The following is a 144,179-nucleotide window of genomic DNA, read 5'->3' on the forward strand; positions in this document are numbered from 1 at the left end:
CGATCGTCAAATGTAGTGCACATCGGAAAGTGACGGATGATGTTGGTCGTGGTAATGCATTTGCGGATGAGATTGCTAAGGAAACGGCTAAGAATCTTGCGACTCGAATGTATGTCACGAGTTTAGTAAGGTGGCCGACGGAGACTGGTATGTGTGAAAATACTGTTGAAAGTGTGAAAGAAATTCAGAATGAAGCTACTGAAGCTGAAAAGACCAAGTGGAAAGAAAGTACAGGGAAATTGGATATGCATGGATGTTGGGTTGACCTGACGGAATGTCAGAGGTGGATGTTACCGGATGCGTATGTATTAGCTGTTGTGACGATGGCTCATGGGTTGTCACATATTAGTGCGAAAGGAATATGTAAGTTCTTGTCTCCTGTATGGAGGAATGATGGTATCGCTAAGTGTGCCGAAAGAGTGGTTAAGAATTGTATGGTGTGTTTGATGCATAATCCCGGAAAAGGCACCCCCACTCCACCTGGTCATTTCGCTCCTCCTGTTTGTCCCTTTGAGGTTATCCAGTTGGACTTCATCCATATGGAGAGATGCAATAATCTGAAGTATGTTTTGGTTGTGGTTTGCGCGTTCTCCAGATGGATTGAGGCCTATCCTCTTAAGGATAATACTGCCCTGTCCACAGCAAAAATCCTGCTGAAGGAGTATTTTCCTAGGTACGGAATGCCCCGGATTGTATGGTCGGATAATGGGAGTGAGTTTGTGGGAAGTGTAATGCAGAGTGTGTGTAAGGGCCTTGGAATTCGTCAGAAATTCCACAGTGCTAATCATCCTCAGGCAGCGGGTTTGGTTGAAGGGTACAATGGTACCCTGAAGCTGAAACTTGCCAAGATTCAAGCTACGACTGGTCTGTCATGGCCTGATGCCTTGCCTCTGGCTCTCCTATCGACCAGAGCGACTGTACACTCTCGAGTAGGGCTCAGCCCATATGAGATTGTGTTCGGTCGTCCTGCGAATATTTGGGGAGTCCCGAGACCTAGGGCTTTTGATAGTCTTGAATATCCAATGTTGATCGATTACTTGCATGATTTGACCACTAAACTACGGTTAATTCACCAACAGGTCGTTGAAGCTCTACCAGCGCAGACAGAGGGTCCTGGACATCAGCTCCGGCCAGGAGATTGGGTGGTTACCCGAAACTTTGGTCGAAAGCGTAATTTGGAGCCAAGATTCGTCGGACCCCACCAAGTCTTGTTGACGACGAGGACAGCGGTTCGACTGGCGGGCCGGAAAAATTGGGTTCATGCCAGCCACACAAAGAAGGTACCGATCCCCTTACCAACCGACTGTTGGGTGAGAACTGGGATTTCGGCCGCAGAAACTGAGACTCCTTTGCGCTTTGTGCCATTTAGCGACGCTCACCCTGTGGAGGAGGATTCGTCATTGTCAGATCCACAGGTGGAGTCATTAGTAGCAGAGAACCCAAGGTCCGACTCGTCATCTGTTTCATTGAACACTGTTGCGCCATCTGAACAATTGTTCGTAGAGCAAACTCGACCTGGAAGAAGTCGATACTTCCTTCGTTCAAGGACTAATAAAAATTGACAGTATAGTGGTCTTTAACGTTACGAATATTATGAACAATTACATCCTTTCTTTCTGAGTTTTTTGTGCTTTCCACTGCTTAGAGACTTGTAATAAATCGAGGAAACCTCGCCATCCGGGTCACCGTAGGGCCGTGCGGGTACTTCTTTCTGTTTAGCAGGTTTCTGACGTTAGGTTGGTTACTTTTGTCGATCTCTGGGAACTCCTGGGGATTGATAATCGCTACTCAGAACGAAGTGCGTCAAGTACGTCACGGACGGTTTGTAGAGGATGGCATTCTCTAAGCTGGTGGAAGAAGAAAGGGTGTTGGCACAGAGATCAGAGTTGTGGAGGGTTGCACGAACAAAATGTTTTTTGTTTCAGGTGTTTCCATTGTTCCTAACTGTATCCATGTTATTGGTGGGTGGAGTGTATTTCGGAGTATCACAATTCTTTCCTTCTGTTTCACCTACTTTTTCTCCTGACTCAAGTTCCCTCACCACTGTCTCCCCACATTCCTTTCATCCTTTGCCTCAACATGAGCAGGTTAGACGTGCGGAATTCATGAATAATTCCTTTATTCAGCTCCTACATCAGCATCAGCTGGTGGTGAATACTACCAATTGCTGGGTATGTGGGTTGATGCCACACACTATGGATAGGGGTATTCCGTATTTGGTCCTTCCATACAGCTCCCAGGGTTCAGCTCGAGCATTCCAAACTATGTTTCGCAGTGCACTAGATTCCTACCCCAGTCGAGAGCCACGGTCTGTCAACTTTGGTCCTGGGCCGTACCACAAGCCTTTGGCGATAGCCATAGCAGATCTGGATAGAGATGTTATTGATGCATCACTCATTCCAGATGAAGAAGTGCAGGCCTATAAGGATCTGAGCGAGACTGAGTATAGTACGTCAGTGGGTGATAGACAACTTAAGAGCTCGTCCCCAATATGGATTGTACCGCACCTTGGAAATTTCTGCTTGCAAGGTTTGGGTCGAAATCCGAGAGCACAACTTGGGAACAGTGCTTGCACTGAAATGTATGTCCTACCGATGCTCTCCTCCCCTGTTTTTCTGACTGCTAAGGGCACCTATTTTGTGTGTTATGAACGCGCATATACATGGTTACCCCGCGACTTTTCGGGTACCTGTTATATTGCGAATCTTTTGCCTCCAACCTTCACAGTTGCTTCGGACTACCACAAAACTAGAGTCATGAGAGGCGTTATTAGCAAAGAGGATACTGCTGGTCAAGAAGCAGGAGACTTCTTTAAGGGTTTCTTGCCGTTTTGGGGACCTATGGTTAATAGTAGGAACCTGAGACAGTTGACCCGTGTGGTAGAATCGACTGCTAATATTACTGCAAATGCCCTTGGTAATCTAACAGCTGAACTACAGGCGGATAGACTCATGACGTTGCAGAACCGTATGGTTCTAGATGTTGTTCTCGCAGATAGAGGGGGCGTGTGTAAAATTATCCATTCGAGTTGTTGCATTTTTATTCCTGACAATGCTCCAACTGTTTATCAAGCCATCTCGAAGTTGCACAAGATTTCCGAGTCCATACACGTGGACGAAGGTAATTGGACGCTCCTAGGATGGTTTTGGGGCCTGATGTCAACCTGGGGTTGGAAGATTCTAATGATCATAGGGGCTGTTGTAGCGTTTCTGTTCACGTGTTGTCTTTGCGTGCAGTGTGGTCCTGCCTTATGTGGCCTATGCGCTGCGACGTGTATAAGGCGGCCATCTGTTACCAAGGAGACATTGATGAATAGAATGATGTTCCAGCAGCATCTGAACGATCTGATGAATATTGATATAGATTCCGATCTTGACTAGTGCTTGCCTACATGAGGGCAAAAGGAGCGTCTGAGGTTCCGTGTGAGACGGGACGGCAGTTTTGAGTGGTGACGAATATGGATGAGTTTGGTATCTATGAACCGCAAATGACGAGGATAGTGGGTGTACGAAGTTTCGCTATGCAGCCACGTATGGTTCGCCTCATTTTTGGGTTCGTTCATCCGAACCCTCGGGTTCCATTTTAGATACAGCGTCCATTTTGTTTCTTGCCCTCAGGTAGCCAGCGAACGGGTTTTTTGTCCGCTTCGTGACCCTGGAACTTTCAAGCTTACACGAAGGACACGTGTTCCTTTGAGGTGACTTTTATGATGAGGGGAATAGCGCGACTAAGGCAGATGGCCCCGCTCGAGGCTCATCCTGCCGCGCTGGTCTATTGTTTCAGCCACGCATACATTAGACACGAGGTCTTTGACCCCTCTATCGAGTTTCCTTTATTGCCCCTAACACTCTTTTCTAAACCTGTTGTGCATCCTTGTCCTTTCCTTACATCTGTTTTCCGTCCTTCCTCTTAATGCGTTTATGGTTAGGATGGAATGTGTTTATCGCGGAGGGGATATGTTTTTACAGTTGGGAACCGGCAAGACTGTTGTAATTATGTTCCGGCCTCCTGAAACATGAACGCGACCCTTTTGAAGTTTATTGTGGGAACCGAGTTGTAACCTTTGTTCGCCATACTGTGCTATGGCAAAAATGTGTATAAAAGGAGCGACCCACTTCTACGAATTTGAAGCAGTCTCCGAGAACCTACACGTTGTGTACTTCTTGTGACCTCTGTATCCCTGCAGTAAATAAACGCTGATCTCTGACGTCGCTGGAAGTGTCCCGTGTCTCTGTGTTTGGTACGCCAGAACAGGTAACCCACGAAGGTTTCAGGTGTTGTCCCCTGGCACCGCTGGGTCTTAAGAATAACCCAGTCCTTCACATATCTAAAAAAAAAGGTTAAGCAAATATCCTTATCTTCAGAAGCTTCCTTATTTTATTAGGGAGTGAGGAGACAGATTTCCAGAAGAATGTGGTACCAGTCTTGCATCTTGTACCGAGAAAGTCTAGGCTCCACACTCGAGATCTGATTCACAAACATAAACTTACACTTTTGTGTAAGTTTATGATTGTTTGCTATTCACAAAGGGATTTAAGAGTAGGATCTTTACAAGTCTGGAGTTTCTGCACATAAAACGAGAACTCTTTTTCTGTGCGGAGTCTCCGCACTCATAAAAATACTACTCATAAATGCCTTTGTAAATAGCAAACAATCATAAACTCACGCAAAAGTGTAAGTTTACCTATGTGAATCAGACCCTGAGTGTATTTAGTACAAGTGGTAAAAAGGTGGCTTTAGTTCATGAGTCGAGAATACAATGTACTTCATGATTATTTTGTAAGGTAAATGGATCTACAATCTTGATATATTTTGTACGTGGTGCAGGCTGACTTGAAAAAATTTTGTTTATCCATTTATCGAGTTGGTGTTCAGATACAGAATTAAAATATTTAAGGTTATAGGTGGCTGTGACTAGTGAGTTTTGGACCTTTTGAAGGTGGGATGTAGTCTTCAGAAAGCCTAGCTAGTTAAAAATTAATTTTCTTCCCTCTTGGTACAGGTCAGACAGCCTTATCTAAAGAGGAAATGTATAAAGTGTTTATACAACACGCACACACAGTAACACAATGAAAACACCACAAAAAGACTCCACACAAATTTAGAAAAATAGACAGTAATTTTGTAAATAAATCAAGACCAAAATGACAAAATCCAATAAGTAGAACTCGAGATATGAATTGTTAACATGGGGGTTAGCTGGTCATGCTGGACTGGGGCAAAGTCAACAGTTCAGGCCAACTGCAATGAGTGCAGGCCAGGGTCAAGAGCCACGCAGGCCTGATGAACAAAGTTTCTTGTTCGGGTCACAGCAGCCAGATGGGGGGTGCAGATGAGCAACGTGTCATTGTCAATCCCGCAGTCAAGATGATGTGTCGATTTGACAAGGTGCAGAAAAGTAACAGTGAGCGGTCATTCTTGAAAGAAGCAGGAGTGATTCTCTTCGGGTGAGTTCAATGGGTCCCATGCTCACTGCACAACCAGATTCAAGCTAGCCTGGCTAATGAGGGGTGATACCCCGAAACCGGTTCCAAGATGTTTTTCTGGACCAGGAAGGTCCTGGCCTGCCAGTTCATGCTGGATGTTCCCATTGGGGGGCAGGGTCAAGAATGATTTGCATAGTGATCAAGCTTGTTACCAGCCACAGACACTCAGAAACCATATACTCACCTGGGCCCATAAACACACATTCACATAGGCTAGAAAAATACCTCTGGGGGTCAATTTCTGCAAATACTTTGGATTAGTTACCTGAACATTCCTAACCAATCTTTCACTGATCAAAAAGTTCTTTCCTCTGGTCAATGGACGTATTATTTGGAACTAGTTGATGGTGAAGTGACATAAATTTAAATAATTTCTGGTGTGAAATAACCACAGACTCGGGGAAGATTTTAAATGCTTTTCTAGTTAATTTCATGAGAGCAAAAAAATCGATACAGTATGAACTTCGTCTCTCCAAGGAAGGAAAGTATATTAATTGATTAAGTCAGGCATCTAATTAAACAATATTACCAACAATGACAGAACCTGGAGAGGAGAGAAAAAACAGAGCAGTACAATGACATACTACACAGAAATATAGTTTCCTAGAATGGTGTGGAAACCAACCCCTTGGCCAAGGAGCTGGGAGGGTCCCTTGGGATAGGTCAAGTGACAAAGCTTCAGGACAGGTTTCAGGACAGGATAGATGACCTCTACTAGATCCGACACCTGCGTCGCACCCCTCTCTGATACTATCTTCCTCCTCGATTCTTCTGTGCTCTTCTTCTAATTCTTTGCCTTACTTCCCTCCTCGATAATTCCACAATCTTCTTCTAATTAATTAAGTTTAAGCTCTAAGTTCTGCAATTCGATTCTTCTTCAGGATTCGATCAGCTCTCTGACAGCATCCAAGTCTCTCAGCATATCTCCATCACAAGCTATAGCAACAATGTCTAACTAACTAAACTACCTCAGTTATACCTTTCTAATGGCATGTACTACCCTTAAATGTTTCAACTTTATGAAACTCCTTATTTTGATTGGACAGGCAAGGGGGATGATCATCACATCATGTAAAGTTTTATAATTTTCCTTAGTTCTTTGTTCAATGTTCCGGCCCATTAATTTCTTTTCCCAAGCTTTATTTCCCACCCGCATTCACATCTTTATCAACAATTTGTATACATGTGGCTTTATTCTTGTTCAAATTTCAAGATGTTCATCAGGTTCCCAAGACATGTTGCGAATGTGGCCTTGGACCAGATTCAAGTACACCATCATGGCTTCTGGCTGGTGGTTACTGTGCTTGCACGAAAGTCACGTGTAGTATGGACTTCGGTCACCCTCGGAGGCCCAAATACGAACTAGTAGAGAGGTCAGACAGAAACATATTAAATTCAAAATAAAATGAATTCACTGTATACCACCTATTTCTACTCTAATCCCATTTACTTATAATAGCTTTCCCCGCATAAGCATTCAGTAATTAGCATGTTTTATTTTCAGCAAGGCAGATGCTTAGCATGTGAGCTTCCAAGCGGCCATATTAGAGGCTTCTGCGCAGCTGCAGAAAATTCCCTCCAAGCAAAAAACCGTCATATTGTGTAGATGAAATTGACGCATGCGCAATACTGTTTCCCATGTTAGCAGCCATCTTAAGTTCCAATCGAGTTACTTGTTAGTAAAACACATAGACAAGCGTCGTTCTAGCTAAAATATGGAATGTGTTGCATATTAGTCTACGCAAATCATAATTAATACAGTGTTACGGGTTATATGGGAGGATCGCATCCGAGCAAGCCTCTTTTATACGAGTCCTTACTCCATCAAACCCCTCTCTGATTGCATTTTATGCCATCATAAAATTACCCATCACCAAATCAAATGCCAACTTTAGCACATCTCTATTCCCCAGTCCATCTTTTCGTTTCCTTCCTTGTTATTGCATTGTAAGTTCTTCATCTTTTTATATAAATCTCCTTTCATTTCTTCTAACTGAATTTCCTCATACTTTCTTTTCTTTCCCCTTTTGTTCATTTCATATCTCTTTCTTTTCTTACAGCATTTGCACCATATCATTATTGCTAAGACTAATATTGTTATTCCAAGTATAAGTAGTATAATTTGGCCTTCAATACTCTTTCCTATATTAGTAAACCAACTCCCTATTATAGTAATAACATTTGTTAATTTCTTCAATACACTGTCAACTTCCAGTGGTTTCAAATCTTCCTCTAATTTTGATTTTTTTTTAATGTATCCACCAATTTCAACACTTTTATCAGGAATAGAAGTGCAACAATGTTGTGCTTTCAGTATTTTAGAGACTCCGCCCTCTTTTGCCAATAACATATCAAGCGCAAGTCGATTTTGTAAAACCATTGACCTAATTGCAACCATTTCTGTATTGATCATCAAGAACCCTCCAGCAGTATCCGTCGATAGACGATCAACCAATGTGGATAACTGACAAACTTTTTGTGAGCTTAGAATGACTCCATCTGAAGGTATCAATGCACTAAATATGTCACCTACTATTTCTGAAAAACTAGTTCTTTATTTGCGTGTTAGTTATTTTCATTGCTTCCAGTTATTCTCTTCAAATTATAAACTTTAGGGAATACTATTCCAAAATATCAACTCCCATACCAATGTGCAGGCAGCTTAAACTAAACTTTATTGCCACACTCATAATAGACTCCAGGGAAAACTGGATTTGTACCACCTTTTAGTCCCCATCCCTCAATAACTAAGAAATTATGTTCACATTTACTGGAACCAATAAAAACATTGTTATAGTCAGTCTTTAATCTATGGAGACAGATCTTCCCTTTCTTTTCAAAATCTAGGGACATCACAGCATGAGTCTTGCCAGCTGTATACATTTCCTCTTTCTCAGCCCATTGAGGAATCTGAGATTCCTTTTCAGAAGCCTTTCTTTGGAAGTCCTGTCTCCTTTGCTCTACTAAATACCTTTTCTTCTTCGTGTAATGAACATGTTAGATTGTTTTTGTGTGCTTCTGCTATATCTATTGTTTTCATAGTTAAGAAATATTCACCCATAACCTGTGCATCTTTAGTACTAAGAACTGGATTCATACTCTTTCGAATATGAACCTCTGAAAAAATCACATCGACGTTAGAATAATAATACTGTAACTTTCCTTTTCTATGAAATAAACATGATAATATACCACATGAAATACCATATGTTAATGGTAAATGGTTGTAAGTAACACCTTCTGCTACTGATGCTGGCAATTTCATACACACATAACAATCACTAACCTCCATTGTCTCTACATATTGTGCTAATAACTTTGTGAATACATTTAAAGCAGTGTCATTATTTGTCACAGTGTGATGTAAAACTAACTCATCTGGTGCTTCTAATGCTACCCTATCTCCTTTGATGTTAGCTACCTTTTCATTTTTGTTTTTGTTATTTTTCTTTTCTGTCACCATCAAATAAGTGATTGCTATGGTTAATACTAACCAGATTATGACTACTAAAAATATACTACGTATACATATTCTACAACATTTCTTTATACTCTTTTGTTTTGGTCTTCCAGCAACCCTATCATCATCCATTTTAGACTAAGAAGATTTCTCTGCTTTTCTTTGCTTTTGTGGAACTTATATCTTAGCTTTTCAAGGAGGTCTCACTTCTCCTTCATCAATCTGCTCTGCAATTATTTCTTCGTCACTTTCATCATTCAAATCTGGATTCTCGAATTCTTCAAGAATCACATGTCCATTTGGGACCTTTGGACTTATTGTTCAAAATTCGTAGTCTTTGGCTTCTTCGCCTAGGTTTCTCAGTCAATTGCACAGACTGACTAGTGACTTGATTTACTTGTTCACGTTCTTCACTTATTGTTTTTAAACAATATTTTACCCTTTTAACACCACCTGGCCAAGTATCACCTTTTCTGACCTTTTTGGCTTGTACTGCACTTTCACTTTCCTCGTCTCTTTCAAATATTCATTTATTTTCGTTATGTTGTGGCACAATTTGATTATCTACATCTTCAGAGTCCCTCTCTATCTGTCCTGGTTCAGGATTTATTGTTGTGACTTCATTTGCCTGAACGTGTTCTTCTTCCTCTATCTGGCCCTGTTCAGGTCTGATTTCAACTTGTTCTACTTCTTCCTGAACTTGTTCTTCTTCTCCTAACTGGTCCTGCTCAGGTCTTACTGCACTTTGGTTTTCTGCAGCCTGAACGTGTTCTTCTAGACCTACCTGTCCCTCCTCAGATCCGTGAATGTGTTGGTTCACCTCTGTCTGAGTGTATTGTTCTTTCCTTGTCTGATCCTGCTCATGGTCTCCAACAGCTTTATTATCCCTTTCCTGAGCTTGTTCTTCTTCACCTCTCTGGTCCTCTCTATTTTCCTGTCTTTCTAATCTGGTTCGGCTTCTTGTTTTAACAATCACCTCAGGTATGTCAAACACTAGTATCTGGTCATCCTGACTTGTGCTTGGTTGTTCTTGGTCAGCTACTTTAGGATCTGTTATCCTAGATCCTTCAGCTGCACAACCTTCAGCGGCCTCAACTGCATGAGTTAATTGAGGTCCCTCTTCGTCAGGGGCTGGTACTTTTTTGGTATGACTGGCGTGTATCTAATTAGGTATACCTGCACATTTTACTGTTGTTGTTGTCACCAATATAACCTGATGTGGCTTATCCCACCTGGGGGCTAGGCACGGCTCTCAAGTGTGAATCTTCACCATCACCCAGTCACCGGGATTCAGATCATGTGGTTGATTCGGCTGCCCGGCAACTGTGTCTTCTCCAACCTGGTGAGAGACAGAACGCACTAGGTCTGCCAGTCCTTTACAATAGTCTAAGACCAGATCATCAGTTATATTCAACAGTTTGTGTCCTGGTATAAATGCTTGTCTCATCGCTCTTCCCATGCCGGGTCTGGTGGCTCAGTGGACTAATGTGTCTACTGCAGGAGCCTGTGTGCACGCAAACACCGCGCTGCCCTGGGGGCGATACCCACCGGACTACAAACATCAGAACGCGGGACTGCTAGGACTGCGAGGACCAGGCTGCTTGGCGGTGAGCGCAGCTGCATCCTCTTCCCGGCTCCTCCCCCAGAAGGTTCTTGACGCCTCGCGGCCCCCGCTTCACGGGTGCCGCTCGTAGGCTTGGGACTGCTGACAACTGTGGGATCATCACGCAAACGCCGCGCTGCCCTGGGGGCGATACCCACCGGACTACAAACATCAGAACGCGGGACTGCTAGGACTGCGAGGACCAGGCTGCTTGGCGGTGAGCGCAGCTGCATCCTCTTCCCGGCTCCTCCCCCAGAAGGTTCTTGACGCCTCGCGGCCCCCGCTTCACGGGTGCCGCTCGTAGGCTTGGGACTGCTGACAACTGTGGGATCATCACGCAAACGCCACGCTGCCCTGGGGGCGATACCCACCGGACTACAAACATCAGAACGCGGGACTGCTAGGACTGCGAGGACCAGGCTGCTTGGCGGTGAGCGCAGCTGCATCCTCTTCCCGGCTCCTCCCCCAGAAGGTTCTTGACGCCTCGCGGCCCCCGCTTCACGGGTGCCGCTCGTAGGCTTGGGACTGCTGACAACTGTGGGATCATCACGCAAACGCCGCGCTGCCCTGGGGGCGATACCCACCGGACTACAAACATCAGAACGCGGGACTGCTAGGACTGCGAGGACCAGGCTGCTTGGCGGTGAGCGCAGCTGCATCCTCTTCCCGGCTCCTCCCCCAGAAGGTTCTTGACGCCTCGCGGCCCCCGCTTCACGGGTGCAGCTCGTAGGCTTGGGACTGCTGACAACTGTGGGATCATCACGCAAACGCCGCGCTGCCCTGGGGGCGATACCCACCGGACTACAAACATCAGAACGCGGGACTGCTAGGACTGCGAGGACCAGGCTGCTTGGCGGTGAGCGCAGCTGCATCCTCTTCCCGGCTCCTCCCCCAGAAGGTTCTTGACGCCTCGCGGCCCCCGCTTCACGGGTGCCGCTCGTAGGCTTGGGACTGCTGACAACTGTGGGATCATCACGCAAACGCCGCGCTGCCCTGGGGGCGATACCCACCGGACTACAAACATCAGAACGCGGGACTGCTAGGACTGCGAGGACCAGGCTGCTTGGCGGTGAGCGCAGCTGCATCCTCTTCCCGGCTCCTCCCCCAGAAGGTTCTTGACGCCTCGCGGCCCCCGCTTCACGGGTGCCGCTCGTAGGCTTGGGACTGCTGACAACTGTGGGATCATCACGCAAACGCCGCGCTGCCCTGGGGGCGATACCCACCGGACTACAAACATCAGAACGCGGGACTGCTAGGACTGCGAGGACCAGGCTGCTTGGCGGTGAGCGCAGCTGCATCCTCTTCCCGGCTCCTCCCCTCACGCCCCTCTGTCTTCATCTTGCACTTTTTCCTACCGCGCGCAAGCGGGACGCGCGCGGGACTAAGCCCGGGGCGAAGACCGGGCTAAGAGCTGGCCGTTTGAGGCCGTTCGAGACTGGAGACACTGGGCTGGGCCCCCCCCCCCTATATCTTAGTAAGTGTATGTGACTGCGACCTTCTTATCGATATTGGTGGGAATAATGTCTAGGAATAAAAATGTCGCCGCTGGCACATCTATGGCAGGGACCCTGGACAATTTTATTGTTAGAGCTGCAAACATTTTAGAACGAGAAATAGACCTTACCGAGCGACGTCTATCGCTTGAACCTTTTACAACCAAACGCTCATCTCTAGGGAAAATCGCCTCATCTGTAACACCAGGGGTAACCACTACTAACCTTATACCATCTGAATGTCTGTCTAGTGAAACTGAAAGTGCAGACCTCAGTACTGATTTAACTATTGACAGTAACAAGCGCAGAGATATTATAAGGTCTACTATACCTATAACTACTACGGCGGTTGCTGCTAACAATTCAACTGAAGGTGTTTCTACCCGCGCACAATTACATGCAATAACCGAGGCTACCTCACTTTCCTCCTTCTCTCCCTTAAATTTAGGAGCAAAACCGAAACTTAAGGCTGCTCCGCAAGTAAAAAGGGGGAGACAACCAAAAGGGTCAAAAAATAAAAATAAAACTAATGCGTCTAACATTACCCCAGGCGCTGCTGAATATCCTCTGAACGAAGTCCCCTCAGACTTGACCAGGCAATTAGATGTTGGGTTTCAGGCTAAAATAATAGAAGTGTTTGAAAATTCAACCCGTCTGATCCTGGATAGACTTTCCAAGATAGAGGAGCGACTACAGAAATTAGAAAAGACTGCCTCTGCTAATTTAGAACATAATCAATTTTTGAGGACAGACCTACTTAGGGAGCTCCATGAACACCCTCTTTTTGCCAAAACTGCCAGCAACCCAAAAGAGAAAACTCCCCCCCCTATGGTTTTGCCGTTAATCGACAAGCATTTGGGATTATTAGAGGACAACTGTGCAAACACAGCCTGCATTGAAAACACCACGACTAGTAGTGGCCTTCAAAACTCCTATGCAGGAGTAAAGCCCCAGCAGAATCCATCGGAAGTTAACAAAAAAATCAACAATCTTATTCCACATGACAGTAATGAGGTAGCAAATAGAACTGTTCTTGCCCAAGATGTTGTTCCCAAATTACCTACCTTAGACCTTCCCCCAGAATCCTCACCCTATGTCATCATACTGGCGGGAGTACCTGGCTTGCAGGGAAAAACCAATGAGTCTTATTTAGAATTGAGGAACAAAACTATCTATTGGCTTAATTCCAACCGACCCCTCCCTCCTAACATTCATACTAAAATTCTATTTGTACGGAGAGTTAGTTGGGTGGGTAGAAGGAGTAAAGACATACCGGGAGACTGTATAATTGTTAATTTTAAGGACACTCAGGCTGTAAAATATATCCAGCACGTACAATGTTTTGACCCTAACACAAACATCATTCCACTACCTCTCGATTACTTTTATCCACACCATTCAGCAAACAAGCAGTGGGAACTAGTAGGGAGGGCAAAAATACACACTAACCAGGCAAGAGGTATGTTGCCTATACCCAGCCAAGGCTGGTTGGAGACTATTCCACTGTCAAACAGGTATAGCTGTCTGGATATGGTCGACTGACTACCCCTGAATTACAACGTCGTCGAATTTGCGGGGGAAGTCACAGTGGGTGATAAGTCAAATTCACCGACAGACCCACGGCCCGTAAAATCGTCAACTTCCTTAGAGAACAACTTAGGAATTATCCCTATTAATACTGACGACAACGAGAAAACTGACCACCTCACATTGCCGAGCAGCGGATCTTCCAAATCTGTTGCCCCTGGTGTAACTCCTATAGTGATCTCATCTTTAGAGGGCGACACATGCCATTCTATTAGATTCCTATCTTGGAATGTTGCAGGGCTGTCCTCCAGGTTAGGCGACATAAATTGTGCTTCCTTTATCAAACGGTTTTCGATTGCCTGCCTCCAGGAATGCTGGACGGTTGAGCCCATTCACATGAATGGTTATCGTACTTACCACACGCCAGCTGTACACACCCTAAGAGGGAGAAATAAAGGAGGGCTTTGTATTTATGTCTCAAACTGCTTAAAGGAAATTAAGATTTCTTTTTTCTCCAATTCCATCTTCTACCAGATTTTGCATATAACACTGGGAGGCAATCAACATATCAACTTAATAAATTTCTATAATAACATACCGAAAGATGCTTGGGCCTCGACCTACAAAGAATTATTTGAGACCCTCAAAAATATAGACGAAAAAGAACGCATTGATAGCTGTGTGATCTGGATGGGCGATTTTAATTATTTTCTATGCCCATTGAGTGACCAAAACCTATGTGGACTGGGAGAGATGGATGGTGTTCCTGTGACACATTTCTCACATACATCTTTGGGAAAACATCTAAATGAGATGCTTTTTTCCTTGGACCTGGGCTTTGTGAACGAACTATGCTCCCCACCAGTCTCTTTTAACCCCACATTCATTGGGCGGGGTTGCAAATCAATAATTGACTTCATGTTAATATCCAAACGCTATTCTCACTACATTCTTGCGTTTGAAACATGTGAGGTAGCAATGAGCGACCACTTACCGCTTAGTATGTCCCTTAATACAATGTTGGGTAAAAAGAACATGGTTACTAAGACCCAGACCCTGTATGACTTTAAATTAGAACTTGCAAAGAAGAACGGTTATACCCTAAAATGGGATAAAGTGGAACCAGTGGCCTTCCTAGGAAAACTAATTCGCTCCAAGGAAGAGGAATTTAATATCTGTCTTACTGAGCACATTGAGCCTCTTAAAGTCAATGATGCTTTCCTTAGCATCTCGGAGGAAATTAAAAAGCTACTCACGAGACCACTGCATTCTGGGGCAAACAAAATTAAGAGATGGTTTGATAGAGAGTGCAGCAAGACCCACGCTCATTTAATGGAACAATTAAAAAGGGAGCCTAGGGTAATGGCTGAAGTTAGATCAGCCAGATCTGCCTACCAACAGGCAGTAAAAAAAAGGAAAAAACAAATTAAACAGGAAGCCTGGAGTAGTCTTCGGGAAACCTGCATCTCTAAAAATAACACCGCATTTTCGAAAGCGGTGAATGCTCCGTTTTTCTCCAAAGATTCAACAGACTCTATTGTAATAGCAATCTCGGAAGAAGGCTGGTTGTCCTTTTTCCGTGAACTCTACACAAAGGACTCTCAGGTCGAGACAGAAGGGGACTTTAATTCAGGCAATAAGGACATAGTACCCTATCCAATAGACATCGATTTCACCATGGAGGAAGTTATGACAGCCATCAACAAGAGCCCAGCGGGTAAGGCCCCGGGTCCGGATGGCATTCCCGTAGATGTTTTTAAGGCTAACAGTAAGTTATGGGCCCCCCTGCTAACCAACGTTCTTAACAGTTTCACTAAAACGGGCTTCCCAAAGAGTTGGCAGGAAGCCATTGTGGTACCCATTTTCAAGAAAGGAGATCGTAGTTCACCTAAATGCTACAGACCGATCTCCTTACTTGATTCACTCATGAAGATCGCGGGGAGAGTTATACTCGATAAATTACAAGCATGGGTGAACGACACAGGTACTCTCTCCCAATTTCAATACGGTTTTAGGGAAGGTCTAGGCACAATTGAGCAAGGTCTGAATTTAGCACTCCTAGTAGCCAAATACGTCGAGGCAAAAAAAGAGAACTTGTTTCTTACATTTGTGGATTTAAGTTCGGCCTTTGACTGCATCAACCACAATAAACTCTGGCTAACTATGCAGGAAATGGGAGTGGACCCAAACCTCCTTATATTCATTAGAGAACTATATCGGGAGGCGGGCGCAAGGGTACGCTATGGGGAAAAGGGGGACTGTACCTCCAAATTTTCCATAGAAAAGGGTGTGAGACAAGGCTGTATTTTAGCACCATTTTTATTTAACTTATATATTAATTCGGTCGCGTCTCACCTCCTGGAGGATAAGCAGGACTATCCCAAAATTGGCAACTCCTTTATTCCCATTCTCCTATATGCAGACGATGCTGTAATCATGGCCCGGACCCAAATCGGTCTCCAGAGATCGATTACTAGCTTCTCCGAATACATGGGCAGTAGAGGCCTAAAGATTAATATAAGCAAAACATTTAACATGTGCTGTACAAAAAAGAATAATCTCAGCTGTAATTCATTTTTATCTAACATGAAAATCATGACTGTTAATACTTTTTCGTACCTAGGTATCACCTTTGACAATAAGGGAACTTGGACAGCGGCAGGTGATTCCCGAAAGCTAGCATTCTCACGAGCAATTGGGGCGGTTAAACATTTTTCTAATAAGGTTGGAGGTCGCCCGGTACCAGTTTTGCTTGATATCTATAGAGCCAAGTGTGTATCAACTGCAATATATGGTGCAGGAATTTGGGGGATTGTGAACACCTCAAGTACTCAAATCCAGACTTGCCAGAATGCTTTCCTGCGGTATCTATTGGCTGTGCCGGGGTCAACTTCTTCTTATGCCTGTCATCAAGAGTTGGGCGTGCCTTACATTGCTGATCTTATCAAACTGGAGCCCATCTTGCTGTGGCATAAAGTCTGGTCTGGAACCGAGACAGTCCTGAACAGGGAAATAATAAAGGATTGCCTAGGCCTAGATGGAGCACTGAAAATTCCCTGGTTCAATTATGTAAGGAAATTTTTCACTGAATTAGGCCATCCTGAATTCTTCAATTCTCCAGCTAGTATGACGAATTTCTCAAGAAAGAAGCTTAAGCAAATTTGTCTGCACTTCCTCTCAGAGGAACGCTGGATGTCAGAAAAATGCAAGAGCTCTGTTATGGCCAATCAGCTACTTATTACCAACCCAGGTATCCAACCATACTTGAAATTAGTCCCCAGCTGCTATACTCGTATGCTGCTATCTCGTTTTAGGGCTGACATCTTTTTTAGAATGGTCACATTCCCTGAGAAGAATTGCTGGCTTAAGGAACTTACTCCTTGTCCCTGCGACCAGATTTCTGTCCAATCTTCCCTCCATTGTATCCTTTTTTGCAAATTTTATTCAGAACCGAGAAAAAGTATTCTTCGACCAGTTTTAAAAAAGCTAGGGTTGAGACAATGTAGAGCGGCGCTGGTCAGATTACAAATGTTAGATGATGAATTTCTTATCTTTTCGGTCTCTATGTTTCTAAAAACCGTTATTAGATTCAGGATCTCTATGAATTAGATCATTTTTAATATGCTGTTATTTTTAACCTCGAAAGTTTGATTTAATGAATGAAATGTGATGCATATTTGCTTTTATGGTTTTGTATCTTAAAAATCGAATAAAGCTGTTTCTGATTCTGATTCTGATTATCTACATCTTCAGAGTCCCTCTCTATCTGTCCTGGTTCAGGATTTATTGTTGTGACTTCATTTGCCTGAACGTGTTCTTCTTCCTCTATCTGGCCCTGTTCAGGTCTGATTTCAACTTGTTCTACTTCTTCCTGAACTTGTTCTTCTTCTCCTAACTGGTCCTGCTCAGGTCTTACTGCACTTTGGTTTTCTGCAGCCTGAACGTGTTCTTCTAGACCTACCTGTCCCTCCTCAGATCCGTGAATGTGTTGGTTCACCTCTGTCTGAGTGTATTGTTCTTTCCTTGTCTGATCCTGCTCATGGTCTCCAACAGCTTTATTATCCCTTTCCTGAGCTTTTTCTTCTTCACCTCTCTGGTCCTCTCTATTTTCCTGTCTTTCTAATCTGGTTCGGCTTCTTGTTTTAACAATCACCTCAGGTATGTCAAACACTAGTATCTGGTCGTCCTGACTTGTGCTTGGTTGTTCTTGGTCAGCTACTTTAGGATCTGTTATCCTAGATCCTTCAGCTGCACAACCTTCAGCGGCCTCAACTGCATGAGTTAATTGAGGTCCCTCTTCGTCAGGGGCTGGTACTTTTTTGGTATGACTGGCGTGTATCTAATTAGGTATACCTGCACATTTTACTGTTGTTGTTGTCACCAATATAACCTGATGTGGCTTATCCCACCTGGGGGCTAGGCACGGCTCTCAAGTGTGAATCTTCACCATCACCCAGTCACCGGGATTCAGATCATGTGGTTGATTCGGCTGCCCGGCAACTGTGTCTTCTCCAACCTGGTGAGAGACAGAACGCACTAGGTCTGCCAGTCCTTTACAATAGTCTAAGACCAGATCATCAGTTATATTCAACAGTTTGTGTCCTGGTATAAATGCTTGTCTCATCGCTCTTCCCATGCCGGGTCTGGTGGCTCAGTGGACTAATGTGTCTACTGCAGGAGCCTGTGTTCGACCTCATGGTCACAGGTTCAAATCCCGGCGGGTCCTCTCAACCTTTCATCCATCTGAGGTCGATAAAATGAGTACCATTGGGTTGGGTAACAACAAACATCTGTTATTCAGCGCCAAGATACCCGTAGTGGTGAACGTGTGCTTTCCAAATACACTTGTTATGTTATGTTATATTATAATTTCATGGGGACTCAATCCTGTGTTTCTGTCAGGAATACTTTGGAGTCCCATCCGAACAAGAGGTAAGGCATCTGGCCATTCCAGGGAGGTGGATGCACACACCTGTGCCAGTCTTGTTTGATTGTGCCATTCATCTGTTCTACCCCTCCAGAAGCCTCGGGGCAATATGCACAGTGTTGTTTCTGTTCAATTTTAAATGCTTCACAGATTAATCAAATTATTTCATTATTGAAGTGAGATCCTCTATCTGATTCTAAAGTTACTGGAAAACCAAATCGCGGCATTAGTTTCCTTAACAGCAGTTTGGCAACTGTTCTCCTGTCATTTCTCCTAGTAGGGTATGCCTCCACCCACCGGTAAAACAAACAAACAATAACAAGGACGTACTTCAGTCCCCTGCATGCTGGTAATTGTATAAAGTCTACCTGCAACCTCACAAATGGTCCTTCTGCCTTTCCAATTCTTACCCAACTGACCACTGTCTTTCTGCCTGGGTTTATTTGTTGACTTGTGAAACATCTCTGGCAAAGACTTCCTGCGACAGCCCTAAATCTTGGATTGTACCAATCCTGTCCAAAGAGCCTGATCATGGCGTCCCTGCCTATGTGTGTGTCTCCATGTTACATTCTGGCCATTTGTGAAAGTAAACAGTCTGGTATTTCTGTTCTGCCATCTGGATAAATCCACACATCATCTTCTGTTCTTCTCTGACATCCTACTTTTATCCACTCCTGCTTTTCACTCACTTCAACCTCATCCTGCAGTTGTCTTACTTCCTGCCACGTTTCAATTCCTGGGAGTACCATAAGTTGGCAGCTGATTCCACTTGATTCAATTTTCCTGTTTAGTACCATTTTATTTCTGGCACAGTACTGGGCAACCTGGTCAGCATATCTATTACCTGCTACCACATAGTTATCTCCTGACTGATGGGCAGAACACTTGACCACTGCCACTTCTTTTGGCAATTGTATTGCTTCTTTCACAAATTTTCCATTTTTAATAGGGGATTCTGAAGAAGTCATGAAATCCCTTGCATCCAGAGTAGGGGTGGGCGGAATTTGCGTAGTCGCGTTACGCAAATCTCCGCGAAATGGTTAAAAACCTCCGCGAACACGCAGAAATTCCGCGAACACGCGGAATTGCTTGTTCGCGATGCTTTTTTCCTGTTCGCGACCGCTGTTTGCGTGCTCGGGGAGAAATATCTCGCAAACACGCATTTTGAGATCGCGAACAAGCAAAAATTCCGCGAAGCCGCGGAAAGCAGAATTTTTGGCAATTCCGCGTTCTCCGCGGAACGCGAAATTACCTAAATTTCGCAAATTACGCGAACGGAACGGAATTTACCGCCCAGGCCTAATCCAGAGCTGGCCAAGATCATGCACAACCCCTCAACCATACTGGCTATCAGTAAAAATTGTTACTTTCCAATTTTTCCCAATTTTGCAAGCTTTAATCAGAGCTATCAATTTGGCTACTTGTGTAGACTTGACTCCTGGTAAATAGGATGCTTCAACTATTCCAGCCAATGTGCATACTGCATAAGCAGCACTTAATCCTCCTTCCTCATGCCTCATGCACGAGCCATCTACAAATAGCTCATGCTCAGATTCTTTCAAGGGCTCTTCCTGTATGTCTGGATGGGGCTTAGTGCATAATTCAGTCACATCCAAACAGTCATGCTCAACCTCATCTCTTACTTCCTCTCCATGTACATCTGGCAATAGTGTAGCAGGGTTTAGCATAGTACACCTGACCACTCTCAAATTTTCGGCTCCCAAAATGATTCTTTCGTACTTAGTCATCCGACTGGGAGTAAGGTACTGTGTTCGAGTTCGTGTTAAAAGAATGTTGACTGAATGTGGAACATACACCTTCACAGGATGTCCCATCACAATTGACTCACCTTGTTCCAGACTCATACAGGTAGCAGCTACTGCTTTTAAACATCCAGGTAATGCTGACGCTACATGGTCCAAAGTAGCAGAGAAGTATGCTACTGGACGTCAGCTTAAACCATGTCTTTGTGTTAAAACTGAGAGTTCACAACTTTCTCTCTCACAACAAAATAGTGCAATTTTTTGTGTAGTCTGGCATGCCTAGGGCAGGGGCTTCACACCACCAATTTCGTAGTCTCACAAATGCTTCCATGCTTTCATCATTCCATTCTACTGGGTCCTTTGCTTGTTTCTTGGTCATTTGTATTAAGGGTTTGGCTAACAGAGAAAAACCTGCAATCCATTGCATACAGTACACCACCACTCCAAGAAACATGATCTCTCTTTGGGTCTGTGGTAACTGCATTTGTTTTATTATCTTTATTCTTTCTAGGGTTACTTTGCACACTCCTTCTTCTATTTGGTGTCCTAAATATCTAACTCCAGTTCTACAAAATTGCAATTTCTCTGGTGACGCTTTGTGCCCACCATCAGCTAAATGATTTAATAGAGCAATTGAATCAGTAACACAATCATCTCGTGACTTTCATGCGACAAGTAAGTTGTCGATATATTGAACTAGAACTGATTTTCTGGGCATCACTTAAGTTTCTTGACACTTTTTCAAAATTTGATTGAATATTGAAGGACTTTCTGTGTACCCCTGAGAAACTCAATTCCAAACTGAGATATGGTCCTCAAACTTAAACAAAAAGAGATACTGGCTATCTGGGTGCGAACGGATGGAGAAAAATGCTTGGCATAAATCAATTACAGTAAAGAATCCTGCATTCCATGGTATCTGATACAAAATCACTGCTGGATTTGGCACTACGGGACAACAAGGTAATAAAATTTTATTGATTTTTCATAAATCTTGGACTATTCTGTATTTCCCGCTAGGTTTCTTAATGCCAATTATAGGCGAATTACAAGGACTGCTCTTTATTTCTTTTAAGATACTTTAATCATTCAATCAATTTCTGCTGCAACACCAGCCTTAACTTCAGGACTCATTTTGTACTGTTGAGTATTTGGATAAACTGCACCTTCCTTCACAGTCACTTTCACTGGGTCTACATTTGCCATCAACCCTACTTCTTTTCCTGTAAAATCCCACACATCTTGGTTCACAGTCGTTTTTAATTCATCAGGTAAATCATCTTTTGTCATTAATGAATACATCTCGTCTACCTCTGTGCCTTGTTTTGCACACATTATTTTATAGACCTCGTCTTCATCAGGGATCTGAATTGCAACACCATCCGGTGTGCAAAATATTGTGCAATTCATTTTGCATAATAAATCTCTCCCTAACAAGTTTACAGGACTGGAATCACACACCACAAATTTATGCATTTCCCTGAAATTGCCAATGCGCACCTCCATCGGTTCTGTAATTTGGGTCCTGATCTGTTTATTAGAAACGCCTACTACTTGGATGGCTTCTCCCGAGAGGGGTAGGTTTGGAATGTCTGCTGTTCTCACAGTAGAATGGGTAGCACCAGTGTCCAACAAAAAGGTAATATCTTTTCCTTCTACCTTACCATCAATATATGGACCTTACTGATGTACAGGTAAGGATGCGCCAAGTACGCACTCCTCTTACTCCCCCCTCTGGCACCGTCATTGTTCATCTCCATGAAGATAACTGTTCTACAAAAGAAACTGTGAAGTTACAGATTTTTTTTACTACTTTCTCCTGGAAATCCGGTTGAAGCACTGTATTTTGCTCTGTTCATAACATTTGGCATAGGGGCAGGTGGCAACTGACTCTGTGGACTTACAACCTACTAGGGTTGACTCATTATCACCTCATTCTGCGTCTGTGGATTTAAATTTTGATTTGGGCTATTATTATTCTGAATATTTTTACACTCGTTATTCCAATGTCCCAATTTTCCGCACCCATGACAACGAAATTTCTTCTTTGCTTCCTCCCTATTCATTTGTCCTCTTTGTTTTCCCCCATTATTATCATTCTGACCCTGTCCTCTCACTTGATCATCAGTCTGACTGTTTAATTTTTGCTCGTTCTGCCAATTTTACTTGAGCCCCCTTCACCTTTTCTTCGAACTTTTTACGTCTATTATTAATGTCATCTCCGCAATACTTGGCATATTTTCAAATTTCATCAATAGGTTTTGCCTGCCAGCACAACATGTGCTGCTGAATCATCTGGAAGATTTCAGGCCTTAAACCTGACACAAAACGATATACAAAATGAGCCATACCCTTATCTCCGATATTCTCAAATCTGCTGTACTGCTTGAACACCTGTAATAGAAGCTCATAATAAGCATGTACAGTCTCATTTATTTCTTGTGTTGTCCTATCTATTTTTACCCAATCTGTTTCTTCTGGTTGGATTTTCCCTTTCAAGAACGTGATCACCTGGTGATATTTCTTCATTACCTCCTCTGCCAATCAACTGTGATTTTACATTCTGTCCATAAATCAACAGGCACCACTATGTCAAATAGACCATCCAAATCCTTCAACAAAACCTTCGAAACCTTCACAAACCTTTCTACCTGTCGGTACCATTCAACGGGTATTTCTCTTAATTTTGGGAAATCATTAGTAAATTAAAAAATATCTTGTCGAGTCCATGGAACATGTACATATCCCCCTCCTGGAACTTCTCTCATTGGACACAATCTTTCTGCTTTTCTGGATTCTTTCAATAGGAATTCAGATGTCGTTCAATTTGCCTGTGCTTCTACCTTTTTCCTCATCCACCTAGCTTTCCATTTGTTTAAGTCTCACCATTTTTGTAAGATGGTCATTAACTCCTTAACCTGTAATTTCCTTTCAGACACGTTCATGTTTTCCAAATCTTTATCAGTAAATTCTGCTCTATATGGCTTCTGTAGTACTTTCGATCTTCCTATTTCAATTCGAATTTCGGAGAGAAGATTTGTCAATTTCTCATGAAATATCTTTGTATTTCGAGTAATGCTTCTACAAATAAACAATAATTCTTCTTCATTGTATGCATTTAATCTGTCTAATTCCACATTTCCAGCTATCATTTCTTCTAACTTCACTTTCAATTTGTAAATATCTAAAACCTTCATTGGTTGTTTCGGTTCATCCATTCCCTGTGTCCATCTTTCTAATTCTTCTGGGGATACTATTGTGGCACTTTTAGTTCCTGTAGATGTCTCTAATCGTATTTCTTTTGAACAGCTAGGTGTAACTCTTCTCGAGGTTTAATTTATCTGTCCTCTTATCGGCAAATCCATTAGTGAAATTACCGAGTCACATTCACTGGCTTGATCATCAATTATTATATTTTCTTTTCTAGGTTCGTTTATGGGAGTTGTTATAACTGGTGGTTTGGGACAGTTTGCTTTATCCCCATACAATGGAACAACAGGACCTATACTCACTGGTATTGTCAGTGCTTCAGGGTGTGTACTCAATTGGGTTATTTTCTGTATCAGTTCTGTTCTATTTTTATTTATTGCTTCTCTTTCTTTTTCCTGAAGTACCCTTTCGTTTATTGGTTCATGTATTACCTGTGGAACCATAGGTGTTCCCAGGACAGGGGCACTTGGAGTAGTTCTACTGGGTCCTTCCTGATATGGCGGTTGTTTTTTCGTTAAAATATCTTCCATAAACTCATCGTCTGACTCCCCACAACCTGTCAGTGTTAAATGCTTAGTTTTCCCTGTGCACTTGCCTCCTGACTGTTCCTCAGCCATTAATACAGGATACAGTCCTTCTGTGGCCATTGCTTGTCTCAATTGTTTCATCTGACTCTCTTGTGATTCACGCATTTGTCTAGGAAAAAATCCTCTATAACTTCTGCTACTTCTGGATCTGTCACGCTCAGATGCCTCAGTTTCCCATTCCTCTAATGCTTCCTGCTGTGTTAATCTAGGTTGGGGCTCCAATTCATTCATTTGCATTCTCAAATTATGTCGGATTCTCCCATTGAATGTACCATTTTCTTGAAAAGCTAACACTCTATCACTTTTGGTGTATTCTATCCAATTTTCTAACCACACACAGGTACGGTAGCCTCTCTCCAACATCATAAATTATGCGGTTGTCTTCGGAGGGGGAAAAATAATTTCCTCTGTAGTCTTAATGGGTTTATCTTTCTTGAAGTCGTTTTTAATTTTCTGCATAAACAACATCTTTCTCTTTTCTCCATACTTTTTAGGTGAAGATCTTTTTATATATTCATCTCTAGCAAATCCTAAATATCTCCTGTCTGGACGATTCCCTATTAGTGTCGGATCGTACTTCAACATACAAACTCCACTGTCCAATCCAATTATAGCTTCTATTTTTGTCAACCAATTAGATTCTTGCTCACACTCAGGTTTTACCTATCCCAGTGCGGCTTCTATTTATTTGACCAATCTAACATGGGCTTACGCTATTTGTCTAGCCAATACTAGCGTGCCTTTTTTGTGACGGCAGTATCACTCCTTACTTCTGACCCCTCCTGTAAAATTCTGCATCAGTCACATGACCACTGGTCCAACCAATCCCAGCGCGACCCTCTGTGACGTCTGTGCAACTCCAGCAACTGACCCCTCGTTCACAAGGTAACACAAAAAAATTATTTTCTTACCACTTTTCTTGAGATCTTCATCAATAACAACATAAAAACATTCGCTACTCTGTCTGTTCCACTAAAACCAAAGGACTGCTGATTTCTTTTACTGCGAGTAATACCTTCCGCTTGCTCTTCACACTCTGCGAGTAAAACCCTTCTGTTTACCCTTCACTCAAGCTCCGACTAACCTGTTACTACTTCAGTGTTACCCTTTCTATGTGATATAACACCAAAGTTTCACCAACTAACTCTTTTGACATCAATCACTCTCACCATTATACGAAAATAGTCCCTAATTTAACACTGCCAGCCCTGCATAGCTTCTCAGTGTTATTCCAACAGACGAGTAACCTCACTGCAGTCTGGCTTCCATTTACCACCCGCTATTCACTTTTCGGGAATTTCCAGACAACATAAAACAGCAATAAACGGGTTTGTTAAAACATTATCAATATCTCATCAATCAATACTTATCACCAAACTAGTCAATAATAACCATAGATCTGCTACCAGAAAACTGATCCAGCGCGTTACCAGCCACAGACACTCACAAACCATATACTCACCTGGGCCCATAAACACACATTCACATAGGCTAGTAAATACCGCTGGGGGTCAATTTTTGTAAATACTTCAGATTAGTTACCTGAACATTCCTAACCAATCTTTCACTGATCAAAAAGTTCTTTCCTCTGGTCAATGGACCTATTAGTTGGAGCTAGTTGATGGTGAAATGACATCAATACTTTCTGGTGTGAAATAACCACAGACTCGGGAAAGATTTAGAGGGGCAGATTTATGAGCCCCTTGCGCCTCATTTACGCCGCCGTTGCGTCCCTTTTGTGACGCAGCGGCGGCGCAAAACCTGCGCCATGCTGCGAGGTATTTACAACGTGATGCATCTGGGAGATGCGTTACGTTGTAAAGCCCTGCGCCAGCAGTAGGCGCACCTGTGCAGGGGGGGGTGTTCCATCGCAGGAACGCCTCCTAAAAGTGGCTGAGTGAAATCCACAAGATTTCACTCAGTCACTTTTGAGCCCATGCTGCGTCAAAACCCTGCGCCTGCATGAAGCAGGCGTAAGGATTGACGCAGCATTGTAATGATAGGGCACCCCCGAGCCTTGCTGGAGCTGCGTCACTCCAGCAATGCGCCGCCTTTCTGACAGGAGATGCGTCACGCATCTGCCCATCCGAGTGCCACGGTGCGCCGCATTGTAAATGCGGCGCATCAATGGTGGCGCACGGGTGGGCAGATGCGGCGCAACTCTTCTGGCGCATCTCTGCTGATTAGCAGAGATGCGCCAGACATCATAAATCTGCCCCTAAATGTTTATCTAGTTCCTTTCATGAGAGAAAAAAAATTGATACAGTATGAACTCCGTATCTCCAAGAAAGGAAAGTATATTAATTGATTAAGTCAGCCATCTATATAAACAATATTACCAACAATGACAGTACCTGGAGAGGAGAGAAGAAAGAGAGCAGTACAATGACATACTACACAGAAATATAGTTACCTAGAATGGTGTGGAAACCAACCCCTTGACCAAGGAGCTGGAAGGGTCTCCGGGGATAGGTCAGGTGACAAAGCTTCAGGACAGGTTTCAGGACAGGATAGATGACCTCTTCTAGATCCGACGCCTGCATCGCACCCCTCTCTGATACTATCTTCCTCCTGGATTCTTTGCCTTACTTCCCTCCTCGATTCTTACGGGATCTTCTTCAAATTAATTAAGTTTAAGCTCTAAGTTCTGCAATTTGATTCTTCTTCAGTATTCGATCAGATCTCTGACAGCATCCCGGTCTCTCAGCATCTCTGCATCACGAACTACAGAAACGATGTCTAACTAACAAACTAAACTACCTCAATTATACCTTTCTAATGGCATGTACCACACTTAAATGTTTCAACTTTATAAAACTCCTAATTTTGATTTGCCAAGTTTAATAATTTTCTTTAGTTCTTTGTTCAATGTTCCAACCCATTAATTTATTTTCCCAAGCTTTATTTCCCATCAACATTCACATCTTTATCAACAATTTGTATACATGTGGCTTCATTCTTGTTCAAATTTCAGGATGTCCATCAGATTCCCAGGGCATGTTGCGAATGTGGCCTTGGACGAGATTCAAGTACACCATCTGGCTGGTGGTTACTACGCTTGTGCGAAAGTCACGTGTAGTATGGACTTCGGTCACCCACGGAGGCCCAAATACGAACTGGTAGAGAGGAAGAAAAATATTAAATTCAAAATAAAATGATTTCACTGTATACCACCTAGCTCTACTCTAATCCCATTTACTTATAATAGCTCTCCCACATTAGCATTTAGTAATTAGCATGTTTTGGTTTCAGCAAGGCAGATGCTTAGCATGTGAGCTTCCAAGCGGCCATATTAGATGCTTATGCGCAGCTGCAGAAAATTCCCTCCAAGCGAAAGACCGTCATACTGCGTGGATGCAGTTGACGCATGCGCAATACAGTTTCCCGCGTTAGCAGACATCTTAACTTCCACTTGAGTTACTTGTTAGTAAAACACATAGGCAAGCCTCGTTCTAGCTAAAATTTGGAATGTGGTGCATATTAGTCTACACAAAACATAGAGTGTTACGGGTTATATGAGAGGATCGCATCCGAGCAAGTCTCTTTTATACGAGTCCTTGCTCCATCAATAGGACTGGGTCAAAATTGGAATAACATGGCACGCAACAAAACAATGGATTTCACCCCGATCTGTGACTAGGGGTGAATGTTAGATCCAACTTTACAGTAAAAATAATTTTTCATTACAATTCCAAAGATATAAAGCACGATATGGTTTCGCCTTTCTAGTCAGCAGTTACAGCTTAAAAGTGTATTAAGTTATTCCCAATGTTAACCTATGAGAGGAGTAGTGAAAAAGAAATGTAGGTGTTGTCACTACCAGGACATCCAAAACATAAAAGTGCATGTCCTACCTTTTACTTACACAGCATCCTGCTTTATGGGCCACCTAGGGCCTTCCATACGGGTGACTTGTGTCTAATAAAAGGGGAGTTTAAGGCTTGGCAATGGGTTTTAAATGTCAAGTCAAAGTGGCTGTAAAATTGCACATTCAGGCTCTGCATACGGCAATTGTGTATACACCAATTACACCATGTTTAGAGGAGAGAGCACATGCACTTTATCACTGGGCAGCAGTGGTAAAGTGCCCAGAGTCTGAAAGCCAACAGAAAGAATACAGCAAAAAGAGGACAAGGAAGGCAAAAAGTTTGAGCTGACAGTTCAGAAAGGGCCATTTTCCAACACTGTATGTTACTGATATGTATATCTTTGTGGTCCATACATGTGAAGTCAAGAATAGTAAATAAATACTGTAGGAAGGTAGGATCCTTCTGCATGGTTACCCCAACTTTTTGCCTGGTGCTAAGTAGTTTTTGGACTAGTCTGACTGAAATCTTGCTAATCAGGACCGGAGTCTCTCTGCTTTCCCCCTTAAATTGTTGTGACATGTACTTAAGTACATCCCAGAGTGTATACTCGGGTACCCTTATAAGTCCCCGGTATATGGTACTATGGTACCCAGGGTATAGGTACCACAGAGGTCCCCCATGGGCTGAAGCATGCATTATGCCACCCATTGGAGACCATTCAAAATAGAACTACTGCTTGTCATTGCAGCCTGTGTAAGCTGGTGCTAGCACTACCTACTAAAGATATAGGTTTCCTATATCTAGGGTCACTGCACTTAAAACCTATAAGTCACCCCTATAGCAGGCCTTTGCAATCCTGAAAGCATGGTGCTTGGTTCTAATTGAGAGGATGCCCCTGCATGAGCAGGACATCCCTACAGCCTACTGAGTCCATTCTCCCGGGTTGTCAGTGAAGCAGCCATATACCATAAGGAGGGGCACCGTGTAATTCAACTATGACATCTCGAAACTGGCTGCAACTAATCCTATCATGTTTGGTATCAAACATGTTGGAGTCATATCCCCACACCATAAACAGTGTGGGAGGTATAATTTCAAGCACTGGAAGAGCCCTCCTTTAGGCTCTCCATGTCCCGAGTTCCAGTCTTCCAGACTTAGACAGTACAAAATTATTACTGCCGACCAGAGACACAATTCTGCTCTCCAGCTGCTAAACCAAGCTCGAGCAGGGGAAGGCAGAACCATAGGCATCAGGGGAAGGCAGAACCATAGACATCCTGTCACAGGGAGGGTTGACCACCTCCAAGACAAGATTTAGTGTATTAGGGCAGGGTGGGTGCGCTTGCCAGTGCCACTCAGTCTGAATAAGGGGCACATTTGGTGTCCTCACGCATATTCCAGTTCAAACCAATACTGGGAACCGTTGACTCCCGCTCTGGTGCGAAAATAGACAAAGGACATTGGTGTTACCTCCCCACTGTCCAAACCCTCCCCGGGGAGGGTCCCTTGAATCATCCCAACCCTTTCCTTAGGGTACTTAAGGCCTTACCTGAGTGTAGGTCCCTAGATTCATCATGGGATAAGATTAAAATCAGACACCACTTATTCTTCTACTGTCAGGGCACTCTGGCCTTCACTGGACTTCATTTGGGCCCGACTTTGTCATCTTTTCAGTCTGTTGCATCATCTGTGTCTGTGCACCATATAGGAACTTTCCAAGGTCTGTGGGCATCAAGTACACCTGAAGGAATCTCCCTTGGAGTGAAGGAATCACTCCGCTCTATTCGCAGGCACCTCAACTCAGTTGACCAGTCTGCTCATCATGAGCTTCTCTGGACTCCAAAGGCTTTGCGATACAGGTGGTGGTTCTCCACAGCTCCCAAGGCCTGCTCTGACCTCGCACCTAGTTTGAGGTCAGTATCCCTGTTGAGGGTTGGAATAACCGAACCCCAGTGCACTGCGTCAACTTGCAGTTGCAAAGGCTTGTTGGATTCCTTCCAAGAAGATCTTCGGGCTCCAAGTAGCTCCAACTGTGAGCATCTCCGGTGACCAGAATCTGTCGGTCCATTTGAGGGTCACCTTTGCTTCTCTTGGGCTCCTCTGATTGCCTTGGGCCTGCCCTGACTCCCCTGCTTGTGATGAGTCCCCTGGACCTTGCTGGTCTCGACGTTGCTCCTTCTTCAGCTCCTGCGTTTGTTGCATTTGCCGAGGCTTGTTGGTGCTCCTGCCGTACACCAACCCCTCAGCACTCGATATCCTTTGTGGGACAGGTAGTGCATGGCTCCTAGTCTTCCTCAGCATCACTTGGTCCTCACAGCTGCAGCGTCAATGTCATCGTCAATTCTCCTGTAACACCCGACATCGGAGGGCATTCATCTTGAAAGTCTCCTGGTCACTCCTGAGTGACATAGACTCTGTCCCCTCAACTTGCAGGTACCTCTCATCTAGATTCCATCTTTTGATTCCACTGACACTTTTTCCTCCTTCAGCAGCGGCACTTTCCTGAAGACCTCCATTGGGTTTGACGACAATTTCCGATACCACTTTACAAGCATGCACCCAGCTTCCCTGGTGTAGGTGAATAAATGAATGAGTGAATACGCACATATATAGCGCATGGCTACCCGAGGGCATCCCAGCACTTAATCTCGTGCCTCAGTCAGCAAAGCACAACTCAAGAGAAAAGGAAGGTTTTAAGCTGTTTCCTGAAACTAAAGTAGTTAGATTCCAGGCGAATAAGATCAGGAATTCGGTTCCATAACTTGGCTGCATTGTATGAGAATCGCCGACCTCCTGTATGAGCTCGCTTAATCATAGGCACTATGAGTAAGCGTTTATGGTTAGATCTCAGCATCCTATTGGGGTGATAAAGTTGAACCATGGACTGGATCAATGGAAGCCTTTTGCAGAGGTGGCTTTGTGAACAATGCACATCACCTTAAAAATAATTCTGGCCTGAATGGGAAGCAGTGCAGTGCAGACTGGTAAGGGCTGGTTTGGCTGAACTGCATTTAAGGATGTTCATTAATAGGCGGGCAGCACAGTTCTGAACAATTTGCAGTCTGTTGGTAGTTCCCTGGGGTGCTCCGAGATACACTGCGTTTGCATAGTCCAGTTGTGAGAGTATCAGCGCCTGGACTAACACCCGTCTAGCATCAAAAGTAAGAAGAGGAAGGATCTTCCTTATCATCCTGATAAGTCCATAAAAACTAGCTGCAACTTTACAAGTCTGTTCTTTTAAATCTAGGTTACTGTCGAGCCATATTCCCAGACTCTGAATCTGATTTTTTGGTACAGCTGGGGGGACCAGACAACTGGGCCAAGATGCATCAATACTGGCAGGGACAGTATGCCCAATGAGCATAAGTCCTATTTTGGCTCCGTTCAGTTTCAGAAATGACTTATCCATCCATTCGGAGATCTTTCCCAAGCATGATGTGAGACCAGGCTCAGATTTGTCCTTCTGACTAAGGGATACCACTAATTGTGTGTCGTCGGCGTAAGTGACGATCTGGATCCCCCAAGGATACACCAATTCAGCCAAATAATTCATGTAAATGTTGAACATTGTGGGACTTAATGATGATCTTTGGGGAACTGCACACTGCAAAGGGATATGCTCTGATGCAACTTCGCCTTCATAGACGCAGAAGCAGCGATTTTCAAGGGAGGACTGGAGCCAGTTGAACACAACTCCTGCCACACCCGCCTCCTTAAGTCTTTGAACCATAAGTTGGTGATTGACAGTATCGAAGGCTGCGCTAAGATTTAACAATATAAGAGCAGCGTAGCCTCCGTCATCCATGATTTTCCTGGCCTCTTCTATCACAACAATAAGGGCAGTTTCAGTGCCCTGTTAGCATCTAAAGCCTGTCTGAGAGGAGTGAAGACACTTATTGTTTTCCAAAAATGTTGACAGGACCAAATTGACATATTTTTCAGCTAACATGCTGATTCCAGGCAGCAAAGAAATGGGCAGATAATTCGCCCAATCCTCAGGATCAAGATTTGTCTTTTTTAAGGGTGCCTTGACCCTAGCCTGTTTCCAAAGAGGGGGCACCACCCTGCTAAGGAGGGAGGAGTTTATGACTGGGGAGACTATTTCGGGAATTAGATTTAGAATAGACGGAGGAGCAGGGTCTGTGGGAGACACCGATTTCAATTGTTTGAGGAGTTCCTGTGTGGATGATAAAGAAAGAGGGGTAAACTCTTCCAACAGGGTTGGCTGTTTCAGGATAACACAGTCATTAATGGGATTGGAATGTGAAAATGTCTTATAGATCTTTTGGACTTTGGCCGAGAAATATTCCGCGGTTTCATCACACCGCTGCTGGGAACTATCAGGGGCAGAAATATGGATGGGAAGTGTGAGAAGAGATTTTGTGATTTTAAAAATTTCACGGGGGAGTTGGCTGTGGAGACAATCTTATCATGGTTATAGCTCAATTGAGCAGCCTTTATTTCTTTTGTTGTACAGTTTAATTGCCTCTCTGTATTTGGCTTTATTATTTGCAGAAAAATCCGTTCTCCATTTCCTTTCACATTTTTTGCACGATTGTTTGAGCTGCCTCAGTTTCTGAGAATACCAGTCTTTTTTATTAATTCCCACTCGATGGAAGGATTCTTTCCTGGGGAGCACTGTATCTAGAGAACATTCAAGACAGTTATTATAATTATTATTGGCAATAATGGGGTTAGCCTGAGGTGAGAGGACGGAATTATTTAACTCCGTGATCCCATTTTCTACCGGTAATTTAGACCATGTGCGACTACAGTACATTTTCTTATTTTTGCAAAAGGCAACAGGGTGTCAGATAGTGTCCAAGTAATTGAAAGTAAGAAATGGTCTGACCAGGGGACCGGGATAGGGTCAGCCACCGTAAGATTCTGTAAATTGGTAAAAATAGGGTCAAGCAAATGGCCATGATCATGGGTAGGGCCATTCACTTTTTACTTAAGTTGAAATGTGTCCAAACCTTCAATAAGATCAAGAGTGGTGTTAGAAGACAGTTCATCGAAGTGTATATTAAAAACGCCCAGGATTGAAAAATTAGGTAAGGGTCTCGCCAGATTGGCAACAGTATCTGGGAGATCCTTGCAAAAATGAGTAGATACACCTGGGGGACGATATATTAAAATTTCTGAAAAGGTATTGGTGGGAGAAAAGCTGATTGAGAACGCTAACCTCTCACAGTCAGGTAAGGGGTTATTAGTAGACCTACATCTAAAAATATTTTTGTAAATGATAGCAATGCCCCCACCTCGACCTCTATCTCGGTCTTGACTCAAAATGATATAATTTGGAGGCAGAGCTCGGACAATGGCATGATTCGACTCCTTATTTAACCAAGTTTAAGTGAGAAACAGAACATCTGGGCTATTGTCCTCAATGAGTAAATGTATCTCGGTAGCGTGTTTAGGTAAGGATCGGCAATTCAGAAGTAACATTTTAATTTTATTATTATCATCCGTAATTCCATGGGGTATGAGAGTGGGACAGAATTTGAAATCAAAGTGAGTGCAAGAAGAGCTCATCCTATCTGTCAGCAAAGTATGAGAGCACTCACTTTTGGTCTTACCTCTAAGTTTGGTGAGCTGTTCCCTGGTTTAAATATAGCTGACTGAGGGGAATTCAACAGGGGTCCTGGCCCCTGGGCCCGGTCTGGCACAGAAGGGCGCAGACGGGCTTGCCTTAGGCATGCCGGCGGCGCGCCGGCTGCGCTCGTCTGCTGCGCGGAATCTTCATCGGCGGTTTTTAAAGCCGATTGATTGCATCAGCGTCTAGAACTAGACCGCTGACCTAGACTAATGCTCAATGAAAATGCCCTCCTCGAGCATTGAACACAGCTTGTGATCCCCCAAAACAAAGTTTATAACACATACAATTACAGCGATGATTTAAAATATGCTTTTTTTTAAAAAACTAAGTGCGATAAAATCAGACCTTCACTCAGGAGTAGTGCTCTGACTAAAGACAAGGCGCCAAACCCGGAAGCGTCATAGGTACCGTGAGTACTAGGGTATCCATGGGTGGGGTGGCTCTCCAACCTTCTGTCTTTCACTGGGTTTCTTCAGGGTCCACTGGGAAGGGTCCTTAATCTTTAAAAACCCAACCGCAACTTACACGTAGACTTGTACGGAGCACACAGTCATGTTTCCACACTGCACACGCTCTCCGTGGGGTTCTTAGTCACTCATCGTGGGTGGTTCCTTGGGTCCCCAGCACTTCTACACCTTCTTGATATTGTCTTAACACGAGTCATCTTTCTTATACCACTTTCTTAGTATATGGTTTGGTCCCCCCTCGGGTCCACTGTGTATTACATGCTATATACTGTGTTTCTTTGCAAAGTATTGTGTGCATTTTGCATAGATCCGGCTAGGAGAGCTTTGTATATCTTAGGAAGTATTATATAATAAATACATATTTTTATAAATACTTTGTGTGGTTCTTTTTCACTTAATCTATACTACAACATTGCATTCTGGTAAAACAAGCTACTTTACAATACACTCCTTCTGGACTAACCCTGAAGGCTGCTTTCCACAGCTACCACTTAGAGAGCTTTCTAAGGTTGTCTAAGACCTCTTAAATCACCATAAGGTTTGTCTGGACTGGTGCAAGGTGCCCACTTACATAAGTGGACATCATATACCAGGCCAACTTCTCACATATACCTAGGCTGTTCGGTTTTAGGTTTAAACCTATAACAACTGATAGAATCCCACTGAAAGAGAAATAGCCCTCACCAGTGAAAACATATCAAAACTGAAAAAAACACCTGCACAACCACAAACTAAATGCCTTTTAAAGAAAGGAAAAAGAGAGTGAAAGAGTCATTTTTTTTTACCTGAAGGAGCCAATACAATGTAACTTTTTTATACAAGCTAGCAGTAAGAAAGACTGGACTAACATTATTCTGCTTGAGTTTTGTTGTTTAGGGATGCCACTAAAATTTTCTTCTTCCCTTTGCTTTTTTCAGTTTTGTGGTCTTTGGTCTAAAGATGCAGGGTTTAGAAGCATGTTTTAGGTCTTGTTTAACTATTTTATAAACTGTAGAGAATCAGGAAATATAAAAATCATATTTGATATTGTGGCTGTGTTTGATTCTTTCACTGATAGGTAAAATGGCTGCTTTCATAAGAATCTTTCCTAATATGTGTCATCACATTTACTGAGCCTGGGCAAAGCACTACGCTATGCTCGCGTAGTTTGCGAAGTTTGCGCTACTTCGCACTATGCGAATTGCACGTAGCACAGTGCAATCACGCGTAGCATAGTGTTGCGTAGTGCAGCGGTCATTTTTTGCTTGCTCGCGGTCCTCAACGTCAAGTTGGCGACCGCGAGCAAGCAAAATGACATCCCGGCGAGACTTTTTCCTCGTTCGCGATCAGCAACATTAAGGTGGCGATCACGAGCGTGGAAAATAACCTCCTGGCGAGATTCTCAACGCGAGGAGGTCAGGTTTCTCATTGCGAGTGGTCGCGTATGCTCGCGACCGCTCGCGATGAGAAACTACCAGTTCGCGTTGAGAAAGCTGCCGCTCGAGTAAAAATCTACTCGAGCTGCAGAAATCTACAGCTCGCACTGTGCAAGATGCCGTTTTCAATGATTGCACAGTGCCGGTTGCTTGTCCGCACTGTGCAATCATTAAAAACGACATCTTGCACAGTGCTACACAGTTCACGAAGTGCTACGCGTAGCTCGTGTAGTGCGAACTGCACTTTGCGTAGCTTTGCATAGTGCTACTTCGCGAACTACGCCCAGGGTTAACATTTACCCACAGAGAATGGGTAAAAACCCTTAATACATCAGCCCCCAGTTTCTAGTAAGTCAGTATTGATAGTAGGTGAACTGCCAACACCTCAGGCTTTAAACATCAATGCAAGGTATAGTGACAAGTATATGTGAAAAGAGCGCTATCACCAAGCATATTGGATAGTGGTGAACACATGACACCAGACTTTTGGAAAACATGGAACGCATTGTCACTTGGAATGCTCTGCAAAATAGGTTCTTTCCAAGTTCAACAAGGATTGGAGTGATATTGTTCGTATTTGCAGTGATTGGGCTATGTGTATGAAAAATATGTGTGATGACCTGTCAAAATTGATACCTGAGCTGAAGTACTTCCCTGTAAGAGATCCTTGCCACTTGTTAGATGGTATGCTGAAAGCAATTTTATAATCTTCAGAGTTAATGAGGAATGCTATTGACTTGTTAGTCCATTATGGTGCACTGTTTTCTTATGCACAGGAACTAAAACGCAAACATGTATCATTTTGTGCTTTGTGTGGCATCAAAGAAAGAGTCATCCCAACTGTGTCCCTCAGCTAATGGTTCTCAGTCCAAGGGGCTATGAATGCTATATTATCCATGTGGAAACTATTTATAGACTCTTTGCTGAGTGATGATGCCAAAGGCAAGAAATGTGAAGATCTGTGGTCGCATATTGATAGGAGTGTGAAAAAAGTACACTCTACTGCATTCTTAGAGTTTTACAGGAAACATAACTGCTGTAGTGGACATAATAAAAAGAAACTAGAGTCTGAAAACACCCTTGTCTGCCAAGTGTTCAGCATAATTGGTGCTGATGTGAAACATCTTCTTGAGAGTAGGCTAGTTGACACCTTTAGAGACTTTGGAACTGCAACATGTTCCATCTTAGAGTGCTTGCCACTTGGTAAGCAAAGCAATGTTGAAGGGCAGTTCAGGAACTTTTATTTTACAATGTATGAGAAATAGCTTGCAATGATGCATAGATATGTCCCTTCACTACCAATGGCATTTGAAGTCAATGAAACCTCACTGTGGTACTCTGTACAAATTCTAGATTCCTTCCGTAAAGGGGAATTTCTTCCGTAGTTTCGAAAGTGCAGCTTCATTTTTGACCGCTTCAATATCTCTGAGGGCATAGTCGCCCAGCTCAATGCAATTGTTGCAGAACATGCCCTGAGAATCGCAATCTTCAAGTGCACCAGTATTGGCATGGAAAGCTATGTCAGTGGCCAGAATTAACAAATTGTGTACTGGCTTTTTTGACGTTGCCCGTCTCAAGTGCCATTGTTGAGAGGGCCTTTTCACAGAAGTTTACATGGGAAGGAAAGAGCGAGCGCACATGACCAAAGACTCACTGAAGATGTATTGTATGGTGAACTACCATAAGTTTAATTTGCAAAAATCTATTTGGACCTCATATGCACTATACGTACACTGTCTATATACCATGCGCTATCAGTGCAGAAAACAAGCAATAATAAAAGCAAAATGTTCCATAAACACCAGAAAAACACTGTTTCTGAAGCAGCACACATGTAAGTTACAAACTGGCATTTTAGGTTTGTTTATGTGCAGGAAGGGACACCTTCCTGTACATAAACAAACCTCCACGCTTGCAGACACCCTTGCACTCTGGTGCAAGGGTGCCTGCTCTCGCACTAAGTTGTGAAACTTAGCACCATCGCAGGGGAAAAAGCAAGGCTGCACCGTGTCCTTGTAAATATGGTGCAGCCTTGCTTTTCCGAAGTGGTGGAGAGAGGCGTTAAGCCAAGAAGGATAACGCCTCTCTCTGCTACTTCCTTGTGAATATTTGTGTGATGAACTAAAAATCTTCCTTCCCATAATTTTATGGCTCAAAACTGCAATCCGAGCTTGAACTGCCAAGCACTAGTATTTCCCATGGAGTTCGGCAAAGTTTGATATGTCCGTTTTGAAAAGTTTGGCCCAGGTCTACCAAAAAGTACAAATTCTGATTCCCCAGCCCTTAATTTGAAGCGGTTTTGATTAAACATTTTTCTTTTTTCCCAAATAATATCTTTTAATCCGTCTACGCTACCAAACTTCGCTAGGAAAACAGAAAAATGAAAAAAACATTGTTTGCTTGAAAATCGAATTATGGCTAGTGTCATTTTACTTTAGAACTCCCCAAAGATTTTCTCTTCAGAGGAAGCCTGCATTTAGCATTCTGACAAATTACATTTTGTGCTTTTTAGTTTTTTTCTAACTACTTGAATTTCATCAGTGCTGTTCCTCTGTACACAGACAGGCTTCTCCCTTAATCGGTGTCACTTAAAGTAGCTGAGGAAAAAAGATATCTCCTTGTTTACTTGGCAATGAGAGGTAGGGTCCAGAAAGATTATCCTGAGCAGCCTTTTGAGATTTAAAATGAGCCAAAAAAGCAACGCTGACATGCAGGGAATTGTTAACTTTTATTGTTTTTGCCTGTTGCAGTTTCTTCCGTTGAGAGCGTGTTGGCGGATGAGGAATTAATTCTGCTGCTGACAGGAGGAGGCCCGCGGGATCGGGCAGGAGAAATCGCTAGTCAGAGGCAAAACTCCGCCATCAACGATTTGCTCGGTTTTGTTTCCTTTTACAAAACAACATGCAGCAATTAGGCTGTCTGCAACTCCTGATGCCCCTCCTGAGGGACTGCGGGAGGGAACCTAGATTTCCGCATTGCCACATTTATTATTTCTGCTCTCATTGGGGAGGACTGGGTACCGAAAGCAGCCCAGACACAAGTGTTCAAATCAGCCCCAATCACTCCTCTCTCACCTCTCTCTATCCTTCTGTCTCTTTCCTCTCGTTGTCTCTATTCAAGGCAATGGATGAGGCTCCCTGTGGCGCCTTCCTGACCATCAACCATCCGTGGGCAAAGAAGCGACTTCAAAGTTGGCGGGTGTGGCGGGGAACCATTACAATAGTCTATTGCTACGCAGAGATGGCTTGAGAGGCCCGGCCAGGTCATGGGGAAAATTGCAGCCTCCAGCGAGTGATCGGTGAGTGGCGCTGAGTAGGTGAGCAACCCTGGATGCTGAGCGCATCCTCCAGGCAATCTCTGGCCAGGATTGAGAGGTATCGCCAGACAGAGTGGGGTGGAATGAGTGACCCTCATGGACCAGGGTTGGGATTGGAGCAGACAAGGTCACTGTCCTAGGGGAGCATCTCAACAGAGCTGGTGAATGCAGCCACCCAGTGAAGTGAACCAGTGTGGGAGAAGGCCGAGGGGGCTATGAGGGATGGGCTCACCATCTATAGAATACCTCTTCCCATGACCCATGGACCAGGTGAGCAGTGGGATCCACTCATGGTGAACCCCTGCATCACAACCTTTGGGGTGGTCAGATCTTCGCAGGGCCTGTGAAGCCCGAGTTCAGCATCCTCACCAGGACCTCACCCACCATGGGATGAAATAGAAGACCTAAAGCACCCCAACAAAAAAAACTGGATAAATATGCATTTAAAGGGGTTCAGTGATGAAGAAGCTGACCCATCCATAAAGTATACATGAGGGGGCCAGAGAACCCTCACCCCAGGAACTACTAGTCTCAGTCAAAGACTACTAATTCGGGTTGGAGAGCAGCATAGACACTACTGCGATTGACTTCAACCTTCTGTGGAGACCATCCAGGGGCACTCAGCTGCAATCAAGATGCTCCAATCAGAGGTGTGCCTTCTGAAAAAAAACAAATGCAGCATTCACATATTAGAGCCGAGGATGCAGAAGAAAGATCAGACCAAATACCATTCACCTAGTGGGATTAATTCAATGGACAATATCTTGGAGAACTTCATAGAGAACTTCATTGTCCTAATTCTAAAGCCCAGCGACCTATCTGCTCATTTTGTGATAAAGGCACACAAACACCTGGTGCAAGATTTTGTGCGACAAAAGCAAGGATCCTAAATTATAGGGCCCAAGATGCCACCTTGAGAGCAGCAAGAGTACATGGCCCTCTACGATATGAGAACCACACCGTCAATGGTTTTTCCAGACTTCACACAAGAGGTGCAGGTGCACCAACGCTCATTTGATAATGTGAAGAAGGAACAACTCAGAAAAGGACTTACATATGCTATGAAATTTCCAGCCAAGCTCCATCTTACAGCTGAAGAGATATCCTTGGCTTTTCAGAAAAACGTAGGAGGTAAATGGTTGGAGGGATGGTGAACTGTGAACATGGGAAGAGACAAGGCTTGTGCAAAAAAATGGAGATGGGACTCCAATGACACCAGTGAGAGCCCACAGCTGACGGCTCACTGTGAGGGACCACTATGCAGATGGACGGCAACACAGTTCTAGAGACCGGTTGAGGCTGCAGGTGAGAGATGACCCCAACTTATTGTCTTTGATTTAACGTAGCTTAACGTTGCCTTGTAAACAAGGCACCCTTTCACACTATACTTAACGTTAAAGGGACGGGCAATGGGTGTTCCGGTGGCCGTTCTGCCGCACAACCCATTGATTATGACGCTGCCCCCTATCTGCAAGGGTGGTGGAAATAGAAGGCAGAGCCAAAATTAAGACAAAAAAATCTGGTCTTATCATGGCGGAATGGGGAGAAATGCTTTAATTCTCCAAATGTTTGCTGTTTCTATGTTTGCTGCACAATGCAAAAGAGGAAACAGCAAAACGCCATGCATGATCGCTTCTGTTCATTTTAAAAATGACAAGTTGGAACGTCTATGTGTGCTGCACAAAGCAGAAATAGAAGTTACAAATCGATATTTAAGAGGGAGAGCTTCCTGCACATAAACAATCATTCCCCCCAACGCAGTCACCCTTGCACTATGGTACAAGGTTGCCTGAGTTGGCACCAGGCAGCTGAAATTAGCACCAGCACAGCGGGAAACGCAGGGCTGCATCCTACTATTGTATATATAGTGCAGCCCTGCATTTCAGAAGTGGCAGAGCACAGCGTTCAGCCAAGAGGCCAACGCTGCGCTCTGTCACTTCTTTGTAAATATGCCCCCAAGTGACCTGTGAGACTAATCAGCAATTTTGGAGATAAGTGGCGAGCGATAGTTAGTTTACGGGAAAGCTAAGGTTTGGTTATTTGGGTGATAGACACCTCAAACATTGGGAAGAGGCAGCTTGTTCAACACTTGGGATACAAAGGATGTATGTTGGGAAGGTTGTTTGGTTAGAGCAGGGGCAGTTTCAGGTCACCGACCAAAACAACTACATTGACAGGGGGCCATGGAGATGAGGGACACTGGCACATCTGACTGGTATACAGAGAAACATAGCAAATGGGGGATGTAGCTCACAATCTTATTATGGAATATTAATAAACTGGGCAACAGACTGAAAAGAGAGGTGTAGGGTAAATTCCTGGCACAACAGAACAACAACATCATTTTATTTCAGGAATCTCATTTGGTAGATAATAACTCTGTTTTTTTTTAGGAAGATGGAAATACAGAGTACTAGCCCACTAAGGATTCTCCACAGGGTCTAGGGGAGTGGGCATCTGCCTCGCAGATGGCTACCACTAACGGTTACCGAGACAGGGATGGACTAGAGCTGATGCTATGCCTGAATGTGAGGAGAATGGAATGGCATTGGGTTGACAGTGGCATCTTGATACCTCCCTTCTGGCCTACAAACAATGCTATTTTGGGACTGGAACACAAGGATACCAGACACCTTCTTGGTGACAGGGGAAGGCCTCAACTTGGAAACAGATGGGCTATAAATAGGGTGCCTATTATTTGACAGGAGGTCAGAAAGAACAACCAGTTATCCTTTTTACGGAGGCACTCGGACTAGTGGATCTTTGGAGGATGGAACACAGGATGGCCAGGCAATACTCTTATGACTCCACTCCAATTAATTCAGTGTCCGAGTTGGACTACTTTCTAGTGCCACAAACATAAAGGGGGTCACCTGCTACCTGGCATGTGGGATCTAAGACCACTCCCCTATCTCTACTTGATTCAAACTGCCCGAACAAACAAAGAGGTCTGGGTGGAAGCTAGACCCACGGGAATTAATGGACGGGGAAACGAGAAAACTCATTGCGGAGTCCACGGAACAGCATTTCATTGAGAATGCTGGATCGGTGCAGTGCCCATTAACACTATGGTCGGCATACAAAACATTCACCCGGTGGATACTAGTCTTCCATACCGTGGGGAAGAAGCATGAACATCTTCAAAGGGTGAGGAATTTAGAATTCCAAATACTACACACCAAAACAGATTATATAATTCCCCCATGCCCCTTGCTGTCACATCATCTGCACCTATTATAAAAGGAGTACAGACAGCTGGTAGAGCAGGAGATGGGGCCAAAAACAGAGGTAAATGAAGTAGATTGGATAAAGTGGGTAACAAAGCTGGGAAGATGATGACCTGGCTAACGCACCAGGAGGGGGGGTCAGAGACGGGTTAGAAGGATCATCGGACCGAACCAGGAAATGGTGGCTGACTCCTGGACGATTGCCCAGGCCTTCAAATGTAATTTGGGCACTTTATATCAATCATAATACCAAGGGTTCGAAGACAACCTACAGAGATTTCTATGTGACATTCCTACCCCTTCCTTGGACATAGCTGATCCTACAGCACTTGAATTCCCAATAAAGTTAGAAGAGCTGTTGGAAGCGATACCACAGATGGAGAGTGGGAGGACTCTGGGTCCTAATGACTTTCCTACAGAATTTTTTTAATGTGTTAAAGGAAAGCTCAGGGATTTTTTGAGGGAGATATTTTAAGAAGCAAAATGGGTGGGCAGTCTACAAAGGGATCTCAGGAAGGTGCATATAGTCCTCATACATAAAAAGGGCAAGCCATTGGAATAATGTGGATCATATGTACCCATTTCCCTTCTGAATGTGGAGGCAAAGGTGTTTGTCAAGACACTAGCCCTGCGACTGGGGCAAATGGTGTATAAGATAATCGTGGCAGATCAATCAGGTTGTATGCATCCCAGGGCAGGCAGCACTCCATGGGAAAACCAGCTCTGATACTCAAGCTGGACACCAACAAGGCATTTGACTCCCTGGAATGGCTTCATCTGAGGGCAATATTGGAGAAAATAAGGTTTTCCCTGGACTCTTGTTTCTGGTCAGAATAGCTTTACACTAATCCAGAAGCCAGGATCAAGGTCAGCGGAACAGTCGCAAAAGAATTGACGCTGCACCAAGGAAGGAGTTAGGACTGCCCGCTGTCACAAGTGTTCTTCTCTCTGGCGATGGAGCCATTGACATGTTGGGTGTGCTGGGGTGCCTAAGAGGTATACAGTGGGACTAACAGTGAGAAGACACAATCTCACAAAATACGGATGATCTTTTACTATAGTTGGCGGACACTAAAGACTCAATCCTGCATCTGCTGGACATCCTGAACATTTTTGGGGAGTTCTTGGTTATTCATATTAATTGGCACAAGTTGATTGTTTACCTGATTAGCTTTGTGGCTGCCCCTAGACAACTGAAGGATCCCCTGCAATGGTTGCCTGGGGGCTTTCAGCACAATAGAATATATATAACATCAGATCTTGCTGTGTTTCACTGGTGAAACCTAGAGAGAGCTCTGGTGGACTACAAACAAGATATGGGGCACTTGAGGTAGCATCCCCTTTCATTTCTGGGTAAGGTCACTGTAGTAACCAGGCAGACGCAGGAGGTAGTATGCTGGTTATTTATTGGCTACATGGGTAGCAGAGCCAGAAGGACCAGCTCTGCCAACAGCTCCAACAGGAATGAATAGCTTCATACAGTTGCTAGAAGACCATACGTTCTAGAGCCTAAACATAATCACAGGTTTAAAGGCAAACAACATAAGATGCACTACAACATATCTTCTCTACTTCCAAAAACAAAAAATAAAAAAAAATACAACAAGGCAGAAAAACAATTTACGACCTGTACCTGGCAGGCCTAAGAATGTTTCTAGAACTTTTCCTGGAACAGGTTTGGTCAATACAAGGAAGAACCATTGTCTCTGAAGATGAGGTGGCATCCCTTGCCCGAACCTTCACCACCCTGTTGAGGTTCCACCAATGACCTCCCTCAACCTTTACCGCATTTCCAAGAATCTTGAGAACTTTGATGGCTGACTGAATTTACTGCTACCCTTCTTAGCATGAACAGCAGTTTTGATTTTCATCATGTCCCACTTCAAGCGGAGCTACTTTAACACATCTACGGGAGTCGTACCAAAGCTTTTGTTTAGATTGTGAAGCAGACATGTTTTTACTCGCCAAAGACATTAGCTGGGAAACATCAGATTCAGACCTGACCCACTTGCTCATCCATGCAGGCCTGAAACTAGTGTTCGGCTTCCGTCACCTCAAAAGTTCAAAGGGAGAAATGTTAGTGGCAGAATGTGGGGTAGTTCTATAGGACCAAACCATGGCATCTAGAGCTTTGCAAATATCATGGTTGCCAGCTCTGGCCCACCTAATACACTCCCCCACCACCGATTCATTCTCTCAACTAAAACATTTGTTTGTAGGTGATAAAGGGAGCTCTTGTGGTGTTTCACGCCAGATTCAAGGAGGAAAATACTTGAATTCTGTATTAATAAACTGCTTTCCATTGTCTGAGACTAAAGCCTCAGGAAAACCCTTTCTCAGCCACACGTTTTTAAGAAATTCCATAATAGTATTTGTGTTGACTTCTTTCACCATCTTGACCTCTGGCCACTTTGACGTATAGTCCATGAGGACCAAAATGAAACAGGATCCACTGGGAAGAACCTCATACCAGCCTATAACATCAATACCAAGTTTCAACAACGGACCTTTGGGGCATTCGATAGGCATCATTGGGGGAACAGACACTTTCAAACTCTTGTCAGCTGCACCGCAAACACAGCAATTGGTAACCACAAGATTAATTTCTGCATCCATCCCTGGCCACCAATAGGTGTCCCGTATGCGCCGCTTGGTGAGTGTGGAAACAAGATGACCATCGTGGGCTCTTTCAATAATGGTTTTGCCAAAAACATCAGGGGGTACAAACTTGTCCGCCCTGAGCAACAAACCATCTTCAATGGAGAGTTCACCTTCAACCTTCCAGAAAGGTTGGAGAGGGCAGGCAGCACTTTCTCTCTGGGCCACCCATTTCTGATGAAAGCACACACCTCATGTATGATGCAATCAGATTCCAGCACTTTCACCCAATCAGTCTCAGAACCCATACTCACATCAGGTAGGTCCAGCACAGCAACTAGACAATCATCACAATCTTCACTAGAGAACTTATACAAATTGACGTCATCATGTTCACTCGACTTGATGGGAAAACGTGAAATCCACCCTTCCATTCTTACCACCGGCAATATGTTTCGCTCCAAACTGATACTGAATGAGCTTTGTCACCATACGCATACTTCTAGGGGAACAGCACTTACTCACACTTCCCCCCAAAATGTTTACTAGGGACTTGTGATCAGTCAAAAGCAGGAACGGCTTACCCCAGATATAAGGTTGAAATTTCTTAATGGCCCATGCACAGGCCAACAGCTTCTTTTCTATGACGGAGTACTGGAGCTCAGGAGTTCTTAGCACTCTGGAGGCAAAGCATACAGTGTTTTCACAATTGTTATCCAATTGAGTAAGGGTGGCACCAATACCTACTTGACTGGCGTCGACAGTCACGCAACATGGTAAACTCGGGTCAAAAGGTTTCAAAATGGGACCGTCCCTTAAAGCAGACTGCACAGAATTGAGAGCCACCACACATTCACTGCACCATTCAAACTTGACTCCCTTTTTGAGAAAGTTGCTTATGGGACGTACTATGGATGCAAAGTTAGGAATAAACTGTGAGTAGTACTCACATTGCCCCAGTAATGACTTGACACCAGCTTTGTCCTCCGGTTCATGGGCATCAACTATAGCTTGAAGTAATCCTGGTCGGGGACTGACCCCATTGTGAGAAATAACATGTCCTAAGAATTCAACTTTTGCACACAGAAATTGACACTTCTCCTCCTTCAACACAACACCACGTTTAAAAACAATGTTAAAACTTTTTCTAAGACAGTATCATGTGATGCAACATCCTTACAGAAAATGAGAACATCATCCTGAAACACAAAGACGCCATCAACATCCCTGAGTAGACGCCGTTGACGCAAGCCCAGAGGTGACACAAATGCGATAAAATGACGTGATTCAGGATCCAGTTCCACCTAGTGATAAGCGGTGGATAGATCGAGCTTAGTGAAAAAGCGTGCCCCCTTGGTGGACAAGAATAGGTCATTAAGTTTTGGTAGGGGATGGGAATCTACCCATATTTCCTTAATAAAAGATCTCAAATCGACACATACACGGAGATCTCCTCCCCTTTTTCTGGCAAGGGAGAAAGCCATACTGAAGAGTCTGTCGGTTCAATGATCCCTTTGGCACACAGACCCTTTAATTCTTTTTCCAAATCCTCCCTCACACTGAATGGCACTCCTCTAAGTTTGTGTTTCATGGGAAGGGCACCTTCTTTTACTACAATCTTGTGCCTAAATCCTTTGATTTTTCCCAGATTATTGCTAAAAACCTCAGGGTACTTGTTTTTCCATACCAGACTTGCATCTTCACAACCAATGACTAATACTTGTCCCTTGGCTCTAGGTTTCAGTATCATGCCGAACAGACCCTGATGAAACCAGCCCAATATGTTTAGTCCCTTTACCGCAAAATATATTTTTCCCTTGATTCTCCTCCCTTTAAATGACATTTCATCTTCAAAGAAACCCATTAAATCTATTCTCCGTCCCTCATACGAGACAGGAGAGCGATCAGGTGGAGATAGAGGTTGAGACCCATTCCAAGTCTCTTCAAACAATTTTTGAGTGATCATTGTGATCTTTGCCCCTGAGTCCACTAACAATTTCACAGTGTGATCCCCAATATTAATGTCCACAATAGGCTCAGCACACGAAGAAGGATCACCTATAACCAAATCTAGAGAGGAAGCAGGTTTGAAAGAATCTACCTCATCAGAACTCCTGACAACAGAAATAACCTCAGGGTCAGACTCGTAATCAGATTCAGCCATGCAAACGGCTGGTTTTCTATCATTCCTTTTTTTTAAGCAAACTTTGGCAAAATGCCCCATCTTTTTGCAATATTTGCACATGACGTTTCTAGCGGGACATCGAGAACCCTTGATATGTGGAGGATTCCCACACCTGATGCACATATTGTTACCATTAGCCCTGGTGGAATTGGCTAGATCGGACTTGGGTTTGAAAGGTTGATTGACCGATTGGCTAGGCTTAACACAATACTTAACAGGATTATTAGTATTGACCACATTAACAGCATCTAAAGGTTTGTCATCCAGTTCTTTCAGTGAAACTATGGATATTTCTATGCTTTTCGTGATTTTAATAGTCTCATCAAGGGATGGAACACCCAAACTCAACAGTTTTTGCCGTATGTTCTTATCTTTGCACAGGCAAACAAACTGGTCTTTGATGAGTTGATCCGTTAAGTTTTCGAACTTGCAGTCAGCCGCTAGTCTGCGCAAGGAAGAAATATAAGCATCCTCATCTTCTCCTTCAGCTTGCATCCATTTAAAGAATTTGTGCCTTAGGACCATAAGGCTCGGTTGTTTGTCAAATCTGGTTTTCAACTTAATGATGGTTTCCTCATATTCATTTATGCCGTGAAGTTGTTCTTGAGAAAGAGGTGGTAGATGTTTATAGATAGACCTTCCCTCAAATTCTAGGGAGTGGAGAAGGAGACATTTTTTCTCTCTCTGCTCTGAAAAGTAGAGCACCTATGGCACCCAGGTACATTTGAAAGGCGTCGTACCAGATTTCCCACCTCACTGAGGAATCACCAGGGGAGTCGAGAAATGAAGGTGGCGGATTGACAGATTGCAAAGTGCACAATTCATCTAAGGTTGGCAAATTTGAGAAAGAAATGGTGCAGGAAAATGGCAAGCAAAGTAACACACAAATAAAACGCACAACGTATGAGAGAAATGTGTATATAACAGAATTATGTCACTTCTTAAAGGTGTGTGTATCACCGTAGATGTACTGTGGAAACACATTGAAGTAGTCTGGAAGTTGAGAAAAGGACAAGTGGCAATCTCTAAACACAGTACTTGTAAGTGTGTGTATCACTGTGGATACACCAATGATGCAGTAGATGCAGCACACTTGGAATGCTGTTTGACTATTGATGCAACCAGACAAAACGCTGTATAACTATTGAAGACGAAGTTAGAATGGTGTGTGTGTTATAGTTTGTGTTGCGGTAATTACACACTGTTGGGCTGTACAAAGAGAGGTGTGTATATCACAGCGTATGTTATGGTAAGTACACTTGACTTCCTGGCAGCTTTAAAGACGATAATAATGGATGTGTGTATCACCGATGATGATCGAGATATACGCAAACAGGTTGTCATGGAGATGATGTGTGAGAAAAAAGTTACGGTAAACAAGTTTGTGGCTTCTTGAAATAACTAAAATGGCAGCAACTATGCGTGCATGGAGAGATGAAGCATCCCAAATTGCTAAGATGGTCGCCGTGACACAGCATGACATGACGCGTTGAGGTCACAATATGAACAGACGGCGTAGCAAAAGCGATGGGACGCAGACTGGAGGAGGCCGCCGAATGCAGATTGGAGCGAGGCTGAAAGCACGAGCACGCTGGGAGCACGAGTAGGCTGCGTGAGGAAATGACAGTTGCATGAGGGTTGAATGTAAACACTTTACCTCCAGGGCTAAAATTCAAGGCTTTAAAAGCAGATGATAACGCAGGGCAGCACAGGAAAGAAAGGCTGAAAAATACCTTTTAGGCAGGAGTCCAGCGGCGGCACGTCTGTGCCAAAGTTCACCAAGAGTCAATGCTCGAAGTAGATTTGGAGTCAGGAGTCATGAAATCCGCTGCGTGGGTTACTCCATGTAGCCAAAGACGCAGGAGGTAGTATGCTGGTTATTTATTGGCTACAATGGTAGCAGAGCCAGAAGGACCAGCTCTGCCAACAGCTCCAACAGGAATTAATAGCTTCATAGAGTTGCTAGGAGACCATGCGTTCTAGAGCCTAAACATAATCACGGGTTTAAAGGCAAACAACATAAGATGCACTACAACAGTCACCTTAAATAAAATGATAACATAGCCCAGGCTTCTCTATCTTTTGCAGAGCACTGATTGCTCACTACCAGATAGGTTTTTCCGAGCAGAGAAGAGTTGCTTTCGTATGTCAGTCCGCCATAGGTTACATAGTGAAGCTCACTGTGCACACAGGGAACCTACTCCAGCCAAAAAAGGTGATTAAGATAAGGAAATGGGCCACTGAGCAAAAGATTGGGGTGGCGGGTTCACTTTGTAAATACCTTTTTGGGACTCTGCAATCTTGGCAAACCTAAGACTACTTGAAGATGGTAGGCACTGGGATTTTATCGGGATATCCAAGCGAGGGGATGTCTGGGGGGAGCGATGATCCTCTTTGATAAACTTCCGAAAGAATGCGAACTGTTGGATAGCCAGAGGCTTAGATATCTAAAGGTCTGTCATGCCTTGGCCAAATACAAGGATCCGCTCCAGGAGGTGGAAGATGAAACTTCACAGGAATTTTGGGTATTGGCTGTCATAATGTATACACATGCCATCTCAGCAATAAATAGGACACTCACAGCCCATTGCCATGTCCCATTAACTCACCTTAGGGCACGATGGGAGGAAAATCGTGGGATGATGCTGATGGGAGTGCAGCTTGCTGACACCCACGCAAGATGGCCATCAGGGCAGGATTCTGCCTGGTGGAACTCAGTCTCCTACACCAGGCACCTTACACCTAGACCCAGGTGTTTCAAATGGAGAGAAATGAAAACAATCTCTGTGTGAGAGGGTGTGGAATGAAAGAGAAATTGGTACATGCAATGTGGGATTGAGCTACAATACAGAGCTTCGGGGATAAAATAGGATTGGTTGAAAAATTAGGGAGGTAAAGGAAGAAGATATCTGCCTCACCACTGCTCTAGCGATCCTGTGAATTTGGGGGCACTAGACACTATCCAAAAATATGTTTCTGTGGTGTATTATTGCCCTGGTCGTGGCCAGGAGATATGTGGTAGATCTGTGGAGAGTGCGAGCACACCAAGAATAAAGCAATGGGGGGTGAATATGAATTGGTGTAAGCAAGCTGAAGAGACAATTCATAAAGTTAGGGGTTATCCACAGGTGTTCACAGTTTGGGACATGTGGAAGGAATCAGAAGAGATGGACAGCTGAACCACAAAAGGGAGAGAACGGGACACCTTCTCTTGATTTGACTTTGAATTCTTGCGATATATATCTGTCAATGTTTTACATGGCTGCACTAGGGGTGGTTGGGTGATTGGTTGCTTTGTACCATTGTACAGTGTTTACTGGTTCTATAGCAAGTTCTTAAAATGTTTTTTTTTTAAAATAAATAAATGAAAGCCCTGGCAAGTGCCATGCATCAGTGCTTAATTTAACACATTATAGCCCCATGCCTACATCACATCACCTCACTAAAGTGCTATCACCCATATTGATTAAGAGCTCTAAGTTTACCAAGATCAGCTGTTACAGCACCTTGCTTTGCTGAAAGCAGTGAGTCAAGAGTGCCTTGCTGGGACCACATCGAGAAGAGGTGATTGCCAGGGGTGCAACTTTCAGACTGGGCCCATGCTGCTTATATACCATGTCTGGGACTGGTGCCAAGCAATTTGTTACAAAGTTACAATGTTGCGGAGGTGGCTGTCTTAGGCCTTAATATCCAGCTCTCATAATGTCATGAACCAAAGTTTAGGTAGCTTAGGTTTGGGATCATTGTTTGGAGCTGCCTGTGGTTTTCAGTTCTGAAATAGACTTGGGTACTGTAGGTATTACTGATTGTGTTTCTGTATTTGTGTTCGTGCTCCATGTGACTCTTGCATAGTGCATTCTGTTTACTGACTGTCCAGTAGGTGCCTAAGGGACTTCAGCTTATGTAGGGCTGTTCCTACTGGGACACAAGGTTAAGAGCTGTGGAGCTGAGGCTGAAGGCAGTGCAAGTTTCTGACTGGATCATAGAGTAGTTTCAACAGCATGCTCATCCAACCCTCAGCCTCTCTGCAGAGCACAGAGATCATCTGTCCCACATGTGCTGATTGTATTTATCATGGTATGTGGAGGGATTGTGACTGAGGTACACAGTTTACACAATACTGCAGCACCTTAATAATTACAAGCAACAATTTGTATTTATAGGGGAGTGAGTATGTGTGTGAGAGGGAGAGAGAGATAAAGCATGATGAATGTTTGGTACAAGCAAGTACAGGCAGAAAGACAGTGAAAAGAGTGTTGATGAAGAAGATAATGTTTGACATAATGCAGATGGAGGGTTCCAGAAATATGGGAGAACAAACCAAGTGTAAGTGGCTAATAGAGTGCACAATAGAAGAGGAAAGTGGTGTGAAATGGGCAACAGGAGTGAAGCTCACAAAGTCACAGGCAGGGCTAGAAGTGTAATATTTTCAGAAGGGAAACATTTTCAATTCAAATGATTCACAGCATAATCATTGTTATTACTCAATGAGAGGATTCTAATAACACACATTAGCAATACCAATATAGCTGGCTTGTTTTAGGCTTATCCTAGTTGCTCTGTCTGAATACAGTAACAGAAAACCACAGAGAGACGCCCAAATACTGGGCATCGCATTGATTTACTCATGAGAAAGTTTCATTCGAAATGTCAGAATGTCCCTCTTAGACAGATTGAGACCATAGAAATGTCACACATAAGCAATCTGAAAACTTGGAAGCTACGAAATAAATAAATGCTTATACTTATTTGTAATTGTTAAGGTATTGGGGCTATTGAAGTCATCTGACAGCGCTCCTTAATGGACCCAAAGACCTCCTTCTTTTCACAAAACAGGAGTCCTCTGCCATGCCAGAGACATGACTTGCAAGCAACAATACCTACTCCTTCCAAAGTTTCAAGGGCCACAACCATTCTGCAGACACATGCAGTCTTCTACTTCGGTGGATTTGGAAATGACCACTGCACTTGGCAGAACTACTCTCCAGTCCAGGCTTTTCCCATGGGCCTGAAACCATAACTTTGAGTATGAGAGACCAGCCAGACAGAACAGGAAGTAACACTCAACAAAGAGATTTAGCAGACTGTAGTTGGGTGAATGGTTACACATTTTGGTTTAACAGGATTTTATTTTAGTTTAAAAAAATGATTGTATTGATGGTTTTACAAATGATGACAAATAATGGTAAAATAAATGATAAAAAGTGTAATGTGGGCAGTGAAAGGAGGAAGGGGTAGAGGTGGATTTAAACCCCTTATCTCATGAATTATCTAGTAGTATAGAATGGAATAGATATTTAAGCTATCTTTAAAACCTCTTATGGAGAGACTAAGTATAATTGAGGAAAAAATAGCTACAATTCTGGCTGCAATTTCATCATACAGGGGCATAGCCCGAAGGGCAGACGTAAGAGCACAGGCACCCACTTTGTATACTAGAGGTGAACCCTCCCCTCCCTCGAACTCTGCGTTACTGAACCAACCAGAAATACAGCAACAGAAACAGAAACAGGAGGGGATGACCAAAGATCAGGCATAGAGACTGCGGGAGATAATAACTCCAACTCACAATTGTATTCAGTTACCCGGTTATGCGGAGGAACCCATTTACAACAAATAAGGATGTCATGCCCTCTCCCGTTACATGACATTCCTCTTGTGCATACTAGTGTAGCTGCTACACAGGGTATGATATTGGATTCAAAAGGGTGGCCTGGAAATACTGTAAGAGCAGGAGCAATTCACAAGGACAGAAGTAACTCTTCCCAAGAAGGGTTGGTGAGATACAACCTGGGCCAACCTCTCACGAGATTAGATCTACACCCAGCAGCATGCCCCTATGTGGTGAATCTGGCCAATGCCCCAGTGTTAAAGGATACTCAAGTAGAATCCACTGAACAACTGATTCTTAAATCTCTACACTGTTTGAATAAACACTTCCCGGGAGGGTTACAACTTTTCACACATGTTAGTATGGCGAAAAGAGTGGAGTGGGTAAGCAATTCCAAGAAAACCATACGGGGGATTGTATAGTGGTTAATTTTAAGAGCCACCTTTTGGTACAGAAACGTTTGGAGCTATTACCCACCTGTGCATCTCTTAATTCACCAATTTATGCTCTCCCCCTAAGCTTCTTTTACAGACCCATGATCAGAAATGTAAATCAATGGGAGATCAGGAACAATCTAACACTTCCCCAGACTTTAGCATGTCAGTTTTATGATCACGGATAAACCCCCTGATATCTATTAATAATCGATTACATCTGTAGAAGGCCTGGACTCTTGCCCACAATTTAATTAGTTGGAATATAGCGGGGTTATGACATAAATTAATGGATAAAAACTGGATGGAACTCATAAATAAATATGATTTAATCTGTCTAGAAGAGATATGGGAAACAGGCTCTGTCCACTTAGACAGTTTTCGATCATATTTTACCCCAGCTCTAGCATCCAGATCAGGATGTCTGAGCAAAGGTATTTTGACACTGGTAAAAAACACCTTAAATTTTAAGATACTAGCTTCTTGTAATGATTACTTATACTATAATCTCTTGTTGATTAAGACCCCGGAGGGTGCTATCATCCTTTTAATTAACTTCTACAATAATAAGTTTACAATAGAGAAGTCAAGGATCCTGGATGTAGTGGAAAAAGCAATCGAAGTATATACTAGAGATTATAATAATACTATACATATTCTATGGGTGGGTGATTTTAATGTCCACAGCAGTCACAATTAATTAATTTATTTATTTGATGAGTTTTATATAGCGTTGGCTAGACCCGGAGATATCAGAGCGTTTTACATGAGGTACCACGGTGTTGCAAAATTACATCAGAGACAGGTTACATATTTGCAAGCAAAACATTTAAAGAACATTGAAGACGAGGTCAAAGGATAGAAGAAGGGTAAGGGAGACGGGTAAAGGGGTAGGAGGAAGATACAACGGAGAGGCGAAGGGAAAGTCTGCCCAACGACTGGCTGGGTAGGTGACGGCCGAGGGGGAAGTCCCCAGCCCATCTTGTCTATAGCTATCAGGTAGCTCCACTGGGCATCGGTCAAATAACTAGGTCTTGACGGAAAAACATTTAAAGAGCAAAGAGACAAGATGGAAGGAACTTAGAAGGGTAAAGAGGTAGGGTGAAGGGGTAGGAGGGAGATATGACAGATAGACGAAGGAAAGTCTGTCCAAAGTCTGGCTGGGTAGGTGATGGTCGAGGGGGAAGTCCACAACCCATCTCCTCTATAGCTATCAGGAAGCTCCACCGGGCATCAGCCAAAAAGCTAGGTCTCTACTGTCAGAGGTATGCTCAGTAGGTCCTGAAGGGTAAGCAGGAAGGGGGATTGGTTCAAGGTCAGGTTGGAGTCCAGTCCCAGAGCTGTAGCACAACAAGGCAGGGATCACTGTGGCAGCCATCCCGGGGCCAGGCAAGGGAACAATGACCTTGGTGATCACATTCAGCCGGTCCCACGCAATGTCTTTTGCTCAAAGGGGGGGTGCCCGCCGAGCAACAGAGCAAAGGAGACAGTCTCCTCCACAGCTGCTAAAGCCGCTACACCGGAAATCTGCCATGTTGCTCGGGCTCCGCCGTGCCAGAACAAAGATCATGATGTGTCTGAGAGGCCACGGGACCAGCCATGGGTGAGTAGAGATGATGAGGAAGGCAACACAGGATTGGAGATGGAGCTTGTCAGCCATCCCAAAGTCAGGCAACCTGAGTCTGCAGATCTCCGTGACTCTGCAGTTGGACATGCCTTTAGCACCATGACTCTTCTCCTCTGCTATGCTTCCATCAATATCATTACCCCCTCAACTTAAGGGCCAACCTCCCCTTCTGTGGTGTTACCTTGGTGGGTGCCACCCCGGAGTCAGCCCCGTCGAATCTGTGCTAGCAACGTCCCCATGACGGTGTAAATTCAGGCGACATCCGGTCACCAACACTGTGATGAAAGACAGTGAAAAGAGTGTTGATGAAGAAGATAATGTTTGACATAATGCAGATGGAGGGTTCCAGAAATATGTGAGAACAAACCAAGTGTAAGTGGCTAATAGAGTGCACAATAGAAGAGGAAAGTGGTGTGAAATGGGCAACAGGAGTGAAGCTCACAAAGTCACAGGCAGGGCTAGAAGTGTAATATTTTCAGAATGGAAACATTTTCAATTCAAATGATTCACAGCATAATCATTGTTATTACTCAATGAGAGGATTCTAATAACACACATTAGCAATACCAATATATCTGGCTTGTTTTAGGCTTATCCTAGTTGCTCTGTCTGAATACAGTAACAGAAAACCACAGAGAGGTGCCCAAATACTGGGCATCGCATTGATTTACTCATGAGAAAGTTTCATTCGAAATGTCAGAATGTCCCTCTTAGACAGATTGAGACCATAGAAATGTCACACATAAGCAATCTGAAAACTTGGAAGCTATGAAATAAATAAATGCTTATACTTATTTGTAATTGTTAAGGTATTCGCCATCCCAGGGTCAGGCAGAGCTGAGAACAGGAACGAGCATCTGAACAAATAGGGCACACAGAGACTGAAATAGAAGAGCGTCAAGTATGCTGCCAGTGTGTGGACTAGCAACTGAGGAAGACAAAGTGATCCCTCATTTCACACATAATGATTATGACCAAGCACTTATTTGATTGCTTATTACAAGAAAGTTTGAATTTATTAATCCAGCTGATAGTAACACGGGCATGTTACATAAAACATTTGGAACTCGCAGGGCACCAAAATGTGTAACCATTCACCCAAAAACAGTCTGCTAAATCTCTTTGTTGAGTGTTACTTCCTGTTCTGTCTGGCTGGTCTCTCATACTCAAAGTTATGGTTTCAGGCCCATGGGAAAAGCCTGGACTGGAGAGTAGTTCTGCCAAGTGCAGTGGTCATTTCCAAATCCACCGAAGTAGAAGACTGCAGAATGGTTGTGGCCCTTGAAACTTTGGAAGGAGTAGGTATTGTTGCTTGCAAGTCATGTCCCTGGCATGGCAGAGGACTCCTGTTTTGTGAAAAGAAGGAGGTCTTTGGGTCCATTAAGGAGCGCTGTCAGATGACTTCAATAGCCCCAATACCTTAACAATTACAAATAAGTATAAGCATTTATTCATTTCATAGCTTCCAAGTTTTCAGATTGCTTATGTGTGACATTTCTATGGTCTCAATCTGTCTAAGAGGGACATTCTGACATTTCAAATGAAAGTTTCTCATGAGTAACTCAATGCGATGCCCAGTATTTGGGCACCTCTCTGTGGTTTTCTGTTACTGTATTCAGACATGTATATAATAATAAAAAGGAACAGCTCTAACTTATTTCAACATACCTGTTATCCGTGAGAAAAAAGCCTCCTATCTGTCATTTGGAACAAATCCTTAGCATTTATTTGTACTGTTAAGGATCAGATTACATCTTATTCCCTGTATGTTGGGCTATCCCAGCAGCATCTACTCGCAGCAAGCTTTGCCTATTTGCCAGTGTGATGGAGTTTTAACCCAAAATGAACTTTTTGTTTTTTTGTAAACACTATGCACTTTATCTTAATTTTTTTATAGTTCCAATCATTTGTAAATATAATTTTAGGCAATGTTGATTAGCATTATATTTCTTGAAAATGTTACAGGAACATTATATCTGTTATTCAGTATCATCCTTCTTATGTCTAACAACAAAAGCAAGAAGGCTTGTGAAGTAATTATGAAACAGCTATTTTTAAACATGTGTTTTTATCTGACCTTTTTTATTGCTTCTTGTGTATGATATTTTATTGAAATATTGTGCACTGTACTTTTATGATCAATGTGTTTTTTAGATCGAATAAAGTGTTTTTAATTGAATTGAAGTAGTAATATTGCAGATTAATATAATTATGAATACACAATTTATTATACTTAAGAATTAAATAATAAAATATTAATTTAGAATACATGAATGATGTTTACACATTGGTTGCCTGGGTACTTACTCAGTATATTGAGAATACAATGTGGAAGTAGTTGCAGTACTAGATTAAAAGGAATTTACAGGATGCCATATAATTCTCACATGATTGAAAGAGTTATAAACGTTAAACATTCTCTGTTTAAGCTAGATAACATACCTCATACCCCATACCACCAAGATCAAAAGTGATGTTAGAATTATCTTTCAAATATTTTGTAATTGGCTAAAATGTGACAGCTATCAGGAGATCAATTGTAGAAAAATTGAACAAACAACAATTCCAATTTTCGGATAAACCTCTTAAAACTAATTCATTAACATTAAATGGTATATTAGTATGAAAAATACAATTAGTCTGTGACCAAATTCTAAGTAAAAAATCAAAAATGTTTTTGCAATAAAAGCATGTTTCGAATCTGATTAAGGTGAGTTACATGACCACCAAGTATTGATAGCCGGATTAACCTTATGCAGTCTAGTGGGTGTATAAACAATATGAAAAATACGGTTTATGTAATATTAGCAGTATGGGATGTTTTGTATAATTTTCATCACATTTTATTCCATATTAATGAGGGCATGAGATATTTAAGACATATTCCCAAAGCAATTCAATGTGAAATTCTGATTGGTCTGTGTGCAAGGAGATCATTAGTGCTTTATAAATAAGAGAAGGTTTTGGATTAGGAGAAATTATATGCAAAAGATCATTATCTCTTGGGATTGGAATGGTTACATCACTACAGCTATCCAGCGCATCTAATAATATGTGTGATAGTTAGATATGTTTATTACTTTAGGGAGTAGGAATATTATACCTTTCCTAAGAATCTGAATATGGTTTAATCTTCCCATTAGAATAAATTGATAACCCATTTAAGACCTTTGTATCTTCTAGTAGACCAATATATAGATTTTTGCTGGGTTTGAATTAGTTTATTATACCTTATAGTTGAATTAAGAAAGGGAAAGCCTAGTATTTTGTATTGATACAAGCAAGGATTGAAGTAAATTAATTACAAATTTAAATGTCTTTTGTGAATATTGAAAATTCTTTAAAGGAGAATGGAATTATAAAGGCTTTATCTATGTCCAATGTTCATCTTAACAGGAAGTTATCAGATTCTAAGAACCAAAAAGGTTATTTATTGTAAATGCAAGTTTGATGGTATAATTTAAAATAAGGAAATATATTCCCTCCTTCATATTTAGAAAATGTTAGTCTGCAATCTGAAATAGTGGATTTTGTAATGCTCCATAAGAATCAAACAAACAGACACTCATATTTTTAATGAAGGATATTGGGACGTTCCTGGGTATCGTTAAACTAATGTTTAAGATATTTGGAACCCACATCATCGTTATTGAATCCATTCAAACCAACCAGTGTAGGAAAAGGAGATTCCATCTAGAAGTGAAATTATCTATTTTGTTAAAAGATACAGTGAAATTTAATCTATTCATATCTTTAATAGAGTTCATAAGCCACAGTCCTAAATGTTTGATTTTGGTAGGGTTCCAAGAAAATCCTGGGTCATCAAACATATGTTTAAAACAAAATGTATTTAATGATAGGACTTCAGATTTCTCAGAATCTTATATATGGCCTGCAATGTTAGTAAATGTTTCAGCTTCCTTGAGCAAATAAGGGAATGAAGATTCTGGTCTGATAGAAAATAAAAAGAATATTGTGTGCATACAATAATATTTTTAAGTGTTTAGCACCATATGCATGTTATTGTTTTGACATATTTCCAAATAAATGATTAAAGAACCAGTATAAATAAAAGGGACGGTGATGGACATCCTTGACTGACAACTCGTTTTGTTACAAAGATGCAGAAGAAATTGCATTACCAAAATAGCTGCTTTAGGAGCGGAATATACAAGTGAAAATAAATGCTGATTTTAGGACCAAAAACAAACCAATGAAGGGAATGAAACAAAAGATCTCATCTCATTCTGTCGAATTGTTATCTTTTTCTACATCTAGAGTAACAGCTGTCAGATGATGTATATGCGAGACAGATTTACTCAAAATATTTTAGAATAATCTGGTGTTGTGGGAAGATAAATGGCCTTTAATAAGAACAGATTGTTCACGTCTGAATAATTTTGGTAAGAGAAGTTCTAGTCGATAGGCCAATAATCTTGGCAAAGTTATATAATCTGTATTAAATAATGATGTGTGTCTATAGCTTTTGTAGCATTTGTGATCATGATCATCTTCAGGAATTAAACAAATGAGGCATCTTGACAGGTACCTTGAGTCAGAATTTGAGAAATAGGATAAGTGATCAAAAAAGTTTAAATAATAAAATATTTGGAGAAGTGTATATAAAATTCAGTAGTAAAGCAATCTGGTCCTGGGCCTTAACCTTTTTTAAATAAAATGGATGGCTCTGGCAATCCCAGCCAAGGAAATATCTATATGTTTAAAATCAATCTTGGTGCTAAATGTTTTATTGAGAGAATCAAAATAATCAGCGATTTGATTGCCTGCTAGAGATTTTTCTGGATTATAAAGAGATTTATAACAATCTACAAATGATTTGGAAATGTCTACATCATTACAATTTAAGGTATTATTGATAGTGTAGATGCTTTTAATTGTTGTATGATCTCTCTCAATTTTCAGATAATTAGCTAGGAATGCCCCAGTTGTATTTTGTCCTGCATAATATCTAGCACTGGATTTAAGTAGAAAGGAGGAAGCACGCTCAGTAGAATATTTATTAAACTAGAGTTTGCTTTAACTACTTCTTCTAAACTGTTTGTATTTTTGGAAAGCGCTTGATGGTGGTTGGGGTGTCTTATAATTTAATTGTATCAGTTTTATTTTCATTTTTATGAGAAAGTCTTTGTCTGCTGCCTTAAAGGAGTACCAGATTACATGAAATGCTATGCCAGGTGTAGTATTATAAATAAAAAAATATTCGGAAAAAGTATGAAATAACTGTGTAAAGGATTTGTCTTATAAAATGGAGTTAATAAATCTTCAAGGATGATGTGGAAGAAAGTCAATGTCTAATTCAACGAAAAGTGGGGCATGGTCCATATTAAGATAGGGCCAACATAATCATGAATTAATTGTTTTGTCAATGCTTTATTTAGGAAAATATAATTGATCCTAGTTTGAGAAACATGAACTGTAAAATAAAAGGTATACTCTGTTTTGTCTGCCATAATAATTCTCCAAGCATCAGAAAGGGAATGTTAGGTGTTGGCTCTTAAGAATTGCATTTGCATAGAATTAGAAATAAATGTAACCTTAGATTTTCTATCTGGGAAAGGATGAAGTGTCCGATTACAATCAGCACCAGAATGTAAGCTGTCATAAGCATATTCCATTAATCTGTAAGGAAAACTTTTCCAGAATCTGTTGTTGGTTTTGGTTGGTCCACAAACATTAACAATAGTAACAGGAATGTTCTCAATAAGTAATTTCACAAACAAACATCTTTCTCTGTCATGATGCCCCAGGAAAACTAAAATAATTATTTTTAGAGCAAAGGAAATACAAACCAGACCCAATTTCTTTGATGTTTCTTGGACCACTCTTCATTACAATGAGTTTCTTCTAGCAAAACAATACTAACTTTGAGCTTGTACAAATAATTGTGAATTGTCTACCTTTTAAAAGGAGAGACAATATGCTTAATTTCTAAAATAGTATTTTGAGTATAATAAAGATAGAACATCAAAGTATAAAGATTACACATCATATACATAAAATTATTATAAAGAATTGATATGAGATTACAAAAAGTGTAAAAGAAAGTATAAAAAAAAGAGACAACATTTGATGGTACGATAAGGAAGAAACTATTTCTACAACCAAAAAGGGGAGGAAAGGTAGGAAGAAGTAAGGGAGGAAGCAAAGAGTAAAACGTTAAAAAGATTAAAGGATAGAACATACCATCAGGAAACACAAAACGATCTGGGATAGTGGAAACACAAATGGAGAGTGCATATATTCCCTCTAGGAGGTCCAGGGAAAGACAACAAGACACATAGAAGATTAAGGATACCGAGGAGATGACAAGAAGGGTACCTGAAAAGGTAAAGCATTAGGTTAAAAAATAATGGAAATAGAATATTCATCTCAAATTTCCTACCTGAAAGATTTAACGCCCAAATGAATGGGGCATAATTAGGGTAGAATAGCTCACAAATGCGAGGAAAAATATGTTTCCATAGTGTCTTCTCTACAGCTATCCAAAAATTGCTTTAATTTCATACAGTCTACATAGATCATTGTTTGATTTTTATAAGTAACTTGAAATGATGAAATAATCCATGCATGCATTAAGAGATCTCTCTGATCTCTCAATACAGGCATGGATTATGTCATCATTATTTCAGCAGGTTGCAGGTCTAAACATGTATTTCTTCAGTCAGTAGTACTTTTGACAACATTTAGTAAAAAGCAGTTTGTTCCCATACAATGAGATGTTCTTTTTGCTTTTGACTGAGAAAATACCTTTAAGAAGATCAACATATTATAGAATAGTAGTATAATTTTCAAGTTTAAATGGAAGATGAAGGCAATCAAAGTTTATGCCCCAATCTATGCACTTTTTGCATGTTTATAGAAACTGAATTAGGCTTGTCTAATATCTTTGGGATGAAAGACTTATTAGGGTCACTTACATTGAAACCTTCAGGCAGGCCATAGATTTGCAGGCTATCCCTTCAGTTTCTTTTTTCTAAATCTTCTGCATGCTTTTTAGGAAGAGATATTTCTTGTTGCACAGCTTCAAATTTTGTGTGGAATCCTGTGGCACTAATTTTTTGTTCTACTTCAGATGCTCTTTTGTCTTTTATTAGTTTCTTCTATACATAGACAAAGGGCTCTGAATTCTTCAAGTAATAGATCCATAGATACAGCTGTATTAGTACTAATAGGAGAAGAAGGGTATAGTAGAAATAAGATTGACCTACCAGATGAAGACGGACTAAGAATGTCTTAAGTTGCAGAATCATATTTATGATGTATTTGATCATCCATCAATTGGCGACTACATATCTTGTGAGCTTTTAGCTTTTTTGTTAGGACTAGAGTGCATCAAGAAGTTAGTCATTTTTAATCTTCTAGTTTCGACATATGAAGTTTCAGGGCCAAGATTTTTGAAGAAATAACCCAAAATCCCCATGTTGTAAAATTAGTGCATCCAATATATGTTATGTTATGTTATATTATTGTATGTTATGTTCTTATATTATGGTATCTTATGTTATGTCAACTTATATTATGTTATCTTATGTTATGCCAACTTATAAAATGTTATGCAGATTTGTAGAGCGTACTTTCAACCGGAAGGGTACTGAGCATGTGTGAGTGTACCAAAACCTATCACATAGTGGGACTACTCAAAAACCCAGGTTTTCAGCTTCTTGTTGAATTTAAGAAGTTAGAAGGAGGCTCCTAAGTGTGGTGGCAGGTAGTTCCACACTTGAGGAGTGATATGGGAGAAATCTCTACCACTGGATCAGGTTTTCCGAATGCATGGAATTTGAGGAAGAAGGAATCGGGACCAGCGCGTCTGGTAGGGTTGTAAAAGCAAATACAAATGTTCGAGGTATGCTGGGCCAGTGTTATGTAGTGCCTTGAAAGTGTTTGAATTGTGATCATTTGTGTATGAGGATCAAGTGGAGCTCCTTCAGCTGTGGTGTGATGTGAGTGTCAGATAGCAGGTTTAGAGTGGTTCTGGCTGCCAAGTTCTGAATGAACTGCAGCCTTCTGTGAGTTTTCTTTTACTTCAGCATTGAGGGTTTTCCCGTAGTCCAGCTTGCATGTGACTAGAGCGTGTGTGGAAAGTTTTTTGGTGCTGATTGGAAGCAATTTCTAAATATTTCTCAGCATCTTCAGGGTATGAAATCATGAGCCCTTGATGGCACTGACTTGTCAATAAAGATCCAAGGTTCTTGGCCAAGGTGGGTGTGGGTGGGTTTCATTCCTAGCATTGTTAGCCACCAGATGGAGGGTCATGGTGAAGTGCTCTTCTTGAAGATCACAATTTCGACCTTGTCGATCTTCAACTTGAGACATGTGGTATTCCTCTACTGGGCAATATGGGAAAATATGGGAACACTGCAGGTAGTACAACAAAGAGCGCTAAAGGAAAAGCTGTCATAACTAGGGTGGGTAGAATTTGTGGAGTTTTACTCTGTGGGATTCCACAGAGTTACATAAAAACTCTGCAAGATTCCAAAGAGCTCCGCGAGCAGCTGAATTGCAGGATGTTGCGCTGCTTACACTGATTTTTAGTGCCGGGAGCTTATTCCATGCTGTAACATCAGTGTGAACAGTACCACACGTCGCGCCAGAGGGTGCTGCTTCATTCTGCCACTTGAGTGGATTTTTAACTTGAGCTACAGCATTCTCAACGTGAACGCTAGCAACCTGCTGCGACCACACACATTAGGAAATCAAGCTGGGAGTCGTCCTAACATTCAATTTTTCTCATTCACACTCACCAACTTAACATTGGAAAGCTGCATGCAAGAAAAACTCTTCCAGCTGGTGTTTCGCTGAGTTTTTCTGGAACTGCGTGCTCTAGCTGGAGTGCAGAGTGGGCAAAACTCTGCAAATTCTGCTGGTGGGGATGAGTTTACTGCCCACCCTTAGTCATAATACAACATAGTAGGCTTCATGAAGTTCCAAAGCGGTGTTAAAAAATGGCAGTAGTCCTAAAAGAAGGATTATGTGCACAATACGTAGGGCATTCATTATGATAAAAACACATTTTAAGAAGGTACTTCAGAATATTCACACCTCCGAAGGTCAAGAAAAATAAACAATTTTATTTAAAGCACTGTTACTAAGCATGTTATCAGCGTGTTGACAACTCGTTGGTAAGATGGCGGCCACCATGAGGAAGAATGAATTTCTGCAGAATCCAGTGGAGGGAATGAAGCTACATGGTGAAGGAGAGTATGTGAGGTCAACTCTCAATACAGCTGGTTATTTTTCTTAATGCCAAGGAAGAGGAGAGCATAGGGCCGCCACAGAGTCTCAGCTGAGGGTAGCTATCTTTATTGGTGCACGCTCCTCTAGCAAAACTACATTTGACAGGAGAAAATATAAAAATTTAGAGGCTGACACTAGCTTGCCATGGTGGGAGGTTTCGTATTGCTAAGTTTATTACACAAGCTAGAGAAAATTGTAGTTCCATCTTCAAAGTTTTTTAATATAGCTGCATGAATTGAAGATGGTAAAGAGTAAATGACTTCATGAAGTTGCAAAAGCTAATTTTGCTAATTTTTTATACTCTTACAAAATATGGGAAAGCCATGGACTAAACCCAGGAGTTGACCCTGCTGGTCAAATTCATTTGGTAAATGAACCACAATGGAAAGAATATCTGCACTTTATTGTATTGAGAAACCAGGAGATTTTAATGCACTGCAAATGTAAGGGTGTATAAGAGAATCTAAAAGGCAATCTCTTTATTTTTGAGATAAAACGATTATGTCCATTCTGTTTGTAAATACCATATTGACTGACATTTTCAAGCATTTCTGTGGCACAACCACCATCTAACTGTTCCCCTTCAAAGTGCCTGGATTAAAAATGATATCATCCTGTGATATCATATGTCGATTTATAGTCTAGCAATCTGAGTGGTCGCTCACCACTTTATAAGTAAAAGAAAGAGCTAACACGAAGTGACTAATTATTTTTCACCTTTATCTCTAGCTAGGAATCAGGAGAAGTAGCTATTTGCACATAACACATTAAATGCAGATCCTGTTTCACATGTGTAGCTATGAAGACAGCTCAAATTACAGCAGAACATTTTCTGGATGTTTAGAAATTTTGACATTTGGGGCTGGTTGAAGAATGTTTAAAATGAAGTTGGCAAGCACTGTTAACACCCCAAAAGCCACAACTTTATGTGTTTATTCACATATGTGTGCAATGCCTCATCCACATTTCCATGCCCAGATTCAAATCATACTCCTGACTTGTCAGTACATAAGTGTGTTTAAAGTGTAGAAAAGGATTTTGAACATTCTGGTTTGTAACAAGTGTGGGGAAAAGTACTGAATACTTACCTGTAATCTTCATTACTCCGAATAACCTTTATTGACTCAGTATTTACTGGATGATATTCTATCTCCCTTTTCTGGCACAACGTGACCCTGCTCAAAGGGAAAACATACTACCTCACTACCTTTCTCATGCCCTTTCCCCTCCTTAGTTTTACTTACCTGTTACCTGGTAAACTAGGGAGAGGAAGGCCCGAAACAAGTCCTTTCATTAACAGGCTTAGTATTGCAAGAGTTGGAGGGAAGATTTAAGTACTGGGACAAAGAAAGGAATTGGAGTATTGTTATCCTATGTTATGTTGTGTTGTTATTTTATGTTACGTTACATTGTGTTGTGTTCTGTTATGTGTATTTGTACAGTGCACGTCTAACCAGTGAGAATACAAGGGTCAGGGATAGGAAAAGAGCCTGGCCTTCAGCTTCTTGCAGAAGTATAAAACTGAGGAGGAGACTCTGATGTGCAGGCGGAGGTCTTCACAGGCTTTAGGAGCGAGGTATGTGAAGGCACGACCGCCTGCTCAGGATCTACGTCTGCAGGGTGTGTATAGGATTCCAGTTGAGTGGAGGTAACTGGTAGGTTTGTGAAAGGTTACGTGGTTGTAATGAAGATTAATGGTAAGCTTTTGACGCATAGTCTAATCAGCACTTCTCTTATCCAGCCCTCACTATATAAGGATATACCAGAGCAGAAATAGCAGCTTGATTCTAGGTCTGGAGAAAATCTAATAATTCTGGAGTAATTGGCATACATTTGTAATTTTGCACAATGAAATGTACACAAAACTACAGAGATTATACCATTACACCACATAGCAGAATTTTTGGGAGAAATTTTAACAGAAGATGTATAGTTCGGTTAATTTTTCTTTTAATGCTAGTGGCATTTCAGGTTTTTTTTAAACGTTTTGGTAATGTTTGATCATGAAACTACAAATTTGACCCCCTAATGGACGTGTTTTTGAATGCAAGCGTCAGTAACGTGGGTGGTTTTAAAAGCATTTCACAGTACATTTTTGACCCAAGTGGACCGTTCTGGTAATATTTGAGTGCAAAACTCCAAATCCGAACATGACCGTCAGTCTTTGAACGTGAGCAACTGAAAATCGACTCAAAAATATATTTTTAAGTAGAATTGTTACCCAAATGAACAGTCCAGTCAGAGAGTCAGAGATGCATTTCGCATAAATATTGTAATTTAGTGTAATTGTTTTTTAATTTCATGTAATTATGCTACACAAAATTGCACCCAAAGCCACAGGTCAATTCTTTAAAAATGACATAACTCCTGAATAATGCAAAACATCTAATGATTTAATAAGAATGTCAATACATTACAGGAGAAAATATTACTTAGGTATAACAGCTGATAGTTCTCTAAAACCAAAATTGAATTGTTATTGGTCTCCCACATCAACGGAAACAAAAGTAGATGGTGTCCATCAAGTTGCAGCCCTGCAAATGTCCTGCATGGAGGCTCAATCCAAGATGCAGAAATCCCTAAACTTGATCTACCTTGAATCGAAAATTAGAAGGGAATACCCTTCAAAAGAATATGCACATAAATAACAGCCCTTATATAATATATCAGTGTAGGAGAAGAAGCTTTATGTCTCTGTCTGAAAGTTGCAAAGTTCACAAAGATATTCTTACATTGTCTCAAATTGTCTGTAATCAAGAACTCTAGAATGACAAACATAAGCAGCCTGATCCACATACAACATACACCCAGCTTCCTCTGTAGGAGAAGAAGCTGATGTACCAAAAGAAAAGCAATTTCTTGCTCATGATGAAAGAAGGTAATTACTTTTTGGGTGAAAGCCTAGGCTCATTCGTAAACTCAAGCAAAATTTGTAGATGTGAGGGTCTAACAGATAATTACTCCTGTTCTACCAGTCTAGTGATTGCGGTGATGGCCTCCAGAGAAAAATAACTTTAGGGGCACATTTAGAAGAAAATGGCACAGCATGGTGCTGCAAGCAATTTTGCTGTGCTGAGCAGCAACATTTTCTAAGTTCAGGAATGTGGCGTATTTACAACAATATGGTGGATTCCTATACTTACTCCTGCACTGGTGCAAAAAAAGCAGCCTAGTGCCAGCGCCGGCACTGTTGAACCATGGTGCCTGCACTGCAGGGATGGTTGTTGTTATGTAGGAAGAGACTCATGCACACATAGAAAGAGCAAAAAGCAAGGAGAAATAAAAGTATTTCTCCTCTTAGCACGATTCTTATGCCTCCCCTGGGAGGTGTACGTTTTTGGCGCCGTCTCAGATTTACCGATCCTTGTAAATCTGGAGCGGTGTCAAAAAGCAATGGGTGTTGTGTGGGAACGCCAAAAGCAACACCCATTGCACGCCTCTTTGCCACATTAAACTGTGTCTAGGAGGACCATATTTACAAGAGGGCATTAAGCCATGCAAAGTGACTTAGCGCTGCCTTGTAAATATGGAGAAGGGCACAGCACCATCAGAGCATCGCGAAAAGTAACGTTACAGTGGCGCAATACCCTTGTAAATATGCCCTTAAGTGTCTGGTGCTTGAGGTCAATCTCTGTAAGAGGCTCAAAAAGAGAAGACTGCAGAGCCTTGAGGACAGAAGGAATATTCAGTCTAATTGGTAAACTACAAAGAGAAAACCTCCTTGCAACTCTAGCTAGAGATTCCATTTCAGCACGATCCCTGGAGATTTAGTCCAGCTGATTAGCAACACACCCTGATCACAAACATCAAATAAGAATTGGAGAACCTATCTAGTAGACAGATGAGAACATGCTTGAACTGCATCTGCAACAGGAGAAGAAATACCCAGATTCCTCAAACTCCTCTTCTCAACACTAAAGATAATAGACACTCTGCTGACTCGTGGTCTGGTAGAGGATAGGACTCTAAAAAGGGTAACAAGGTTGAGGAAGAATCCACCCTAGAGCATAGGCCACGAGTTTGAGAAGAGAAAACCACTAAGGGTGGGCTAACTCGCATATTTCCAATACCCCAAAGTCCCATGAGATTACACAGAATTATAGGGAATAGTAATTCTGCATTTTATTTATGCTCTATTTTATGTTAAATTTTTTGTGTTATGTTTTATACTATGTTATGTTGTGTTATGTTATGTTTTGTTCCCGTGAGGGTATCCAGGTGCTGTGCAGGTGGATTGGTGGTATTATTCGAAGAGCCAGAACCTCAGCTTCTTGCAGAAATTGGGAAGTGAAGAGGATGAGAAAACGCATGCATGGCTGTTTCCCGGTGGAGCTGCTCCGACAGCTAAGGGGAGATTGGCCCTGGCACACCGCTATGGCCGTCACTTACCCAGCCGGATCTCGGACATTTGTCTCGTTTTCCTCCCCGCTGGTGTCTCCTTCGTGTGGATTACCAGCTTCCCCTAGTCCTTCTTAACCTGATTTTTGTGTCATTAATTTACTCCTGTATTGTCTGTCTATCCATTATGTAACTATTGTGAAACTTTTGAAATTTGTAACTCGTTGTATCCTACCCAGCCGGACAGTGGGCACAGCTCTTCCCGCCTCCTTGCGGTTGTCTACTCTCTCCCCCTCCTCTTCTTCTAATTACTGTTATATTGTTTTCTCTACCCATGTTCTTCTACGCTCTGGTATGGTATGTTAATTTGTAATGTGTAACGTAACGTTCCTCATGTTAAGCGCTCTGATTCATCTGCCAAGTGAGAAGAGACAATACCATTCGACCCCTTGTCAGGGAGAGCCTTTCTCTACCAGCTTGAGTCCCTTAACTGCCCCACAACTTGGCCCTTGTCCAAAGCACTCCTACTCCCCTTGTTGGGGATAGATCCAGCTTCTTCACCCTGGAGTCTAAGAGAACCCTCTGAGAGAGTCCATAGTGACAAGGGTGATACACCTAGTGGAGGAATGTGACTGATCCCTTTACCATACCATGCCTGACGTCGAACTCTGTGTTCCTGCCGGGTATCCCACACCCTCCCCCACCTCTTCCCTCCTTCATTCCTCAGTGTGCCCGTGACCAAAGCACTCCTCTTCCCTTGTTGGGGAGGGTTCCTGCATCTTATGCCCTGGAGTCTCAGCGACCCCGCTGAGAGAGTCCACCATGAAGATGGGAATCACACATAACTGAGGACTGAGAATGATCCCTGTCCCACCCAACCGGACGTCAGACAGTCACTTTCCCTGACTCTATGCTGTCTCCCCTCCCCCCTCCACCTCCGCTTCCCTCCTTTATTCTTTGGCTACCTTCCCTTTCCCTTCCTCTCCACCTACTTGCTTTGTCTATTCCTTTTACCCATGCTCCGCTAATTTCTCCCTCCCCTCACCCCTCTACTCTACCCCCTTACCCCTCTACATGCCATTAACCTAAAAATGTAACTTGTAACTGTTGAACCTTATGTAACAATGTATGATTTGTAAGCTATGTAACTCTCCTATGTAAAGAGCTCTGATGCCTTCGGGTCTAGCCAGCGCTATATAAAACTCAAGTAAATAAATAAAGATGCCCTGATATGGTGTGGGAGGGTGTTCCGTGCCTTGGGGGTGGTGTAAAAGGTGCCGCCTCTGGCTGCCACTTTGTGGATGTGGGGTACGTGTGCTAGTGAAAGTCCAGCTGACCAAAGGTGCATGGGAGGTAGGTGGAAGTGTATCAGGCTGTTAAGGTATGCAGGGCCAGTGTTTGTTAGTGCTTTGTATGTGTGTGAGGAGTTTGAACTGTGTGCGTTTTGCATGCGGGCAGTCAGTGGAGTTCTCTGACATATAGGGTGATATGGGTCCAACAAGGTAGGTTGGGGATGAAGAAGCAGACCCAGTTGAGGGCAGGTCCTTGGATGCCAACTTCATGTAGGCTTCTATTCACGGTGAAGGGGGAGACCATGTCGAAGACCGCTTAGAAGTCAAGCAGTATGAGGGCTGCTGTATCGACACAGTAGAGGACCAGCCTGATTTCATCAGAGGCTGCGATGAGGGTGCTCTCTGTGCTGTGGTTGAGCTGGAAACCTGAATGCACGGTATCTAGGAGTTAATGTGGTAATAAGCGAGTTGATTTTCTTCATGACCTTGGCTGTATATTGTAGAAGATAGATTGAATGGTAGTTTGCTAGTTGAGTAGGGTGTGCGGACAGTTTCCTTAGCTGTGAGCTGACCATCTCGTGCTTCCACGCATCTGGGAACACCTCGGAGGTGATGGAGTGTTGTGTTTATGAGGTGCCAGGGAGTGCACGCTTATTGTGATCCATTCATCAAGATGTTTGATGTTGCTGTTGAGGTCGCCGGTAAGGTTTGGTTGATTCCGGTGCAGGGTGTTGAGCCAGCTGGATTCCATGATACAGCTCCAGCTTTGACTGCCCACACTTGTGGAGGCAGGATTTGTTTGGAGGGGGATCCTGCTTTGGAATTGGATGATGGACTGATCAGTCCATGTGAAAGGCTTGAAAGTGGGGATTTCAATGCTGTCGAAGGTGGTGGAGGGCTTGTCCAGCAGAGAGTGTGGGTCTGATGACGTGTTGTGTCAGACCCGTTTCCCAGGTTCTCCAGGAGTCGTGTTAGTGCCAATCCTGCCTTCTAGGTGGAAGTTGAAATCTCGTAAAATGTAGTTGTTGGGGTTGATAGCAAAGGTAGAAATGAAGTCAGCCATGTCAGTGAAAGTTGATTGTAGTCCCGGTGGTCCCGGTGGTCGGTAAATGAGGGTTCCGCTTAGAGTGTAAGCTGCTGATGGTCGTAGCTTAAAATGTAGGTGCTCCAAGTACAGGGTTGTGTTCTCTGTGGTTGTAGTGTAGCTGAAGGATTTTTTAAAATACTATTGTAATTCCTTCTCCAGGTTTGTGTTGGTGGTCCTGACGTGAGAGCTTGTATCCTGCTGGAATAGCCGTGATGATGCCCGGTGCCTACTCGGTGGTCAGCCTTGTTTCCATAAGGAAAGGATGCCCTGGGCGTGGTTGTCCAGAATGTCCTGGATTTCAGTTGTATGTTTGCTGAGTGAGCGGCTGTGGCAGAGTATGCACAATAGTTTGTAAAGGCAGTGGGTGCAAGCAAAAGCTCCTTCTGTGTTGTGTGGTGTGGTGCAACAGAATCAAGCACCCTGGGTTTAGTGACTCAAGGAACTTCGTGGAGCAGTGCAGGAGTGGTGGAAGGACTAGGATTCGTGACACTGGGCTCGTTCAGGTAAGAACAGGTTCAAAGTAACTGTGCTGCAGACGTCATTAAGTAGGTCCTGGGGGAAGGAGCGCAGAGTGCTGTGGGCAGGGCTTAACAGGACTATGGGAAAGGAGTGTCAGTGCAGGAAGAAGCAGGTAAGGAGCAGGGGAGGAGGGAGGGTGAGTAGGAGGTAGTAGACGGGAAAACAGGCACACCAATAGGGCAAATCGCAAAAGGTTAAAGAAGCAAAGATGTGCAAAAGATGTGAAAGTAGAGTAAGAGAAAAAAGAGTAAAAGTACAGAAACGGGCAAAGAGTTCAAATACCAGCACAAAGTACAAAGCAAGCAAAATGTGTGTGAGAGAGAGAAAACAAGCCAAAGAGTACAAACAGTGGAAAGTGAGAGCACGGAGTGAAAAAATGAGAGGACAGAGTGGGAGAAAATAGCAAAGGAGCTGGAGAGGGAGTGTGAAGCTGGTGAGGCTGGAGAAGAGGCAGGAGCCCCAAGTGCAGAAGCCGGGTCGGCAACAGACTTGAGTGGAGGGAGGACGGGTGCAGGTACACACACCTGCTTAATTTTTCCAAATATTTCTCGTGCTCCTTGTGTTTCAACCAATCAAATAATTTCAACCACCCACAATGCTCTATTGATCCATTTTATGAGCTAGAAGCATGTTATGGAGCATCATTTCCTCCAAACAATCCCATTCCTTATTCCTTCTCTCCTGCGACCTACTTCAATTTTTTCCTGATCACTCAGTTTCACCCCTTCTCTCCCTCCTGACCTCTGTGACGTGGCTTTCACTCCGTAGCAAAAAACAACAAAACATAACATAAATTAAATAAAATGACTTAGCATAACATAGAAGAACATAATATAACATACTCTACCATGAAATAAAATAAGATAATAAGACATACCTTACTAAAATATTTCCTAGGTCTGTATTACATAGCTTGTCCAGGGGCTCTTTCAATTAAGCATCACGATTTTTATTTTGCACTAATACCAATGAAATTTTGCATCAGCATTTTCACCGACATTTGGTCTCACCCATGGGTGTAAAATGTCCTTTTTGCACTGGTCATTGAGTGCAAACATACATTTTGCATCTCTCAAGCAGGCAATATAATGCCCTTGAACAAATGGTATCAGCGGTAGCGCAATCCAGGAGTTCTCCGCATAAATTGGAACTTTTATTGTTAATATTATTAAAAGAACATATTTAGGGTGGCAATAGGACGTACCTTCTGGCGAAAAGAGGAAATCTGCATGTCAAAGGCTAAACCACATCATCAGAGGCAACAAAACCTTTGGAGCCTGACTGTGTGTATTGTGATCGATAGCTTTTTATATTTCTGTTTTCTTGATTTGTTCTGCATTCAAAATCGTGACCCTGGTCTTTAATTAGGGAATTTCTTGCAAGTGCATTCTATTCACATTACTCAGAATATTTTTGCATTGCTTAAATTCGGAAGTTATATTGGACATGGTAATTTTGCTTTACTGTACTGTTTCCAAGAAATGTGAGTTTTCTTATTCTAAGAATGTTAATCCACCATCAATAGTTTGAGAGCAGAAAGCAGCATCCAACAGTTGTTTAACAAACTCGCCAATCACTTCCCAGAAGGTAAATGAAGGGGTTGAGGTTTAAGCTCCCCCTGTGGGTCTTACATCGCTTTGGTCGGCCATTAGCACTATTCTTAGATTGCGTTCTTGCAAATTTAAATTAAAATTACTACCAGATTATACAAAATTGACATTTCAATAACATTTCATTTTCAAAGGATAAACACAGTATGGCTCTGGTTAAGTGTGCTATTTTTGTCCAGAAAAATAATCAGGTACTACTATTGTAAAGTTAAATGGTAAGAATCTAATGGATACTTTAAGAAAATGTATTAGGGGTTGAGTGGAAACCCCACTCAGACAGCAACCACAGTCCTTGTCAGAGTAAAGCACAAAAGTCACTAAATTAACTTGTGGTATACCCTCTGGTAGTTTGGCCCAAAAGCAGTCAAGCTTAATTTAGAGGAAACGTGTAAAGTATTTATGCAGCACGCAAACAGTAATAAAGTGAAAATACAAAACAAGAAAAATCCCAAACAAGGTGCCGATTCCGATCCTGGAAAAACCGGGTACGAACCGTCGGTTGGAGCGTTTTCTCCGTCCGACTCGTACCCGGGAAAAAAACATTACAAACATGCAAGTACGATTCGCACGGAAACACCATTTCCGTACGAATCGTAACAAACACCGACCGACGAAAAAATACATACCAATGTGATACGGGAAGGCTCCGACGTGACGTCGGGACGCATGCAGGCTGCGGTTCACGAACCAGGAAGTACGATCTGCACCGACGTCACCCCGCACGGATGATATTTTCCAGCTGCCAAAAACTGCCAGGAAACCAGGACGACGCGTACAAGGAGCACCTGTACGCGATGGACAGCCATGGACCCGAACCTACGTGTCATCCCAGCCCTCATAGCAGTCCACCTGCTCTACAGGCACCGACGCAGACGCCGCACAAGGTCAGAATAACACCCAGGGGCAAAGGGGGGGGCAGGGGCAGGACACATAACCCCCACACAAGTCACAAATCACACATGCCCTGGACATACCTGACCTGCAGGACCTGGTCACCTCGAGGGGGTGGGGGCGTGTCCAGCAACGCAAGCGTCCGCCACAACGGAAGTGGATGTTGACGCGAACCGGCAACACAACATTACCGGTACGTACCGTACCCACGCCTTAAGAGCGTGGGTATGGGCCGTACCACGCCCACCACTACGTCACCCCGACAATGGCGGTACGGCCTGTACCCACGTTCAAATGGCCTGGGTACGGGCCGCACCAGCATTGTTGGGGTGATGTGGGGGTACGCGTGGTACGACCCGTACCCACGCTCTGAAGGGCTGGGGACGGTGCGTACCCCTACGGCACCCCATTGGGGGTCTGCACCGTACCCAGGCCCTCAGAGCGTTGGTACGGGTCGTACCACGGGTACCCCCACATCACCCCAACAATGCTGATACGGCCCGTACCCAGGCCATTCGAACGTGGGTACGGGCCGTACCGCCATTGTCGGGGTGACGTAGTGGTGGGCGTGGTACGGCCCGTACCCACGCCCTTAAGGCCTGGGGACGGTACGTACCCAGGCCTGCAAACCGTGGGTACAGGAATGCACGGAGCATACCCCCACCCGTGTATGAATGGAGCGTACCCCCACCCCACCAGTATATGTACGGACCGTACCCCCACCCGTGTATGCATGCAGCGTACCAACTCCCCACCCGTGTATGTACGGAGCGTACCCACACCCGTGTATGAATGGAGCGTACCCCCACCCGTGTATGAATGGAGCGTACCCCCACCCCACCAGTGTATGTATGGAGCGTACCCACACCCGTGTATGAATGGAGCGTACCCCCACCCCACCAGTGTATGTACGGACCGTACCCCCACCCGTGTATGCATGCAGCGTACCAACTCCCCACCCGTGTATGTACGGAGCGTACCCACACCCGTGTATGAATGGAGCGTACCCCCACCCGTGTATGAATGGAGCATACCCCCACCCCACCAGTGTATGTACGGACCGTACCCCCACCCGTGTATGCATGCAGCGTACCAAGTCCCCACCCGTGTATGTACGGAGCGTACCCACACCCGTGTATGAATGGAGCATACCCCCACCCCACCAGTGTATGTACGGACCGTACCCCCACCCGTGTATGCATGCAGCGTACCAACTCCCCACCCGTGTATGTACGGAGTGTACCCACACCCATGTATGAATGGAGCGTACCCCCACCCGTGTATGAATGGAGCGTACCCCCACCCCACCTGTGTATGTACGGAGCGTACCCACACCCGTGTATGAATGGAGCGTACCCCCACCCCACCAGTGTATGTACGGACCGTACCCCCACCCGTGTATGCATGCAGCGTACCAACTCCCCACCCGTGTATGTACGGAGCGTACCCACACCCGTGAATGAATGGAGCGTACCCCCACCCCACCAGTGTATGTATGGACCGTACCCCCACCCGTGTATGCATGCAGCGTACCAACTCCCCACCCGTGTATGTATGGAGCGTACCCACACGCGTGTATGAATGGAGTGTACCCCCACCCCACCAGTGTATGTACGGACCGTACCCCCACCCGTGTATGCATGCAGTGTACCAACTGCCCACCTGTGTATGTACGGAGCGTACCCACACCCGTGTATGAATGGAGCGTACCCTCACCCGTGTATGAATGGAGCGTACCCCCACCCCACCAGTGTATGTACAGAGCGTACCCACACCCGTGTATGAATGGAGCATACCCCCACCCCACCAGTGTATGTACGGACCGTACCCCCACCCGTGTATGCATGCAGCGTACCAACTCCCCACCCGTGTATGTACGGAGCATACCCACACCCGTGTATGAATGGAGCGTACCCCCACCCCACCAGTGTATGTACGGACCGTACCCCCACCCGTGTATGCATGCAGCGTACCAACTCCCCACCCGTGTATGTACGGAGCGTACCCACACCCGTGTATGAATGGAGCGTACCCACACCCGTGTATGTCCCGACCGTACATGCCCAGACATAGGAGGTGTGTGTGCAGAGTCCTCCCAGCAGTGCCCAGACATAGGAGGGGTGTGTGCAGAGTCCTCCCAGCAGTGCCCAGACACAGGAGGGGTGGGTGCCTAACCCTCCCAGCAGTGCCCAGACATAGGAGGGGTGGGTGCCTATCACTCCCAGCAGTGCCCAGACACAGGAGGGGTGTGTGCAGAGTCCTCCCAGCAGTGCCCAGACACGAGGGGTGGGTGCCTAACACTCCAAGCAGCGCCCAGACATAGGAGGGGTGTGTGCAGAGTCCTCCCAGCAGTGCCCAGTCGCAGGAGGGGTGTGTGCAGAGTCCTCCCAGCAGTGCCCAGACACAGGAGGGGCGGGTGCCTATCACTCCCAGCAGTGCCCAGACACAGGAGGGGTGTGTGCAGAGTCCTCCCAGCAGTGCCCAGACACAGGAGGGGTGGGTGCCTAACACTCCCAGCAGTGCCCAGACATAGGAGGGGTGGGTGCCTATCACTCCCAGCAGTGCCCAGACATAGGAGGGGTGTGTGCAGAGTCCTCCCAGCAGTGCCCAGACGCAGGAGGGGTGTGTGCAGAGTCCTCCCAGCAGTGCCCAGACACAGGAGGGGCGGGTGCCTATCACTCCCAGCAGTGCCCAGACATAGGAGGGGTGTGTGCAGAGTCCTCCCAGCAGTGCCCAGACACAGGAGGGGTGTGTGCCTATCACTCCCAGCAGTGCCCAGACATAGGAGGGGTGTGTGCAGAGTCCTTCCAGCAGTGCCCAGACACAGGAGGAGTGTGTGCAGAGTCCTCCCAGCAGTGCCTAGACGCAGGAGGGGTGTGTGCAGAGTCCTCCCAGCAGTGCCCAGACACAGGAGGGGTGTGTGCAGAGTCCTCCCAGCAGTGCCCAGACACAGGAGGGATGTGTGCCTATCACTCCCAGCAGTGCCCAGACATAGGAGGGGTGGGCGCAGGGTCCTCCCAGCAGTGCCCAGACATAGGAGGGGTGTGTGCAGAGTCCTCCCTGCAGTGCCCAGACGCAGGAGGGGTGTGTGCCTATCACTCCCAGCAGTGCCCAGACATAGGAGGGGTGGGTGCAGAGTCCTCCCAGCAGTGCACAGACATAGGAGGGGTGTGTGCAGAGTCCTCCCAGCAGTGCCCAGACGCAGGAGGGGTGTGTGCAGAGTCCTCCCAGCAGTGCCCAGACACAGGAGGGGCGGGTGCCTATCACTCCCAGCAGTGCCCAGACATAGGAGGGGTGTGTGCAGAGTCCTCCCAGCAGTGCCCAGACACAGGAGGGGTGTGTGCCTATCACTCCCAGCAGTGCCCAGACATAGGAGGGGTGTGTGCAGAGTCCTCCCAGCAGTGCCCAGACACAGGGGGGGTGTGTGCAGAGTCCTCCCAGCAGTGCCCAGACGCAGGAGGGGTGTGTGCAGAGTCCTCCCAGCAGTGCCCAGACATAGGAGGGGTGGGTGCAGAGTCCTCCCAGCAGTGCCCAGACACAGGAGGGGTGTGTGCAGAGTCCCCCCAGCTGTGCCCATGGAAAGAAAGGGGTTGAGTACACACAGATACAATGGCCACAATTGTCAGTCAGGTGCCCAAAGACCCAGCTGAACACGAAACACATGTGTGCGAGGCTGGGAGTACACACATGCAAAGTGCGGAAAAGGGAACATGTACACATGAAGTCCTGTCAATATACTCCACTCACAAGTACAGTGACCCCCAAGGATGACACAAATGATGCAGGTGGAGACCTTGGCCAGCATGATGGCCAAAGTTGAAGGGGTCCGTCACACACCCAGCAAATGTAGACACAGCACTGCACAAATGTCTTCACAACACCCTGCAGGGAAGATGTCAGGGTCCACAGAGGAAGGTACACACCTTGGGACAATGTCACCATGCAGCAACAGCTTACATGAGCAAAGTTTGATAGCAAATACCGTGTGATGGCACACAGATAACAGGGTCCACCCCACGAACAGCACACTACAACATATCCCAGACACCTAACACATTATCGCCACCCCAAATCATGGAGCAGCACCACCAACAGCAATGCCAGAAAAGCAGTAGTATGCCAAGGAAAATAAAATAGCTTTATTCAGCAATGTCCCAAAATGATTTGTACGAAGAGTTCAAAATGCACATAGGGCAGTCCATTGTTCCAATCCAGGTGGGGGACACATTGGGATGCGTGTCCCCTAGCTTGCCTGCACAGTTCAGACTACCTTGTCATCCACAGGGTGGGGGGGGAGGCATCATGTGGGGGGGAAGGACCAGGCACTGGAGGGGCAAGGGTAGGTGGTGTGGGTGCAGGGACGGACGACTCCAACACAGGGGGTGGGGCAGTGCCAAAGGTGGATTCGAGCACGGCGCTGCACACTACTGCCAGGTCACCCAGCGTCTACCCTGCACCCGAAGGAACCACAGGCCCCAAGGAGGGGGGGGGGCCGCAGGGATGGGTCGCAGCGCTACCGGGGGAGGTTGAGGACAAGGGGGGGGCTCAACTCCCCTGCCGGTGTCCTGCCTCCACCGCTTGCGGGGTGGTGCCACACTGGGGCTGATAGACACACTGGGCAGGACTGACCCTGTGTCCGACACTTGGCCAGGAGAGCTGAGGGGAGTGGATTTGGAGGGTGGTGGTCGTGAGGAATGTGGACTCCCACTCTGGCTGCGTGTCTTCCATTTCCCCCCCGACCCAGTGGGTGTGCCTACTTCACCCTGTGTGTGCGTGCCAGGAGGTGTGCGCTTTGCCTTCCCTGGTGGTGTGGTGCCTGTGTCTGGTGGTGTGCGTGCATGGCTACGTCTGGGTGTGCTTTGGACAGGCATGGGAGTGGGAAGTGTGGATGGTGCAGGGATAGGGGGGGGACGTAGCGCTGCAGGAGACTCAATGCTGCATTCAGTGTCGAGTCTATGGACCGCAGAAAGTTGCGTTGGTCAGACTGCGCAGCTGAAATGCCCTCCATGTATGCCTCCATCTGGTTGAGCACTTGGCTGTGGCCATGGAGGACATTAAGCATCGCAGTCTGACCAACCTGCAACTGCCGCAGGATGTCCACAGACTCGGCATTGGTGGCAGCAGTGGAGACAGGGGCAGGGGATGCGGTGCCTGGCAAGAAGGAGACACGTGGTGACCGAGCACGGCGGGAAGGGACACGAGCAAGTGGGAGGCCGGTGATCGGAATGGAGGGGGCGAGTAGTGATGGGGTGCTTTTGTCAGCTGTGGGAGCAGCCTCCGCCCCCTCGGAGTGCTCAGCCTCGGACCCGTCTGCGTCATAGTCGGTGGTGGTTTGACTGAACAGGTCCTCCGCTGCACTCCCGTCGGCCTCCGTGCCACTCGATGTGCCAGACAACTCTGCACTGCTGGCACTGGTGCTCGCCCCCTCCTCACGGTCCGTGCCAGTGTCTCCCTCATAGTCCCCCGACGATGCTGTGGGCAAGGTGAAGAGACAGGAGAAATCAGACACCTGTATACATATGTCACATGAGTCAACTCTACATAGGTCACAGTGCATAGCCTGAAAAGCTACAAGAGTAACATCTACAATACATGGTACCTATGTAGTCCCTGCAACACACAGTTTGTTGACCCCCCATGCCGCTGTTAAAATATGGAGAGCATGACACAATAGCAAATAACTTGATATCAAATTGTACAGAGGAGCCAGGCTCTGGGAACAATCTAGCACAGCATCAGCGACACACAGCGTAGCCAAGAAAGGGATGAGCAGGAACCATGTCTAGCAACTCTTGGGACTTGCTGCAAAGGTAATACTGAAAAACATGGCCAACATGACTGGGGCACTGCACCTTGAGTGTTTGGCCACACAAACATCACACACTGGCCAGACCGAGCAAGGAGACTTTAGGTTTGGACATGTAGGCCTTGGCCGCACCAACCCCCCCCCTACCTGAGACAATGTAATTGAGACAGAGGAAGTACTTACACCTCTTAGTCTGGGATGAAAACACATGGCCTGCAATTAATCCTGATCGCACACAAACTACCCCTGGTGCGCCTGTACACATATATCACTGACAAACAACCATCATCAGATAGTTGTACCAAGACACATAGGCACTGGCCCCTGTGAGTATGCACCAGCTAATTTAGGTCACCCTGTACAGTGGACACATGTAGCACAGTATACGTGAATACAAATGAGGCCATGGTGCTATGCCACAGGACCCAAACCATGCTGAAGACACAGAGAATGTCCACATTGTCTGATGACATACATGATACCTAGGAAAAGGTGCCCCAGGGGACTGTAGTGGCCACACTACTCCATGGCCCTGGATGGAGATGACTGGAACACAAGCCTCCTTCCCTGCACTATGCACAACTCACGCTCAAGCACATCATGTCAGAGGGCACAACATTCGACATGCAGGCAGTAAGGCAGTACACATGAAAAACACACTCCCATGTCGGGACTCAGCATCAGTGCCAACTAACATGGACCCCACAACGGCAGAACTGGCCAGGGCACAGGCAACGTGCAAAAACCTGTTACACACCACCCCCACACATGATGCTGCAAGCATTGGGCACTTGGAGTAACTGCCAGCCTAGATGACCTTGTGCAAGAGTGACTACACACAGACCAGGGAACACATGGCAAGGAGGGGAAGGGAGGAAGAACAGCACCGCTCCACTTTGGGGAACAGGATATGCACTGCAGATTTAAATCCTGGCAGTGTATCCATGCAACTGCGCACTTCCAAGAGCTGGTCACACACAACAAACACACATGTACCTACCCCCTTCCTGCTGCTGCTTCTCCAGTAAGAACCTGTCCAAGTCGGGGAAGACCACCGCCAGCACACGCTTCTGGATGTGGGTCAGACGCCGGCGCCCACGGTTTTTCTGGCTCACAGGTGAGTCCCCCAGCAGGACCGGTGCGATCCTCCGCGTCCAGCACCGGATGTCCTGCCAGCGTTTCCTCACCTGGGCTAGGCGCCGCTTCTGACCCTCTGTCCTCCTCACGGCACTGACGGCTTGCTTCCAGATCTCCCCCTTGGCACAGACACCTACCTGTGAGGATGTAAAAGTGACAATACATCAATCCACCTTATCAATGATACAGAGACACACATATTACAAATTATGCATGTTTGAACTGGCCATAGTATGTAGCCAACTCATTGCACCTTTGCCATAGTGACATCATCCTCCTGGGAATGGGCGAATGCAGTAGGTGCCATAGAAAGTACACAGGTGGCATGAGGGGTGCAACACAATCAATGATGCAGGCTCACACTGTGCATCCCAAGCTACAACAGGAATCTGAACAGTACCCCTAAGCAGTCACATGCCCCAGCCCACTTACGCTACCTCAGCAGAGTACACAGACACACACAGGCACAGAACAATCACCTGGCATAGGCAACTGCCGCTACAAACCTCACTCTGCACATGTGCCACTAGACTGGGGGTGTCACAGATGTGGGGCTGTCTCAGCACGGCAGACATCCAGCACAGCTCCCTGCTCACATCAGATGGGCAGGGTGTATCCATCCCACATGCAGCTGGGGTGCAACACTCCACATATGCACACACCCACATGACAGGGGACTCACACACACACACCAATGTCCAGGGGACGACCACATCATTTGCACACTCTCACCACAGGTACACTGAACAGACACACATCAGTGGGTCCTGGCACATATCACCCTGGGGGGAGCACAGACTCACATCAGGACTGTAGAAACAACATTTCCAGGAGGATGAGGCAGTCCGAAAGCGGCATGCACCATGCAGTGATCGTCACAGTAAGCACCATGCTAGTGCGTTGTGCACACAGGAACTACAGCATGCTCTGCATGGGAGACATGAGCCCACCCCCCCCCACTGGGACTTTTTAAAACTACCCCAGTGACAGGCTTGGCATGGTCTTAAAATTGAGCATGATGTAATGTCAACAACCACATTGCAACAAAGTAAATTGTCTCCAACCGACTTCTGCTGGGCACATGATGCAAAATTCAAACCTGAAACCCGGTCTCCATGACAACCAGCATGCATTTAGGCCCCTATACTTGTCCCTCATGTGTCCCCTATGGCAATCCTATGTCACAACACAGGTACGGTGCGTCCCACAGCCCTAGGGCACCCCAAATGCATTGCAACGGACCGTACACGCGTGTGTATGGTCCCTATCACTATGGTGGTGCTGGCGTATGCGTACGCCATAGTGATAGGGACCGTACACACGTGTGTGTACGGTCCGGACTACTGAGGCGTACGCATACGCCATCACCACCATAGTGATACGGACCGTACACGCGTGTGTACGGTCTGGACTACTAAGGCGTACACGTACGCGAGCACCCTCATAGTGATAGGGACCGTACACACGCGTGTATGGTCCGTAACACTATGGTGGTGCTGGCGTATGCGTACGCCTCAGTAGTCCGGACCGTACACATGCGTGTGTACGGTCCCTATCACTATGGGGCTGCTCGCGTACGTGTACGCCTTAGTAGTCCGGACCGTACACATGCGTGTGTACGGTCCCTATCACTATGGCGTACGCATACGCCAGCACCACCATAGTGATAGGGACCCCACACACGCCCTCGGAGCGTATGTACGGTGGGAGTCACACCTGACAGTGGTGACAGGCGGCACACAGGAATGAATTGAGCTGTCATACATGGCCAAGGCTGGACATCAAGGCATCGTCTGTGCAGTACTACATGTGTCGGGCACAGGTGGGTCAGGCTGTGATGTGGCACCATACTCCTGAGGTGTGAAGCTAATTACAGTATGATGGGCTGTGTACACATGTCACGTGTGATGGTGCCCTAGGTGCCACACATCCCCTTCACTCCTTTGACATGTGTGCATGTAGTACTGACTTGGTGGGCCATGTGTCACTGGCATGGCACAGTCACCGACACCCGCAAATGTCCCCTGATGCCAGGTACACGGAATGTTACCCCTGACAAGTGAATGCCCGCGTTGCACGCTGTAGCTATGTCATGTGTGTGTCATGTGTTCCCATAGGTTTGCTGTAGGTGTTTGGTCAAATGCATCTGCAGTTGCTGCAACCAACATGTGTCTGTGTGTAGATGGGCATGGCACACTGTTACGCACACCAGCACACATGTGTAATCCGACGTAAGGTGTGTATGTATGCATCGACACGGAGATTCAAAACAAGAACATATCTGCATACTCTCAATGTATGTGTGATCAGTCTTGACATGTAATCCTTCATGGCAAAGTGTGTGGTCTGTCCTTTTTCTAATACATGTGACCTGTGCCTCTAGTGTTCCGCAACCTGTCTGTCAAATAAACATCCTTCCTCTGCACATATTTGGATGTCTGTAACTCCTGTAATGCATCTGCCTGCTCACTTACACTGGCCCACAGCTAGTTTCATGGCATGGCATAATGAGGTTGAGAATCAACGTTTGGAGCTGGCTCTTGGTAGGAGTGTCACATGGCTGGCAAACGTGTCCAGGGCATATTGCACAGACCTGACTCTGTATGTAGCATATGTGTATTGCCTGTTGAGCATGTGCTCTGTACATTGACATTGGTGGTGTACTGTACTCACTCTTCGTTGTCCCTTCTAATTCACTGCAGGGCTCCGCCTCTCCCTCTAGCAATTCCGGACTTGGCTGACATGCGGGAAAATGACTGTATACGTCGCTACCGCTTCCCCCAACGTTTGATTGTGGACTTGATGACACGGCTGGCAGCACACCTCCAACCGCTACACAGGTATCCTGGTGCACTGACACCCAAGATGAAGTTGATGGCAGCCCTACATTTCTTGGCCACAGGTACCTTTCAACATACCATTGCCCATGTCGGTGGGATGTCCCAAACCATGTTAAGCCGTGTTCTGCATGATTTTTTAGAGGCCATGTTGGAGCACCTTGATGAGTTCATTAAATTCCCAACTCCTGAGCAGTTGACAGCTGTCAAGCATGAGTTCTATGCCCTGGGAGGGATGCCCCATGTCATTGGGTCTATAGATGGAACACATGTGGCTTTGGTACCACCACAGGCACAGGAGGTAGCCTTCTGTAACCGCAAGCATTACCACTCCATTAATGCCCTTGTGGTGTGTCTTGCCAACATGGTGATTTCACATGTCTGTGCTCGTTTCCCAGGATCAGCACACAAAGCGTACATCATGAGGCATAGCAGGGTGCCTGAAATGATGCTGCAGCTGCGCAACGAACGGGCATGTATTGTTGGTGGGTATACTCTGGCAGTCCTGTATTTAACGTCATCTTCCTGTCTTACTGCTTCTCCTGACCCACTGTTGTCCATGATGTTTCCATGTAGGGGACGCTGGCTATCCCAACATGCCATGGCTGATCACGCCTCTCCGCAACCCCAGCACGGCTGCCGATCACCGCTACAACATTATTCTATTGCACCATCACTCGAGTGACACATCCAAACACCTCTGACTCACTTGGAAGACATGCAGTTTCCTTGACATGGCGCATGCTGCTGCAGGCCCTGCTGCAAGGGCACCCAGTGTCCACGCAAACGAGCTGGTGTTCATCATGGATTGCTTGCTGACATGTGCTATGCTGATCAGCAGCATCTGTGCCTCATGCGGCTGCACACTCTGCGTTATTCACAAGATCCCCAGTTCCATCCACCTCAAGGCAAGAGGGAGACCATCCCCCAGGTCAACTATGACATCCGTGTCTACTCCTACCCTGCACTCTACGGACATGTGCGTTAGAAATCCCATGATACTTGTCCACATCCAGGGTGCATCTGCACAGCTCTGCTACTACATCCGGCGACCAGGCCACATCAACGTCCAACAGAGATGGGGGGAGTGGATCACTGCCAGCTGCAGGATGACCTTCTCAATCCACGCACACACTCAGGATGCAGCCAACAACCACAACACAACCTTGTGGCACTGTGATCCAACACCCAATTGTGCCATCTCCATGCATCCAACCTTGGCTGGCCCACCATTCTCCACATCCACCTGACTCAAGCATGCAGGACATGGTTCTGCCACATGTCTACACATACCTGGGACTCCCACCCCAGGACACTCCACATGTTCCCTGACCGCTGCGCATAACTGTTGCTCTTCTAAATAGGTCTGTAGGCACAGTTGTGCGGGCACCCCCTCAGCTGGTTGGGCCCATCACGGGTGAGTATGGTGCTCCATGTCTGTCTTGGATGGTACGTTGTGACCCATGTGTGTCCTGTGCCAGACTCAGACCCCAGGGTATGGATGTTTGGAGTTAATTCAGAAATCAGGCATGGTTTGACTTTACAACACAGACATGTAGTGGAATAATGCAAAATGACGGCATCATCTTGTGATTGTGATGAATTTTATTAGTGCTGGGGTACGTGTTTGGGGGGGTGACAAGAGGTGCTTGGCGGGAGTGTAGAATCCAAAGTTCACAGGGGGAGTTGGTGTCCTTGCCATTGACAGTCATCAGAGTCTGTGCCACAGTCTTTGTCAACATTGGTCAGACAGTGACCAGCAAGGCCATGTGGCAGAGAATGTCCTTTGCTGCTGTGCTGCTGTTGGGCCAGAGGGCCAGGTGCCAGGCCAGGTGACCTGGGAGATGGTGATGTTCCGTGGACGACCCACCTTCCTGCGGGGACCCTCAGACGCCTGCCTTGACGATGCAAGGGACGCTCCATCAGATGTATCCTCCTCCTCCTCCCTCCCTGTGTCTGGTGCTGCTCTACGCCTGGTGGCACAGGGAGGGTTTGCCAGGCTTTGGGCGATCTGATGGAGGGATTGGCTCACGTCCCTGTGCACCGCCAAGAGCTCTGCATGTCTTGCCTCCATCCTGGCATGATGCCCAACCTGCAGGGCCTTCATCTCATTGAGGGTCCCCACTACCTGGGCGATGCCTCTGGAGTCACGCCGGTATGCGTCCAGGATGGTTCTGACATGTGCCATAGCCGGGTCCTGAGCCAACTGGTCAGGTTCGCGCCTCCGCCGTCCTCCACTCCCACCACCCCTGCCCACTTGCGCCTGGCCTGCCGTTGTGGGCCCATCGGGTCTCCGGGACCCCTGAGGGATGGCATTTGCGGTGTCGCCTGCCTCCTCCTGGGTGCCCGGAGAACCTTGTCCCTCCTGGACAGACTGGCTGTGTTGTTGTGTGCGGGCAGGGCTCCTGGGTGTCTCCTGGGATGTGGCAGGAGTGGGGGTGGTGGTTGGCACAGTTGTACCTGACGCAGGTGCTGCAGGTGATTGGACACCAGAGGGGCCAGGTTGGTCTGGGTCATCCACGGAGTGGTGAGAGTCGTCGCTGCCGGTGGTGTCCTCTTGACGCAGAGCCTGGTCCTGTGAGTCTTCCCCCCCAGTGTTGGGGGGAGATCGATGACGTTGACCTGTGTGTGAGAGAGACAGTGTTAATTGTGTTACATGCGACATCCATGTTTCATTCATTTTTGATTTGGCACAGTTCCTCTGGGTGGTTGGATTTGGCTAGCATTCCTCACACAGTGCACTTGTACATGGGTATGTCCCTTGGCCACAGCTTTCGACACTTTACCTATGTGTGACACAATCTTAGTTGATGCATCTTTTGGGAACGCAGTCAGCAGTGTAGTGAGCGGGCGTAGCAAGCCATGCCGAGCCGCCTTACGTGTTGCACTGTACGTGGCCAAATGGTGTTTATTCCATGCTATTTGAGAATGCAGGTAGGTAACTTAACAATTTGTGACAGGGTTCTGACGAACACAGTGGGTAGGTATACTGGGTGTAAGGTTCTGTTTGTGCCTGCAGCACGGATGTACTCGTGCACAGATTGACACATGGCCTAGTGTTTATCAAAGGTTGTAGGGGGGGGTTAAGGCACTGCCAAACCTTGTCTACATGCACACAGTCCACCTGCTGATGAGCGGACATGGCCACACCACCCAAGGGTGATTTGGTCTCCCTCTGTCTCCCTTTCTCCCTCCCTCTGTCAGCCTCCTCCCACTGTCCGTCTCCCTCTATCTCCCTTTCTCCCTCCCTCTGTCAGCCTCCTCCCACTGTCCGTCTCCCTTTCTCCCTCCCTCTGTCAGCCTCCTCCCACTGTCCGTCTCCCTTTCTCCCTCCCTCTGTCAGCCTCCTCCCTCTGTCCGTCTCCCTTTCTCCCTCCCTCTATCAGCCTCCTCCCTCTGTCCGTCTCCCTCTATCTCCCTTTCTCCCTCCCTCTATCAGCCTCCTCCCTCTGTCCGTCTCCCTTTCTCCCTCCCTCTATCAGCCTCCTCCCTCTGTCCGTCTCCCTTTCTCCCTCCCTCTATCAGCCTCCTCCCTCTGTCCGTCTCCCTCTGTCTCCCTCCCTCTGTGAGCCTCCTCCCTCCCTCTGTCTGTCTCCCTGTGTCCACCTCTGTCTCTGTCCCTCTCTCTGCCCCTCTCCCTCCCTCTGTGTGTCACCCTCTGTCACCTCAGTCCAGCTTCCTGGGCACACACAGTTTGCAGGTCTTGCAGAGGCCATTGGCTTGTTCATGTGGGTTTGTTTCTTCTCTGCCGGCACCCATTGGGCGTTGTGTCTGAGTCTGCGCTGCTGCTGTGGCGGTGTGTGCTGACACCCTTTCAGTGTGCTGCGTCTTCATTGGCTGCTGTTATGTGCAAATTGTGCCTTCATACCCATGTCGTCCTGCAACGTGGCCACCATTAGCAGGCAAAACAGTACTGTGTGGGGACACACTGTTGGTATGGCTGTGCCCTAAGCCATATGGGCTGAGGGCATTATTGTGTGCTTCAGAGTTGCTCTATGTTAGTTTTGAGGCCCACCCTCCCGGCATCAGGGACATCCTGTCTTGTGTTGGTGTTTTGTGTGGCCTGTGACTTGGCATGGCCTTGCTTGGGGCATGGGGCATGGAGGCGCTAGTGGCATGTGTGTGTTTTTGGAGTGTGGTTGTGTCCGGTGCTGGCTTTGGGGGGGTTGCGTGCATGATTGTTATTTGGGTTGTATATGGTGTTCCCCCCATGTGAGGTGAGTTGTTTGTGTACTCACCAGGCTCTCGGACTCCTTCTAGTCCGTCTACTACCAACGGCGGCAGCGTGGCCATCACCTTCTCCTCCCAGGGATGGTAGTGTACCGGTCTGCGGGGCAGCCCTCCTCCAGTGATGTTGGCCTGGTTGTGCTCGTCCGTCATTTTGCGGCGGACCGTCCTCCGCAGATCGTACCACCTGGCTTGGCACTCATGCCTGGTCCTTCTGGTGGCCCCAACAGCATTCACGGAATTGACTATCCTCTCCCACATGGCAGTTTTTTCTGATATGCTGGTCCGTCTGACCAATGTTCCAAAGAGCTGTGGCTCGACTCTGATGATTTCGTCGACAAGGAACTCCAGCTCGTCCTTTGTGAACTTTGGATTCTTGTTGGTGGGCATGGTGTGGGGTGTGGGTGTGGATGGTTGTAGGGGTGGGGGTGTGGGTGTGGATGGGTGTGGGTGTGGATGGTTGTGGGTGTGCAGGTGTGTGTGTGTGAATGTGATGAGGGTGTGTTTGTGATGGTGGTTGTGTGAAGGAGTGCAAGTGTAAGGTGTATTGATGGTTGAAGTATGGTGCAGTGCGTTGTCTCTGGGGTCTGGCAGCAGTGGATCTGTTGCAAAGGATCATGGTTTGTGTGTGTTGGGCCTTTTTATTGGTCCATTTGTGGGTGTGGCTGTGTTTGAACTTTGGGTGGGTGTGTTATAAGGAGTGGTAGTGGTTTGGGCCTCTGTTTCTCTGTTTGTCAGTTGCAGGTCAGTGTATAGGATGTATTTGGCCTTGTTGGATATGTTTTGTGGTGTTGTGTGCCTCGGATTGACTGTCCTTGTGTTTTTTTGGTTAGTCCTGGTTCAGTAGGAGTGTTTTTAGCCTCTGTACGGTGCGTACATGGGCCATGTTGTTGTACAGTGCTGTCCTTTGCTATGGCTTAGTACGAGTCGTACATGCCCGATGTTGGGTGAGGGTGCTGGTGTGTGGGCCTGGGGTAGGGTGCGTACGAACACGGGCAGGGTGTTGGTCCGCACGGTCCATCGGTGGTGGTGTTTTGCACCGTACATACAAGGGGGCTGGGTGTAAGGTCCGTACATACACGGGTGGGGAGTTGGTACGCTGCATGCATACATGGGTGGGGGTACAGTCCGTACATACACTGGTGGGGTGGGGGTACGCTCCATTCATACACGGGTGGGGGTATGCTCTGTACATACACTGGTGGGGTGGGGGTATGCTCCATTCATACACGGGTGGGGGTACGCTCCATTCATACACGGGTGTGGGTACGCTCCGTACATACACGGGTGGGGAGTTGGTACGCTGCATGCATACACGGGTGGGGGTACGGTCCGTACATACACTGGTGGGGTGGGGGTACGGTCCGTACATACACGGGTGGGGAGTTGGTACGCTGCATGCATACACGGGTGGGGGTACGGTCCCTACATACACTGGTGGGGTGGGGGTACGGTCCGTACATACACGGGTGGGGAGTTGGTACGCTGCATGCATACACGGGTGGGGGGTATGGTCCGTACATACTCTGGTGGGGTGGGGGTATGGTCCGTACATACACTGGTGGGGTGGGGGTATGCTCCATTCATACACGGGTGGGGGTACACTCCATTCATACACTGGTGGGGTGGGGGTATGCTCCGTACATACACTGGTGGGGTGGGGGTACGGTCCGTACATTCACGGGTGGGGAGTTGGTACGCTGCATGCATACACGGGTGGGGGTATGGTCCGTACATACACTGGTGGGGGTACGGTCCGTACATACACTGGTGGGGTGGGGGTACGGTCCGTACATACACGGGTGGGGGTACGCTCCATTCATACACTGGTGGGGTGGGGGTACGCTCCGTACATACACTGGTGGGGTGGGGGTACGGTCCGTACATACACGGGTGGGGAGTTGGTGCGCTGCATGCATACACGGGTGGGGGTATGGTCCGTACATACACTGGTGGGGGTACGGTCCGTACATACACTGGTGGGGTGGGGGTATGGTCCGTACATACACGGGTGGGGTGTGGGTACGGTCCGTACATACACGGGTGGGGAGCTGGTACGCTCCATGCATACATGGGTGGGGGTTCGGCGCATACATCCGCGGCCGGGGGGCGTTTAGCGCGTACATGCGGGGTCTGTGGTGGGGTGTTCGGCGCTATGTGGGCACGTGTCTCCATGGTTGCTATGGGAGTTCGGTCCGTACGGTGTTTTTTCCATACAGTTGTGAAATCGAAAGGACGGGAGTGATCGTACTTGCGCGGTCGGACTTCATTTTTCCGATTCGTGCGGTTGATCGTCCGGGGATGTGTCGGACACAATTTCCGACCCGAGGACGTGTGGGGAAGTTTTCCGGATGTGATTCGTATGGAGTTATTCCCATGCGAATCGTACTTGGCAGTTTGTACGCTTCTTGTACGATTCGGACGGAAAAAAGTCCAGATTCAATTCGGACGGGGGACATTTTTCCAGGATCCGAATCGGCACCCAAATGTAGAACAATAGAGTGAACTATAATAGATATAATGATACCAGAAAAATAAGAATCCAATCATTAGAACAGAAGATATTGACCGTCTACATTTTTTGTAAAAATAGTGGCAAAAGTGCAAAGCGCCAACTGTCGTTATCTGATCACGCTGGACCGGGACAAAGTCACAAATTCAGTCTGACCACAATTGAGTCTGGACGAAATACAGGTACGAGATTAGTCAGACTGAGAGTTGTACCTTATGTCCTTGATGCAAAGCTTTGCGCCATTTGGGGTTGGTTTCGATCAGGAGTTCCTCGGTACTGCGTAGAAAAGTCCTGCATTGAGGTGCATTTTGCTTCCTCAGTTCCGATCAATAATTATGAGGGCTGTGAAGCAAGGTCCTATGTCGATTTGTGTCATACTGCGTCAGTTCCAATGAGGCCACCGATCAAAGACTGCAAGGAGCTGTGATGCAAGGGCCTGAGTTGGGCTGTGTCACTCTGCATCAGATCCAATGAGGCTGCCGATCACAGGCTGTGAGGGACTGAAATGCAAGGTCCTGAATTGAGCTGAGTCATGCTGAATCGTGCTGTGGTAGATTTGACAGAACCCACAGTGAGGCAGGGAGGAGTATGCTGTGATACCAGCCAAGGTTCCAGGACCTCGGTGGACACCTCTTGGGGATCAGGGCTCAATTCAAGCATAGGCTTGCAGCTGGGCTCAGGCAGGTCAAGTTGCAGTTCCTGGCAGAACCAGTGCAGCAGATCTGCGGGGCAGTGGCAGGTAGGGCTCTGGAGCTAATTGTGTCCCAGTATCTCATAAGCAGGTCAATCAAACTGAGCCTAGGAGTTACTCTTTGTAGCCTGGAAAGAAGGCAAGCAGATCTAGTTATTCTTCTCAGACAGCAAGGCAGTCCTTCAAGCCACCAATCAGTCCTCTGGCCGCAGGGCAGTCAGGCTGCTGTACATTCCACAGGGCCAGTAGTGTTTTTTTGCAGTAAGTTTGCACGTATTTAATTTACATATATTTTCAACACAGGAACATGGTGTGATTGCCCCACAATCCAGTCATTTGGTGACATGCCGAAACTGGGATTGAAATTCAGGTCTCCAGATTCCAAAGTCACATATTTATCCTAATAATATTAATAAAAGCTTCATTCGGCATGAGTCACAGCCATAAAAGAAACAACATTAAAAAGAATAAATACATTGACAACAGGATCAATTGTTAGCAGCATAATGCCAATGTGCAAGAATCACAAATTAACAATGTAAAAATCACTTCCACCATCAAATGAGAATCCAGATACAGTTCCAATACACCCACCGATCTGATTGTTGACAAAGAAGAGAACCCATGATTAAAATCCTGTACCAATTCATTAGGAGCAACTTATCATATAGAGTGTGCGTAATCGCCAATCATCACACCTTTTTAGTCACCTCTAGAATGTCTAGACTTGAGTGCAATTCTAAAAAAGTTAGCAACACAGAATAGCTTATGGGTATTAGGCAGAAGCTGTAGATACAGTAAAGCTACACGGGCATGCCTAAATCTAATTTCTTTTAACAGTGGTTTAAGAAACAGTCGCCTAGGGTATGTCAAATATTGGCATAAAAAAAACTAAATCTCGGGTATCCTGTGGTGAGCTGTTGTCGCAGCCACAGGGACCTCGATCTTCTACATGCACAACAAAGCCAAGAGGTGATGGCAATAAATGATGCAACAAGTTCAATTTAAAACCGGTGATTAAAAATCTATCGTAGGCATTTGTTAAAATCGATACATAAGTCTCCATTCCCAACACTGATTTCATTAGGACATGTCCTCTTACCCTGGGTTTTTTAAGCTCCAGTTCCTCCCTAGAAGGCATAACGTGCTTAAAAAATAATTCTTTCACTATGTGCTTGTCCTGTACTTTCACTTTGTGGTGTTGTATGAAGATATCTGCTCTGCCTAGAGCCGTAAGGGTATCCTTAATGTATTTTATCCATGGGATTTTTAATCCATGAGCAAGTGAGAGACAATCCTCAATCACTAGCGGATTGAAATCCACCTCCTTACTAGTCCAAATATTTACCCAACATAACAATGGTTTAACCGCCGCCGAATCCAGGATATACTTCATTCCTAATTCTTTGTGTACTGTGTACGTGGAAATACCCTGGGGCACTTTCACAATTCTTCTGAGATTTTTATTTTCTGTGGCCTGAAGATTATTAACCGCTGAATAACCCCATATCTCACTTTCATACATCACCTTAGAAATGCAGAAAGAATTGTAAAATGTTAGTATTACCCCCGGTGACCATGTACCTAGTCTGTATGCATAATTTGCAATTGCTCCCATTGATTTTCTCTTATCAAGTGTTATTCGCTCCTGCAAAAGTTTAAAATTAAGCTTTTCATCAAATAAAATATGTAAATAGGAGAAGGCCGGGACCGTTGCTATCCTACAAGTACCTACTTTATAGGTATTGTTTCTAGTGGCCTGCTTACCAAATTCCATAACGTAAAGTTTTGACAAGTTCGGTGAAAGGTCCATCCCACTCATCCAATAAAACCTGCAAGGCTCTAGGGGTTTGAGCGAACAATACTGTGTCATCTTCATACAACAGGACTGGGACTTATCTTATTATTATTATTATTACTGTCATTTGTAGAGCACACAGCTACCTCCAACGGAGGTGTCCCGGCGCTGGCAGAAGAGCAGAAAATCATTAGGGCGCTGAAAGGTACTAAGTCCGGTCGAACAGCCATGTTTTCAGGTTTTTCCTGAAAACCCATTCTAATGTGGATTTACGCAGATGTTATGGCATAGAGTTCCATAACATGGTTGTTCTTACCGAGAAGGTCCTGCCGCCAATCCTAGATTTTCTGAAATGAGGGATTACCAGTAACTCCTGATGATTCGAGCGAAGAGCCCTAGATTGATGGTATTTCTGGAGTCTTTTCTTAAGGTATATTGGGCCCAAGTCTCGTGATGCTCTGAAGGCCAAGGTTAAAGCCTTAAATTCAATGCGTCTTTTTACAGGTAGCCAGTGAAGGCTCCGGAGATGTGGCGAAATGTGATGGCGAAAAGGGACATTCCTAATCAGTCTTGCTGCCGCGTTTTGTATAACCTGCAGCTTTCTGACAAGATACTCTGGCATACCAAGATAGAGACTGTTCGCATAGTCCAGCTGGGAGATAACCAATGCATGGACTACTGACTTTCTACAGCTGATTGGTATTAGCTTCAGGAATCTTCTCAGGGCTTTTAGCTTCCAAAATCAGGCGGCCGAGACCTGGCCAATCTGGGATTTGCCTGACAGATTGGCATCGAATTTTAATCCCAGATTCCTAACTGAGGTTGCTGGTACCGGAGGGGGGTTCAGTTCCGCAGGCCACCAGAGTTCTGGGCTGGGGGGGAAGGTTGGTTAAAAAAGAGTATCTCCGTTTTTTCTGCATTTAGTTTCATACAATTGTCATTCATCCAAGAGGCCACTTTCCGTAGGCATCTCCTGAAGTTAGTAAATGCAGCCTCGGAGTGTTCCCTAAAGGAGAACACAAGCTGCGTGTCGTCCGCATAAGAAATGACTTTCACCCCTAGTTGTTCGATTATAGGGGCCAGCGGGGCTAAATAGACATTAAAAAGGGAGGGGCTCAAGGCCGAGCCTTGTGAAACTCCAGATGTCAAAGGGGTGGAAGAGGACACATACGGGTGCAGGAGCACTTTCTGGGAACGTCCCTCCAAGAAGGAGCGGAACCATTTCAGGGTGGTTACCGTCACTCCCAGAGCGGCAAGTCTTTCTAGGAGGATCTGGTGTGACACCGTGTCGAATGCTGCGGATAAATCCAGCAGCACTAACATCGCACAGTTCCCTTGGTCCATCGTCTCCCTTACTGTTTCTGCCACTTCTAGTAAGGCCGTCTCGGTACTGTAGCCTGTCCTAAAGCCAGACTGTGAGTCGTGAAGGAGTTTGTGTGACTCCAAGAATTCAGTCAACTGTATTTGAACTTTCTTCTCCAGTACTTTAGCAGGGACTGGAAGGAGTGAGATAGGCCTGAAGTTCTTTAAGTCTGCTGGATCAGCATCCTCTTTCTTCAAGATTGGCTGGACAAACGCCGTTTTCCAATTGGTAGGATAAATACCTACTTTCAAGGAAGAATTCCAAATTGAATTAAGCACGGGGTTCAGCCATGGGGCTAAGATTTTAAAAAACTTAGGAGGACAGGGGTCAGCTGGAGAACCTGATTTAGCTTTACACAGTTCTAACAGAGAAATGTCTGGGCTCAACGGACGGAATTCACACCAGCCCTCCGTATGCAGGGTTGTCGGCAAGATCTCAGCCGATGGCCTTGGGGTGGTTATTTTAGGAAAGGTTGCGTAAATGGTCTGAATTTTTGTCTGAAAAAAGGTAGCCAGATCCTCACATAGGTTCAGAGAGGGGGCGATCGAGCTTTTCAAGACTTGCGGTTTTAGAAAATCTTTCACAATTTTAAAAACTACTTCAGATGAATTGTCAGATGCCATTACTTGACCTGCGAAATAGTCCTTCAGGGCTTTTCGTTTTAATTTATGGAACCTTTTTTGTGCCATTCTGTAGGTCCCTTTAGCCCCGGCCTCATACTTTTTCCGCCAGAGCCGTTCAAGCCTCTTGCATAGGCTTTTCTCCTGCCGGAGTTCTAACGAAAACCAGGGGGCTGTAGGTTTTTTTCTAGCCGATTTCATGCTATTGAAGTGGGATACTTTGTCTAGAGCAGCAGAAATCCATTTGTCGAAGACCGATATATCTTGATCAGGATATCCTGTTAGTGGTGGAAGTGTATTCTGAAGTTCAAGACCCGTGGGCTCGGGTAGAACCTTCCTCCAATTTCTTCTCGCCTCAGGCTCCAAACTGGACCTACTGGTCTTCATCCGACCTGTTAACGTAAAAGGGACCAAAAAATGGTCATTTCAGGTCAGCGGTAGAGGGTCCTTTACACTAAGGGTGAGATCGCTTGAGAAAATCAAGTCGAGTGTGTGGCCTGCAACATGCGTAGGGGTGGATACCCTCTGAGCCAAGTTAGAGTATCCGTAATTTGTAAGGCTGACGGGCAGTTTAACTTGTCCATATGCACATTAAAGTCCCCAAGGACTGAAAAATTAGTATATTTTAAGGAGAGATCTGCAATGATGTCAAACAGCTCCTGCCAGTGCGAGGGGGGAGAGTCAGGGGGTCGGTAGACAAGTAGACCTGCATACGAGAGAGTAGAGGCGACTCAAATGCAAAAGGACATAGCCTCAATGGAGCCTGACAACTTAATTATTTTTGAAGAGATTTCCCATTCCTTCCTTAGGATCACTGCCAGCCTTCTCCCCCGTTTATTATTTGGCCGATTCGCTATTGCCATCCTATAGCCCTCCGGGATCGCCAGGCCTAGGTCTGGATTGGAACTATCTTTTAGCCAAGTTTCCGTCAGAAACATAATATCCCAAGAATTCGTTTCTAAGTTGAGCCATATGTCTTCTGTATGTTTTGGTAGAGATCTGCAGTTGATCATACAAGCCTGTAGTACTACTGGTGATCGTAAGAGGGCTGTTGATGATAATGCCCCCATCCTACCACACCTCTTGTCCCCTTTATCTAGTTGCTTCTCCATACGGAAGGGACAGGCATCACAGCAAGCCTTTGATTGTTTCTCCTTCCCCCCCACCATGAGACATCTATACAAGATGGAGTCAGACAGCCTCCTCGGGCAAAACTGAGAAGTTCCTCTCTCAGCCAGACGATTCTCGGAGCCGGGTCTTTTTTTCTGGCAGCGTGGCAAGTGCTAGTTGCTAAACGAGTGCGGACGGGCGCAGACGGGCTTGCCTTTGGCGCGCCTTCGGCGCGCAATTGGTGCATGGTGCTAATATACAGTATCCAATCCCCGGAAATGCGCGATGGAGGAGGAGGGAGGAGCCATGTCCCTCCGCAACAATCAGCACAACAGCCGTGGCGGAACGGGGACGGGCTCAGAAGGGGCAGGTAAGTGCAAAATAGCAAAGTTATCAACAAATATTAGCTGCCACAGTTCTTAGGTTAAAAGGTTTCACCAAAGTTTAAAAGCAATGTTAAAAAGCAGTTACAAACTTCAAGCACCCAGCGTCTAGCGTTCGTGCTATTATCTTCTGCCTATTCTGGGGGTATCAGCCTGTAAAGCAGTCAGAGATGCTTCCAGTCCATTAATATTTAACGTAAATAAAAATGGGGTCAATATACATTCCTGTCTCACCCCTCTAGAACATTTAAAAGGATCAGTCATGTTCCTGTCCTGGGTGTATCTGACTGTAGCAGTAGTATTAAAATCTAAGGTCATTAAAACATTAAACGCTGGGTCAACCCAAGGTCACCGAGCCGGGACTAAAGTTTGCAGCGGTTCACCTGATCAAATACTGCAGTAAGGTCCATAAAACCCCCAAAAAGAGCACCAGGCTTAGCTATCGCATATTTCGCTATCAAAAGATTGAGGTTTAGGCATTGGTCCGTTGTTGACCTACCTATGAGGAACCCATATTGTACCTCTGAAATTATTTGGTTAGTGTCCGGCCAGTCTAAGCCTGTTCAATAGTACTCGGCCAAGGACTTTAACTGTGGCATCAATGAGGGATATAGGGCAGTAACAGTGAGGACTGTCCCTATCTCCTTTCTTGAAAATTGGGACAATAGTAGCCATAGAGCACAAAGGGGGCATTATTGTCCTCACAGCAGTATTTAGTACCCTGGTTAAAACAGGAGCCCAGATCTGTATGTTGTCACGAAAAAGGTCCAGGGTCCTTATTCCTTGGCAAACCCTTAATGCCCACTTTTACCTCATCAAAACTAAAAGAGATAGCTCTATTGCCAGAGGGATAACTGCCGTCCATGATGGATTCCACACTATGACCATAATTATACACACCCTCAAAGTGGTCCTTCCACTGGTCTCGGGTAATGTTATGAACTAATCATGGCTTCTCTGGGTCTGTATAACAGGGGCTGTTAATAATCTTCCAAAAAAGGGTGCAATCCTTCTGTTCACATGCTTCTGTCAGCTCCTCCAATGCTTGTTTCTGTAGCAAGCGCTTCCGCTCCTTAATGGCCCCCTTATAATTACTTCGACAAGTTTGCCACCCAGGCACTGTCACATGGGATCTGTTTCATGGCCTTCTTAAGTTACCGCAAGGTCCAGGAGCACTCACTATTAAACCATTTTGGTGAATCCGCACAAATAGTAGCTACAGGTATTGTCAATAAACTGGCGACTAATTGTGCAATTGTAACAAATCGAATTTCCCGGCACTTCGAGCACCAAAATCAAGGGGTTGTGATCACGAAAAGGGCTGAGATAGATTTTAAAAGAGAGTATAAACCCCTTCAAGGAAAAGGAAAGGAAAAAAAAATCAATAATTGTTACAGAGCCCCTGCCTTTATAGGTGGTCCGCGAAAAGAGGCCAGGGCACAACCCTCCCAAATCTAGGGTATATATTAGTCCATAAGTATCTAGCAGAGTATTCGATTCCTATACTTCTAGAGAGTGCTCCATGTGTAATCCGTCCCTAATCGTACATGTAGCCCCCTCACATGTATTCAATACTAAATCTTTACATAGATGGCAATTAGAATCACCCACTAAAATCAAATCACCCTGCGAAAAACCTTCACCCTGTAACAACTCCAAACAACCATTTAGCTCTGCCAGACTTGAAGGGCCATGGTTCTTTAGTTTTTGCATTATAAAAATTAATTAAAGTAAAATGAGGTAATTTGCCAACCGCTAATGGCAGCCCTTGTGCAATTTTAGAATCCCAGTTCAAGTACTTCACAATTCTGCAGAGCCTCAGATCTATTAAAATAATTAAGCCACCCCTTGCTCTTTCCATACTTGAGCCCACTGCCTGACAGAAACAGCTTTTATAACGCTCAAGAAAAAGGTTATTTTCAGTCTCCCATGTCTCCATGGGAGATGATATTAAAAGATCTAATGAACTGAAGCCATCTTTAATCCACAAATTTGGCGGCTAAACCTGCTACATTCTAGGAGATGATATTTATATTTCCCCCCCACCCGTGTGATGCTTAAAGGCTTGCGTATTAGGTCCCAATATTTGGCTGTTAGCCCCCATACTACTCTCTTCCAAGCTACCTGTGGAAGTACCGTCCTGACCTACAGAGGAACCCACTTGCGGCTGTTTAGTTACCAATCTCTGTGACAACAAAACCCTGGAAGCAACAGTAACATTACTAATCCCATCCCTCTCATGCAGTCAGTCTGGGTCGTTAAGGTACCTGAGGGGCTCATAAAAGTTGGGCATTGCCTGTATTCCCCCGACAAACGAGGGAACTCCCGTCAAGGATAAGGGATTTTTTACTAGTTGTAGTATTGTTAGAGGCCTAAAGAAGAAGGCCAGAGGTAATGTTTTAATACCAGAGTCATAATGGTGGGGCTGGGATGTCTGTTGTAAGATAATACGTGCTAAATCGGGGAATCTGAGTGTACCAATCACACAATCACCCTCAAATGACTTCCTCGACCGTCCTAACCATGCTGCCCTCCTGGCCATCAGAATATGTCTATGATCAACCATTTTAAAGTTTGCATATTTACTCAACCAGTGTGTTATTTTGTTGATCTTTTCAACAGAAGATTTGTTCCTGTGAACGCCCAAACCTGGCACCCCTAACAAAACAACAGTATAGGGACAACCCGCTGGGGAAAGAGGGATAACAGTCAATAACAGGCAGTAAATGAACTGTCTATGGCTCCTTCCCTGTACTGTGATGAGGTTTGCTGATGGATTGAGGTCGAGGTCATACTAAGTGGCCTACTGCTAAGAGGCCGTGGCCGCGTACCCATGTTCTCGCTAGTTGTACCTCCTGCTGTCATAGAACTAGACGGTAAGGGCTGGTTGGCACTCTGGTTGACTAGAGGGAGGGTTCCCATTTGCCTTATCTCATGCTGCATGGTAACAGTCGGAGGAATTGGGCTAATAGAAACCAAGGTATTTTTAACTCTGCCTAATGTGTCTCTGGTTTCCATCATAATTTTAGTAAGATCATTACAGAATTTAGTCAATAAATCGGTCATTACTTCAGTCATTTTTTGCTTCAGAGGAGCCCAGAGCTCATCTACAACCCTTGGATCGATATTCATAGTTCCTTACCCTTTCTTAATAGGTTCTTTCTTTTTGTTTATTTTCTGTGGCTTTTTCGGTGCTGGAGGCCCCCCCCAGGTTCCCTCCCGGAACAGAAGCCGAAATGGCCTCGCTCGAGCTATTATGTCCGGTAGTATTGTTATTGATGCTGCTGGGTCTAGTATTAGAAGGAGAAGTCTCTGTAACCACCACCGCACGGGCTCTATCTCGTGATTTTTGTGTAGTCCCTTCTGCGAATTCACCACACGGGGGGCAACCGAGTTCATGGAGAGCCTCTTCTCTGCCCTATCAATTTCTTCAGAAATGGCCCCCACAGCTCTCACCAGGAATGAATCAATGATCGTACGCTTCTTTTCCGTTGGGGGCTAACATGGGCTACTTTCCTCTTCCCCACTGTGCCCTATTTCACAGACACCCCCTGATATCCAGATATCAAAAATCACAGAAGAGGGTAATCCTTTCAACAATAATTCACAATTATCAAGTGCCCAATGTCCACCTGCGTGTGGACATATAGTTAACGACGGCCTACCCAGATAAACCACTACTTATCCTGGAGTGTCTGCATCCACCAAAATGGTCCAAAAAGCAAGAAGCGCAAACACCCACGATAGCGTGGCTCAAGGCCTGGCCCTGCTTGGTTGCATACAGGTGCTGCCAAGACTCCTACCCGCTAATAAAACACTCCTACATGGCAGGCAAGGGATAATCAGTAAACAGTACCTTCGATATGTGGTGTCACGAATGTCAGACGGGGGGTCCTGCCCTGCCTTCTCCGGTCAGTGATGGGCAAGGACAGGCCCGCCCTCGGGCAGGCTTTGCCCGGGTATTGCCCCCGCACGTCCTGCGCTGTGGGAGCCTAAAAAATGCTTTAAGCGCCTCCAGGTGCACTGGTGAGGTCACACAGGGCTGGGGAGTCTGGGGCTTGAAGTCCCAGCCCAGGCAATATTTTCAACTCCATAGCAGATTCACGCGTTGCGGGAGCTGCGAAAATGCTTTAAGCACCTCCGGGGGCACTAGTGAGGTCAGGCAGGGCAGGGGAGTCTGGGGCTTGAAGTCCCTGCCCAGGAAGCAATGTCAACTCCATGAGTGGCGTCCCCCCAGTAGTGTTTTGAAGAGTTATCTGGAATCTCAGGTCCCTGGTACCAGCCTTTGTCTGGTGGGTTGTTCTAGAAAGTTCTTCCCCTGTCAAGGCTCCAAACTGTCTTAGGTTGACAAAAGGCAGACAGGTATGGTGTCAGATCCTTTTGTGTGGGTAGGAGGCAAAGCCATATGAAGTGTGAGTGGGCTGGTATAGCTCCTCCCAGTCATTCTGGCAGAATAACCCATACTGTCCACACCTAAGCCTCCCTTTCTGTACTGTCTGGCAGAAATAAACAAACCAACTTAGACGGCCATACTATATGGCTATCTGACTTAGTAATGTCTGGCACCTCAAAGGTTTGTTATGAAGACCCTCACACACCAACCTAGTTGGTGTCATGCTTCATCATCGGGTCCCAGCTGAGTAGCCGAATGCTACTCTGCTGTGCTGCAACACCTGATTACAGTGGAGCTGGTTGTGGGTGTCAGTGAGTGTGATGAAGTGATGTGATGTTAAAAATACCTCTCGGATTCTACCTGATAATTTCTTTATTCCCAGTGATCCAGGGTATATTAAAAAACGAGAGAGTGGATAATGTATCAAGACTATCAATTTATATCTCAATTATCCTTGGATGGTCTACATGTTTCAGCCCTTTTTAAATGTTGGGCTTTCTTCAGGACCTCTCTATAGGGTGCTAGTGATTAAGTGCAAAAAAAGTGAGCGGTAAAAATAAACCACATGTAATGCATTTTTAGCACACACGCTAAGGTGCGCTTTTTATGCTTGGAGGACTAACCGTATTAGGGTCCTCTGCATCCTGTGCCTGAGGAGAACACAATAGGTGCTACGGCGGAGGAATCCTTTAGATGAATGTGTGACTACAAAGGCTTCTCCCTCCTGGGAACAGATTTGTGAGCATTTACCATGAAAAAAGTATTAACCTGTCTTTAGAGGGCGTCCTTTTTTTTCTTTCTCTTTTCGTTTCTGCTATTACATGTCCCTCGTCCTGATTGGTGAATGCTCTGGTGTAACTCAAAGGCACCCTTTAATGATGCGTCTCCTACATCCTTGGGTTGGGGTGAGCACAAGCTTGAGGGAAGCAGTTGGAGAAGGGGGGAGTGGGGAGTGAAGAAGGGTAGGGTTCGGTGGAAGTTGCACAAGGAAAGAATATATGGAAATATGTTAGTATCTTATACATTGCAACTTTTTGTTTTTAACAGTAGCTTCAATCTTAGCTGGCAGAGAGATTCATCATGGGTGTGATTAGAGTTATGTCCTGTAACATCAATGGACCAGATAATAGGTGAAAGTTTGTTCTTCTATGAGCTGGTTAGTTACTTTTAATCCGGACTTATTATTTTGACAGGAAACCCATCTTAAATCCAACAATGCCAGACTGTCATTGCCTAACTGAGTTTCACATGCTTTGCTCGCTCCTGCAAGTGTCGGCTGTAGGACAGCAGCTATCCTTTGAGCTTTAATAAATTGTTTCTTTTGGAACTAGGTTTCATCAACACATTTTATTTAATTGAATTCTTCCAAGTTAATTTAGATTCCACCTCTTTCTTTATTGTTTGAGATGACTTTAAAAAGGCATTGAGAGTACAAGTGATTGCTTGTTCTGCAAGAAAGGTAAAAAGTAGGGAGAATTTGATTTCAGTGTTTCCTTAGTGTGCAATCTCCTTGTTAGTCTCGGCCAATAATTTAAACCTCAAAGCCAGCCTGCAGGAGTTAGAATTGGTCAAACAAAAACATGAGGAATACTATATAGCTGAGGAGTTGATAAGGGAGAAAAACATAAACCATATCTGCTATGAAAATAGGGAGCATGTTGGCAGACTCCTAGAATGGCCAGCTAAAATCAAGTTCCATGCAAACTTTGTGAAATCTTTTAAGGATCCATTGTCTAAACATTCCGTTTCTGAACCGGGCTTTATACAGAGGATTTATTTGACCATTACATTGCTCTCTATCAATCAGTTGATGACAGCAAAACCAGTCAGACTAGAACATTTCTACAAAAGATTTCGGGGCACAAGCATCCACATAAGGAATTGCGATTCCTAAATAGCGATTTTTAAGGAATCGCTATTTAGGAATCTCAATTCTCTATGCATGTAGGAATCGCAAAATAAATCGCGATTCCTACACATTACCTAATAGTGATTCGCAAATTGCAATTGCTATCAGCTAATATCACTCCATTCATTCCTATGGGCCTATTGGCCCATAGAAATGAATGGGAATGCATTCGCAATTTGGAATTACCAAATTGGTAATCGCAAATTGTGAATGCAATTGCAAGGGTGTCAAGGGGGCCTAAGGCCCACCTGATGCACCCCCTAAAAAGTAAGTGCGCACATGTGGTGCAAACACATGCCCTAAGGCATGTAGGTGCGCCCCATGTCACTTTGAAAAAATGTACTTTTGTGCTTTTTTCAAACATTTTGCAAATTACCATCCACTTGGAGTTGCTGGTAATTAGTGTGTCCTAAATGCAAAGTCACATTTAGGAAAGGCTTGATGCATCTCAAATAGGGAATCACAATTTGTGATTCCGTAAATGCATTAGCAAATTAGGTAATCGCAATAAATTGCAATTACCTATTTTGCGAATGCATTCCCTTTGATGCATCGAAAAAGGCATTTTACTAGTCGCAAACGGGCCGGTTCTGCCAATCGGCCCGTTTGCGCCCGGTAAAAGTGGCCCTTCAATTCTTAAGATGTCCCATGTTTAAGAATCAGATCTTCTTAAATCCACTTCGGCTGAAGAAATTAAGCTATGTTGTGAGAATAGATAGGCTGTAAATAGTGATGGGCTTCTTGTAGTGATTTATAAGATCTTCTTTCCTGAGATCCAGGGTATTAGACCTGTCAGCCCTTTGGGTGGTCCCTCCTCATCATTATTTATTTTGTCCCACTTTTGCCTCAAACCCTGTTAGTATTTTTTCCTTTTTGGGAACCACCAGACTTTTTAGTATTGATGCAGATTCAGGGAGCCATTTTATCTACCCCTGGAACTTCTGTCTGAGGGCCTGGAGCACAAAATGGAGGCCACCCATTGTCACCTGTGACATCACTGGAACCTACCAGCACCTTCCAGAACATTCCAGAACCCTGTGACAGTTGGAGGCGGTTTGGAATGTTGAGAAGCTAAGCCAGAGTTGACAGTTGGAGCTGGCAGTTGGCACCTGACTGGTGAAGAGAGAGCAGCAGAAACCTGAAGGAGGAAGGAGTGAGGCAGCAGGGGTGGAAACTTGTGCCTGGAGTGGGGTCCATAAACCGACCCTTGATACTAATCCCTACTGACTGAGCCCAGCCTGGAGCCCTGTGTGGGAGAAAGCAAGAAAAACCATCTTAAGGACCTGGACAGCAGGAACAGGCCTTAAAAGTAAAGAACAGCAAGTTCCTGACCTGGTTACTGGTAACTTCTTGAAGTCCGACGTCGAGAAGCCTGGAGACCTGGAGCCCGAGGTGGAGAAGCGGCGCTGACTGGAAAGCAGACGTCGTACCCGGAGCCGCCAGAGGTCGAGAGAGGGCGCCGACGGAGGTCGTGGAGAGTACCAGAGGTCGAGGAGGAAGTCACCCGAGGTCGAGTGTGCGGCGTCGACGGGGGAGTGAAGTCCGCCCTCCGGAGTCGCCGGAGACCGAGGTGAAGCGTGCCGGAGGTCGGGAGTGGAGATCGCACTCCGGAGTCGCCGGAACCTGAAGAGAATCGTGCCGGAGGTCGGGAGTGGAGGTCGCACTCCGGAGTCGCCGGAACCTGAGGAAAGGAGCACCGGAGGTCGGGAGTGGAGATCGCACTCCGGAGCCGCCGGAAGTCGACATCGAGCCAAGGCCGCCCGACGTCATCGAACCGGAGCCGCCCGGAGGTCGACATCGAGCCGAGGCCGCCGACATCGAACCGGAGCCGCCCGAAGTCGACATCGAGCCAAGACTGCCCGACGTCATCGAACCGGAGGTCGACATCGAGCCGAGGCCGCCGACATCGAACCGGAACCGCCTACCGGCGTCGTCAAGAACTGTCATTGCGACGAGGCCGCCGGCATCGAACCGGAGCCGCCTCACGGCGTCGACACGACTCCAGCGGCATCGGAGCTTCATAAAAAGGGCAGTAAGTGGAATAGAGGGCGCCTAAGGCCCTGTGAAGCCCTAAGAGACCATCCTAGAGGCTAGAGAGGTGCTGGAACCAGTTTGATAGTGCCAGGGGTGAGCTGAGACTAATACAGAGGGGTTGTGTAGTGTGGGAGAGCCAGATCTCTAGATTCCCCCTTGATCTACCTCAGTTTAGGCCTCAGCCTTGTCCAAGCCAAGTAGTACACCCCTCAGGTCATCCAAAACTCTACAAGCTGGGATTGGGTCAAATCATCCCATAGTACCTCAGGAATGTGAACTGATTTTCAAGTGTCACTGTTGGCTTTTATTATTTATTGAGAGCACTGTATTTATTGTATTAATCCTATTTATTACCTCACAGTATTTATTGCCTTACAGTATTTAATGTTTCACAGTATTCATTGTCGCACAGTATTTATTGTCTCGGAGTATTTATTGCCTCGTAATATTTAATTGCCTTTTATGTAATGCACTTATATTTATGCCTTGATTATTTATGATCTACCTTATTTATTGAATCGTTGAAGTATTATTTATTTGACTTACCCTTCCACAGAAAAAGCCTTGTGTACTGTGATTGTATTATTATTTATTTAATCAGCAACTAAGAGAAAAGAAGATAAAGAGATATATTTTCAGTATAATTTTTAAGGTGTAGTGTCGTTTTTGGAACGGATGCATGCATGGTTATTGTGTGGGTATGACGTATGCTTAGCACGGTGCCTGACCCCTGACCACTCGAGCCAAGCTACCACAGTGTATGTCTGGGAAGACCCCATTACCACCCTTCCGGAGTAGGAGTGGGGTTTTTCTAACATAATTGGTGTTCAGCGGCGGGATTGAGCTGTGCCTACGTATACTCGACAATAACTGTGGGTAGTCCATAGGCCTACACCTGGAGTTTTCTCAAAGCGGCCTTCCTAATTGTTTTTGTTTTTCCAAATTTACTCTGGTGGTGGGAGGAGGTATTATATAAGGTACCCCCCTGCATAGCTTCTGCAAATAACTGTCCTCTGACCTGAGTGGGCAAAATGGAATTTGTGCTAGAAGACCTGGAAACCTATACTGTGGCCCAACTCAGGGAGTTTTGTCAGCGGGAGGGGGTGTATTGTCCCCCAGGAGCAAAGAAGGGTGCACTCCAAACCAGCTTAAGGGCTTGGGGGGAGGCATGACGAGAAAGCAAGGCTGAGGAGGAGGACAGGGATAGAGAGCCCGACAGTGAGAGAGCTGGTTTGTACCAACCTGAGGTGGGGAACCTAGTAGCGGGGCCCAGAACCATTTCCAGGAAGGGCAGCACTGTCTCTAGCGGTGGCTTATCTGAAGTGGAGTTAACAGACCGGAGGGAGAAAAGACAGCTCACATGGGACTTAGCAAGGCTGGAGAAAGAGAAGGAGGAACAGAGGATGGCTCACGAGTTAAGGCTGAAAGAGATAGATCTTCAGATCCTAAGAGTCGGGGCACACACTGTTCCTAATGGTGGCAGCAAAGACCAAGAAATCACCAAGGAACCCAAACCCTACCTGCCAAAGGACATAGTAGCTAGCTATGGGGCGGGTGACGATATCGCCAAGTGGCTAGCGGCCTATGAGGTCTCGTTAAGGGCCCATGGGGTTCCAGAGAAGTACTGGGGAGGGGGATTGTACAGGTACATGCCTCCAGCTGGTAGGGATGCATTATTGGCCCTAGAGGAGGATGAGCAGACCCACTACCCCACCATGAAGGTGGCGCTCATAAGAAAGTTTGGACTAACACCCGAAAAGTACAGACAGAAGTTCCGGGGTAGTCACAAACTGGGCACACAGAATTGGGTGGACTTCCTGGACTATGCAAAGAAGGCACTAGAGGGTTGGATTCAGGGCAGTGAAGTGAGGAACTACGAGGGGTTGTTTGATTTAGTACTGAAGGAACACCTGCTCGAAAAATGTTTCCCTGAACTGCGTCAACACCTGGTGGATAGCAAGCTGACCAATCCCCGGAAGCTTGCTGAGGAGGCGGACATTTGGGCTAGTACCCGGGTGTCCACAAGGGGGACTGGAGGGGATACTCAAAAGGCCGGACAGGGCGCCCCCCAGAAGAAAGAGGGAGGGGAAAAGAAAAAGGAGTTCTCCAAAGGCCCCCAAAAGAACTTCCAAGGGAAGGGAACAGGATTCACCCCTAGGGCTAACCCACCCAGAAACCCTCATGCTGGCCAGAGTCAGCAGCCAAGGGTTGTCCATTGCTACGAGTGCGGTGGTGTTGGACACTACAAGGGAGATGCGAAGTGCCCAAAACGACCACCCCCTCCCATTGGAGGAAAGACCCCCGGAGTAGCTAGTGCAGTGCTCGGGGAGGAGATGCCCTTAACTAAGGGAAGGGAGTGGGCGGGTGTCACTTTAGTGTCCCTGGGAGAACGGGAGATGGTTCCTAAGATCCAGGTGCCCGCAAATACCGTAAAGTATGGGCAGTGGGTCACCATCAACGGCCAAAGAGGGGAGGCTCTGAGAGACACAGGAGCCAGTATGACTATGGGGCGTAGCCAACTGGTGTCTCCAGAGCAGGTAATTCCCGATGTACGCCACCCAGCCGCGATGGCTGACGGCAGAACAGGCCACTATCCGGTGGCCGAGGTTCCCTTTGAATGGGAGGGGGTTGCAGGTTCACTTCGAGTTGCCGTAAGCCCTGCCGTGCCAGTCGATTGTCTACTGGGGAATGACATGGAGCACAATGCTTGGAAGGAGGTGGAATACCGGACTCATACTGAGATGCTGGGTACACCTGACTGGGCCTGTGTGAGCACAAGGTCCGCGACTACCCGGAGAGGGAGTTCGTTCAGGCTGGAGCCTGGAACAAAGGCCCAGCCAGCTGCCAGTCAAGGGAAGAACCGAGGACAGGAGGAGCCTGCCTCGGCGTCCACCCCCCGTAGGACGGATAGGCCACCGGAGGTGGTGGACCAGGAGTCTGCGGTGGGGGATATCACCAAACTGGAGGACCTACCCATCCCGGCCGAGTGGCACGTGGAGGGAGGCCCGTCCAGGGAGGAATTCTGTCAGGGCCAGAAGGAGTGCCCTACCCTTGAGGGACTGAGGCGACAGGCCGAAGCCCAGGCAGCAGGGAACGTTGAAGGGAACTACAGTGTTTACTGGGAGGATGGCCTCCTCTACAGTGAACCCAAGGCACCCCTACATGGATCGTCACGAGCCTTGGTAGTCCCACAACGTTATCGAGCCTTCCTTCTGGAGTTGGCTCACGAGATCCCCTTGGCAGGACACCTGGGGCAAGACAAGACCTTCGCCCGTCTTGTCCCACACTTTTATTGGCCTCAAATGAAGGTGTCGTCCGATACCTACTGCCGGACATGTGTGTCTTGCCAAGCCAGTGGGAAAACAGGGGTGAAGCTGAAAGCTCCCCTGGAACCACTTCCTGTCGTTAGCACCCCCTTTGAAAGGGTGGGCATCGACATTGTGGGTCCGTTAGATCCACCTACTACAGCTGGTCACAGGTTTATCCTGGTTCTGGTGGATCATGCCACACGGTACCCAGAGGCAATACCTCTGAGGACCATTACAGCACCTGTTGTGGCTAGGGCCCTGATGGGAATCTTTACCCAAGTGGGTTTTCCCAAGGAAGTTGTGTCCGACAGGGGGACCAACTTCATGTCAGCGTACATGCGGGCCATGTGGAAGGAGTGTGGAGTGACCTACCGGTTCACAACTCCTTACCACCCCCAGACCAATGGTCTGGTGGAGAGGTTTAACAAATCCTTGAAAGGCATGATCAGAAGTCTGCCTGAACGCCTGCGGAGGAAATGGGACGTCCTCCTACCCTGTCTACTCTTTTCTTACAGGGAAGTGCCACAGAAGGGAGTGGGCTTCAGCCCCTTCGAGCTTTTGTATGGGCACCCTGTACGTGGACCTCTCAACCTGGTGAGAGACGGATGGGAAAGAACTCCCAGAAAGCTTCCCCAGGACGTGGTGAGCTACATGCTGGCCTTCTGGAGCCAAATGGCTAAGTTGTGGAAGCAAGCTTCTGACAACTTGGAGGCCAGCCAAGCAGTAATGAAGGCGTGGTATGACCACAACGCTCACCCGGTGGAGTTGGAGCCTGGCCAGAAGGTGTGGGTGATCGAACCGGGAGAGCTTAGCGCCCTCCAGGATCGCTGGTCAGGACCCTTTGAGGTGTTGGAGAAGAAGGGTAAGGCTACCTACTTGGTGGATCTTAAAACCCCTCGTCAGCCCCTACGGGTGCTGCATGCCAACCGCCTCAAACCCCACCACGAGAGGCCCGAAGTCATTTTGATGATGGTGACTGACGGAGCAGAGGACGCGGAAAGCGAGCCTCTCCCCGATTTGTTTGCGTCTCAAGAGAAGGATGGGTCGGTGGAGGGAGTGATTCTCTCCCCATCTCTAACTCCTGAACAGCAGGAGGACTGCCGCCAGGTCCTGGGACAGTACTCTTCATTGTTCTCCCTTGTTCCGGGTAGGACTCACCTGTGCGTCCATGATGTGGACACAGGAGACAGCCCACCTGTGAAGTCCAAGATCTACCGGATGTCAGACAAGGTGAAGGCCAGCATTCACAGTGAAGTCACTAAGATGCTGGAGCTAGGAGTGATCGAACCTTCTAGCAGCCCCTGGTCCAGTCCGGTGGTACTAGTACCAAAAGCTGCACCACCGGGTGCCCAACCGGAACTGAGGTTCTGTGTGGACTACCGGGGACTGAATTCAGTAACCAAAACTGATGCTCATCCGATCCCTAGGGCGGATGAATTGATTGACCGGCTGGGAGCTGCCCAATATCTAAGTACCTTTGACCTTACTTCTGGGTACTGGCAGATCTCTTTGACTGATGGAGCAAGGGAAAGGTCAGCCTTCTCCACGCCCAATGGCCACTACCAGTTCTGTGTGATACCCTTTGGGCTCAAGAACGCACCTGCCACGTTTCAGCGCCTGGTAAACCAGATCCTCACCGGAATGGAGAGTTTCTCTGCTGCTTATCTGGATGACATAGCCGTCTTCAGTAACAGCTGGGAGGATCACTTGCGTCACCTGCAAGCTGTTCTCCAGGCCCTGAGACAAGCTGGGTTAACGATCAAGGCCAGCAAGTGCCAGATCGGGCAGGGGTCGGTAGTGTACCTTGGACACTTGGTGGGTAGGGGAGCGGTGCAACCCCTCCAGGCGAAGATCGAGGCCATCATGGCCTGGGAACCCCCCAAGACACAGACTGAGGTCCGAGCTTTTCTGGGCCTCACGGGATACTACCGCCGCTTCGTGAAGGGGTACGGAACCATTGTAGCCCCCCTCACAAAGCTCACGTCCAAGAAACAACCTCGACGGGTAGTCTGGACGGAGGCTTGTCAGCAGGCCTTTGTGAAGCTGAAGCAAGCCATGTGCGAGGCCCCGGTCTTAAGGGCCCCAGACTTTTCCAAGGAGTTCATTGTCCAGACAGATGCATCAGAACATGGCATTGGGGCAGTGTTATCGCAACTCAATGAAGAGGGTCTGGATCAACCCGTGGTCTTCCTATCCCGGAGACTACTTCCCAGGGAACAGAAGTGGAGTGCAATAGAGCGTGAAGCCTTTGCAGTGGTATGGGCTCTGAAGAAGTTGCGGCCATACCTGTTTGGCTCGCACTTCCTGGTTCAGACCGACCACAGACCCCTTCGTTGGCTGATGCAGATGAAGGGGGAGAATCCCAAGTTGTTGAGGTGGTCTATTTCCCTACAGGGAATGGACTTTCAGGTGGAACATCGGCCTGGAGTGGACCACGCCAATGCAGACGGTCTCTCAAGGTATTTCCGCCTTAGTGATGAGAACTCCCAAGGGGTTGGGTAGCTCTCCCCACTTTCAGCTGGGGGGGACGCGTGTTAGACCTGTCAGCCCTTTGGGTGGTCCCTCCTCATCATTATTTATTTTGTCCCACTTTTGCCTCAAACCCTGTTAGTATTTTTTCCTTTTTGGGAACCACCAGACTTTTTAGTATTGATGCAGATTCAGGGAGCCATTTTATCTACCCCTGGAACTTCTGTCTGAGGGCCTGGAGCACAAAATGGAGGCCACCCATTGTCACCTGTGACATCACTGGAACCTACCAGCACCTTCCAGAACATTCCAGAACCCTGTGACATTTGGAGGCGGTTTGGAATGTTGAGAAGCTAAGCCAGAGTTGACAGTTGGAGCTGGCAGTTGGCACCTGACTGGTGAAGAGAGAGCAGCAGAAACCTGAAGGAGGAAGGAGTGAGGCAGCAGGGGTGGAAACTTGTGCCTGGAGTGGGGTCCATAAACCCACCCTTGATACTAGTCCCTACTGACTGAGCCCAGCCTGGAGCCCTGTGTGGGAGAAAGCAAGAAAAACCATCTTAAGGACCTGGACAGCAGGAACAGGCCTTAAAAGTAAAGAACAGCAAGTTCCTGACCTGGTTACTGGTAACTTCTTGAAGTCCGACGTCGAGAAGCCTGGAGACCTGGAGCCCGAGGTGGAGAAGCGGCGCTGACTGGAAAGCAGACGTCGTACCCGGAGCCGCCAGAGGTCGAGAGAGGGCGCCGACGGAGGTCGTGGAGAGTACCAGAGGTCGAGGAGGAAGTCACCCAAGGTCGAGTGTGCGGCGTCGACGGGGGAGTGAAGTCCGCCCTCCGGAGTCGCCGGAGACCGAGGTGAAGCGTGCCGGAGGTCGGGAGTGGAGATCGCACTCCGGAGTCGCCGGAACCTGAAGAGAATCGTGCCGGAGGTCGGGAGTGGAGGTCGCACTCCGGAGTCGCCGGAACCTGAGGAAAGGAGCACCGGAGGTCGGGAGTGGAGATCGCACTCCGGAACCGCCGGAAGTCGACATCGAGCCAAGGCCGCCCGACGTCATTGAACCGGAGCCGCCCAGAGGTCGACATCGAGCCGAGGCCGCCGACATCGAACCGGAGCCGCCCGAAGTCGACATCGAGCCAAGACTGCCCGACGTCATCGAACCGGAGGTCGACATCGAGCCGAGGCCGCCGACATCGAACCGGAACCGCCTACCGGCGTCGTCAAGAACTGTCATTGCGACGAGGCCGCCGACATCGAACCGGAGCCGCCTCACGGCGTCGACACGACTCCAGCGGCATCGGAGCTTCATAAAAAGGGCAGTAAGTGGAATAGAGGGCGCCTAAGGCCCTGTGAAGCCCTAAGAGACCATCCTAGAGGCTAGAGAGGTGCTGGAACCAGTTTGATAGTGCCAGGGGTGAGCTGAGACTAATACAGAGGGGTTGTGTAGTGTGGGAGAGCCAGATCTCTAGATTCCCCCTTGATCTACCTCAGTTTAGGCCTCAGCCTTGTCCAAGCCAAGTAGTACACCCCTCAGGTCATCCAAAACTCTACAAGCTGGGATTGGGTCAAATCATCCCATAGTACCTCAGGAATGTGAACTGATTTTCAAGTGTCACTGTTGGCTTTTATTATTTATTGAGAGCACTGTATTTATTGTATTAATCCTATTTATTACCTCACAGTATTTATTGCCTTACAGTATTTAATGTTTCACAGTATTTATTGTCGCACAGTATTTATTGTCTCGCAGTATTTATTGCCTCGTAATATTTAATTGCCTTTTATGTAATGCACTTATATTTATGCCTTGATTATTTATGATCTACCTTATTTATTGAATCGTTGAAGTATTATTTATTTGACTTACCCTTCCACAGAAAAAGCCTTGTGTACTGTGATTGTATTATTATTTATTTAATCAGCAACTAAGAGAAAAGAAGATAAAGAGATATATTTTCAGTATAATTTTTAAGGTGTAGTGTCGTTTTTGGAACGGATGCACGCATGGTTATTGTGTGGGTATGACGTATGCTTAGCACGGTGCCTGACCCCTGACCACTCGAGCCAAGCTACCACAGTGTATGTCTGGAAGACCCACCACCACCCTTCCGGTGTGGGAGTGGGGTTTTCTAACACAGGGTAAATGGGTTACATTATTTAATTCAATTTTACAGGGCGAGACAGTGTTCAGATACAATTGTCATTAGTATTTTGAAAAAATATATGGTCGTAGGATACCCTGGTGTGTATCTCCTAAATTGGGACTATAACTTGTTTATAAAAGACTAAGCAAATAGGCTTATGTCTGTGGCCTTGACTCTGGTCCATCCGGATCACATTGGGCACAAAAAAAGCTTTGAATATGGTGAAATAAGAGGCCCTTTTTCATATTTTGGAAGCTTTCTCTTTTTCTGTGCAGTTCCTATTGATGCTTAAGATACTTTATGTGGTTGCCTCAGCTTTGATAATATTCAACTCTGCAGTAGTAGGGAGAATTACAATTATCTGGAGGACAATACAGGGTGCTCTCTGTCTCCAATTTTGTTTGCTCTTTTCATCCAGCCTCTTGCTATAATTATAAAAATTGTCCTCCCGTTTCCAGTATATGTATATTGAAGTTATACATGGATGACTTGAAGTTAGAGAAATCTAACATGAAAAACATATAAGAAAAGATTCTGGAGTTCACCTCGATTGGGGGTTGCAAACTGTATCCGGGGAAAATCAAGATTCTTTAATTCAATGCTACCATTGCCGATATTCTGCAGAATATGGGTCATATGTATATTGCTTCAAACCTAACCGGGTATGTGGGCACTTATGTCATATCAAACTGTGGCTATGTGTTTAAATCTAATATGAGGCAACATTATTCCGAATGAGCAATCAGCCATTTAATTGAAAAACTTTAAATTTCAATTGTTGGCAGAGTGGCCCTAATTAAAATCTTTATTATGCCGCTCTTCATTTTTCTACTTTCCAAATGTTCCTATTAAACTTTCCCAAAAATACATTCTGAGACTGACATCACTGCTGCACAGTTTTATTAGGAGCACTCATCAGTCTTGCTTGAGATTTTCTTATTTAGAATTAGATAAAGAGAATGGTGGTTTAGCTTTGCATAACCTTTGATTATGTTACCAGGCAGCATTATTAGATATTATATCTCTTCAGAATGATACGCTCTCTGCTCCGCTTTTTTGGCAATGTTTTTATGCAATGTTTGAGAATACAGGTGTTCAATAACCAGTGCTTATGAAAATATTGAACCTCCCTAGAAAAAGTAGATAGAAATTAATTCAGGAGCTAATTTGGCGCAAAAACAAAGTCTTTAATTAATTCACTATAACAGACCTTTATGAGTTCATTTTAACAAAAGTTTGCATAGATTTCAGTGTACACCTATCCACTGATGAACTGAACCACTGAGAAAGTTTGGTCTTTCAAGCTGTTGTCCACTTTAATTACAATACCTCATGGATGACCTTGGTGTTGGCAAAAAGCTGTAGGTCAGTTTTTTGAAAATTAAAAGTCTATTACAGATGCATCCAGCATATCTTAAGGAGAAAGATTCTATTATCTTAAACATGTTTTCAAATATAAACTTAGAGGTATCAACCACTAGTACAGGCATATCAAAGGTATTTGTTATGATTATCTGCTTACTAACCATAGAGAAGAATTATGTCTAAGGAGTGAAAAGAAATGAGCCAATGTATCAATAAGCTATTCAGAGCTTTTTTCATTCACTCCTTTGCTATACTCCTAAACTAGTGAGCAGGTTCTATCCCTCTGTTAGTATTCATTGCCATGTCTACTGTTCGCTTTCAAATTCTGCAGCGGTGGAAGTCAACTGAGATACCCTTTCTTGTTCATTGACAAAGTAAAATGGATCACGTTAAATTCTTTGAACTCACATATGCAAGAAGAATTAATCAAATAAGTAGATATAATAGTATGGGGTGTAATTTAGGCTCCGTAATGAGTCTGCATGAATCATGAAATTGATAAAAAGAATTTAAAGTGATGATTTGGGTACATTATTTTGCTAGGCCTGGTGTGAACTAAGGGGCCGATTACGATTGCAGAAGGACTGCCAGCCATGCAGTGGCGGTCCTTCTGCAGTCGGACCGCGATTTTCCCTCTGGCACAGGGGGTAATCGCGTTCGGACAGCGGCGGACGCAAAGACCGGCCGTCATGGAACCGCCACAGGCAATTGTTGAGATTGCCACTGCATCCATGAAATCGTGGCAGTGCCTTGCAGGCACCGTCCGCCAAATCACAATGCTGTCTACAGCCAATGGAAGGCTGATGGATATTGGTTTCGGGGGCCTGTGGCGGGCCCCCCATGTGTTGGGGGTATGTGTGGGTGCACTGGGGAGGTACCCATGGTACCCCCTACATTTCACTGCACCAAGTGGCAGGCACCGTGCGGTCCCTGCCACGTAGTGCAGTGAAATGCACAACATACTATTTTGACAAGGCAGTGGGTGCTACGAGCACCCTACTGTGAGCCTGGAGCTGCAGTGAGCCCGGCGTGCCTAAAGGAAGCTGCAGGTGAGAGGCTGGCTTAGGGGTGCAAGAGGTGTGACTCCCATGTGGAGCGTGGGGTAAATATCGGCCCGCGTTCTTGGCGAGGAGAGAGAGGCCCAGTAAAAGCATGGATTATGCAACACAGGGACCTCAAACTTTGTAGGGAGGGTGTGGAATACCCCCATACTGCTGACATGCAACACAGGGACCTCAAACTTTGTAGGGAGGGTGTGGAATACCCCCATAGTGGTGACATGCAACACAGGGATTCAAACTTTGTAGGGAGGGTGTGGAATACCCCCATAGTGGTGACAGTGCAGGTAGCCAATGGATGCCACTAGTACAAGCGCGAAGGCAGCAGCACACCTCAGCTGAAGACTTGAAGACTTGAAAGGCAGGACATGGAATTAAGTGTATTTTGTTAATTGTGATTATTATGTATCATCTATTGTCCAAAGATGCCTCCATTAAAGAAAAAAGGCACAACACTTGTGGGAGCAGCAAAAAGAAGAAATGTTGGAAGGAAGAGAGATGATGATTCGATAATAGGAGACCTTGGGCCTTCCCCCCACGTAGAAGACATTCAAGTAGGAGCAGGTGGAACCTCAGAAGTGGACAAAGCTCATCCATCAGTAAAATCACTGGTGGTCTCAATTAAAGACTTTGTGGGAAAGCAATTCCAGCTCTCTATTACCGGAGGTTACAAAAATGGGACATGTGGTTTCATCACAGGGTGGCCCTCAGGAGTCATCGATTGAATGAGAGAAGGATAATCTGGACATATTTGGACCCTCAGGAGTGAGTCCCCCCGACTTTCCTCTTCCCAATGTTTGTTTCATCCCTCAGAGTTGAGTTTTGCGTGCTCTGGTGAAGGGACAAGGGCAGAAGACAGTGTAGAAGGTTTATCTGTTGATAAACACTTGAAGAGAGTGCTGCCAGGATGGGCACCCCATGGTGGCAGCCAAGGGACATTGGCTACCTCTGCTGCAAATATTGACTCTCTGCTGTGAGGCCCATCCCCGATGTTGGATGTTCTTCTGCTAATGCAGAAAATATTACATGGGCTATTTGAAGCTTTGCTGACAGCAAATGAGTCATTGAGAGTGGAGGCTGGAGTGTGAAAGGAGATTTTGTTCGAATTAAAAGCAATTAATTCCTGTATTCCTTCATTGGTAAGACTGGTAATCCCTCAACCAGTGTCCAAAGAGGTGCCCCTGGGCCAAGGGGAACAGGGATACACCTCAGTTTAGGTGTCCAAAAGACCAATGTTGGTGAGGAGAAGGAATCATGGGTGGAGTATGAGCTGGCGATTGGATCAATTAAAGGGGAGAAAAAGGAGTCTGGGTTTAAAAGTAAGGTCCCCATCTCAAAAGCGCAGGCCGGATCAAGTCCAATTCCAAGTGGCACCGCTAACCCTGATAAAGAGATGGCAAATGATGAGGTGGCAGATGCAGAGAAGAGGGGAGCGTCAAAAAGGATTAAACGTGATGGTCTGGTTGGCACTACCAAACTGCAGAAGGGCGCTATGTCAAAGAGCCCACGCCAGTCAAATCCCCATGAAAAGGAAGCTTTCCCAGCAGTGTGTCAGGAGCCCTAAGAATCTTGAGGCTCCTTGGCACCGAGAAAAAGATGTAGCCCTAGAGCAGGCATACTCTAGGCCTGGGCGGTGAACTTCGCTCCATTCGAGGAGTTTGCAGAGTTTTCTGCACTCCGTGGAGCTCGCAGAATGCAGAAAACTCTTCTTCGTGGAGTGCAGCTGAGTTTTTTCCCCCACTCAGACTCGCCAACTGTAAGTTGGCAAGCGCAAGCTGTCGCTCAGGTACAATTTCTGATCAAGCGGTAGGAAAATCAGTGCGAACTGCATTCTGCCACTTGCGGAGCCACGCAGAGTTTTTTTGTCACGGAGTTCCGCGTATTGGAACTCTGCAAACTCCGCCCAGGCCTGGCATACACCATGCATAGGATACTGAAGGTAAATTATGTGTATTTTGAAGTGACCCGGAAGGGGAAAAAGGGAATAAATAGAAGTCATTAAATAGGTCAAATATTTTGACTGTATTCTCATCCTGTAAGATACTGGAGGAAGTTGTGTCAAGAGATATTGAGTACATAGCCTTCATTCAGTCCAAAGCAGGTAGAGGTAATGAAAGCCAATTTTAGTTCTCCCAGTGTTTGTAGACTTGATATTACAGGCAAGTAACATGCTGAATAAATTAGGACTAAGAATAGTGGAGGCAGCTGAGGTAGAACCTCCCCACCCAGCACCTCCCTTGTTAGCAAACCTTGCCGGCTTAAATCAGGAACAGCTAAACTTTGGGGGGGAGACAAGTCCGTCCCAACCCTGGGTGGTGGGTTCTAATCATGGCACACTAAAGGTAAGTATGCCGTCCAAGCCAAAAGAGAGATTGACAGATCTGATCCCTCTATTCAATAGGTTTGTGCATCTAAGCATTGATAGGGAGAGTGTCCTTTCCTAGGGGGGGGGGGGCGATAGACTAGCGAACTGCCACACCTTCTACCTTGGGGGTTGTTTCCTAGAATGTACATGGGTTGAGCAACTTAATAAGAACAACAGATCTAACACATTTATGGGAGGGAAATGAGATAATCTGTTTCCAAGGGACCTGGTTGGTGGGTGAGGAGTTCCATCACAGTGGATATATGCACTTTGTAAAAGATGGGTCCAAATTGGGTCTTGGATGGTTGAGAGGTGGACTAATGACATTGACATCTACTAAATGCAGTAAAGGGGCAAAAATCATCGAGACAAGTAGTAATTGGCTACTAGCTTGTTCACTGGATCTCTATGGGGGTTGTCCATGACAAAATAATTTTATAGTTGTGAACGTCTATAATAATCGAGAGGAATCTCAGAAGAAGATGTAGGAGGTGTTCCAGAAGGATCTTGTAGAGTTAGCAGAGCTCCTGGGGGACCGCCCCCCGATTCTCCTTCTATGGGACTTTAATCTATGCCTTGATCTGGGGAAGGTTGATTCTGGGGCTTTAGATATGTTAGAGTGTTATGGTATCCCCAAAGCAATTTTCTCAAAATGTGATCGGTCCAAGTTTGAAAGAAAAATTCTCATTGAGTTGGGGTTTGTATGCTTAAATGATTGCTTTAAGGTGGATGTTCCAGCAGCTCAAAAGTTTCTGCATGGGAACCAGCAGTGCCCAATTGATTATATGTTTATTCAGGCATGGTTGTTTGACCTCTGTATAGAATTCAAGATGTTAGGAATAAGGGGTAGTGCTCATCGGGGGTTAGAATTGGCCATAGAGGCAGCACCAATATCAAGTGAGAGGTGACCTCAATGCAGGTAGAGTTTCCAAGATGCTTAACAATGAGGCTATATGAAGAATACATTGACCAAATCATGCAGTATCAAATCCTTCATGAGATTGACCTTAATAGGGCCTAAGGTCAGCCAATCATTGTATGGTATGCAAAAAACAATTGCTGAGGTTATAAATGAATTGAGACCAGTAGTAAGGTTATGTTATACGAAAGTGAAAAGGGATCTATCTTGCCAGCCTCCTAAGCAACAGTGGTTTGATAAAGAGTGTGTATTTGCTAAGAAGGAGTTAATGAAAGCAGGAAGGGTGAGGTGGCCAATTGTCTCCAAAAATGCAAATGAGGTCTATAATTGTAAGAATTAATAGTATGAGGCCCTGGTTAGGAGAAAGAAGTAATCTTTCCTCCAAGCAAACTGGGACCTGATGATCAGTACATTGCAAGGAAAAAAATACAAGGAAGTTCTGGATGTTGGTTTAAAGGGGATATAGTATTGTGTTCCCCCGGCAAGATGTATGGTGCCAGAAACTGACTGGGCAGTCTTCTTGAGTGATATTGATAAGACCAGGGAGATAACTGTGAGGGAGTGCTGGCCATATTTGGGGAGGAAACCATCGAGTCTTTTTCCATTCAATCCATTACCAAGTTGATAACCTCCCTAAATGTAAATAAAGCAGCAGGACAGGATAATTCACCAGCAAATGTGATTAAGTCTAACCCAATGTGGTGGGCAGGGTTTTTCTCAAACGTTTTTATAGCCATAACCAAGACTGGTACATTACCGCCCAGCTGGAAGGGTGCAATATTTAAACCCATGTACAAAAAATGTGTGATGAATGTTCCAGGTAATTATTGTTTGATCAGCCTGCTGGATGTAGGCTCAAAATTGTATTCTAAGGTTATTTTCAGGCCTTTAAAGAATTGGATTGAGGGCAACAGAATTGTCACTATGGAGCAGGAAAGACTGAGCATTCAACAATAGATTTATTGCTTCAGCTTGTGGACCATGGGGCAGAAGGCAAGGAAAACAACTGGAAGTTAACTCTTCTGTTTTGCTGATTTTAGTTCAGCTTTCAATTTGGAAGATCGCAGTATACTCTGGACTAAATTAAGACAGCAGGGTATCCCCCAATGCTTATTAGCAATCCTGCAGGAATTGCACTCGGGAAATCGGGCCCAAGTGGAGCTTTATTTGGATGGGGCCTTTTCAGAGAGAATACTGCTAGGTAATGGGTTAAGGCAGGGCTGTGTCCTGGCTCCAACGCTGTTCTCCTTGTTCCTTGCCGACCTTCTGGGGGTGTAGGAAGTGACTCAGTCCTTTTCACCAAAAATAGGGGGTAGACATGTGTTGTGTCTACTCTATGCAGGTGATTTGGCAATTTTAGACTTGACCCAAGTAGGCCTGCAGAGGTAGTTGATCAGATTGAATTATTATTATGAGGATAATAAATTGAAGGTGAATCTGGAAAAAACAAAAACAAATCATTTAGGGAAAGAAAAAAGTGAAGCCGTATGGGTGGATGTTAGGTAACATCAGGGTTGAGGTTGTATCATCCTATAAGTACCTTGCCATGATATTTATAAGACAGTTGAGCTGGGTCCTGCATTAAGAATTGGCAGAGAAGAGAGCAGCAGCAACGATAGGGGACCTTGTTCATTTTTAGAATACCTGTGATGGCCCTTCCTGGTCTCCCCTTTTGACAGCCTACAATGCAATGGTCCCTACTTAATGTCTCTATGGGGCTAAGGTATTATCCCTAAGTATGGATGAAAATTGGGAGAGATGTGGGAGCATGTGATTGAAAAAACTGTTAGCTCTCCCAAAAAGTGCAATGAGCCCGGAAATAAGGCTGGAATGGAACCTGCAGCCTTGGAATTCTTTTGCCTATAAAGCAACCTTGCGATTTTGGGATAGACTTTGGGTCTTGGAGGTACAGAAGGTATCAGTCTTATGTGCTGCTGAAATAGAAAAGAGTGAATAAAGGTGGGCGGCAAAAGTCAGGAAAAGGCTAGCAGCCATCGCGGGAGCCTTAAAAATGGAATTAAAGTGGCTTAGGCGAGATGGCCGATCGGACGTGATCCGCATCGGCTCCCGTGTCACCCCGGGCTTCCCCCGGCTTCGGAGCGGTTCCCGGGTCCCTGGGCAGGACGAACGCTCGCACCATGGACTGGTGAGCTACTGGGCGCATGTAGAACTGGAGGAATCCCGAGCAGCGGCTGGCTGGGGCTCCCGAGGCTCGCGGCAGCGGCGGCGCCGAGGCGGCCAAGATGGCGGCTCCCTCAGCTGGAGTGGCGCTGCGTATCGGCCGCGGCTGAGAGTCCGGTGCGCCGGACCTCGAGAAGAGAGGGGCGGCGGCTCCCTGGGGGCCCTCGTGGGGGCTCGGGCCCGGAAGGGCCGTGTTGATGTCCAGGCACGATCCGGAGGGAGATCCAGCTGAGGCGGCGGACGACGCAGAGATGGGGCCCGAGACCGCGTAGGACCGTCCGCTGAGGCCTCATGCTGAGGGAGAGGAGTTGGTGCGGCAGAAGTACGGTGAGAGGCGAGAGTGAGCGGCTCCGGGAGCCCCGTGTGGGATTGCTTACTGACCTGGACTGAAGAGGCGGAGAGCCTGCGGAGGGGTCGGCGCAGAGGTCTCCTTGGTCCTGCGGTGCTGGTGGGCGGCCTCGGCGGCGTGGCTGCGGCCCGTGTGGATATCATTGGTCTGTGGCGGAGGCAGAGGGGAGCGGTCTGGAGGTGCCGGTGAGGGTTCGCTTCTGGGCCCGTGGTGATTGGCGGGCCCGGTGGGTCCCGGCGGAGGCTTTGGCGGGAGAGGCCTGGAGCGGCGGCAGAGAGAGGTCGGTGCGGGCGGCGGCACCGTGGCTTGTGTGTGGGGCCCCTACTTGTACACACCATTGGCAGAACCGGGAGGGAGCGGACATATGCCGGCGAAGAATGGCCAGGCCAAACGCGACGCCTCCGTGACCGCCTTCTTTGGTCCTGCGGGCAGGGGGCCGTCTGGGGCCTCGGCGGCGCAGCCGGGAGCGATGGCACTCACTAAAGAAGATCTCCTGGCCTCCCTGCGAGATTTCAAGGTGGAGCTGAGGGAGGAGATTGGCCGGGATACCCAACGCTCGGTGGACCAGTTGCGGGCGGACCTGCGCGTCCAGCTGGCTGGCCTCCGACACGACGTCGACGCGGTGGGCACGCGCGTAGTGGAGTTGGAGACACGACATGAGAGCCTGGACAGCAGATACACGGACCACTCACGCCAGATTCAGGCCCTCCAGGATCAGCTGACGCAAACGCAGCTTAAGGCGGAGGATCTGGAGAACCGCGCTCGGCGCGATAACATTCGCGTGCGCCACTTGGAGGAACGAGCGGAGGGCCCGGACCTAGAGGCTTTCCTGGAAGGTCTCTTTGCAGAGGTTGTGAAATCGCAGACTCTCAAGATCAAGCTCGATCGGGCACACAGGGTCGGTTTTCTGGCACCTGGAGATAAACGGAGGCCGAGGGACATCCTGGCTAAATTCCACTCTTACAAAATTAAGGAGGCTGTCCTGGCGGCGGCGCGGAGGTCTGCGGAGGTGTCGTTCCAGGGGTTCACATGTGCACTTTACCAGGATCTATCCCCAGCGACATTGGCGAGGCGCCAGTCCTTTCGGCCTCTGACTACTAAATTAAGAGCGGAGCACATCAGGTACCGCTGGACCTTCCCCTTTGGCCTCTCGTTTGAGTACCAGAATAAGCAACGTACAGTGACTGATTTGGAGGCAGGCAAGGCTATCCTGGGCCTATCTGCGCCGGACGGTGAGCTGGTCGAGGGGGGAGCAGCGGCGACTGGAGGCACCGGGGCAGGGGCCGGGGACTGGGCCACGGTGGGCTGCGCCCCTCCCAGATGATCCCACAGGTGGTGCCATTTGGAGGATTGTTTGAACTCGTGGTGGGAAGTCCCGGACACGGGTTCTGAACACTTGAAGCCGCGCGCGCTGGAGGCCCAGTTGGGGCGGAGGGCCGGCGCAGCAGTGGTGGTGCTGGGTGCGGGACTGCGGGCGTGGGCCTGTCGGAGGGCCCGGGACCTAATGTTGGGGATGTTTTCCCCATTTCTTCTTTATGCATAAGAGTTATGATTGTTGCCGGGGGGGAGGGGAGGGGGGCGGGTTGCCATGCCCTCTCCGTACTTACTATCTCAATGCTGTGTTGCAATGGGGTGGTTGGGATTTTTTTACTCCCTTTTCTTTTTTCTTCTCTTTCCTTTTCTTCTTTTCTCTTCTTGACTCCAGGGACGGGAGGAGGGGCGCTGGGCTGGGTTGCTGAGGGTTGCACACATTCTACTACGCAATGGCTGTATCCCTAGGCTCATGGAATGTTCAGGGGCTTAATTCCCCCCAGAAGCGTCAGAGGGTGTTGAAGTATATATCAGATCGACACCTAGATATAGTTGCGCTGCAAGAAACACACCTGCGTAGGGGAGACGATCATAGACTACGGCACAGGTCATACCCACTCATGTACAGTTCATCGGCCTCCACCAAGCACAGGGGGGTGATGCTGTTGTTTCATAGCGGAGTGAAGTTCCAGCCGATAGAGGTTTGTTCAGACAAGGCGGGGAGGTGGGTGATGGTAAAAGGGGTCCTACGAGGGCAGACTTGCACTTTCATTTCACTCTACGCACCCAACACTGGCCAGGCGGGGTTTCTGTCCACTTTTTGCTCGCGGTTGGAGCAGTTCGCGGAGGGTTCGGTGGATCTGATGGGGGACTTTAATCTGGTGTGGCGGGCAGAGTTGGATAGTTCGCACTCACAGAGGGCTGAGTCGGGTGCCTTTTCTGCGGCTTCTAGACAGCGCTTCTCTGATCTGGGCCTCTGTGACGCCTGGCGCACTCTTCATCCCTCCACGAAGGATTATACCCATTTTTCCCATGTACACCAGTCGTATTCCCGGTTGGATTATATTTTCATTAATCGCTTTCTTTCGGGGTCCATACGAGATGCGCAGATCCTTCCGCTCTCTATTTCCGACCATAGTATGGTCGCGGTTACACTTCACTGGCCAGGCCCCCGAGACCACCAGCGGAAATGGTATTTCCCCGCTTCCCTCACCAGGGATATAGTGTTGCGCGCTTCATTACGGGAGGCTATAGATGACTACTTTGCCCTCAATGGCGCAGAGGAGACCTCGGAGCAGACGCGATGGGACGCCTTTAAGGCGGTGATCAGGGGGAAATGCATCACGCTCAATTCGGCGCTTAACCGGCAGAGGGCGGCGGAACGGGAATGCCTGAGGCGGAATTGGTGGCCGCGGAACAGGCCCATAAGGCCAAGCCTTCTCGCCTCACCTTGCGGCCCCTAACAGCGCTACGGGGCAAACTCAAGTCTATCTATGCCAATAGGGCCGAACTTACCCTCTTGCAGTTACGTCACACCTCGTATGCCCAGGGGAACAAGGTGGGGAGGCATCTGGCTAGACAGCTCTGAGTTAAGCGGGATAAGGAATACATTGAAGGGGTGCGGGATGCCACGGACGTGATTATCCACTCGGATGGGGGCAAGGCGGCCTGCTTCCGCTCTTTTTACAGCAAACTCTACGAATCGGACTCATTGGACGGCCCAGCACAGGAGGCCTATCTGCAGGAGTTACGACTCCCTCAGGTGTCTGATGCGGCCAACGCGGACCTCTGCGCCCCCATCTCGTTGGCAGAGGTCACCAAGGCCATAATGGCGCTTAAATTGAATAAGGCTCCCGGACCTGATGGCCTTACAGCCCTGTTTTATCGTACCGTTGCGCCGGACCTGGCCCCACGTCTGCAAGCGTTGTTTAACGCTGTCATCGCTCAGGGGGTGGTCTCCCCATCCATGGCGGAGGCGGTTATTACGGTTATACCCAAGCTAGGGAAACCCAAGGATCACTGTTCCTCCTACCGCCCAATCGCGTTGTTAAATCTAGACGCTAAGTTGTATTCCTCTATTTTGGCGGCCCGGCTCAGCCCTCTGATGGCAGCGTTGATCCATCCCGACCAATCGGGTTTCATTCCAGGGAGGCAAACGCACGACAACACATGACGCATAGTGCATCTCATAGAAAAAGCTTCGAAACGATGCTTACCGGCAGTCCTGGTGGGACTGGATGCCGAGAAGGCGTTCGACCGGGTGGATTGGGGTTTTCTCTTTTCCACCATGCGTCGGATGGGTTTTGCAGATGCCTTTATAACAATGATACGGGCCAATTATCGACTTCCAGTTTCGCGGGTCCAGGTCAACGGGACTTGTTCGGCTCCGTTCGCCCTCTCCAGGGGCACTAGACAGGGGTGCCCGTTATCCCCCCTCTTGTTTGCTCTGAGCATTGAGCCGCTGGCATTGGCCATTCGACGTAATCAGCAGATCACGGGCATCCCGTTCGCGGGTGAGGACCATAAGATCTCCCTGTTCGCTGATGATGTGCTTCTATCCCTCACTCGCCCCTCTGAGTCGCTTCCGATTCTCCAGGAGGAGCTGCGGAGCTATGAACGAGTGGCGGGATTCAAGATTAATCAGGACAAGTCGTATATTCTTAATCTTACGCTGCAGGGCGATGAGCTAGCGAATCTCCAGAGGTGCACAGCTTTCCGTTGGGCGACCACATCGCTTCAATACCTGGGAGTTCAGCTTACCCCATCCGTAGGGGATCTCTATCAGGCCAATTTCCCCCCCCTTCTTGGGCATATTAAGGCTGACCTGGCGCGCTGGAAGCCTTTGTTTATCTCTTGGCTGGGGCGTATTCACTCGATCAAAATGACGGTATTGCCGAAGTTGCTCCACTTGTTCCAAGCCCTCCCCATTGAGGTCCCTCTCTCCTTTTTCTCGACTTTACGCTCCCTATGCTCTCGATACATCTGGCAGGGGGGCAGAGCCCGGCTGTCATTTTCCCTGTTGCGGAGGCCGCATTCTGCGGGCGCGACAGGCCTCCCCGACTTCCACCTCTACTATAAGGCGGCTCAACTGCGGGTTTTGGTAGAATGGTCGAAGAGAGAATCGGACAAACATTGGCTACATATGGACAGGTCGGTGGCGGGTCGGACGATTTGGAACTTGGCGTGGCGGCCGAAACACGATAGACCGGAAAATGCTTACATCAGCACGCCCACGAGAACAACGTTGCGGGTTTGGGACACTCTGGCGTCGGATGAACGGTGGACCACTTTTCCTTCTCCCCACACGCCTATTCACGGGCTGGCGGCTTTTCCGCCGGCGCTTGCTAGAGGGCCTTACGCGGCGTGGGAGGAAAAGGGCTGTTTAATGGTCGGACATCTTTTTAGGGGGACGAGGTTGATGACCTTCGCCGAATGTAGGACCGACTTTAGCCTCCCGCACACTGAGCATTATCATTACCTCCGGCTCAAGCACTGGCTTCAAACACAGGCCCTCCAGGCAGCGGTCCGCAGGCCCCAAACGCCCTTTGAAAACTTCGCGCGCACTACCACATCTATGAGGGGGGCAATCTCTTTTCTTTATGGACACCTCTTGGCTACTATAGTCTCCCCGGCCCCACGATTTAAAGCTAAATGGGAGGAGGTGCTGCGGCGCCTGATCGAAGAACGGGAGTGGGAGGCGTTGTGGTCGGACATCTCGAAGCACAACCACTCGATAGAATTGCGAGAGGCGCACATGAAGGTAATGATGGATTGGTATATGTATCCGGATAAATTGCGGTGTATCTTTCCAGGCACCTCGGATCGCTGCTGGAGGGGATGCGGGTTCCTAGGGGACTTTGAGCACATCTGGTGGACCTGCCCGACGATCCGCCCCTTCTGGGATGAGATCTTGGCGCAAATCAAATCTATGCTGGGTTACCCGATCCCCACGTCCATGGCGACAGCGCTGTTGGGCCTGCGGGATCCCTCCCTGTGCTACCAAACCAGAGCGGATAAGGCAGTGTTGTGGCTGTGCTTGGGGGGGCGAAAGTGGCGATCGCGGCCAACTGGAAGAAGCGGACGGCGCCCACGGCCTCGATGTGGCACGCCCGCCTCTGGAGACTTCTGAGCCTAGAGAGAATGACGGATATCTTCAGGGATGACTTTGCCGCGTTTGAGCACAGGTGAGGCCCGTTGTTGACTTTCCTTTCGAGAGGTCTGCCGGCGGCGGTTTGTCCGCCCCAACTTAGGGGCTTACGGCTGTTTCAATTGTAGTGGGCCGCTGTCGCTGTCGGTGACATCCCCTGCTGGTGCTGGCTGAGGTCCCGGGAACTGCTATGGGCCCTTGCCGGGCCGCCTCTTTAGACGGACATCTCCCCTTCCTAGTCACAGCACGGGACCTTCGGGCCCCACTGCCGGAGTCTCTTCCCTGTCTCTCTTTCTCCTACCCTTTCTTCTCTTTCTTTCTTTTTTTTTTTTTTCTCTCTTTGGATTTGGGGGTGGGGGGAGGAGGGAGGGATTGTGGGGAGTTTGGGTTGATTGTTACATTGAAGGTGCAGCCTATTGACATGGTGCCGGCAAGGTGGTTAGGCCAAACCTTTTGAGTGCCGGATCGGCACGGGACTGTTAGTACCCGATGGGCACCCACGGGAGGTTCCCGGGGTATCACTCTTGGGCCTACGTCCCCCCCTTATTTTAGTTCTCTGTATCCCTTCTATAGCGATTGTTGTGATGGGGGAGACTCGCCCTTTTGGGGTGCGGCTAAGAGTCGGTATGGTGTTATGTCTACCACCGCTTACTGGTCCATTCAGTTATGAGGCACATGTCAAGGTTTGTTCTGCATGTACTGCTCTTTTTGTGTGACTAATAAAAACAAGTTTGACAAAAAAAAAAATGGAATTAAAGATAAAAGGGACCTCCCATCCTTCTAAAGCAGAATACAAAACAGCCTGTACAAAAGAGTCCAGATTGGTGGATATGGAATATGTAGGGAATAGACCCTCTGCAAAGTATATGGTAAAATCTAGAGAAAATAGGAGGGCATTTCGGTACTTAGCACTTCCTGAGGCCACAATACGCTTAGCACTATTAAAAGTTTGGGTTCCATTAAATGTGCGATATATAAGAGCTGAAAAAGTTACGTTTTTTTTTTCTCATTCTGCGTGGATAAGCTGCTCTGTAGTTTTTTTTTGTTCTTCTTTTTAAGAAAAAAATGTTTTTATTGACATTTGAAATGAGAACATACACAGCGTATAACAGGATTGCTCCAATAATGTAACATAAGGAGTGACATTTGAATGAATCAAAACAAAATACAAACAAAAAACGAGGTAGCATCTTGAAAATACAATAACAGAGTTACAAAGCCAGTATGATCTGTACGTGAACCTGCGGCATGAAACAACTATCTGAGAGCTGAGCAAATAAAAGGAGAAAATCAAATGCAAAACATTGTGCCAACAAAAGATCACACACGGAAAGTTGAAAGGACACATGTGAAAGACAATTCAATTGGCTACAGTATTGGTTTCTGGAGTATGAGTAGTGTCTGTGCTGCGAGAGGACAGCCATGCAAGAAACGGACTCCAAATATCTTTGGGTCAGGAAGTCACAGGCGGGAACTCCCAATAGGTATTGAGTTGTTCTTGGCAAAATGTAACATCTAATATCCAAGAGGTGGTGGTGGGTGAGTGTTGTTTGCCCATGTGCATCACCACACGCCGCTTGGCCAGGAGCAGTAGCAAAGCCAGCAACTTACGCTGCCCGGGTGGGACAGCTTTAACATAGCCCAAGAGACACAATTGTGGGGTTGGAGAAAGTTGAGTGGCAAGAATTTCGTTAATATAACAAAGTATGTCCGACCAATATTTCCCTATACCCGGACAACACCAAGCCATGTGCAAAAAGGAGGCATCTGGCGCTGCACATCTCCAGCAGTTCGCCTCGGGCCGTAAACCCATCCGACAGAGCTGCAGTGGTGTCCTATATATATGATGTAAATATTTAAAGTGTATGAGGCGGAGTCTGTAGTTAGGGGAGAGCCTTTCCAATTGCCCACAGCAGAACTGCCATTGTGTTTCTGTCAAGGGGTCGAGCAGCCCCATGTTCCAGCCAGAGAGGGCACGAGTGTTTATTGTCGAGGAGGAGCATTGCATGCTGTTGTAAAGTTTAGTAACCAGTTTATATGTCGATGAGCTAGTCAACATCAACTCCAGGGCTGGGAGAGGAGGAGGGGGTGCCGGGAAAGTATCGTGTGAGGTGAACAGTCTCCTCTGATTGTATAAAACAGCAATAGATCAGAAAAGTTAGTGTGACTGCCTAGAGAGGGTGCAGGAGGGGCAAGGAATGAGTCACCAGGATATAAATCGTTAAAGGTCTCCCATCCAAGAGAAAGGGCGCGTGAAATGCTACCTCTGTTGTCCATCACCGGGATTTGTGGGTGGTGTGCGAGTGGGATAGAAAGGGCATAAAGAACTGAGAGGTGAGCACGATTACGTAACTTGTCCCAGGCCCATCTTAAGGTATCGGGTGTATGTATAATAGTTTGATGGTACTTGAAGGGATGATATAGGCTTCCACTGCAAAATGTGGCTGGAAGGGTGTTGGAAATAACCAGTGGTGGAGGAATTGGGCTTGTGTGCAGAAGGCATAAAGTGCCAAATCAGGAGCACCAAGGCCGCCCTGCGTTAATGGCTGAGTGAGGACCTCCCAGGCGATGCGGGGTTGTTTTCTGGCCCAGACTAAGGAGATCATAGAGGATCTAAGAGATTTCAAGAACGATTGTGTAAGCTGCAGAGGGAGATTACTGAATAAATATACAAATTTGGGAAGTACAATCATTTTCCCAATAGCAATACGGCTGGCCAGGGAGATGGGAAGCCTAGACCAGATAGGGATCCTCTCTTCCAGCCAGGACATCAGGTGACCAAAATTCATCTCCCAAAGCACCTGAGTATCAGTGCTAAGCCAGACTCCCAGGTAGCGAACTGGGCCATCGGCCCATAGGATAGGATAGTCTGGTGCAAATATGGGAAAGTGAGGCGTTAAAGGAAATAGAGTGGATTTAGACCAATTGATATTCCCTCCAGAGAGTCCCCCAAACCTGGTCAACTCGTGCAAAATCGAGTTAAGGTTTTCAATGGGATCTCGAATATATAGGGTGATGTCATCAGCGTATTGGGGATGATAATGTCTCTCATGGGAAAGTCAAGGCCTCTCGTTTTGTGGTGCTGCCTGATTCTGGGTGCCAAGGGTTCCATGGTGATGGCAAATAGTAAGGGCGACAAAGCACACCCTTGTCTAGTGCCACGTGTGATCGGAAAAGGGGGTGATATCAATCCATTAGCACGAAGTATAGCCATAGGTTGTGTGTATAACAGTTTGATTTGTTGACTGTATTTAGGACTGAAGCTAAGGCGAGCCAGAATAGTAAAAAGGTAAGACCATTCGAGCGAGTCGAAGGCCTTAGTGGCATCGAGGAAGGCATCCAGCGTGGGGTTGTGGGTGTCGAGCTGATGTAGAAGAGAGAAGAAGGTCCGTAGGTCGTGGGAGGTGGAGCGCCCTGTTATAAACCCAGATTGGTCTGGTGGGGCTATCAGGGACAACAAAGGTTGGAGTCGGTTCGCAAGGAGCTTGGCATAGATTTTATTGTCTATATTGATAAGGAAGAGAGGATGGTATGAGTTGCATTTATTGGGGGGTTTGCCGGGTTTGAGAAGGAGGGAGATGACCGCCTCTCTTGTCGTCGGGGGGAGTGTACATTTCCGCTAGATGAGGTGCAAGAATGGAAGCGTAGGTTTTATAGAAGGCAGTTGTTAGGCCGTCGCGGCCCGGAGCTTTGTCTAGGGGGAAGCTGTTAATGACCTGTATGATATCCTCCTCAGAAAAGGGCACATCTAAATATTCCTTATGAACATTACCCAGCCAAAGCAACTCAAGGGTGTCCAAGTACGTGGTCAAATCGGAGTAAATCTGAGGGGTGGAGGAAGAATAAAGAGAAACATAAAAGTCGGTAAGGTGGTCATGAATCACTCTGGGGCCTAGGATCGATACACCATTGGTGTTTAGAAGCTCCGCAATATAGGGGGAGCCGCAAGGAGGTTTAAGGAGATTGGCAAGTGTTCTCCCTGGGCGATCACCCTCTCCGTAGCGCCTAGCAGTAGCATGTTTCCCAAGAAACTGAAGTGCCCGGTCCGATTCTTCGGTGAATTCTGAGAGTTTCTCACAGATGTTAGTTAGAACAGAGGGATCTGGGTGCAGGAAATATTGTGATTCTAGTGTCTTGACTTCCGTTTCTAGCTGATTCAGTGTGCCTCTAAGCGCTTTCAAGACGCCGGCTTGCCGTGGAATGCACTTTCCCCTAATCACCACTTTAACGGCCTCCCAAAGTGTCAATGGGGAAGAGACAGAGCCTGTATTTAATGCAAAATATTTGATGATGTCAGCTTTAATTTCAGCCTGGAATGCAGAATCTAAAAGAGCGTGTGGGGGCAGACGCCAAGTGAATTCACGCTGGATGGAAGTCGGGAAAGCGACCGTGCAGGTGCAGGGGGAGGGATCAGAAAGTGTTTGCGGAAGAATTAGTGTGGCTGTCATCCAAGCGGCCATGTCGCCAGAGACGAGCCAGTAATCTAGTCTGGACCAGGAGCTGTGCTGTGTGGAAATATAGGTATCTTCGCGTTTCAGAGGATTGAAAGGTCTCCAGATGTCGACCAGATGACAATTTGAAATAATTGAATTGAGTGCTTGGCAAGACTTGGGATGCAATGCCCTAGCGGAACCCAACCGATCCAGTTAATCACAGAGAATGGCGTTGAAGTCTCCCCCCCATATACAAGTATCAAAGCCCGTGGAGGTTATGTGGGCACATATCACACTAATAAAATCGGGGCTATCCACATTGGGGCTGTAAATAGCAACCAGGACCAAGTGTGTTCCCCCCAGGGAGCCTTCCAAAATGACATATCGCCCTTCAGGGTCTGTGCGTAAGTTTGTGAGTTCCCAGTCTATGCCTCGTCGTATGAGGATGGCCAGCCCTCTAGAATAGCTGGAATAAGTAGAGGAGTAGCACACTTTCCAGTGTTTGTGTGAGAGGCGGTTAATATCAGACGGCAGGAGATGGGTCTCTTGCAAAAGCAAATATCCACTCGTTGCCTGATTAGATAAGCATGTACTAAACGTGCCTTTCTGTAATTATTTAGGACACAGATGTTCCAGGTCAGAAAATGATAAGTCGCAAGCGGGGAGTGTACTGACATGGAAATTGGAAGGGATGTATAAACACAGTTTCCTCTATAGAGGCTGGAAAGAAAAAGAACACAGGCATCTCAGGAGTGTCATCAATTAGCCGCAGTACAGTCAAAGAGATAGAAAAAGGAGAACTTCGGCGTTGTGTCAGCAAACATTTCATGCATACATCAGTAACAAGAAAACAGAAACCCCACCTCCTAAACCCCCCACCTCCCATACCAACACCGCAAACAGGTTGTGAAATCCCCCCTCCCACCCACCCCAATAACCCCATAACCAAAGCAAAGAAGGTAGACCATGGGAGATCTCCTAGTGGGGGCATGGGTCACAGGCAAACACCCCAGTCACACGACAGGGTGGCTGGGCTGAACCATCATTTCCGGAACCAGTTATCAAAGATGTAAAGGAAAGAGCTGCTTGTCCATAGGTTTAATCAGCACAACAGACATTCAAGATATATTACATATAGAGTAAATAGCAACTTAGAATTAGGATTTGTAATATTTAGAAAGAAAGTACGATCAGTCGTTGTCACTGAGGTTGGCACCATTATCAGTGGGCTGCGAGGAGCGTGGCGAGCGTCGCCCGGAACAAATATGTTAAGCAAATTTGTGGGCGGACTTCGCATCTGTGAAAAAATGTGTTTGGCCAACGTGAGAGATTTTATGTTTAGCCGGGTAGAGCATGGCGTATGGAATTTCTGCTTTCTGTAGAAGGCGCTTGGTAGGAAGGAATTCCTTACGGGCAGCCTGAACTAAGGGGGGGAAGTCAGGGAAAATAGAAATGTTGTTTCCTTGATATTGGATAGGACCAAAAGCCCTAGCTGCTTTATGGATAGAGTCACGGTCTTGGTAACTTAGGATGCGCACAATGATGAATCTGGGAGTTCAAGGTGCACCCCCAGGACTTGGGGTGTGTCCCCCAGGCACTGACTGTAGTCCTCGAGAGAGGTTTCCAATGTTAAAGCGAGTAGTTGTGAGTTATTGTTTTCAAAAAACTTTAATGAACATTCAAATTTTTCATCGATTTTGTTTATTAATCCATAACGAAAATCATATGCGTTTCAATGGCTGATTAGCTATGTGTTCCCAATGCATTTCGGCACTCATGCCTTCGTCAGGGGAAATCTAAAAATGATGAAAGTTGTAATGAGTATGATGTACGAGGATTAGTTTTCACCCATGCATTGTGGTATGGGGAAAAGAAACGTGAGAGGTGTAAACGACGTGGCGAAAAAAGTGCAAGGGAGATGTTGATAAATGGTAATCCGTTATTCCCAAGGTAGGTGCTGTTGTTAAGCTATGGGTATAGTGATATTGAAAATACTTCAGTGGTATTGTGAGGAAAGTTAGTGATGGAGTGTTGATAAAGGTGGTGATGGTTTCATAGCGGTTATCGACGACTGTGTGGTTTTTAATATGTCTAAACCAGTGTGTGTATCGAGTGATGTTAATTGGTTTTAACCAAAAGACAGGGTAGAAAGTTGAAAACTAACAATAGTCTGAGTATTAGTATCACACTTACCGAGTGTAAGATGCATTTCCGTACGAAGCCGGTGATGCGTGGGAAGTTTGCTGACGGTGAATTGAATGCGGAAGTTTAAGATGTTAGATAGAGAAAAAAGACTATGACGGTGCTGATAGTGATGTGAAAAAAAGACTTCAAAGGCGATTTAATAAATAATGTTAATGGTGCATAAACGGTGTGTGGATTTTGTGTTGGTAATACAAACAAAAAAGGTAGTGAAAAATCAGGAGTTTAATGAAAATTCGCAAATTTCGTAGGGATACGATCGATTATAAAATGGGAGAGGTGTACTCCTGGGCTGAAATCTACACTAGACGCAGACAAAACAAACCTCACACCACAAATACCGACACCTCCTCTTCAGACAGTGATATAACCCAACAACCTAGTAGACAAATGGCTAAAGACAGAACTCCAACAACAACTCCAGCTAACATACCATCAACTTCGGCTACCCACCCAACCACTGAAGATGCTCCTTTTTTAGAGGTAGGCCACACAGACCAAGACGACCCCGGAGTAGTCGCAGGAAGAACCAAAGAAAAGGACAAGGATCAGCCACAAACACGTACAACCACGGCCAGGAAGGACCGATTGAAGAAAGGGAATTAACAGACAACCTTGTTATCAACATCTCAAACTACCATTTCAATGACATCGAATTAAAAATCCTACAAAAAGGTACATCCTTCGTGCCAACTTCAGCATTATAGAATGGAGATCTTCTTCAGGTGGGTCGTTATGGGAGTGAGACTCTGAGTCTAGCTCAGAGGCAGGGTCCATGTTACGAGTATGGCGTTTGTTATCAAAGTTGATTTCGGTCTTGCCCATGATGTAGACCGGAATGCAGAGCCTGTGCCGGATGTAGAGCTATGGGGCAGGAAACAGCAGGAATCCAGTGGGTCACCCGGCAGGGCGGACGCGTGCACCGGGCCGGGGGCCCTAGGAGGCACGAACAGGCACCAACCCCCACGTGTATGGGACGGAGAAGGGGTGTGGGACCGAATCAGACCGTGTACTCTGCGCCCCAGGCCAGCGCCCACCGCCCCACCATCCCCAGGCCCCAAAGTGTCCCCGGTACACCGGCCCCGTCACCCCACGCAACACGCCCTACGCCCAGCACTCCCTCACCCAGTATAACTGACAAGCGCGAAAGGTCAACGGGCAAGCGCGGACTAGCGAAAGGCGCAAGAGCAACAAGCCCAGGTGGGCACTTACTGTTGGTATAGTTGAGATCCTGGATGGCCCAGATAGAAGCAGGCTGTGCGCGAGTACCTGGAACTCTACTTTCAGTCCAAAGGAGAGGAACGTCGCTGGGCAGGTGGTGGGATCCGAACGCCAGGGATTGAAGGAGACCAGCGATGCACTACACTCAAACGTCCTCAGACGCAGATGCAGCACCTTCCAAGGCCATACTAAGACGCACACGGTGAAAGTTGCCAGAAGACTCCTGTCTTAGGCCCAAATTGCGGGGATCTTTAAAGGTCAAGTCCCGGCATCTGCAACTGCAATGCTCGCAGTCGCGCCACGCAGCTGGGAGTGTAAGGGGCAGTCAGGGGCCTCCACAGGCAGCAGGCACGAAGAAGGCGGGCGTGAAACGAAGCCGCGGAAAGCTCCGTGACCTGTCGCCCCTACCTTGTAGCTGAACCAGGTCCCAGCGCGGGCTGATGCGACGTCCCTGGGGCTGCCGTAGGTATACAAAATTGATGGCAGGCAATCCAACAATATGGCGGCAGCTAGGCCGCAGCTGCGGGCGGAGTAGCACCGTCAACGCGGCATAAGGCCCGAGCGCGCCCAGAGACGAGGCACCGGGAAAGCAAGTCCCGCCCCAGCTCACGCCGCGGCAGCCACCGAATGCCCAGGGGCCGCGGCAGTTAAATCCGTCACCGTCAAGGAAGGGTCAGTGAGTCTGGGGGCCCGCTGGAGACGGCGTCAGGCAGTGTCGCCGGTGACAGTTGGAGATTATCGGACACCGCACACGTCCCAGGCGGTTTCAATGGTGCAAAATCGGAGAAAGAGGTGCTGCAGGTGTCAAGCAAGTAGCCGGCAGAATTTTGTATGTAATATTGACTGGATGTTGCTATATTAATATGTGTTTTCCTTTGGATACTGTTAAATTAGAAAAAAAGCCAGAGATGACCCCTTAACTGTTTTTAGAGCTGTGTGAGGTGGTAAACAAAACGTTATGCTTGTCCACACATTTAATTTATGGGGAATTTCTTATAGCTTCCTGATGGATAAAGCTTTGCAGCAATAAACTGATAAATTGTTGAGGATTTACAACACATTTTATGATTAATTTAGGAATCCTAATACAGTTGTACTTTTTGCGACATTTACACAAGCGCAATTTCCCATAGACTTAAAAAATTTGAATTTGCAGATTTCACTTTTTCTAATTCAGCAGAAACATATTTCCCTCACCTAGTCCACAAAAAAGAAAGGAAGGTGCACTCTATTGCGAGTCATGCAAAACCAATACTTGTAGTAGAAATAGTTTTCTTCTTTTATTTGTCGTCTTGATTAAAAAACACAGGCACACAGCCAACACGTTTCGTTCCCTTGTGCCTTGGGAACTTCGTCAGGGCTGTTATAATTATAGAAAACCCACATAAATACACATATAAAATACATATATAAATCACAATGTACAAAACATAAACAATAATGACAAAAATAAAAAGTAAGAAGATCAAAACATAACAAACACAGAATTTGTACAATAAACACAACAACAAAGAGAAATACCTATAATCCCAGTCAAAGTCTTTTTCTAAAAACAAACTGCACGTACAGTGTATGACATCTAAAAGTAGAAACACTCATATTTCGCTTAACAACATTAAGGTGGGACATAACTATCGTGCAGAGCGAAGACAAATATATTACTTTTTAACAAATGAAATACCACATGGCCATTGTACACATGGAATAACACATGACCATTGTACACAAAACAAATGGTGGGAAAAAGAGCAACTAAAGAATAAAAGAGCAAACAGTAATTAGTAAAGAGAAAGGGAAAAATGAAAAAGAGAAATAATCAGAAGAAAGAAAAACAAGAGAACCAGGAAAAGAAACAGAATACGCAAATATCTTGTCCAAATCATCTCCAAAGAAATACGCAAGTGCAGAAATAAATAGAATAAAAAAGAAAGTGACCAAGATATGCCACAAACCACAAGAAAAAATAAAAATTAAAAAAAACAAAGTACCAAGAACACCAAAAATAAAACAAAGTGCAGGATATCGTAACCTCCATATGGCACAGGGACAGAATCAATCATAATCGGAAATGCAGCATCCATAGAGGAAAAGAAAATTGGAATAAAGATCAATTGCAAGCCCGCCTTACCTTACTACAGGTATCAAGAGTGTTCAAACCAACCCAAATTAAGGTAACTAATCAATGGGTTCAACAGAATCTAGTTTGATATTCAAAGTCGCAAGTACATATAATTCTAAAAGGAAAAAGTAGTAATTGGAAGCCAGTTTCTAAGGAAACACATATAGATAGTGTCATGACATAAACATCAATGAAACACAATTGGTTCCCACAACAGCGTATACAGGATTCATCATCAAGACCAGTAATAAAAACGGACTGCAAGTTATGATTTTCAATAACCAAATATATAAGAATATGTTGTGTGTCCACACATTTAATTTATGGGGAATTTCTTATAGCTTTCTGATGGATAAAGCTTTGCAGCAATAAACTGATAAATTGTTGAGGATTTACAACACATTTTATGATTAATTCAGGAATCCTAAGACAGTTGTACTTTTTGCAACATTTACCCAAGCGCAATTTCCCATAGACTTAAAAAATTTGAATTTGCAGATTTCACTTTTTCTAATTCAGCAGAAACATATTTCCCTCACCTGCCTCAACCTCCAAGAAATAAGGGATATTCTCTTTCCTTTGTCAATCTGGAAAGGTGCTAGCTTCATGAGTACATTATGTTCTTCTCCAGTGTTGGAAACAAGCTGCAACATGTTTGGAAATACAAACTTGTGTTGGCAGTGGCTGCCTTTATGATGGTCATCCACTCTGATTGCCGCATGCCTCCCCTTTCCTAAAAATGGCAAGGTAGACAATGCATAATTCTAGCAGATTTTCATCTATTGTTAATGCACTTTGGGCAATAAAGAATAGACTAATCTGTCATGTTGTAAACCAGTCTTGTTCGCACCCATTTGATTTGGCACACAGTCATTACAGGTATAACAACTTATCATTTGGAGTGGAGAGAACAGAAACATGACCAATGAACTGCTTCCATAACTTACCTGAAAGAGGCTATATTGGACATGTTGATAAACCAATCACCAATACATTTTAGACAGAGAGCATATGCACTTTAGCACTAGTTAGCAGTGGTAAAGTGCCCAGAGTCCTAAAGCCAACAAGAACAGGTCAGAGAAAATATGCAGAATTAGGAAAAATGTTTGGGAAAAATCCTTCAAAAATGCCCAGGCCCAATACTAAATCATTTTTTAAAACTATGGACCGCCAAACTCGTAAACAGTTTTGAGGTGTTGTTAGCTGCAGAACTCTTTCATGGTGTCTCTCACCGCATAATACAGCCCGTCAGACATGCTTTTAATTATAGCGATAATATACTGATATTTGGGGCCACTCGAAAGGAACACAACAAAGTCCTTTCACAAGTATGCTGTTTACTGCTGACTCTGATCTTCCTTTGAAAGCAGACAGGTGTCTTTTTCACAAAACAAATCTTTCAAATACTTTTGGCATATTTTCTCTGAAAAGGGGATGAAACCAGATGCAGCTAAAGTACACGGCTTATCGTACACTACTCCACTACAAGATGTGACCATGCTGTGATCCTTCCTTGGCTTGGCCAGTTACTGTTCCAGGTACATTGATGATTTTGCCACAGTCAGTGCCCCTTTGAGAGACTTGAAAAACAAATGCTGTGTTCAAATGGTCACCTAAATGTGATCAAAGCTTTAAGAAAATCAAACATGCAATTGAGAACGCTACTGAAATGGCCTATTTTGATCCAAATCTTCATACTTAGATTTTAGTTGATCCCAGCCCAGTGGGATTGGGTGTGATCCTTGCCGAGCACAGTGGACACAACAACACTCAAGGGCACATGGTGGCTTATGTGAGCAGGAGTCTATTGCAGACTGAACATGCTTATTCCCAACCTGATAAAGAAAGTTTAGCTGTAGTGTGGGCTTGTGAATACTTCTATGTGTTTCCATGCAGAAAGCACTTCACCCTTGTTACTGACCACCAGGCGTTGCTCACACCTTTTGGAAATCCAAAAGTCAAGATACCCCCTTGCATTGACAGGTGGGAGTTTCAATTGCAAGCACATGATTACACTATTGCGCTTAATCCAAGGAAAGATCAAAATCCTGCTGATTACATTTCATGTGTGCCAGTGCAGTGTCACAATGTCAAAAGCAGCTGAGGTCTATGTTAACTTCATAGACAAGTCAAGCATATCTGCACCTCTTTCAGAGAAACAAATTCTTCCTGCAACAAATGCAGATCAACTCCCAATTCCACTACAGGTGAAAGCACTACCACCTTGATATTTGGGAGAGCCATGGGAAACAAATTGCGGCGCTGGACCACTCATAGGTCGACACATGCATGTGAGATCAATACAACGGATTCCTTGTACAAATCCAGAATGCAAGATGGCGGCCATATCTGTGGCCGGCTGAGCTGGGCTAAGATTCTCTCCTGTTGAGCTTCGCCACACTGGGATGTTTACCTGAATTTTTGCTGTAACTTGCCCATTTTGCAGCGGATATCGACTCAGATCCCTTTTGTGTTGCAACAGTATGCTGTGGCGGCTTCCGACGTTCTTTGATAGACGCTTTTGTCAGCTGCTTCACTCTGCGTCCCTGGTGCGCTGCTCTGTCTCTCCATTTGGTGGGATCTTTGTGCGGAGACCGGCAGGAATGCCCCCGAAAGCTCCAATGACACAGGCACAGGCTCGGAATGCCCTGGCCTCCGCCTCGCTCGCAGGAGGCGGCGCTGGTCGCGGAGCAGCAACTCGTACCACAAAGATGCCTATGCCGGTGACTGTAGTTGACGGAGCCTCGGAGCTATCGGACGCAGCCGGAGGTGATCTTTCGGCTGAGGGAGCGGGTGCGGGTGCAGCTTCTACGGACAGCACCGGGACTCGGAAAACAGGTCAGACGATTCCCGTTATGTTCTGCAAGGTGGGCGGGCAGTCAAAAACACCCCAAACTGTTGGGGGGAGACGGGATAGAGCAGCTGCTGTGGCGGCAACAGCGCTGATCACCAAACCACTAAGAAATCCGCCGCAAATGGTTCTAATGCTTCTATTGCCCCCGTGGTCTCTTCAGCCCCAGAGGATATAGTTTCTAATCATTTAGTTGTGGCTATTTCAGCGGCTAGTTCTGCTCCAGCTCTGGTTTCAGCGGGACCCACTCAACCAGAAGGTATTCTGGGAGTTGTAGTTCCAGCGGATGGCATTTCGGCCAGCGGTACTGGGGAGGTAATCTCAAACCTGGATGGACCTTCACAATATGCACCCCAGGCTGTAAGGATCGATGCCGATGCAGCAGATAAATTCTATTCTCTTTCGGACCATACGATGTCCTCGGAGGAGGAGGATGATCCTTTAGAGGGCAAGGAGTGGTCTGAGGCCAGCGACCCGGGGCATTGGGTCACAGGCAAACACCCCAGTCACACGACAGGGTGGCTGGGCTGAACCATCATTTCCGGAACCAGTTATCAAAGATGTAAAGGAAAGAGCTGCTTGTCCATAGGTTTAATCAGCACAACAGACATTCAAGATATATTACATATAGAGTAAATAGCAACTTAGAATTAGGATTTGTAATATTTAGAAAGAAAGTACGATCAGTCGTTGTCACTGAGGTTGGCACCATTATCAGTGGGCTGCGAGGAGCGTGGCGAGCGTCGCCCGGAACAAATATGTTAAGCAAATTTGTGGGCGGACTTCGCATCTGTGAAAAAATGTGTTTGGCCAACGTGAGAGATTTTATGTTTAGCCGGGTAGAGCATGGCGTATGGAATTTCTGCTTTCTGTAGAAGGCGCTTGGTAGGAAGGAATTCCTTACGGGCAGCCTGAACTAAGGGGGGGAAGTCAGGGAAAATAGAAATGTTGTTTCCTTGATATTGGATAGGACCGAAAGCCCTAGCTGCTTTATGGATAGAGTCACGGTCTTGGTAACTTAGGATGCGCACAATGATGAATCTGGGAGTTCAAGGTGCACCCCCAGGACTTGGGGTGTGTCCCCCAGGCACTGACTGTAGTCCTCGAGAGAGGTTTCCAATGTTAAAGTGAGTAGTTGTGAGTTATTGTTTTCAAAAAACTTTAATGAACATTCAAATTTTTCATCGATTTCGTTTATTAATCCATAACGAAAATCATATGCGTTTCAATGGCTGATTAGCTATGTGTTCCCAATGCATTTCGGCACTCATGCCTTCGTCAGGGGAAATCTAAAAATGATGAAAGTTGTAATGAGTATGATGTACGAGGATTAGTTTTCACCCATGCATTGTGGTATGGGGAAAAGAAACGTGAGAGGTGTAAACGACGTGGCGAAAAAAGTGCAAGGGAGATGTTGATAAATGGTAATCCGTTATTCCCAAGGTAGGTGCTGTTGTTAAGCTACGGGTATAGTGATATTGAAAATACTTCAGTGGTATTGTGAGGAAAGTTAGTGATGGAGTGTTGATAAAGGTGGTGATGGTTTCATAGCGGTTATCGACGACTGTGTGGTTTTTAATATGTCTAAACCAGTGTGTGTATCGAGTGATGTTAATTGGTTTTAACCAAAAGACAGGGTAGAAAGTTGAAAACTAACAATAGTCTGAGTATTAGTATCACACTTACCGAGTGTAAGATGCATTTCCGTACGAAGCCGGTGATGCGTGGGAAGTTTGCTGACGGTGAATTGAATGCGGAAGTTTAAGATGTTAGATAGAGAAAAAAGACTATGATGGTGCTGATAGTGATGTGAAAAAAAGACTTCAAAGGCGATTTAATAAATAATGTTAATGGTGCATAAACGGTGTGTGGATTTTGTGTTGGTAATACAAACAAAAAAGGTAGTGAAAAATCAGGAGTTTAATGAAAATTCGCAAATTTCGTAGGGATACGATCGATTATAAAATGGGAGAGGTGTACTCCTGGGCTGAAATCTACACTAGACGCAGACAAAACAAACCTCACACCACAAATACCGACACCTCCTCTTCAGACAGTGATATAACCCAACAACCTAGTAGACAAATGGCTAAAGACAGAACTCCAACAACAACTCCAGCTAACATACCATCAACTTCGGCTACCCACCCAACCACTGAAGATGCTCCTTTTTTAGAGGTAGGCCACACAGACCAAGACGACCCCGGAGTAGTCGCAGGAAGAACCAAAGAAAAGGACAAGGATCAGCCACAAACACGTACAACCACGGCCAGGAAGGACCGATTGAAGAAAGGGAATTAACAGACAACCTTGTTATCAACATCTCAAACTACCATTTCAATGACATCGAATTAAAAATCCTACAAAAAGGTACATCCTTCGTGCCAACTTCAGCATTATAGAATGGAGATCTTCTTCAGGTGGGTCGTTATGGGAGTGAGACTCTGAGTCTAGCTCAGAGGCAGGGTCCATGTTACGAGTATGGCGTTTGTTATCAAAGTTGATTTCGGTCTTGCCCATGATGTAGACCGGAATGCAGAGCCTGTGCCGGATGTAGAGCTATGGGGCAGGAAACAGCAGGAATCCAGTGGGTCACCCGGCAGGGCGGACGCGTGCACCGGGCCGGGGGCCCCAGGAGGCACGAACAGGCACCAACCCCCACGTGTATGGGACGGAGAAGGGGTGTGGGACCGAATCAGACCGTGTACTCTGCGCCCCAGGCCAGCGCCCACCGCCCCACCATCCCCAGGCCCCAAAGTGTCCCCGGTACACCGGCCCCGTCACCCCACGCAACACGCCCTACGCCCAGCACTCCCTCACCCAGTATAACTGACAAGCGCGAAAGGTCAACGGGCAAGCGCGGACTAGCGAAAGGCGCAAGAGCAACAAGCCCAGGTGGGCACTTACTGTTGGTATAGTTGAGATCCTGGATGGCCCAGATAGAAGCAGGCTGTGCGCGAGTACCTGGAACTCTACTTTCAGTCCAAAGGAGAGGAACGTCGCTGGGCAGGTGGTGGGATCCGAACGCCAGGGATTGAAGGAGACCAGCGATGCACTACACTCAAACGTCCTCAGACGCAGATGCAGCACCTTCCAAGGCCATACTAAGACGCACACGGTGAAAGTTGCCAGAAGACTCCTGTCTTAGGCCCAAATTGCGGGGATCTTTAAAGGTCAAGTCCCGGCATCTGCAACTGCAATGCTCGCAGTCGCGCCACGCAGCTGGGAGTGTAAGGGGCAGTCAGGGGCCTCCACAGGCAGCAGGCACGAAGAAGGCGGGCGTGAAACGAAGCCGCGGAAAGCTCCGTGACCTGTCGCCCCTACCTTGTAGCTGAACCAGGTCCCAGCGCGGGCTGATGCGACGTCCCTGGGGCTGCCGTAGGTATACAAAATTGATGGCAGGCAATCCAACAATATGGCGGCAGCTAGGCCGCAGCTGCGGGCGGAGTAGCACCGTCAACGCGGCATAAGGCCCGAGCGCGCCCAGAGACGAGGCACCGGGAAAGCAAGTCCCGCCCCAGCTCACGCCGCGGCAGCCACCGAATGCCCAGGGGCCGCGGCAGTTAAATCCATCACCGTCAAGGAAGGGTCAGTGAGTCTGGGGGCCCGCTGGAGACGGCGTCAGGCAGTGTCGCCGGTGACAGTTGGAGATTATCGGACACCGCACACGTCCCAGGCGGTTTCAATGGTGCAAAATCGGAGAAAGAGGTGCTGCAGGTGTCAAGCAAGTAGCCGGCAGAATTTTGTATGTAATATTGACTGGATGTTGCTATATTAATATGTGTTTTCCTTTGGATACTGTTAAATTAGAAAAAAAGCCAGAGATGACCCCTTAACTGTTTTTAGAGCTGTGTGAGGTGGTAAACAAAACGTTATGCTTGTCCACACATTTAATTTATGGGGAATTTCTTATAGCTTCCTGATGGATAAAGCTTTGCAGCAATAAACTGATAAATTGTTGAGGATTTACAACACATTTTATGATTAATTTAGGAATCCTAATACAGTTGTACTTTTTGCGACATTTACACAAGCGCAATTTCCCATAGACTTAAAAAATTTGAATTTGCAGATTTCACTTTTTCTAATTCAGCAGAAACATATTTCCCTCACCTAGTCCACAAAAAAGAAAGGAAGGTGCACTCTATTGCGAGTCATGCAAAACCAATACTTGTAGTAGAAATAGTTTTCTTCTTTTATTTGTCGTCTTGATTAAAAAACACAGGCACACAGCCAACACGTTTCGTTCCCTTGTGCCTTGGGAACTTCGTCAGGGCTGTTATAATTATAGAAAACCCACATAAATACACATATAAAATACATATATAAATCACAATGTACAAAACATAAACAATAATGACAAAAATAAAAAGTAAGAAGATCAAAACATAACAAACACAGAATTTGTACAATAAACACAACAACAAAGAGAAATACCTATAATCCCAGTCAAAGTCTTTTTCTAAAAACAAACTGCACGTACAGTGTATGACATCTAAAAGTAGAAACACTCATATTTCGCTTAACAACATTAAGGTGGGACATAACTATCGTGCAGAGCGAAGACAAATATATTACTTTTTAACAAATGAAATACCACATGGCCATTGTACACATGGAATAACACATGACCATTGTACACAAAACAAATGGTGGGAAAAAGAGCAACTAAAGAATAAAAGAGCAAACAGTAATTAGTAAAGAGAAAGGGAAAAATGAAAAAGAGAAATAATCAGAAGAAAGAAAAACAAGAGAACCAGGAAAAGAAACAGAATACGCAAATATCTTGTCCAAATCATCTCCAAAGAAATACGCAAGTGCAGAAATAAATAGAATAAAAAAGAAAGTGACCAAGATATGCCACAAACCACAAGAAAAAATAAAAATTAAAAAAAACAAAGTACCAAGAACACCAAAAATAAAACAAAGTGCAGGATATCGTAACCTCCATATGGCACAGGGACAGAATCAATCATAATCGGAGATGCAGCATCCATAGAGGAAAAGAAAATTGGAATAAAGATCAATTGCAAGCCCGCCTTACCTTACTACAGGTATCAAGAGTGTTCAAACCAACCCAAATTAAGGTAACTAATCAATGGGTTCAACAGAATCTAGTTTGATATTCAAAGTCGCAAGTACATATAATTCTAAAAGGAAAAAGTAGTAATTGGAAGCCAGTTTCTAAGGAAACACATATAGATAGTGTCATGACATAAACATCAATGAAACACAATTGGTTCCCACAACAGCGTATACAGGATTCATCATCAAGACCAGTAATAAAAACGGACTGCAAGTTATGATTTTCAATAACCAAATATATAAGAATATGTTGTGTGTCCACACATTTAATTTATGGGGAATTTCTTATAGCTTTCTGATGGATAAAGCTTTGCAGCAATAAACTGATAAATTGTTGAGGATTTACAACACATTTTATGATTAATTCAGGAATCCTAAGACAGTTGTACTTTTTGCAACATTTACCCAAGCGCAATTTCCCATAGACTTAAAAAATTTGAATTTGCAGATTTCACTTTTTCTAATTCAGCAGAAACATATTTCCCTCACCTGCCTCAA

This window comes from Triturus cristatus, chromosome 9 (assembly GCF_964204655.1).
Source record: "Triturus cristatus chromosome 9, aTriCri1.1, whole genome shotgun sequence".
Taxonomy (NCBI): domain Eukaryota; kingdom Metazoa; phylum Chordata; class Amphibia; order Caudata; family Salamandridae; genus Triturus; species Triturus cristatus.